Source organism: Bufo gargarizans, chromosome 5, assembly GCF_014858855.1.
Source record: "Bufo gargarizans isolate SCDJY-AF-19 chromosome 5, ASM1485885v1, whole genome shotgun sequence".
In the NCBI taxonomy this organism is placed as follows: Eukaryota; Metazoa; Chordata; class Amphibia; order Anura; family Bufonidae; genus Bufo; species Bufo gargarizans.
In genome coordinates, this window is record NC_058084.1 from 445,385,508 (window position 1) to 445,529,686 (window position 144,179).

General features: G+C 45.1%; 2 protein-coding genes across 2 annotated transcripts; one reads left to right on the forward strand and one right to left on the reverse strand.

The window, feature by feature from the left end:
* Window positions 1-18,968: 18,968 nt before the first annotated feature.
* Window positions 18,969-39,484, reverse strand: ENKUR (enkurin, TRPC channel interacting protein). The gene is made up of 5 exons (XM_044295169.1): window positions 39,252-39,484; window positions 34,826-34,971; window positions 32,549-32,799; window positions 22,511-22,657; window positions 18,969-19,225 (listed from the first exon to the last, which is right to left on the reverse strand). Exons 1-5 carry the CDS (start codon window positions 39,326-39,328, stop codon window positions 19,052-19,054), a joined length of 795 nt encoding a protein of 264 aa, XP_044151104.1. The 5' UTR covers window positions 39,329-39,484; the 3' UTR covers window positions 18,969-19,051.
* Window positions 39,485-46,794: 7,310 nt separating this feature from the next.
* On the forward strand, window positions 46,795-71,863 carry THNSL1 (threonine synthase like 1). Its single transcript, XM_044293435.1, has 2 exons — window positions 46,795-46,868; window positions 69,112-71,863. Exon 2 carries the CDS (start codon window positions 69,153-69,155, stop codon window positions 71,337-71,339), a length of 2,187 nt encoding a protein of 728 aa, XP_044149370.1. The 5' UTR covers window positions 46,795-46,868; window positions 69,112-69,152; the 3' UTR covers window positions 71,340-71,863.
* Window positions 71,864-144,179: the final 72,316 nt, after the last annotated feature.

The window sequence follows — 144,179 nt, forward strand, 5'->3', positions numbered from 1 at the left end:
GGCTAGGTGGATGCCCTTGGGAAACCCTGCCAGCGGAGTCTTCAAACAGCATAAGAGACTGCTGCATAACTTGAGGCTGAGACAGTTTCCCTGGTATGCATGGGGGTGATGTGACAGACTGATGGGGTTGGTTTTCAGGCGGCATCTGTGCGCTTTCTGCAGAAGACTGGGTGGGAGATAATGTGAACGTGCTGGATCCACTGTCGGCCACCCAATTGACTAATGCCTGTACCTGCTCAGGCCTTACCATCCTTAGAACGGCATTGGGCCCCACCATATATCGCTGTAAATTCTGGCGGCTACTGGGACCTGAGGTAGTTGGTACACTAGGACGTGTGGATGTGGCAGAACGGCCACGTCTTCTCCCAGCACCAGAGGGTCCACTAACACCACCACGACCATGTCCACGTCCGCGTCCCTTACTAGATGTTTTCCTCATTGTTATGGTTCACCACAACAACAAAAATATTATTTGGCCCAATGTATTGTATTCAAATTCAGCGGGATATAAATTTGAGGCCTAGTATTTAGGCGCTGGGTGACCGGTATGGATTTACTAACAGAATTGGACTTGGAAATGCACAGTAGCGTGTGTGTGAAGTTATTCTGAATGACCCTATGTGCACCTTGAATATTATATACCCTTTTAGGGATAGATTTCAAATAGCTCTGATATAGCAGGAACCACTAAATTATGAAATTGCTAAATTGGGAATTGTATTTCAACCCAGAACAAAAAATGTGCTTTGACGGACACTAAATAACTTTCCCAGCCACAACAGGACAGCGTTAACGAGAGATTTAGCAGGATATAAATTTGAGGCCTAGTATTTAGGCGCTGGGTGACAGGTATGGGTTTAGTGACAGAATTAGACTTAGAAATACACAGTAGCGGGTGTGTGTGAAGTTATTCTGAATGACCCAATGTGCACCTTGAATATTATATACCCTTTTAGGGATAGATTTCAAATAGCTCTGATATAGCAGAAACCACTAAATTATGAAATTGCTAAATTGGGAATTGTATTTCAACCCAGAACAAGAAATGTGCTTGAACGGACACTAAATAACTCGCCCAGCTACAGCACTAACGACAGATTTAGCTGGATATGAATTTGAGGCCTAGTATTTAGGCGCTGGGTGACAGGTATGGGTTTAGTGACAGAATTAGACTTGGAAATGCACAGTAGCGGGTGTGTGAAGTTATTCTGAATGTCCCTATGTGCACCTTCAATATGATCTACCCTTTTAGGGATAGATTTCAAATAGCTCTGATATAGCAGAAACCACTAAATTATGAAATTGCTAAATTGGGAATTGTATTTCAACCCAGAACAAGAAATGTGCTTGAACGGACACTAAATAACTCGCCCAGCTACAGCACTAAGGACAGATTTAGCTGGATATAAATTTGAGGCCTAGTATTTAGGCGCTGGGTGACAGGTATGGGTTTAGTGACAGAATTAGACTTGGAAATGCACAGTAGCGGGTGTGTGAAGTTATTCTGAATGTCCCTATGTGCACCTTCAATATGATCTACCCTTTTAGGGATAGATTTCAAATAGCTCTGATATAGCAGAAACCACTAAATTATGAAATTGCTAAATTGGGAATTGTATTTCAACCCAGAACAAGAAATGTGCTTGAACGGACACTAAATAACTCGCCCAGCTACAGCACTAAGGACAGATTTAGCTGGATATAAATTTGAGGCCTAGTATTTAGGCGCTGGGTGACAGGTATGGGTTTAGTGACAGAATTAGACTTGGAAATGCACAGTAGCGGGTGTGTGAAGTTATTCTGAATGTCCCTATGTGCACCTTCAATATGATCTACCCTTTTAGGGATAGATTTCAAATAGCTCTGATATAGCAGAAACCACTAAATTATGAAATTGCTAAATTGGGAATTGTATTTCAACCCAGAACAAGAAATGTGCTTGAACGGACACTAAATAACTCGCCCAGCTACAGCACTAAGGACAGATTTAGCTGGATATAAATTTGAGGCCTAGTATTTAGGCGCTGGGTGACAGGTATGGGTTTAGTGACAGAATTAGACTTGGAAATGCACAGTAGCGGGTGTGTGAAGTTATTCTGAATGTCCCTATGTGCACCTTCAATATGATCTACCCTTTTAGGGATAGATTTCAAATAGCTCTGATATAGCAGAAACCACTAAATTATGAAATTGCTAAATTGGGAATTGTATTTCAACCCAGAACAAGAAATGTGCTTGAACGGACACTAAATAACTCGCCCAGCTACAGCACTAAGGACAGATTTAGCAGGATATAAATTTGAGGCCTAGTATTTAGGCGCTGGGTGACAGGTATGGGTTTAGTGACAGAATTAGACTTGGAAATGCACAGTAGCGGGTGTGTGAAGTTATTCTGAATGTCCCTATGTGCACCTTCAATATGATCTACCCTTTTAGGGATAGATTTCAAATAGCTCTGATATAGCAGAAACCACTAAATTATGAAATTGCTAAATTGGGAATTGTATTTCAACCCAGAACAAGAAATGTGCTTGAACGGACACTAAATAACTCGCCCAGCTACAGCACTAAGGACAGATTTAGCTGGATATAAATTTGAGGCCTAGTATTTAGGCGCTGGGTGACAGGTATGGGTTTAGTGACAGAATTAGACTTGGAAATGCACAGTAGCGGGTGTGTGAAGTTATTCTGAATGTCCCTATGTGCACCTTCAATATGATCTACCCTTTTAGGGATAGATTTCAAATAGCTCTGATATAGCAGAAACCACTAAATTATGAAATTGCTAAATTGGGAATTGTATTTCAACCCAGAACAAGAAATGTGCTTGAACGGACACTAAATAACTCGCCCAGCTACAGCACTAACGACAGATTTAGCTGGATATAAATTTGAGGCCTAGTATTTAGGCGCTGGGTGACAGGTATGGGTTTAGTGACAGAATTAGACTTAGAAATGCACAGTAGCGGGTGTGTGAAGTTATTCTGAATGTCCCTATGTGCACCTTCAATATGATCTACCCTTTTAGGGATAGATTTCAAATAGCTCTGATATAGCAGAAACCACTAAATTATGAAATTGCTAAATTGGGAATTGTATTTCAACCCAGAACAAGAAATGTGCTTGAACGGACACTAAATAACTCGCCCAGCTACAGCACTAAGGACAGATTTAGCAGGATATAAATTTGAGGCCTAGTATTTAGGCGCTGGGTGACCGGTATGGATTTAGTGACAGAATTAGACTTGGAAATACACAGTAGCGGGTGTGTGTGAAGTTATTCTGAATGTCCCTATGTGCACCTTCAATATGATCTACCCTTTTAGGGATAGATTTCAAATAGCTCTGATATAGCAGAAACCACTAAATTATGAAATTGCTAAATTGGGAATTGTATTTCAACCCAGAACAAGAAATGTGCTTGAACGGACACTAAATAACTCGCCCAGCTACAGCACTAACGACAGATTTAGCTGGATATGAATTTGAGGCCTAGTATTTAGGCGCTGGGTGACAGGTATGGGTTTAGTGACAGAATTAGACTTGGAAATGCACAGTAGCGGGTGTGTGAAGTTATTCTGAATGACCCTATGTGCACCTTGAATATTATATACCCTTTTAGGGATAGATTTCAAATAGCTCTGATACAGCAGAAACCACTAAATTTTTAAATTGCTAAATTGGGAATTGTATTTCAACCCAGAACAAAAAATGTGCTTTGACGGACACTAAATAACTTTCCCAGCCACAACAGGACAGCGGTAACGAGAGATTTAGCGGGATATAAATTTGAGGCCTAGTATTTAGGCGCTGGGTGACCGGTATGGATTTAGTGACAGAATTAGACTGGGATATGGCCAAAAAATAACCACACTATTGCTGGTTAAATGCACTTGGTGATGGGCGCAGCTTGCCCCTGATGTAGTATATGGCCAAAAAATGAACAGACTATTGCTGGTTAAATGCACTTGGTGTCACAGCTTGACCAACCACACTACTGAGGGTTAAATGCACTTGGTGACGGGCGCAGCTTGCCCCTGATGTAGTATATGGCCAAAAAATGAACAGACTATTGCTGGTTAAATGCACTTGGTGACGGGCGCAGCTTGCCCCTGATTTAGTATATGGCCAAAAAATGAACAGACTATTGCTGGTTAAATGCACTTGGTGTGATAGCTTGACCAACCACACTACTGAGGGTTAAATGCACTTGGTGACGGGCGCAGCTTGCCCCTGATGTAGTATATGGCCAAAAAATAAACAGACTATTGCTGGTTAAATGCACTTGGTGTGACAGCTTCACCCTGATGTAGGCTTTAGCCAAAAAACAAACGCACCATTGAGGGTTAAATGCACTTGGTGACAGGCGCAGCTTGCCCCTGATGTAGTATATGGCCAAAAAATAAACAGACTATTGCTGGTTAAATGCACTTGGTGTGACAGCTTCACCCTGATGTAGGCTTTAGCCAAAAAACAACCACACCATTGAGGGTTAAATGCACTTGGTCGCAGCTTGTGCTGGCGCACCACAAGACACAAAATGGCCGCCGATCACCCCAGAAAAATGTGACTGACAAACGGTCTGGGCAGCCTAAAAACAGTGAGCAATTGAGGATCAGCAGCTCAATGATCCACAGCTGCAGATCGATCAGTTAATCAAGTCCTTTGGAGGAGTTAATCTGCCTAATCTCGCCCTACTGTCGCAGCCGCAACCTCTCCCTACGCTAATCAGAGCAGAGTGACGGGCGGCGCTATGTGACTCCAGCTTAAATAGAGGCTGGGTCACATGGTGCTCTGGCCAATCACAGCCATGCCAATAGTAGGCATGGCTGTGATGGCCTCTTGGGGCAAGTAGTATGACGCTTGTTGATTGGCTGCTTTGCAGCCTTTCAAAAAGCGCCAAGAAAGCGTCACAAAAGCGCGAAGAAAGCGACGAACACCGAACCCGAACCCGGACTTTTACGAAAATGTCCGGGTTTCGGGTCCGTGTCACGGACACCCCAAAATTCGGTACGAACCCGAACTATACAGTTCGAGTTCGCTCATCCCTAAGAAGGATCAAACAAGAGCAGCGGGGGATCAGTATGATTTTTTTAACATTTTATATATATATATATCACTAAGCCTTTTCAAAATATATTTTTTTCAGCCTGACAATCCCTTTAAGTCCCATGTCATTGATCGTATTAAAGATCTGTTTGATATGGATCTGTAATGCAGAACTCGCCCCTTCTCTCCTCCCTATGGGCACTGCCGCCACATCTGCATTCTGGCAATTTGGTTCCTTTGATTCCCCTTTCTACACCCAGCAGGTCCAGCCACTGCATAACGCTGCCTCTTAGAACTCCATGCAGGCTAAGGCCTGCATCCTGGATGCGTGCATGCCCTAATCCTCCCCAGCACATGGTTGGTAACATTGGAGTACTTGGTAGGAAGATGCTGAGCAATAAGTTCTAGTACACTAGTTTCCTGCAAAGGTGTGCTGTTTGATTGTTTGCCTGTTCCATTGTTAGCCGAGTGCTCCGTGCCTGTGGCGCTGGTCCTACATGCGGGCACGGGCGTCGGGCTCCATCTTTCCCTCCTGCTGCCGTGTGCGCCGTACTGACAAGCGCGGGCGGCAGGTAGCTTAACTGTTCTATCTGTGCTCCATGCCAGAGTTTACTTCCTACTTGAATCCTGAACTGTTGTTAAGGCATGCATGAGTGTGTCTCTCCTCCTGTCACGGCGGACGTGCACTCAGTATAACAGATAACGCACCAACCAGGCTCTGGACGAGAGACAGGGGAAGGGTCACCTCCTAGCTAATCCCTGACCTCTTTCCCTGCACTGCTCAGCCCACAAACAGACCTTGAAGGTAGGTGTGATGTGTCCTCCAGCCTGGGCTGACAAAACCCTGAATTCCCTGAGATGGTGAAGTGGGGAAATAGGAGCAGCCTGCTCGCACAGAACCTGGATGGGATAGATGACACAAACAACCAAACTAGAAATGACACTTATCTTTGAGAGCAGGAACTGACAGCCAACCTTCCCTCCAAGCTTCCCAGACCACAATGATTAGTATGATCCGCTCAGAGCACTTAGCTGGAGGCCATTTAAACTAATGACTCCACCCAGTGCACCTGATGAGAGGCGGATCCAGCACGGCACCAAAACAAATACTAAACTCGTGCTGCTATCCTGGCCGACCTCCGCACATCGTCAGAGTGGGGCATGACACCTCCCTTGTGAGGCCTTCTGTCTCCCCAGCCTATGGCTGGGTTGCAAGAAGTATTTAAAGGCACTTCCTGTCCCAGGAAGGCGCCGGAGCAATCTTGGTCACTAGCTTGTATAGTTACTTGTGTGAAGGTGTTTTGTAGTTCTGCTTTTCTGTGTACTTGACCCTGCTTCTTGATTCAACGGACTTTGCTTGATTGATCCTGGACTTCCTAACTGCGTCATTTCCCTTGGTGCTTTGCACTGGTATCTATGACCCCTTGGTCAGCTGCCACTGCTCTGGAGTGGCACCTGGTGTCTACCCAAATGGCCCAAGCCTATCCTCATCAGAGACTCTAGTGAAGACCAAGTAGTCACTTAGTCACGACCCTCCAGGGTATAGCCGGTCAGTGGCACAGTGGGTCCACACCGGCTGGCATAACATCCATGTACAGACTTTTGCCTGACTTCTAGATTTGAAACTTTGCCGCCGGACCTGACTTCTTTCGGATCTCCGTACTGACCGTGAGCTGCCCGCTCTGACCTCAGACTCTTTATCAGATTGCACAAGCCCTGCCTGTCCTGACTTAGGACTGTTCCTGACTACTTGGTGCTCTGCATTAGTGCTTCTTGACCACCGTGGGTCAGCAGTTAATTGAACAGCGACTACTCCAAGAAATAGTGGCCTATTAGTTACCCTGCAGTGGAGTCTTGATCCCTGTGGAGGGGTTGTGAAAATAAGGAGGACTAATTAGATAATGGCCTTAGGAGTATCCCCAAATCAAATCTGTTCAAAGGACACAGCAGATCCACTTTGTGAACACACAGTCTGGTGTGGAGCCATACTGAAGTTCTGATAGTATATCTATATTATGTATGAGTCTGTGAGGATCATCGTACACCATATTATCGTTTTACAGAGAGATTTCCCCATATGACGATGACATGGGGCCCCTGCGTGCCTCTGTACGAGGAACAATACATTGCTGGGTGCATAAAGTCTAGATTCAGACAGATCAATCATGACAAGAGCGCCCAGTAGTCAGTTGAATGGAAGATAGTCAGAAGCCTCCACTGAGTGGAGATTTGGATAAAATGTTAAGGAGCGTGATAGGAGGCTAATCAAGGTGTAGTGTCCCACTACGTAAATGTGGGCACTACACAAGGGTCAATTGGGCCACGTTGTTCCCACCTCCTGCGGGACAGGGTCACTGTATTTTACATAATGGTTTTTATGTGTATTTTTCCTGTTATCTGTGTATCAGGCCTGTTAGGGTGTAGTTCCTCCTCCTAGACAGTAGAGGGAGCTAGGGAACCCCTTAGTATTTATAGTCAGGTCCAGCTCAGGGAGAGTCAGTCTGTGTAGTCAGAAGTCAGTGTGGACTTTAGCTAGGCAGCAGCTGAAGTGGAGCTTCTGACATGCAGCTAGATAGCCCAGGCTCCTAGCTTGCCACCAGGAGAAGGATTTGCCTCCTGAGAAAAACCAAGTTCCCTTAAAGATTCAGTGCAAAGCCAAGTGTATTCCCAGCCAAACAGAGAGCTGAAGGGCAGAAGGATATTCTACAGCAAGAATATATATACCAGAGGAAGTTTTCCCTACCCAAGGATAAAGCCAGCTATTAGGCATACAGGCCTTGGAGAAAGACAGACAGGATTCTGAGGAAAAGGGCAGCCTGATCTGTAAGTGTTATTCCCTCTAAGTATCTTGCAAAGACATTGCCTGCCGTTTTTATATCAAGCCTGCCTGTATTCAACCTTTTTACATGTGGAACTAACCAAAGACTGTAAATAGTTGAACTGTTTCAGTAAAAGGAAGTTTTGGTTCACTGCAACTTGTGTTCCTCAATTATTCCCATATTAAATCGGTGTACCACCACGACCTGTACTAGCATAACAAACTTAATGGGATCTTGCTACCGGCACACTAAACCTGCAACACCCAGGGCACCTCACCTACCACCCGGCCTGGTCCCTATACACAGAGAGTGCCCCAGAGGATCCATGTGCCAGCCTCTCCATCACTGCTGTACGTCTGCCGAGGGTATATAAAAGACTGTGAGTACCATAACCACCCTCGGTTAGTAACTACCCCTGTGACCTCACCATTCGCCTCACCCTGCAGGGCTGCGTACTGCAAAGGTAAATGGAATCCTGGTATAGGGTTGTATGATCAGTGTTGGGGCGTGGAGCCGTATAATCAGTGACATGTGACAGACATTGATATTATAACATTTACTAACAGCTTTGAATTGTGACTAATGAGAATCATCTGCCTCCGATGGACTTCCTGCAACTGCAATAATGGTCATATTCTTCTCTGCTGCTTTTTGTAGTAAATCAAGTAGAAACCCTTAAAATAGCTACTTTAACTTCTGTAGTATGGAACTGCTACAGCTGCAAGAAAAAAAGTGACCCCTTAGGATTTACTTGGATTTCTGCATTGATTACTAATAAAATGGGGTCTGATTGCTATCAAAGTCACAACAATAGACAAACACAATCTATCGAATAGCACACAACCAGTTTATGTCTTTTATTGAGCACATTAAGAACGCTTCCTCAGGTGAAAAAGAAAAAATAAGTGAACCCTTGAATTTAATAGCCTGTAGATTCCCCCCCCCCCCCCCTTTAGTAGCAAACACATCCACCAAATATTTCCTGTAGCTGCATATAAGATTTACGTAATGGTGAGGTTTGAGTTTTGAGTCAATGTTGAGGCTTGAGGTTTGCACAATGTTGAGGAGGAAGTTTGGACCATTCCTCCCTGCGAATGTGTCTTAGGTTCTTTAAGATTTATGGGATGCATGTGCACAGGCCTCTTCAGGTCATACCACAGTATCTCAATAGGGTTAAAGGGAACCTGTCACTTCCAAAACACATTTTAAACCGACATAATTACCTTACAGTAGCCCCCAGTGTGTTCCTAATCATGTTTTTCATTCCTCCACTGGTCGTATACTTTATAAAAATGCTGTTAAAGGCTACATGCACATGACCGTATGTGTTTTGCAGTCTGCAAATTGTGGATCCACAAAAAAAACCGATGACATTCCGTATGGCATCGGGTTTTTTTGCGGATGCATTGTAATAATGCCTCCTTGTCCTTGTTTTGCTAACCCATTGAACTGAATGGGTCCGCATCCTATCCGCAAAAAAAACGGAACGGACACGGAAACAAACAACGTTCGTGTGCAAGTAGCCTTAATCTGTGTTTTGCTATCCTCAGAGTCAGCTTGAAGTTAAGGGGGCAGCAGCCTCCTTGCTTCAGGTCAAGCTAAGCCTGCCCCTTACCTGTCCTCCCTTCACTGTGATTGACATCCTGCTGTGAGGCTGGGATTGTCACTGCACGATCCCGTCTCCTTGTCACTGCACGATCCCGTCTCCGGCTCCTGCACTCAGATGGCCGCTTTCCTATCTCTGCGCATGCGCCGGGGTTTTCCATTGTGCGCACGCGCCTGGTGAGAGGAAAGCCACCGGCTGAGTGCGGGAGCCGGGATTGCGCAGTGACAAGGAGCACACCGCGCATGAGCGAGACTTGCATGATCCCAGCCTCACAGCAGGAAGTCAATCACAGTGAAGGGAGGACGGGTAAGGGGCAGGCTTAGCTTGACTTGAAGCAAGGAGGCCGCTGCCCCCTTGACTTCAAGCTGTCTCTGAGGATAGCAAAAACACACTGGGGGCTACTGTAAGGTAATGATGTCGGATTAAAATGTGTTTTGGAGGTGAGAGGTTCCCTTTAAGGTCAAATCCTATTTTCCAACCAATCTTTACACAAATTAGTTGTGTGCTAGATTGTATTAGATTTGTTTTTAGTAATCAATGCAGAAATCTAAATAAGTCAGGGGTTCATTTACTGTTCCTTGCAAATGTACAGTATTTAGTAGGTAACGATGAGGTCAATGAATACAAAATTACTAATAACTCTAATACTTTGCTTTTGAACCACTAAAATATTCTTCATTCCTTCTCCGTGAGCATTACTATTTCTCTGCACAGAGCCATGCATCTAGTGAAGCACCTGGATTGCGGAGCAGGTTTAGTGATCAAAAATGGTAGAAATTTGAGCACTGAGTAAAGTTTCAAAAATGTGGCTTTAAAACTTGTTCTCCTGATATAGAAGTGTAACTCTTGTTTTGGTGTAAAGAGGCATTGTACTTTTGATATGTTGTAGAGACATTAAAAGTTTAGATCGGTGGGGGTCTAAGCACTGGGTGCATATCGCACTCTTCGCTGCACGAGACAGGAGCATAGACTTTATATTAAGTCTGTCTTGCTTCCTGTCCTGCAGCGAGGAGTGAGAGCATGATATGCATGCACCTCTTTCTAGAGATCAGTGGGGTCTCAGCACTCAAACCCCCACTGATCTAAACTTTTGATATGTCCCTAAAACATATCAAAGGTTTGTTCAAAGCACAGTGCCATTTTAAAGAGTCTTAGAAAAGTTGTGAAAATGCTGCTAAGGAGAATCTGTCTTCAGTGTTCAGTTCTACTGAGCGCTGAAGACACCTGTGTAAGATAGGCAGTGTGGTGGGCAGTGATGGTTAGTCATAGTGAGTGACTCCAGATCGGTCCTCTGCCTGTAGCACAAGGGCATCTTCAGCGCTACTGAAGAATGAAGACAGACTCTCTTTAGGCTACTTTCACACTTGTGTTGTTAATTGGAGATCCGGAAGAGAATCTCAATACCAGCATTAAACGGATCTGTTTTGATTTTGCACATCAGGATGAATCCGTTCCATTAGGATGCGGTTGTGTGAAATCAAAACAGGAAAAAAACAGATCCGTCACTAAACAGATTGAAAGTCAATAGGTGGCGGACCCCTTTTTTTTAGGCTACTAAAAAAAACGGATCCGTCTCCATTGACTTGCATTGTTTTCAGAGCCAGATCCATTTTTTTCAGTTATTATGACCGGACACAAAACCACAGCTTGATTTCTTTCATCACGCGTGCCTGTACTAGGACGCAGCACAGTGAAGTGTGCGCGCCTGCCATTGCGCTCCTGGACATAGGTGATTATTTAGCTTTTATTTGTATTTTTTTTTTATGTGCCAGCCTTGAGGTACATGGGGTGGGGGCACAGGAGCACATGTGAAGAGACAGTACATTGGGGAGAAATTGCAGTATGGAGGCAAATTACTATGTGGGGGGAAAATATTATGGTGGGATTACTGTGTGGGGGCAAATTATTATGGGAGGAATTACTATGTGGGGGCAAATTACTATATAGGGCAGTGTAGGGGATAACTGCAGTGTGGGGTAAACTACTGTGTTGGGGCAGTGTTGGGTAAATTACTGTGTGGGGGCAGTGTGGGGTAAACTACTGTGTAGAGGCAGTGTGGGGGAAATTACTGTGTGGGGGCAAACTACTATATGGGGGCAGTTGTCATGTCCTGCTCAGACTATGTGCGGAGGTCTGCCAGATTAGCAGCACATGTCTAGTTTTTGTTTTGTTTTGGAGTCGTGCTAGATCCGCCTCCCTTCAGGTGCACTGGGTGGGGTCGTTGGTTTAAATTACCTCCCCTCCCAGTGTTCCGTGCGGGTTATAGCTTCTGTCTGGCTTTGGAAGCAAGGAAGGAAGGATTGGCTTTTCCTGCTCAGATAAGATAAGTTGGTTTCTGATTTCTTGTGGTTTGCTGTCTAGGCTGTTTGAGTGACGTCTGTCCCCTCCAGGTTCTGAGGGAGCAGGCTGCCCCTATTCCCCTTTCACCTATCTCAGGGATTCTAGGGTATTTTCAGCCCAGGCACGAGGACACATTATTCCCATCTTCAGGGTCTGAATGTGGGCATAGCAGTATAGGGAGAGCTGTTAGGGATTTGCTAGGAGGTGACCTTATCCCCAGCTTCTCGCCTAGAAACTTGTTGTTTATTTATCTGTGTATCTGATATCCTGTCTGCCGTGACATTATAACCCGCCAATACTTTGACTGCCATTGCTCAGCGGTTTTGTGATGGCGTCAATTGATGCGCTAGTTGACCGCATGCAGGGATTATTTCTAGAGGTTGCGGATCTGCGTAGTTCGGTCACACAGTGTCAGAATGCTCTGGCATCAGGTGCAGGTCAAATTTGTGGGGAGCCTAAAGTCGCTCTTCTTGATAGATTTGCAGGGGGTACGGATGACTTTGTCCGCTTTAAAGAGTCATGCAAGTTGTATTTTCAGCTGCGTCCATCTTCGTCAGGTGATGAAAGTCAGAGGGTTGGTATAATCATTTATCTGCTTAAAGGGGACGCGCAATCCTGGGCCTTTTCTCTGCCGCCCGGTTCTCGGGCCCTCCGGTCGGTGGAAGAATTTTTCAAAGCCCTGGGATTCATTTACCATGACCCACATCGGGTCTCGATGGCGGAATCTAAATTGCGTAATTTATTACAGGGTGAACATACTGCAGAGGTTTACTGCGTTGAGTTTAGGAGATGGGCTACAGAGTTAGAGTGGAATGACCCTGCGTTACGTAGTCAGTTTTGTCAGGGGTTATCTGAGAAATTGAAAGATGCCCTTGCTTTTCATGAGTACCCAGATTCTTTGGAGAATGCTATGTCTTTGGCAGTACGGTTAGATAGACGTATTAGAGAGAGGTGTAAGGCTCCCTCTGCGCAAGGGATCCCTTCTGTGAGTGGTTTTGTCTCAACTGCTTCCCAGGGCTGATGTTACAGGTAACTCTGGGGTAGGGGAGGAACCCATGCAGCTGGGTCAGGTATCTTTCCGTTCTGGTAGTAGAGACTTTAGGAAATTGCATAAACTATGTTACTACTGTGGGAAAAGTGGTCATTTTGTTTTTGCTTGTCCTTTTGTTAAACCGCATGTTAATGAGAAAAAGAAAAAAAAAAACTTCCTGACTCTTGGTAGCGTGAATGGAGTGGTGGAGCAAGCAGGTATGCAAGCTCCCTGTAATACTCGTTTTCTCCTTCCAGCTATGGTGGCGCTAGACTCAAGAATTTTTTTTGTTGCAGTATTCCTTGACTGTGGTGCTGGGGTAAACCTTATTGACTTTCTTTTTCTTCAAAATCTGGGCCTAAGTACTTCCACTTTAGAAAAAGAGATTCCGGTTTTTGCAATTGATTATTTCCCTCTTTCTCAAAGGAGTCTCACTCATATTGCTCATGGTATTAAGCGATTCATATGTTGAGATTATGTCTTCATGAAGGATTTGCCCGCTCCTATAGTCTTAGGGTTACCGTGGTTGACAAAACATAACCCAATTATAGATTGGCAAGCAAGACAAATCATTGGTTGGAGTGAATTTTGTTCGGATAATTGTCTTGGCACATCTATCTCTGGTGTGTCCACTACGGCTCTACCTCAGTATCTCTGAGATTTTGCGGATGTCTTTTCGGAGGGTGGGGTCAGGAATTGCCTCCAGTTAATCTCATCCCAGGGGCTAAGTTGCCAAAGTCTCGGCTTTACAATCTTTCTCAAACCGAAAGAGAGGTCATGCGGACGTATATCGCCGAGAGTTTGGCAAAAGGTCATATTAGGCCATCTAAGCCTCCGGTGGCAGTAGGTTTATTCTTTGTAAAGAAAAAGGATTGATCGCTGAGACCTTGTTTGGATTTCCGGGAATTGAACCGTATTACGGTCCGGGATCCGTATCCCCTTCCTTTGATCTCCGACCTTTTTGATCAGATTGTTGGAGCCAAGGTGTTCTCCAAGTTGGATTTGAGAGGGGCCTACAATCTGATCAGAATCATTTGGTGGGGAGGTTTGTGGTGGTTTACTTAGATGACATTTTAATTTACTTTCCTGATCTGAAGACCCATCAGGATCATGTGAGACAGGTTTTGACGATCCTTCGGGAGAATAAATAAATTATATGCCAAATTGGAGAAATGTGTGTTTTCTGTGCAGGAGCTTCAGTTTTTGGGATATCTGCTTTCTGACTCTGGTTTTTGTATGGACCCCGAAAAGGTCCGGGCGGTTCTGGAATGGGACCGACCAGAGAATCAGAAAGCTTTGATGTGGTTTTTGGGGTTTACTAATTATTATAGAAAATGTATTTTGAACTATTCTACCATTGTAAAACCTCTGACTGATATGACTAAGAAGGGCGCCGACGTCTCAGTCTGGTCAGATGAGGCATTGCAGGCCTTTTCGACTATTAAGGAGTGTTTTGCGTCTGCTCCCATTCTGGTGCAGCCCGATGTGTCTCAGCTATTCGTGGTGGAGGTTGATGCATCAGAAGTGGGGGTTGGAGCGGTGCTGTCGCAGGGTTCATCTCCTGGCAAATGGGTCCCGTGTGCTTTTTTTTCCAAGAAGCTCTCGGTCGCCGAGAAGAATTATGATGTAGGAGATAGAGAGTTGCTGGCCATCAAGTTGTCCTTTGAGGAATGGCGTCACTGGTTGGAGGGGGTGTCTCACCCCATTACTGTATATACGGATCATAAGAATTTGGCTTACCTGCAATCTGCCAAGCGTCTGAACCCTAGACAGGGCAGATGGTCACAGTTTTTTACCAGGTTCAATTTTGTGGTTACTTTTCGCCCGGGGGTTAAAAATGTCAAGGCAGATGCCTTGTCTCGCAGTTTTCCTGGGGGATGTGATTCCGAGGATCCTGCTCCAATTTTGGCTGATGGGGTGGTGGTCTCCGCTCTGTACCCCAAATTGGAGATGGAGGTGTTGGGAGCCCAGGAGGGGGCTCCTGATTCTTGTCCCCCAGGGAGGTTGTTTGTTCCTGAAGGACTGCGATACAAGGTATTCAAGGAACATCACGATACTGTCCTTGCTGGAGATCCTGGTGGTAAGTCCACCTGTGACCTTGTGTCCCGGAGGCTCTGGTAGCCCGGGTTACGTAAGAGCGTTGAGGATTACGTGGCAGTTTGTGAAACCTGTGCACGGTCAAAGGTTGCTCATACTCGACCGGCTGGTTCACTTCTTCCTTTGTCTATTCCGTCTCGTCCTTGGACGCACTTGTCTATGGACTTTATTACAGATCTGCCGAGTTCCTCCGGGAAAACAGTAATTTTGGTGGTAGTTGACCGTTTTAGTAAAATGGCTCACTTTATATCATTAACTAGTCTGCCTAATGCCAAGACTCTTGCGCAGATTTTTGTTGATAATATCGTGAGATTGCATGGTATTCCTTCGGATGTGGTTTCTGATAGGGGCACGCAGTTTGTCTCCAGGTTTTGGACGGCGTTCTGCTCTCGGCTTGGCATTCAACTTTCATTCTCTTCGGCTTTTTATCCGCAGTCGAATGGACAGACGGAGCGTACTAATCAAAACCTGGAGACCTACTTGAGGTGCTTTGTGGCTGAGAATCAGGAGGACTGGTCCTCATTCTTGTCCCTAGCAGAGTTTGCTTTGAAGTACCGTAGGCAGGAGTCCACGGGTAAGTCGCCATTTTTTGGCGCATACGGTTTTCATCCTCAGTTTGGTACATTTTCTGGGACTAGTTCCTCTGGGATGCCAGAGGAGGAGAGATTTTCTTCTGCCTTGTCTTCTATCTGGCGGAGGATCCAAGTGAATTTGGAGAAAATGGGTGAGAGGTATAAGCGAATGGCTGACAAGAGACTGGTCCGGACCTGTGTGTGGGTGATCTGGTGTGGTTGTCCACTAAAAATATTAAACTGAATGCCATCTTGGAAACTGGGTCCAAGATTTATTGGTCCGTACAAAATATCTGCGGTGATCAATCCAGTAGCGTTTCGGCTGGGTCTTCCGCAGACTTGGAGGATCCATGATGTGTTCCACAGGTCTTTACTGAAAAAATATGTGAAACCGGTGGAACCATCGCCATTGCCCCCCTCCTGTTCTGGTCAATGGAAATTTAGAGTTCGAGATCTCCAGGGTTCTTGACTCTAGAGTTCTTCGGGGTTCCGTTCAGTACCTGGTACACTGGAGGGAATACGGCCCTGAGGAAAGGATGTGGGTTCCGGCGCTGGATGTCAGTGCCAGCCGACTGGTGAGGGCTTTTCACAGATCCCACCCGGATAAGGTTGGTCCAGGGTGTCCAGAGGCATCCCAGAGGAACTAGTCCCAGAAAAGGTACCAAACTGTCATGCCCTGCTCAGACTATGTGCGGAGGCCTGCCAGATTAGCAGCACTTGTCTAGTTTTTGTTTTGTTTTGGAGTCGTGCTAGATCTGCCTCCCTTCAGGTGCACTGGGTGGGGTCGTTAGGTTTAAATTACCTCCCCTCCCAGTGTTCCGTGCGGGTTATAGCGTCTGTCTGGCTTTGGAAGCAAGGAAGGAAGGATTGGCTGTTCCTGCTCAGATAAGATGTGTGGGGCAATTACTGTGTGTGGGGGGGGGGGGCAAATTACTATTGGGGGATTACTATGGGGGGCAGTGTGGGGGGAAATTACTATGTGGGGGGGGCAAATTTTTGTGTGGGGATTACTATATGGGGGCAGCGTGGGGGACCTTGCTATTAGGGAGGCACTGTAGGGGCAATTCTATTATTTTTGGGGACACTTTGCAGGGATTATTACCTGGAGCACAATATAGGGTGTTATTATTACTGGGGCACTCTAGGGGACATTATAGCTGCTGTGGACACTATAGGGACATTTGGGGTAATTTATCAAATTGGTGTCAAGTAGAACTGGGTTAGTTGCCCATAGCAGCCAATCAGATTCCACCTTTCATATTTGACAGCTCCTTTGGAAATCCAGTTCTACTTTACACGTGTTTGATAATTGACCCCAATTATGTCTATTAGGGTCACTATTTTTTCAGCAGTATAGTACCTGGGGCATTGGGGGCACAACGTGCACAGTATTGGGAGTGCCAGCAGGATGACACTGTGGGGACACTAGGATGGGGAGGTTGATGGAAAAATGTAGAAATCTAACGTGTCTGTGTTACAAACTCTGTAGAGACGACATGCGGCCGAAAAAATGTGTCATGGCGGTCTGGGTCAAACTGAGGAGAAGAGGAAAGAGAAGGTCTACATGACAGTAGATGTCCCTGGATGTAAGAGGTATGTGGTCACGATGTCATGTAGAAAGTGTTTTTAAAGAAGAGTTACACTTTAAAGGCTATATTTGTTTGTCTTTCCTAACCTGCTTCTTGTTTTTTTCAGTTAAAAGGTTTACCTGGGAATTTGATATGGATGGTCTATTCTCAGGATAGGTCATTAGTATCAGATCAGTGGGGATCCGACTCCTGACACCCCTGCTGATCAGCTGTTTGAAGAGGCCACGGCGCTCACCGGTGAGCACCTGTGGTCTCTTTAAATCTTACTAAGCCCAGCGTTGTACATTAGACAGCAGCGATGCTTGGTATTGCAGCTCATCTCCTTTCACTTGAGTGGGACTGAACTTCAACTAGGCCATGTGACTGATATACAGTGACATCACTGGCCTCCCAACAGTTGATCAGCAGGTGTCCCGGGAAAAGGACGCTAGCCGATCTGATATTGATGACCTATCCTAAAGATAATCTTATACACCTTGCTGGTACTATATTACATTGCAGTTTCTCTGCACGAGAATCTACGTGGAAAAAACATGTGTAATCCCGCAATCAGTGCAGGCAGGCTATGTGTGAATGTGTTAACCTTCTCGTACCCCATTGTGTACTGCAATGGATAGAGAGGAGGCCTTGTATGCGTTACTCTCTCTACTTACTGCTAAGAAGTCCCATAGCAATGAATAGAAAGAGCTGCTCATGTGTAGTGTTGAGCATGAATATTCGAATAGCAAATTTTATCGCGAAGATCGCCACTTCGAGAATATTTAGAATTTAGTGCTATATATTCGTTATATTGAATATTCAGCATTTCTTTCCATCTGAACACAGGATTCCTCTCTGCTTCTTGCTTGTGGGCCAATGAGAAGGAAGCAATGTCAAGTTCACAACAATACGTAGTGCACCAATCAGTAATCTGTAGTCAGACCTGCTAAAATGTGAATGCGAATAAATATTTTTAATTATTGCTGATTAGCGCAATCGCGAATATATTGGAGCACTTGACTCTATCTGCATATAAAGCTATTGTAATGTTCTGCCGTGCCAACCATTTTCTCCAGTCTCAGGAAACTTTTACTAGCTTGAAAACTTTAGCCAAAGTGACCCATGCCTGTATTTCGCGTTACGAATTTGCATTACACGATTTTTACATTGCCGATTTTTCGCATTCAATAAAATAATCTCAAATTCTTGAAATTCATGAATATATGACGAATATTCTACAAAATATTTGTGAAATAACGCGCATTCGAATATAGCCCCTGCAGCTCATCACTACTCATGTGCAGCCACCTCCCCATTGTAGTGTGGGACAGGGTCCCGTTCTTGAGATGGAATTGGGTCCCAAAGTTGGGACCTGCACATATCAGTTTCCATTTTATGCGTATCCAGAAGCCATGATGTTGTGCTAGAACCATTATACGACCGATCCAAACGGCACCGTCTGACCTCATTAACTTACAGTGCAGATGGTGCGAGTTTCACTCCCGCTTTTGTTGGTTTGACTCCATGAACAGTGCTGTCTGCTGGGCAATTCCTCAGGTACAATATGATGAAACCCCCAAGTGAGGCTGACAAAGGAGTATTCCGATCTTGTGAAGTGACGTCTTATTGCCATGATTGCTTGGGGTCCAACCTTTGCGACCCCAAAAATAACGGGGCCACAGCTCCATTAAAGTGAATGTAGGGAGAATTTAGAAGGGGATGCAGCAGTAAATCAGCACTATGGCCCCTTCATTCTCAGAATCAGTGTGAGACCCCTACCCTTCATAAAGTGATGGCATATCCTAGAGATTTCCCATCCTTTTATAGAATTCTAAGATGTAAATACCCTTTTAGCAAGCGCAAAAATAAATAAAGAATACCAACAGCCACATCAAAAAGTATAATTTATCTTTCACTAGAAAGCGCTTCTCTCCTATATTTACTACGCACACTGTACGTCTAGGGTACATTTAGTTATTAGCAATGTAGATGATCTTGTGCCTTTCAATCGTATCCATATCTTTCTCCAACTGTCTCATTTCTGCTTCCATCCTCTCTTTGTGCGCTTTTTTCAGGGGTGTATCAATCACGACTGACAGGCTCTGATATTCATGGTGGATCTGATCCCAGTTTTTCTTGATTCCCTATGAAAATGAGAACATTTTGTATTGGAAAATAAGTCATAGTTGACGACATAGAAAAAAAACTGCAAGCTGGGGTGCCTATAGAAAACAGGTCAAGCCATAGCCATATGAGCAGACCTAATATAACATGCAGTAACTCAAGTATGTGCAATATGATGGAGGGCCAGGGTCAGCTCAGACAAGCTCCACGTTCACTCCATATGACAAGAGCATGGATCTTTGGCAACATTTCCCAGTTCTATCCTCCCCCATTAAAACAGCATTTCCCGAATCTCTCATTGATGGCCTGGGCTGCAGGGGCTCCAACCAGGAGAACAAAGGGACCACAGTGTCTGGAGCGTGGAAGTCATTTGAATGAAGTACCATATACAGTGCTGTCCAGTGTGTCCACAGCTATGTAGTTGTCTGGTACTGCAGTATAAGATACATCCACATGGGCGAGAGTCCTTTCTTTGTGCTAATCTGTGATCATATCAGGGGTCAGACCATAAATATCACATACTCATGGCCTATCCTGTTGATGTGTCATCTGTATTGGGCTACTTTCATACTTGGGGCAGAGAGATCCGGCAAGCAGTTCCGTCGCTGGAACTTCCAGCCGGATCCGGCAAAACGTATGCTAACTGATGGCATTAGTAAGACTGATCAGGATCCTGATCAGTCTTAAAAATGCCTGATCAGTCGAAAAAATGCATTGAAATGCCAGATCCGTCTTTCCGGTGTCATCTGGCAAAACGGATCCGCAATTTATTTTTTTCACCTTTTTTTTCAGTCTGCGCATGCGCAGACCGGATGGACGGATCCGGCATTTCGGTATTCTGAATGCCGGATCCGGCACTAATACATTCCTATGGGAGAAAATGTCGGATCCGGCATTCAGGCCAGTCTTCAGTTTTTTTTTGCCAGAGATAAAACCGTAGCATGCTACGGTTTTCTCTTTTGCCTGATCAGTCAAAACGACTGAACTGAAGACATCCTGATGCATCCTGAACGTATTACTCTCCATTCAGAATGCATGGGGATATGCCTGATCAGTTCTTTTCCGGTATAGAGCCCCTAGGACGGAACTCTATGCCGGAAAAGAAAAACGCAAGTGTGAAAGTACCCTAAGGCCCCTTTCACACGGGCGTTGCAGGAAAATGTGCGGGTCCGTTGCGGCAACACCCGCGATTTTTCCGCGCGAGTGCAAAACATTGTCATGCGTTTTGCACTCGCGTGAGAAAAATCGCGCGTGTTTGGTACCCAAACCTGAACTTCTTCACAGAAGTTCAGGCTTAGGATCGGTGTTCTGTAGATTGTATTATTTTCCCTTATAACATGGTTATAATGGAAAATAATAGCATTCTGAATACAGAATGCATAGCCCGGCATCTCCTTCTGGCTCCTTTGCTGAACAGGACCTGGGGTGAGCATTAAATACATGAACAGGACCTGTGATGACGTCACTCCGGTCATCACATGATCCATCACATGATCTTTTACCATGGTGATGGATCATGTGATGACTGTGACGTCACCAAAGGTCCTTGTTACTGCACAAAGCTCAGATGAAGACAGAAGGAGATGCCGGGCTACGCGAGCAAGTGGATTAAGGTGAGTTAAAAAAAATTGTAACCCCTCCAGCGCTATTGTACTATGCATTCTGTATTCAGAATGCTATTATTTCCCCTTATAACCAAGTTAAAAGGGAAAATAATAATGATCGGGTCTCCATCCCGATCGTCTCCTAGCAACCGTGCGTGAAAATCGCACCGCATCCGCACTTGCTTGCGGATGCTTGCGATTTTCACGCAACCCCATTCACTTCTATGGGGCCTGCGTTGCGTGGATTATCGCACCGCAATGCACAAAGAGGAGCATGCTGCAATTTTCACGCAACGCATAAGTGATGCGTGAAAATCACCGCTCATGTGAACAGCCCCATAGAAATGAATGGGTCGGTATTCAGTGCGGGTCCAATGCGTTCAACTCACGCATCGCATCCGCGCGGAATACTTGCCCGTGTGAAAGGGGCCTTACTCTGTGCATCTGACATGAAGCTCTTTAATCTAACACAGCAGGGGAATTAAGCAGCTGACAGATATTACCGATGCTGCTTATCGTGGAGGATCAAAGGCAATTTGTGGTCAGACCTTTGTTTCTCCCCAGCAGAAGCTTCCCACTTTGAAGGCACACAGGAATGATGTATAGTACGGCTAGGGCTATAGGTTGACTTGTTGACCTGGTCAGTTCTTTTTGCAATGGTCGCAAAGTCATGCGCAACCTTTTTTTTTCATGCTGGGATAACAGTGAGGTACATGACGCAGGACCATGTTCAGGTCTATGATGGAGTCTCTAATGCAGATTCCGTCATACTTAAGAATAGAGTAGCGCAAAATACAGTGCTATTGTTCCCATCAAGACAGAACCCCTGATGGATCAGCCAGTGTGTTTTCGCTTCCATTATAAATGGAAGCCAAAGTGGTAGTGTGAACTCAGCCCAAGGTCAATTTCACACAAGTGTATTCAGTTTGGGATACACGCTTTGTGTGACGGCTGTAATTCTTGGACTAAACACTGCTCCTCTGACCCGAACTCACAGCACCATAATATCTTATGATGCTGTGTGTTGCTGTCTGACTGCTGGCCTCACGTAATGCTGTGAGAACACTTCAGTAGCCCCATGGGTCAGACAGGAACACACAGCATCTATAAATCACTATGATGCTGTGAGTTCATGTCAGAGGAGCAGGGTTCAGTCCGGGAAATACAGCCGTCACATGGATTGTGTTTCCTGGACTGATTACACTCATGTGAATTTGCCCTAAGGCCTCATGCACACGGCCGTTGTTTTGGTACGCATCCAAGCCGCCAAAACTCTGACTCGGATGTGGACCCATTTACTTTAATGGGGCCGCAAAAGATGCGGACAACATCCGTTGCTACCTTCCGTGGTCCGCAAAAAATATATAACCTGTCCTATTCTTGTCCGCGCTTTGCGGACAAGAATAGGCAGTTATATTAAAGGCTGTCCGTGCCGTTCTGCAAATTGCGGAACGCACACGGACGCCTTCCGTGTTTTGCGGACCGCAAAACACACAACGGTCGTGTGCATGAGGCCTAATGCAGTGATTTTACCTGTGACGCACGGTGACTACAATGATCTGCGCACCCCTGGGGTAGTTACCTGGGATGACACCTGCTGACCGAGCACCCACATCGAGCACAGTGCCGCCCGACAATTTCGTATAAACCCCTGGGCTAGTGTCCTAAGAGGTGACAAAACATCAACATACAAATCATTACCTCGAGCACGCACTGCCGCTCTTCTTCAGAGAGTTGCTTCATGGCCCCCATCCTCAGTCGTTCCTTCACATAGGCATCATATTCCTCCTGAGCCCTCCGTACTTCCTCATTCCGCTTTGCTAAATACTCAGGAGTAGAGCCATAATCCTGAAGAGTCAAAAAAAACAACATATTGAATAATAACAATATTAACAATGTGTCCGCATGCATGTTTACTGTGTAAATCTCCAGATGTTTGATGCTTGCTCCATATACGATGCATGTGAATCGCCACGTGAGACACATCTCATCTTTATAAAGAAGATTACAACTATACACAGATTTTAGTTGGGGAATTTAAGAAAATCCTCTTTTGTGGGAAACTGTCGGCCGCCACACATTAAAATGACTGCTGGTTCATCGGCACGTCCAGAATGATCCGAGCCGGTGTCTTTTTAGGTCATGTGAATCTGCAACCTAAAGAATGACCCTTTAAATAGTTTTTCAACTTCCTAAAACTCAACCATAAATACCTGCATTCTCCTTGACGTAACAAAGTTAGAGCAGCTTGTCCTAGACTCTGTCCTAGACTCCTTTGTTATTCCTTCTAGTAATGTATGGGAAAACTGACAAATGGCTGTTGCTAGTCACCTTGTCAAAAGGTTTGTCCTTATACAGGCGGATCGAACAATCTTAGGCTACTTTCACACTTGCGGCAGGACGGATCCGACAGGCTGTTCACCATGTCGGATCCGTCCTGCGGCTATTTCGCCGTGCCCGCGGACTGCCGCTCCGTCCCCATTGACTATAATGGGGACGGGGGCGGAGCTCCGGCGCAGCACGGCGGTGCACGGAGAAAGCCGCCGGACTAAAAAGCCTGACCTGCAGTAATTTTAGTCCGGCGGGCTTTCTCTGTGCTGCGCCGGAGCTCTGCCCCCGTCCCCATTATAGTCAATGGGGACGGAGCGGCGGTCCGCGGGCACGGCGAAATAGCCCCAGGACGGATCCGACATGGAGAACAGCCTGTCGGATCCGTCCTGCCGCAAGTGTGAAAGTACCCTTAGGCTTCATGCACACGACTGCTGTGCTGTCCTGCATCAGTTGCTCCGTTCCGTGGCCCCGCAAAAAAATTAGAACATGTCCTATTCTTGTCCGTTTTGCGGACAAGAATAGGCATTTCTACAATGGGCCGCCTGTTCAGTTCCGCAAATTGCAGAAGGCACACGGGCGGCTTCTGTGTTTTGCGGATCCGCAATTTGCGGACCGCAAAAAACTGAACGGTCGGGTGCATGAGGCCTTAGGCCTCCTGCACACGAACATGTGCTTCCCGTTGCCGTATTGCGGACCACATTTGCAGATCCGCAATACACGGGTGACGTTCTGTGGGCATTCTGCATCACGGATGCGGACCCATTCACTTCAATGGGTGAGTGCTTCCGTGGGGTTTCGTCCCGTACTTCCGTTCAGCAAAAAGATAGAACATGTCCTATCTTTTTGCGGAACGGCTGGATCGCGGACCCATTAAAGTGACTAGGTCCGCGATCCACTGCAGCTGCCCCACGGATGGTGTTCGTGCATTGCGGCCCACATTTTTATCCCTCACACACAATATAGTCCATAGGTCCTTGATGTGATCCATGTTTTGTCCGTGTTGTTCACAGACCATTGGTAGGAGATTCTCTGGAAACTAATTTTCAGCCTATCAGTATCTGGATGACACGCGGAGGACAAATATTAGACACACATCTTTACGGATGAACCATTGACCATCTTACCACGGATGTCATCACGGACACAAATGTGTAAAAGAGGCCTCGCATTTCTGGGAGGAGTAACAGAGGAAGTATTTACTAAATGACATGTCTGGTAAGTCCTTATTTGAATAGCGACAGATTCCCTTAAAAAGGGCTGTGCCATGAATCATATGCTATATTTCTCAAACCACCACCTGGATCTGAATCTTTTCCTTATTTCTTGTCCACCTCACTGGGATGGTCGCACGCGCTCAGTTTAAGTCTTCAACTGTCACAGTCATATCTTCTGTTAGAATTGGTGTCAGTTAAGAGGTTGTCCGGTCCCAAAATCTAATTTTTTTTATGTGCTCCTAACACCCCTCACCCTGCATACATATGCCCAATACCTGTTTTTCATGTCCGAGCTTTCCTTCCCCCCTGGAAGACATTACATTATCCTGGCAGATCTGTTTACTTTCTTCCCTTGTTTTGTTGAACACATAACTTTATTGATACACAGGGCTGGCTGCACTGCACAGTGATGAGTCACAGGCTGGCCACGCCCCCACACGGCTCTGCCTGCAGCAGCCACACCCACTACAACTCCAGTGTCCATCTTTCTGCACACAGACAGGAATCTACTTCTCACTCAGTGTCTAAATCCCATCACTGACCATCCACAGGCTCTGCCCTCATGTGTATCTAATCCTATCCTGTGTGATACAGCCTGCTGTGCATATAATCCCATCACTGACCGTCCACAGGCTCTGCCCTCATGTGTATCTAATCCTATCCTGTGTGATACAGCCTGCTGTGCATATAATCCCATCACTGACCGTCCATCGGCTCTGCCCTTATGTGTATCTAATCCTATCCTGTGTGATACAGCCTGCTGTGCATATAATCCCATCACTGACCGTCCATCGGCTCTGCCCTTATGTGTATCTAATCCTATCCTGTGTGATACAGCCTGCTGTGTATATAATCCCATCACTGACCGTCCACAGGCTCTGCCCTCATGTGTATCTAATCCTATCCTGTGTGATACAGCCTGCTGTGTATATAATCCCATCACTGACCGTCCACAGGCTCTGCCCTCATGTGTATCTAATCCTATCCTGTGTGATACAGCCTGCTGTGCATATAATCCCATCACTGACCGTCCATCGGCTCTGCCCTTATGTGTATCTAATCCTATCCTGTGTGATACAGCCTGCTGTGTATATAATCCCATCACTGACCGTCCACAGGCTCTGCCCTCATGTGTATCTAATCCTATCCTGTGTGATACAGCCTGCTGTGTATATAATCCCATCACTGACCGTCCACAGGCTCTGCCCTCATGTGTATCTAATCCTATCCTGTGTGATACAGCCTGCTGTGTATATAATCCCATCACTGACCGTCCACAGGCTCTGCCCTCATGTGTATCTAATCCTATCCTGTGTGATACAGCCTGCTGTGTATATAATCCCATCACTGACCGTCCACAGGCTCTGCCCTCATGTGTATCTAATCCTATCCTGTGTGATACAGCCTGCTGTGTATATAATCCCATCACTGACCGTCCACAGGCTCTGCCCTCATGTGTATCTAATCCTATACTGTGTGATACAGCCTGCTGTGCATATAATCCCATCACTGACCGTCCATCGGCTCTGCCCTCATGTGTATCTAATCCTATCCTGTGTGATACAGCCTGCTGTGTATATAATCCCATCACTGACCGTCCACAGGCTCTGCCCTCATGTGTATCTAATCCTATCCTGTGTGATACAGCCTGCTGTGTATATAATCCCATCACTGACCGTCCACAGGCTCTGCCCTCATGTGTATCTAATCCTATCCTGTGTGATACAGCCTGCTGTGTATATAATCCCATCACTGACCGTCCACAGGCTCTGCCCTCATGTGTATCTAATCCTATCCTGTGTGATACAGCCTGCTGTGTATATAATCCCATCACTGACCGTCCACAGGCTCTGCCCTCATGTGTATCTAATCCTATCCTGTGTGATACAGCCTGCTGTGTATATAATCCCATCACTGACCGTCCACAGGCTCTGCCCTCATGTGTATCTAATCCTATCCTGTGTGATACAGCCTGCTGTGTATATAATCCCATCACTGACCGTCCACAGGCTCTGCCCTCATGTGTATCTAATCCTATCCTGTGTGATACAGCCTGCTGTGCATATAATCCCATCACTGACCGTCCACAGGCTCTGCCCTCATGTGTATCTAATCCTATCCTGTGTGATACAGCCTGCTGTGCATATAATCCCATCACTGACCGTCCACAGGCTCTGCCCTCATGTGTATCTAATCCTATCCTGTGTGATACAGCCTGCTGTGCTGTGTATCTAATCCCATCACTGACCGTCCACAGGCTCTGCCCTCATGTGTATCTAATCCTATACTGTGTGATACAGCCTGCTGTGTATCTAATCCCATCACTGACCGTCCACAGGCTCTGCCCTCATGTGTATCTAATCCTATACTGTGTGATACAGCCTGCTGTGTATATAATCCCATCACTGACCATACACAGGCTCTGCCCTCATGTGTATCTAATCCTATCCTGTGTGATACAGCCTGCTGTGTATCTAATCCCATCACTGACCGTCCACAGGCTCTGCCCTCATGTGTATCTAATCCTATACTGTGTGATACAGCCTGCTGAGCTGTGTATATAATCCCATCACTGACCGTCCACAGGCTCTGCCCTCATGTGTATCTAATCCTATCCTGTGTGATACAGCCTGCTGTGTATATAATCCCATCACTGACCGTCCACAGGCTCTGCTCTCATGTGTATCTAATCCTATCCTGTGTGATACAGCCTGCTGTGTATATAATCCCATCACTGACCGTCCACAGGCTCTGCCCTCATGTGTATCTAATCCTATCACTGACCGTCCACAGGCTCTTCCCTCACCATCTCCAGAGTGTGAAAAACTGCTGGAATCATCAAGCGTATCCAATCACATCTGTATCTAATCCTATCCTGTATGTGTGCCTGATACACATCCTGTTGTGTATGATACTGCCTGCTGAAGTGTGTATCTAATCCCATCTTCTATGATACAGCATGCTAAAATGTGTATCTAATCCCATTTTGTATGACACAGCCTGCTGAGTGGTGTATCTAAGCCTATCTTGTATGATCCTGCCTGCTGAGCTGTTTATCTAAACCCTTATGCACACGACTGTATCCATTTTGCGATCCGCATTTTTTGCAGTCCCATTGAGTTCTATGGATTTGAGGACCTCATTTTGAAGACCAGAATAGGACATGTTCTGTCTGTACTGGAACTGACATTTGGATGTAAAAAACCAAACTGACGACGTCCATGTGCTTTACACATCCGTATGTCAGTTCTGGGAAAGATAGAACACGTCCTATTCTGGTCCTTATAATGCAGATCAAATACCCATAGAACTCAATGGGACTGCAAAAAAATGTAAATCGCACACGGACAGTATTCTTATTTAGTAGATCTGTGACTTGCAGACCACAAAATATATACGGTTCAGTGCACGAGCCCTATCACTTATACTCAGCGCCCATAACAGTGACCTCCACAGTGCCCATAACAGTGACCTCCACAGTGCCCATAACAGTGACCTCCACAGTGCCCCCATAACAGTGACCTCCACAGTGCCCCCATAACAGTGACCTCCACAGTGCCCCCCATAACAGTGACCTCCACAGTGCCCCCCATAACAGTGACCTCCACAGTGCCCCCCATAACAGTGACCTCCACAGTGCCCCCCATAACAGTGACCTCCACAGTGCCCCCCATAACAGTGACCTCCACAGTGCCCCCCATAACAGTGACCTCCACAGTGCCCCCCATAACAGTGACCTCCACAGTGCCCCCCATAACAGTGACCTCCACAGTGCCCCCCATAACAGTGACCTCCACAGTGCCCCCCATAACAGTGACCTCCCCAGTGCCCCCCATAGCAGTGACCTCCCCAGTGCCCCCCATAGCAGTGACCTCCACAGTGCCCCCCATAACAGTGACCTCCACAGTGCCCCCCATAACAGTGACCTCCACAGTGCCCCCCATAACAGTGACCTCCACAGTGCCCCCCATAACAGTGACCTCCACAGTGCCCCCCATAACAGTGACCTCCACAGTGCCCCCCATAACAGGGACCTCCACAGTGCCCCCCATAACAGTGACCTTCCCAGTGCCCCCCATAACAGTGACCTTCCCAGTGCCCCCCATAACAGTGACCTTCCCAGTGCCCCCCATAACAGTGACCTTCCCAGTGCCCCCCATAACAGTGACCTTCCCAGTGCCCCCCATAACAGTGACCTTCCCAGTGCCCCCCATAACAGTGACCTTCCCAGTGCCCCCCATAACAGTGACATCCACAGTGCCCCCCAGAACAGTGACATCCACAGTGCCCCCCATAACAGTGACCCCCATAACAGTGACATCCACAGTGCCCCCCATAAGGCCTCATGCACACGGCCGTGTTCCACGGCCGAGAGCGGACCGTGGAAACCCGGCCGGGATTCCTACTGACAGCAGGAGCGCACGGCGTCATGGGTTGCTATGACGCCGTGCGCTGCCTGCTGCCGCCACAATACAGTAATACACTGGTATGATCTATACCAGTGTATTACTGTATTGCGACGGCAGCAGGCAGCGCACGGCGTCATAGCAACCTACTCTCAGCAGGAATCCAGCCCGTGGTTCCACGGACCGCTCACGGCTGTGAAACACGGCCATGTGCATTCGGCCTAACAGTGACATCCACAGCGCCCCCCCATAACAGTGACCTCCACAGCGCCCCCCCATAACAGTGACCTCCACAGTGCCCCCCATAACAGTGACCTCCACAGTGCCCCCATAACAGTGACCTCCACAGTGCCCCCCATAACAGTGACCTCCACAGTGCCCCCCATAAGTGTCCTCCACAGTGCCCCCATAACAGTGACCTCCACAGTGCCCCCATAACAGTGACCTCCACAGTGCCCCCCATAACAGTGACATCCACAGTGCCCCCCCATAACAGTGACCTCCACAGTGCCCCCCATAACAGTGACCTCCACAGTGCCCCCATAACAGTGACCTCCACAGTGCCCCCATAACAGTGACATCCACAGTGCCCCCATAACAGTGACCTCCACAGTGCCCCCCATAACAGTGACCTCCACAGTGCCCCCCATAACAGTGACATCCACAGGAGTGAGCTGAAGTGAGAGAGACAGACACAGAGGCTGCAGCAGCTAATAGTAAATGTTATATCTCATCAATAAAACCATTACTGGCCTTTCAAAATCTACATCCGGTGCCCAGTTTTCTGGTGCCTCGTCAAATTTGTTGCCGTCATTTGCGATAATTTCCTCCAAAAGCGTAGTAAATGTGGGCCAATATAGCCGACGGGTGGCCTCAGCACACATGTACTAATATTGTCGTACCATGGGTTACATATTACACAGTAGTACATGACTATTGAGGAATACAGGATATCTGCGGAGTTACAGTAGAATGCAATACCACACCCGACCTGTGGACAAGTGTGGCGCTGTTTTTCAGCCTGAACGCTATTCTTTTACATGTAGTTTGGCCGGCCCGTATGCTGCTGGTGACAGGAACATGTCCAAGGGCCTGGCCGTAACCCTGTGTGGGCTTGCGGTTTCCTAATCTGGTTGACCACCGTATTGTACCACGTCCCTATCTCGTGGGAGGGAGCGTTCCTCGGTTTGCTTTGAGTTATTTTAGAAGAATGCGTCCCTTCCGTCAGTAATTTATCTTACTGGTTGTATGAGGCCCAATGTTACAATTGTTTTGTCTCTCTGCTGCCCTTGAATCTACGAGGCGCCTGTTACCGAGACGTTTTTCCATTGTTTTTCGTATCTGATTTTACAGTTACCCATTTTTAGGTGAAATGCTCCCATTTATACTGGTTGTCCAGGACTAGAAAAAAGGGGCATTTAAATTTTTTTTATTTCCAGGAACAGCGCCACTCATGTGCATAGGCCCTGTCTGGTATTGCAGCTCTGCTTTGTTCACTTGAAGTCAGAACAGCTGCCAATAAAAACATGGCATTCACAATATGAACAACAAAGAGATGGCAGCTTTTGCCCCCACCACTGATTGGCGAGAGTGGGACCCCCACCCATCTAATATTGACCATTGGCCATCAATTTTAAAAGCCTGAACGCCCCCGTTAATAGAATTCAGCTATTTATTGGTTATATATGCCTCTAGATAAACTGGGCGATACCCATTTATTACCGTACCTGCGCCAATACCCCTCCCAGCAGTGGCATGCATAGATCGGGCATAGATCGGGGTCTTACTTGGTATATAGACCCGATACCAGGCGGTGGTATACAGACAGGAACGAGTTTGGTCTCTTCTGAATGGACTTGGCAGGAATTCCTAAATTCCTGTCTTGCTGAACAAACAGCAGGGTGTGATCTCCTCACCTTCAGGGGAGGCGACTGATCCTCCAGCAGCTGGTTCTCCCGGTCTAGCAGAGGAGACCTCCACAGCATAGTGATCATCCTCTGTGGCTGATCGCTATGCTGTCACTCATGTACATCGCGCTGTGCAGGAGTCAGTACAGGTTTCACATAGAAGCCTGTACACTCAGAAGTTGGCCGGCGGTCCCGGCGCATGCGCAGTAGTGTGAAAGCGACGGGACCGTCAGTGATGAGGTTCCGTCTCCTGCCTCAGGCAGTAAAAGAAGACGGGGCTGGACCAGAAGACTTGAAAATGCTTCAGGGGCGGTCACGTGACTGTGAAGAGAATCATAGGAAGGGCTGCGCTGGGGAGGCCTCCTGCACACGAACGTGTGTGCCCCGTGGCCGTGCTGCGGCCTGCAAATTTCGGGCCGCAATGCACGAACACTGACCGTGGGGCAGCGGATCGCGGACCCTTTCACTTTAATGGGTCCGCGATCTGCCCGTTCCACAAAAAGATAGGACATGTTCTATCTTTTTGCGGAAAACGGAAGTACGGGACGAAACCCCACGGAAGCACTCCGTAGTGCTTCCGTAGGGTTCCGTTCCGTGCTTCCGTTCTGTACCATTCCGCATCTCCGGATTTGCAGATCCATTGAGGTGAATGGGTCCGCATCCGTGATGCGAAATGCACACGGAACGGTGCCCGTGTATTGCAGATCCGCAAATGCAGTCCGCAATACGGCAACGGGAAGGCCTAAGTATTGGTGTAATAACCTTTCCTCCACAGGTAATGAAGATGGGCAATTTTCAAGTTGGGGCCGGAGAACCCCTTTAAGGCCTCATGCACACAGCCGTTGGGTGCCCGTGGCCGTATTGCGGCCCGCAAACGTCGGGTCGGCAATCCACGGCCGCTGGTCATGTGCACCCTGCATCACGGATGCGGACCCATTCACTTGAATAGGTCCGCAATTCTGGAGATGCGGAACGGAATCACGAAACGGAACACTGGAAGCACTACGGAGTGCTTCCGTGGTGTTTCTTTCCGTGGTTCAGCACCGCAAAAAAATAGGACATATCCTATTCTTGTCCACGCTTTGCGGACAAGAATTGGCAGTTATATGTAAAGGCTGTCCGTGCCGTTCCGCAAATTGCGGGACGCGCGCGGACCCCATCCGTGTTTTGCGGATCCGCGATTTGCGGACCGCAAAACACACCACGGTTGTGTGCATGAGGCCTTAGAAAGAGATTGCCTGATTTTCTTTTTTTACATCAATCATATTGAGGTCATTTCATCCGTTTTTAAGGTTCTGATTGTATCACAAGATTTGGATCTTTTGCAGATCTTAGCTTTGGGTTCCCAGTCAAGAAGTCCTAAAAAGAATTTCCGATGAAAGCCATCTATGGCGGCAGGCGCATTTCTAGGTTACGTTTTTCTCCTACACTAGTTGTCTTATGCAGCACCTCTCTCGTACCAGCCCTCAGGGCTGCGGATATGGACGGCATATCATTAGAATACGCCACCAATAGCCATCATTAGAAGACCCCTTCAATCTAACTATGGTAAAGGTACTTGGACAGCGGGATCTTTGGCCCTTTCTGAATGACTTGTTTTAGCTTTCTCAAAGACCGTCTAAAAGATCAACCAGGAGACCACGCGTTTCGTTCTACTCAGATTAGGTAATGGCCGTTTCTAGAGCATAGTATATCCTATGCATTAGGCCTACTGTCACGTGGAGCCTCCACAATCAAGGTATACATCGGTGGGAGTGCTTAGTAAGTATGAGGAGCTGTCACTTGAGATGATTGATATCGGCCTGCCATTAATGCACTGTATAAATTATGTACTCTTTCCTGTTATGTTAAGAGCCCGTGAGGTGGCCGCAGTGATATTACCTTCTTCTTTAAGTATTTGGGAACAAGTCCAGAGGTTTCCAGAAGATGTTTATCACCCTTTTTGGTGTCCACATAGATGGGCTGCGGTTTCTTGGGCACGGCCATAACCGCTTCGGCTACGTTGGTGGTGATGAAGCTTTTGTTCGTTTGCACTCCCATGATTGGCTGCTCTGTTCTTTGTGGTACCGGCGGGCGTTTCTCTTCTGCCAAGCACCGGGGCGGTCTACCTGTGGAATCATATAATGCGCTCTCTTGTTGATAACAAGAGTGCAAAGCACATATGTCATGATGGGTTTCCTGAAATATCTGCTCACTTTTAGAATATACTTTGATTTTCAATACCGTAGTAGTCACTTCCGATGCACCCATTTAACTCTGGGGGAGTAGTGTCCTCCATATGTCACCAAGTACATGGTGGCTCCCCTTTCTTCCTATGCCCTATCTGCGTAATTAGAGTATGGCCACACGTTCAGGTTTTTTGATGCAGTTTTGAAGCCAAAATCAAGTGTGGATCATAAAGGAGAGAAAGTATAAAGGACAGATGCAATGTCTCCTCCTTTTTGAATCCACTCCTGGTTTTGACTTCAAAAACCTTCATCAATAAACCTGAATGTGTGGTCGTATCCTAAGCACTAAAAGGTGAGAAAACCAAGATGTGATATGCAGATTTATTTCTCCAGTCCTACAGTGGGCACTTTGGGGATTTTGGAGGTGAAATTGCACCTATTATTTAAGCATTGTTGGTGCACAGGGCCCGGGACAAGGTACTTTGGTGCCCTATGTAGAGAAGGCAAATAGAAAGATATACCGTAGGCTGTACCCCCAGACAAAAACTCCAAAATAAATTCAGGATTCAGAATAAATACAGTCCCCAGACCAAACCCTCTGATACAGTGAGGCCAGCTGCTGCTGCTGCTTTACTCACCCCTCCCGGGTTTTGTGACAGCACAGACCCACCTCCTGGTTTTCCTTTCCTGGTGGGCCCGGCTGCCGAGCTTACTACGCAAGCTATATCCTATCTGCTGTCTTGGCCTCTCTTCCTGTACCCGTAAGGTGCGCATACTCCCTATGGCTCTTAAAGGGCCAGCACATGCACCCTAATCTGCTCCATTCAATGGATAGCTACCTTGGAGTACCCCAGACACCTGCCCTTGTGGGAGGGTGCTTGAGCAATATGTTTCCTAGCATGCTAGTATCCTGCAAAGGTGTCTGTTTTGTTGTCTTCCAGTGTACTGACTTTCTGCCCTTTTACTGCATTCTGACCTTTGCCTGGTATCCGTGTTGTTCCTTTGCTGCCTGCCCTGACCTCAGAATGTTTACTGTATAACACATACTTAGCCAGCCCTGACCTTGCCCTGTCCCTGGCAGCACAGGAGTAAAAGGGTGAATACCAGGAGATTGCCAGGATAATGCCCTTAGGATTGGCCCAAAGTCAAATATGTTGGTTGACACAGTGGCTCCACACCCCATGCCATAACACCCTGTAAGCAAATGCAGACACCAAACCCCCTAAACAAATAGAGAGTCTAAAGTAGACCCCGTAAATACAGACTCCAGACCAGACTCCCTAAATAAACAGACCTCAGATCAGACCCCGTAAACAAAAACAGACCCCAGACTAAACCCTAGAATAGACCCTGTACACTTACAAAGCTCGAACTCTCTCCTCTTTTGAGAAGCAATGTTGTTCTGCCCTGTGGCTTCAGGACCTGCACAGATATGGTCATGTGACCAAATCTGTGCAGGTTCTACAACAACCTTGCCTACATCTGTGCCTTTAGGGGTCACTGCACTTCACACATGTGTCCAGTCATGCCGCAGCTTGAGGCAAAAAAAATGCAATGCGCATCAATTTTTTTAAAATTAAAATGCACCCCCAAATCCTTGTTATGAGGTGACCCTAACAGGGTGTATGTAACTTCAACTGTAAGAGACAGGAAAGCAATGACGTTCACATTCCCAAACAGTTTTCATGCAAATAACTGCAGTGAAGAACAAAGGATTTCAAAGGGTCTTCTTTTACCCATAAACTCTTACCACGGGCAGGGCCTAGAATTGCAGATCAGCCCCATTCTCTTGGATTACTGAGCTGCAATACCATACATAGCCCAAGGACTCAAGGGGCACTGTTCCTAGAAAATATACCTATATTTCTAATACTGGACACCAAATTATCTTCACTTCAACCTGAACAACAATGGAGTAGTGGCAACAATGGAGTATTGTGAAACCACCAAGGGCTAGGCTCTCTACCTGCAGACATATAACGTCACTTACTTTCTGTCAGGGTGGTCTCCTTTGTGTGCTTGTGTAGAAATTCTTTAGGGGAGGGCACCTCTACTTTGGCTGGACCCATGGTCTTGTGGGCTGCTTTATTTTTGTTTTCTTCAAGCTTCACCGAATCCCTGAATGTTGAAGTATACCTGAACACAAAGACATAATAAAATAAAGTCAATTTAATTAAATTTAGTGGAAATGAACAATTCTTGACAAGTAACTTACCCTTGGTAGATGCGTTACAACTGATACCAAATAAAGATTTGCCCCCACTCCTCCCATCATGGAGGAAATCCTTCTTGATATTAATAATTCATATCTCCACCAGGGGGCTCCCCAGCGATCAACCTATTGTCAGGGATCCTGGATAGGTGTTCTTCAAAGGGCTCTCCCTTTCAGGTTAGGACTACGTGGCGACTTTGGTTGCACGGCATCACTTTTCATATAATCGTGCAATTAAAAATGTGTGTGATTTGTTTCTGATGCAGTTGCAGTGAAGTTGCAGGACTATTTTAGGGGGTGATTTGGCTGCAGGTTGCCTGCAATATAGGCCTCATGCACACGACCGTGGTGCGTTTTGCGGTCCGCAAAACACGGATGGCGTCCGTGCGCGTTCCTCAATTTTAATATAAATGCCTATTCTTGTCTGCAAAGCACAGACAAGAATAGGACATGTTATATTTTTTTATCGGGGCCACGGAACGGAGCAACGGATGCGGACAGCACACGGAGTGCTGTCCGCATCTGTCGCGGCCCCATTGAAGTGAGTGGGTCCGCATCCGAGCCGCCAAAATGGCGGGTAAGATGCGGACCAAAACAACGGCCGTGTGCATGAGGCACATAAATTGCACATAAAGACACTGAACTGAAAAGCCTTGTGTGTAAAACTTCATCGGGTTTGGAGTTTTGCAATTGTCGCGTCACATCGCATGTAGTAATGCACCCGCACTCACAATTATTACTTGCAAAGTCGCGAAGTGATCTTATGATCTTGGTGCCTCAAAACTAAAGTCACAGGGTAGCCTTCAAAAAACAAATTGTTGAGACGTGAGTTGACGTTGCATGCGTCTTACACTGAACTCTATACTGGAAGAGATCTTCTGCCCCCCAAAATTCCAGAAGGTTTGGATCTTTCTTGACTTTTGTGTCTCAGGTAACATACACAGCGCTTACCTGTGCCTCAGTGCGACCATGGGGTCGTGCAATCCCTAGACTCAAGGCCAGAATTTTTACGGTTTTACCTTTTATTAAAAGCAGTCACTGATCACAATACGTTTTTGAAAGTCGTTACAAACTGCAACATCCGGTCCGGCTTGGGTATCAATACTATCGGACTGGCCAACTCACTTTTTGACTTCTCAATGAGGTCTAGCTGCACTTCCTCTGAGATGGCTTGTCGCAGAGCCTCAGGTACCTTGTATGGTTTTAATCAGACTTTTGCCTGATGCTCAGTGACAATGTCATGCCGGATTATGGACGTGCGTCCAGGGAGGTCAGAGAACACATCCATGTTCCGACTAATGAACTCCCTGGCCTCCTGAGTCTGTTTAGAGGAGAGGCTGTCAGCAATTTTTACTGTGGCAGCCGCCTCTCTTGCATCAGACAGAGGGGCCGGTACCTCTTCTCCTTGAAAACCCATCCGCGGGCTGTCTTCTGAACAGGTTTCCCTATCTATCCACGGTTTGAGTAAATTCACATGGTAAAACTGCTCCGGCTTTCGCCGCCCTGGCTGGTGTACCTTGTAGTTTACATCTCCAATTTTCTCGAGTACCTCGTAGGGCTCATGCCACGTAGCCAGGAACTTACTGTCCACAGTCGGCACCAGAACCAAAACTCGATCACCCGGGTTAAAGATCCGGACCAGAGCCTGCCGATTATAGACCCAACTCTGGCCTCGCTGAGCTGCCTCCATATGCTCCCTAACAAGAATCAAGACTGTCTCTATCTGATCTTGCATCTGGGTAATGTACTCAATGACACTTTTATGTGGAGTGGGTTGTTGTTCTCACGCCTCTTTGGCCACGTCCAAGAGCCTGCGAGGGTGTCTGCCATATAGCAGTTCGAAGGGCGAGAACCCAGTAGAGGCCTGGGGTACCTCTCGCACTGTGAACATGAGATAGGGCAGAAGGAGGTCCTAGTCCTTCCCATCTTTAGCCACCACCCTTTTCCACATATTTTTTTATATTTGGTTAAACCTTTCTCCTTTGCGGATGGTAAATGGAAGTCCGTAGTTGTTATATGTGCAGCAACTTAGAGTTCCCTCTTCACCTTAGACATAAAAGGGGTCCCTTGCTCGGTCAGAATCTCTTTAGGTAGTCCTACTTGGGAAAACATCTCCATTAATTCCTTAGCTATAAGTTTGGCCAAGGTATGTCGCAGTGGCACCGCCTCCGGGTACTGGGCCTATGAGATCCATAGCTATTTGGTCAAACGGTACTTCGATAATCGGGAGAGGTACTAGGGGACTACGGAAATGTGGCTGGGGGCTAGTTATCTGGCAGGTAGGGCAATACTTACAAAACTCTTCCACTTCTTTGAATATGCTGGGCCAGTAAAACCTCTGTAGAATACAATCCTTTTTTGCAGCCCCAGGTGACCCCCAAGAACGTGTTGGTGGGCTAGATCTAACACAAGCTTGCGATAAGCCTTGGGGACCACCAACTGTTCAATAGGCTCACCCGTAGTAGGTTTACCCGATTCAAGATATCTTGATGAACCACAAAACGGGGAAGCACCGACACTGCCCCAGGTTGTTGTGGTTCACCATCTACTATTAACACATTTTCCCAGGTGCGGGATAGGGTTGGGTCCTGACGTTGGGCGGTACTAAAATTATCCTTGGAGACATTGAGGTCTGCCAATTCAGGACCCGGCAGTAAGTCCTCCACCATCACACTTAGTGGGGTTGTCTCCCCCTCTTCCACAGAAGTGGCGGTCATCCCTACCGCTGGCCCTTCGGTCTCAGGTTCCTAGGGTTCTGGTTTCCCCCCTAAGCCGGGCCACTCTGCTAGGGTTATCCCTGTCTCATGGGTGTCAGCAGTGGCGTAGCTAGAAATGATCGGGCCCCAAAGCAAATTTTTTAATGGGGCCCCCTCCCCCAGTAATTTTTTTGCAAACCCCTTCCTTTCATGCCACCCCCAATTCCGGTGGCTAGTAAATATCGCTCTCTCAGACCAGGGCCGGCAGCTGTTCCATCCGTTTTCTACACTGTCTATACTGTCACTGTATATCATTTCATTGTGTAATACTGTTGAGGTCACTGTTAAGGCCCTGGATGGGCCCATTCTGGGTCATGGCCCCAAAGCAGCCGCTTCCCCTGCTTCCCCTATAGTTACGCCCCTGGGTATCAGTCCCCTCTCAAAGCAGGCCACAGTGCCGGAAAGTCTCTCCCTATTATGAGTTCATAATGTAAATTTGTGGGTCCATCTACCGGCCACTGTGGTTAGAGACACCAGCGCGGGGGTGTAATCTTTTAAGTCAGAGCCTCCGCCGGAGCGTCTCCTACTTCCACCTGGCACAAGTGATCTAGAGACTCTGGGTTACCTGTTGCACACAGCCTCCTGGCATATAGCGACTTACGGTAGCCATAGTTAGTGTCCATGGGCTCAACCCGATGGGGACAGTCAGCCCTTACATGGCCAGGCTCCTGACACCGCCAGCAGACTATGGGAGCCAGGTCTGCTGTTGGTACATCTCGGACGGGTTTTATCGGCTCAAATCTCCGGGCATGGGGTGGGGATTTCCGGGGTTTAGCCGACCCCCCCCCCCCCCCTCCCGACAGAACCCTCCTTTAGATTCCTGGTAGCTTAATAGAACATACAGACAATCCAGCATAGCAGAGGGACTCAGCACGTCAGGCTGTAGCCATTTTGCCCGAATCAAAATTTGTTTGATTATGACTGCTTGTCTTGGCACTTGCCTAAAGTGCGAATAAAACACTGAACTGTTTGGTCCAAAGAACTTGTTGTTGCCTCCATACTGCGTCCGCTAATCCTGTCTACCAGAGCGAAACCTCACAATAGATAGATATGAGATAGATGGATATATAGATAAATGGATAGATAAGTAGATAGATGCTAGATAGCTAGACAGACAGATATATAGATAGAGAAATAGATAATTAGATAGACATTACATAGATAGAAGATAGATAGATAATAAATAAATAATTAGATAGATATTACATAGATCCATTCACCTATCAGTGTAGTGTGTGTGTGTGGGGGGGGGGGGGGGGGGGTAGCCTGCATACAGGAGATTATTACCTTTAGAATATATAAACATCCATGACATTGTTGTACATTGTTTCACTTTCTAGCTTTGGTGTCTCTTTATTCACACACCGGATGTACCTACCTGAAGGTCACATACTGTCCTGTATTACACACTACTAGGGAGGGGAATGGACAGTCCTGCGATCTCTCACCTGGGGGGTTTGGGTATCTTGACCTCCTCTGTGGGGATGAGGTTGTAGATATTTTCCGCGGGATTGGTGTTCTTCATCTTCAGTACAGGGATTGCTGCTCCTGGTGCAGTGTGCGGTGTCTGCGGCTCCCCTGGGCTCAGTGCACAGCAGCTCAGCAGTGTTGTCTCTACCGTCACCACGGCAACCGTTTCCACTCAGCTGTTATGTTTCCCCTGCTGCTTCTTTTCAACCAGCTTTATTGAAACAGTTTCAATGCGTTTATCTTCAGTTTCACGTTTTACAGGAGGTACAGTTACTGGCAGCACTAAAGTACCTCAGATATTTGTCTGTCTATGTAATCTATCTCCTATCTATCATCTATCTTATATCTATCTCATATTTATCTCATATCTATCTATCTCATATTTATCTATCTCCTATCTATCTATCTCATATCTATCTCATATCTATCTCATATCTATCTCATATCTATCTCATATTTATCTATCTTATCTATCTATCTATCTATCTATCTATCTATCTATCTATCTATCTATCTCTCTCTCTCTCTCTCTCTCTCTCTCTCAGATCTATCTATCTATCTATGTATGTATCTATCTATCATCTATCTATCTATCTATCTATCTATCTAATATCTATCTATCTATCCTCTATCTATCTCATACGGTACCTATGTAGGGACACTATCGGCACTAATGGTGGTGAAGCACTACCCCACCCAGTGTCTATGTTTACACAACTAATCCCACCTAGTCCCATTAATGCCCCAGCACACAGTAAGAATACCCCTTTACTGCTCTAATATCATAGGAATGTGCTCTTAGTGCCCCTGACCTAGTATGATGGCGGAGCAGGGAGCTGACAGACACGGATACAGTTGAAGTTGGGTGTGGTTGTAGTCCTGCCGAGACTACAGGACAGAGGACGAATTTGGGACTGTCTTGTCAGAGCCGGGACAGTTGGGAGGAGAGATCTACTGTATCTATTTCATATCCATCTATACACATTATATATGAGATAGGTAATTGATTGTATTTCTGTCTATCTATCAAACATTAATAGTAATAATATACTATTAATGGTGAAACTATTATTTTTCCGAACACATTTTGGCGATGGCTCCTGCTTCTCCCGGCGACCACTGAGGACAGGAATAACTCTTCCCGTAGCCATACAGGTGACGTCCCAGCAGGGCCGGCGTCAGAACCCGGCAAACCCGGGCAAGTGCCGGGGCCCACTGTAAGTTAGGGGGCCCACTCGTCTCCGCGGCGGCCCCTTTAAAATGTTTGCCAGAAAATATTTGCGCATCGCAGCGCAGCGCAGCGCAGCGCAGCGCCCGCTCGCCGTCCGAGCCATAATTATTCATGTTGCGCAGCGCCCGCCCCCTCTCTCACGTGATCCTCTTCTCTTCTGAGTCCAGGCACCGCACGCCGCACAGTCAGATCAACGAATCCAGCGAATACGATGATCATCATTTGAGTCTGACTCACTGTAAGCCCGCCCCCAGCCAGCAGCAGGCCTGATAGCCGAGCCCAGAGCTGGAAACCTGGCGCCCAGTCCCAGAGCAGACACAACTGAATGCTGCTGAAGTGCTGACAGCTGAATTTCGTGTTAAATTTCTAATTCAGATTAACTAGTAAGTCTAGCAAGTCACAGAAAGACCAGTTATTGTAGTATTTATTATTATATCTGTTACATAAATGGGGGGCCTGCCGCCTGGGGCTATCTACAGTGAGTGTCACGACTCAGTCACTGTCTACACCAAAACACCCAAAACACCTAAATAATTGAATAAAGAACAATTAGCATGTGTTGCTTTGCTCTTGCTCAGCATCAGCAGCACACATGCCTGTAAGGCCAAATGCACACGGCTGTGAGCGGTCCGTGGTATCCCGGCCTGGCATCTTGCTGAGAGCTGGAGCGTATGACGTCATTGGTTGCTATGACGCCGTGCGCTTCATGCCGCCGCTGCACTACAGTAATACACTCGTATGATCTATACGAGTTTATTACTGTAATGCAGCGGCAGCATTAACAGTGTCATAGCAGCAACCAATGACGCTGTACGCTCCAGCTCTCAGCAGGATGCCAGGCCAGGATACCACGGACCGCTCACAGCCGCGTGCATTCGGCCTAAAACACAATATAAACTCCTCTAAGAAAATACCAGAACCCATGAAATCAATTATACAGTTTATTGGCAAAAATTCATAAGAGGAAATTTTCCTCTTATGAATTTTTGCCAATAAAGTGTATTATTGATTATTATTTTCTTAGGAGGAAAAATTATTTTTCATAGGAGTTTGTTTTAGGCCTCATGCACACGGCCGTTGTGGGCCCATGGCTGTATTGCTGCCCGCATACGGCCATTCAAGTTGAATGGGTCCGGATCTGTCCCGGCCGCTGCACGGACGTTGCCCGTGCATTGGGGACCGCAACAGATGCATAACAGCCGTGTGCATGAGGCCTAAGGGCTCTTTTATACGAACGGGTGCCGTGCGGGTAATCCGCTGTGTGAAAGAGAGCCAAGCCCCGCTCCGGACAGCAGAGACACAGAGCAGTAACATGACTGATAATGCTCTGTGCCTCTCTGTGCCATTTTTACTACAAAATGACAGTGAGATACAGTTGTCACTGTGATTTTGTAGTAAAATTATCACAGAGAGGCAAAGAGCATTATCAGTCATGTTACTGCTCCGTGTCTCTGCTGTCCTGGACGGGGCTTGGCACTCTTTCACGCAGCGGATTACCCGCACGGCATCCGCTCGTATGAAAGAGCCCTTATGCCCCTTGCAGACTAGCGTTCCTCCCGCAGCAAGTCCACATCGCAGCACCCGGCCCAACCTCCCAGCGCTGCCGGAGGTCACATAGCATTATATTGATTGATCTAACCCTTAAAGTTCTGGAATGTATTGGATAACTGGCATAATGCTGTTAGTGTCATCTAATACATTCCAGGACTATAAGGGTTACATAGCATCATAAATCAATATAATGCTATGTGAATCCCATCAGTGCTGGGAGGTCAGGCCGGGTGCTGCGATGCGGACTCGCTGCGGGAGGAACGCTTGTCTGCAAGGGGCCTTAGCACAGGGGGGCCCACTGAGGCTTTATCGCCCAAGGGCCCACATGAACCTGGAGCCGGCCCTGCGTCCCAGCAATGGTGGCAACGATTGCAATTCTATGGATCGTTTACATCACCAACCAATCCTGGGAGGCTGAGGACGCCTCCTGGCTCAGGCTCTACCACAAGGCGCTGATCTATTCCGTTACTACCAGCCACTGGATGCACGCTGCCCCCTACAGGTGGTGATATTCCGCCTGTGCACAGCCCACATCATAGCTTCAGCTGCTTCCATTTCCCAATATGAAATATTAACACAACTGAAAATCCTTTTAAGGCCTCATTCACACGACCGTTGTGTGTTTTGCGGTCCGCAATTTGTGGAACGGCGCAGACAGCCATTAATATAACTGCCTATTCTTGTCCACAAAACGGACAAGAATAGGACAGGTTATTATTTTTTTTTTGCGGACCACGGAATGGAGCAACAGATGCGGACAGCACACGGAGTGCTGTCCACATCTTTTGTGGCCGCATTGAAGTGAATGGGTCCACATCCAAGCCGCAAATACTGCGGCTCGGATGCGGACCAAAAAAACGGTTGTGTACATGAGGCCTAATGTGAACAGCAGGAGATTTTCACTTTTTAAATATTGCATTTATTGATCGCGAGGGCGGTGACTGGATCCCGCTAACACTTTTATAATACTTTCACCAAAGCCTTCCTCCCGCGAATCAATAATCAGCATTATGGCGCCGGCTCGGAGGAAGCGGCTTTTATAAAGCTCCTTATTTTACATCTGAAAATCCTGTGAAAAGAATATTAACAAATCCCGGCTGACAATCTCGGAGTTATAAGTGGCAGCCGCATGGAACCCCGGTCGTTTTTTTTTTAACATAAAAGATAACTTTATTTTTTTTCGAAGCCAGCCTTTCAGAAACTCTCGGCGATCAGCTGCCATATGTAGAGCCCTGAAGGGGTTAAAGGAAAGCTACAGGAAAAACGGATGCAGTAATACCTAGTGCAGATCCTGAAGGTGTGTGGGGGGGTTCATGGCTTCTATCATTGGTGTTCTTTGAGGCCGGGTTCACGTGTGACTGATTCGCTGCGGATTGTACAGTACCAGTAAGAGATCTCATCCACACGCTGCGTAGAAAAAAACGCATGGTAAGGGCTCATTCACACGACCGTATGAAGGGGTCCGCATCCATTCCACAAATTTGCAGTGTGGTCGCAAAAGATGGGGACAGCACACCGCGTTCTGTCCTCATCCGTAGTTCCGTTCTGCGGCTCCGTAGAAAAGGTAGAGCATGTCCTATTTTTGTCCGCAATTGCAGACAAGAGTAGGCATTTTCTATCAGAGTGACGGCCATGCGCGGTCCGCAAACGGGGCGGTATCCATGTTTCGGCCCTTTGAATGAGCCCTGACCTGCGGTGTGGATTTGAAATTTGCAGCCTGTTAATTTATACTGCGGTTCTCACTAGCGGATTTAACCCTTTGTGCTGGCTTTTCCGTGGCAAAAATCACATGCAGTTTTTCTTGCGGTTTTTGGGGTGGAATTGAAGACTTTTTTGCTACAATTTCCGGTACATGTGGACCTTAGGCCTCATTCATATCTCTGTTCACACATCAGTACTGACCGTGGGTTAGTGAAAAAAATCACAGAGACCTGCACTAGTTTGCTCCGTGATGCGGACCAAACACACGCATTATAGTCTATGGGTCCGTAAAAAAAAAACATGCACATTACACAGATGGCATCTGTGTTCCGTCCGTTTTTCACTGACCATTGGTAGGAGAAGCTTTAGAAATTAAAGGGGTAGTCCGGCCATATATATTGATGACTTATCATCAGGATAATTCATCAATATCTGATCAGCGGGGGTCCGACACTCGACACCTCCACCGATCAGCTGAAGAAGAGAAGGTGGCGCTCCGTGCGAGATCTGCTTCCTGGTCATTACACTACGCGTTGTGTCCCCTGTAGTGGCGGCGTAGTGTAATTACAAGTATTACCTATATTCAAGTGAATGGAGCAAGTAGTTGTAATCGCACTGCACCGCCAAGACGACAGGCAGTGTAACTAAGATGAAGCAGCGATCTCCTTCTTTTTAAATAGCTAATCGGTGGGGGTGCCGGATGTCGGACCCCCGCCAATCAGATATCAATGACCTATCCCGATGAAAGGTAATCAGTATATATGTCAGGGCAACCCCTTTAACTTTCAGATAAGCCGCGTCCGTGGAATATGAATGACACATGGAGGGCAAAAAATGGACACACGGACCAAACACTGATGGCTACACGGATGAAACACGAACTGATTTTTCTCAGACGTCAAATGGCCCGTTTTTTACGGATCCGTTTTTTTTTCCATTGTGTTTCCGTTTGCTTTCCGTTTTTCCGTATGGCATATACAGTAATTACATAGAAAAAATTGGTCTGGGCATAACATTTTCAATAGAAGGTTCCGCAAAAACGGAACAGATACGGAAGACATACGGATGCATTTCCGTATGTGTTCAGGTTTTTTTTGCGGACCCATTGACTTGAATGGAGCCAAGCACCGTGATTTGCGGACAAGAATAGGACATCTTCTATCTTTTCACGGTACGGAAATACTGAAACGGAATGCACACGGAGACACTTCAGTTTTTTTTTTTGCTGAACCATTGAAATGAATGGTTCAGTATATGTACTGCATACTGAACTCAAAAAACGTCCAGTATACTGAACGCAAAATACTGTCGTGTGCATGAGCCCTTACCCTGACAGTCTGAAGGAAGAAGGCTGTGTCTCTAGTGCCACCGATAGTTAGCTACAACTGAAAGTAAGATTTCTGCTGCCAATTAGGCCTAGTTTACACGAACATATGGCTTTTATAGTTGTTTGCAGTCCGTTTTTCACGGATCCGTTGTTCTGTTTTTAAGTTCCATTGTGTTTCTGTTTCCGTTCTGTTTTTCCGTTCCGTTTTTCCGTATGGCATATACAGTACACAGTAATTACATAGAGAAAATGGGCTGGGCATAACATTTTCAATAAATGGTTCCGCAAAAACGGAACAGATACGGAAGACACACAGATGAATTTCCATATGTGTTCCGTTTTTTTTGCGGACCCATTGACTTGAATGGAGCCACGGAACGTGATCTGCGGGCAATAATAGGACGTGTTCTATCTTTTAACGGAACGGAAAAATAGAAATACGGAAAGGACTGCTTACGGAACACATTCCGTTTTTAATGCCGAACCATTGAATAGAATGGTTCCGTATACGGACCGTGTACGGAACACAAAAAAACAACCCGTACACTCGCAAAAAATACGATCGTGTGAACTAGGCCTTAGCCAGCGGATCTGAATGCATGCAGAATGCACGCCAAAATTCTGACAGAATCCCGAACATACGCTATGAACAGGACCTAATAGTTCATTCTTTTTTTTTTTTTTGCTCACATTCATAGTTTTCAGACATTTTTGATAAAAAGATCTCATCCAGTGGGATTGCTGCCCCTCTAGTGCCACCTATAGGTTGCTATTTTTGTGATTCCGTCAGACCAGAGCTGTCTATCTGTAGATTACGCTTTTTCGGATTTGTTCTCTTGGTAAAAAATATGGAGAAATCCACCCGTAGTTTATTTATGAAAAAAAAAATAAGTCATACACACATACAACAGCATCTACGCATTTCAGGTCATTGCATACAGACCCTTACTTACGTCATGAGTAAGGCTCTGTATGCAATGACCCAAAACACGTAGATGCTGTTGTCTGTGTGCGTGGCTTTTTATCTTTTTGCATAAATAAAGTACGGATTTTTATGTCAAGGTTGGTACATCCGATCCAGGTGTTACCCGTGCTTCCGGGAATTAGGGCTCATGCGCACTAATGTATTTTCTTTCCGTGTCCGTTCAGTTTTTTTTTTGCGGACTCTATGCAGAACCTTTCATTTCAATGGGTTCACAAAAAAAATGGAAGTTACTCCGTGTGCATTCCGTTTCTGTATTTCCGTTCTGCAAAAAAAATAGAACATTACGGACAAGGATAGGACTGTTCTATTAGGGGTCACCTGTTCTGCAAAATTCGGAATGCACGCGGATGTCGTCCATATTTTTTGCGGACCCCAAAATACATACGGCCGTGTGCATGAGGCCTTACCCACAGGTGAGCTGGACTGGTGTTTCATATCTGTTCTCTTGGTCAGTACAGAACAGTGTAAGGGTAAGGTCACACGGTCAGGTTTCTGCATGCAGTTTTGAAAGTCAAAATCGGGAATGAATTTTTTTTTTTAAAAAAGGGAAAATTCGTATCTGCCCTTTATACTTTCTCTCCCTTTTATGATCCAGTCCTGAGCTTCCGGCTGAGTGCATTTTGCTGGTCTATCTGCAGCCTGGCAGCTCAGGAAGCATTGCCTCTTTAAGACGTTTCCCTTTTAATTCAAGTAAAGTGAGGCATGCTGGGAAGGCGTCTGCGGCAGGCAAGGAGGAGGGAGGAGCGGAGACCTGCCTTGTGCTGCTGACAGTGCAGATGTAAACAGCCTCAGGTCCGCAGGTAAGGAGCACAGATAGCTGGCCTCCAGGCAACCATTATCCTGTTCCATTATATGTATAGAAAGTATAAATACAATGATACTTTGTTGCAGTGCATTAGTTGGAGGTTAAGGTGTTGCTTAGATTACAGAAAGACACACTTAAAGGGGTGCTGACTGATGATCTATCCTCTGGAGTAGTGTTGAGTGAACTTGTGTTTTAAGTTCGGCGTCTAAAGTTCGAGTTCAGGTTATCGAAGTATCCCGTTAAGGATTTTAAATTCCGTTATGGTCCGTGGTAGCGGAATCCATAACGGGATACTTCGATAACCCGAACTTTAGACGCCGAACTTAAAACACAAGTTCGCTCAACACTAATCATCAGCATCTGATCGGCGGGGGTCCAGCACCGGGACCCCCGCCGATCAGCTGTTTGAGAAGGCAGCGGCGCTGGCAGTAGCGCCGCGGCCTTCTCGCTGTTTACCTCAAGCCCAGTGACGTCACGACTAGTATCACTGGCCTGGGCGGGGCTAAGCTCCATTTAAGTGAACAGAGCTTAGCCCCGCCCAGGCCATTGATACTAGTCACTGTCACTGGGCCTGCGGTAAACAGCGAGAAGGCCGCGGCGCTACTGTCAGCGCCGCTGACTTCTCAAACAGCTGATCGGCGGGGGTCCCGGGTGTCGGACTCCTGCCGATCAGATGCTGATGATCTATCCATCTCCTGACGCGTCTGCTGTAGTAACTACTTGCATTCCTCATGTCATAACAATTCTGGAGCATCTGTTATTATGTTGTGCTAGGAAATTTGCAATGACGGTCCAGATGGGTATTACCAGATGGGGGGGTGTCCCTACATGGTCTGACACTATCTAGTCATTGCTGCCTATGCCAGACCATGCAGAGACACTACTTTGGAGTAGTCAGTAATTCGCCAATCATCCTTTATCCGCAAGTTAAATAGATTTTTATTATTTTTATTTTTTTTAGCATAGTCCCCGAGAACCCCTTATAGAGGTTCTGCCACGAAAAATATTTATAGATTTTAAAAAAAAGCACCTGGATCTGAATACTTTTGTAATTGCTTGAAATCTAAAAATTTTATAGCCACTGAGCTGTGTCTGTATAGCCCCATCGCTGAAGTAAAGCCTCACTGGTAGATTTGCAGTATGTTCAGATTAATTGCCAAATTATAACGTACATGTCACGTGTTTCGGCTCTAGTATGAGCCTTCTTCAAACATGTGCAAGTCCCACGGTGCAAACAATTCTTTTAAATCACCCGCCTGGCGCCAGTTGATGACATCAATACATAAGGAGTCCTACAATAGTCACTAGCGTTCCTTCGGCCAAAACTTCGTTTGAATGCTCTGGCGAGGTAAAATTCATTACTCCCGTAGTCGCGCGAGACTTCGTTGAATAACTTACATAATAGATTCTATTACTTGAAAGCCATTTTAAAACTTGAATCCTGAAGTCGGCTTTGGTACCGGCTGGTACCTCGGTATCGACTTCGGATTTAAGTTTTAATATAGGTTTTTCAAGTTTAAAAATTGAAGTCCGAAGTTATTCACCGAAATCTCGACTTCTTAGATAACGAATTCACCTCGCCAGAGCCCATACATTTAATCGCTGTACGGAGACGGATCTCCGTACAACATTCAAACTAAGTTTTGACCGAAGCAACTTTGGATCTAGGAACCAAAGCTCGCTTCACTCAACACTAATAGTCACCCAATATCTTAACCTTGGTAATGAAAGTCCACTCTATTTCATGATTTCCACAGAGAAATAAATATGGTTACATATACCTATCTAACAAAGAGACCACATATGGTTACGGGAAACTACCCGTATTTTTCGCCCTATAAGACGCACCTAAGTTTTTGAGGAGGAAATAAGAAAAAAAATTATTTTTAACCAAAAGGTGTGCTTTTGAACTAATGGTGGTCTGTGCATGACACTATTATGGGGGATCGGTGGATGATGCACTGTTATGGGGGATCTGTGGATGGCACTTTTATGAGGAGGGGCATCTGTGGATGGGACTTTTATGGGGAGGGGCATCTGTGGATGGCACTTTTATGGGGAGGGGCATCTGTGGATGGCACTTTTATGGGGAGGGGCATCTGTGGATGGCACTTTTATGGGGAGGGGCATCTGTGGATGGCACTTTTATGGGGAGGGGCATCTGTGGATGGCACTTTTATGGGGAGGGGCATCTGTGGATGGCACTTTTATGGGGAGGGGCATCTGTGGATGGCACTTTTATGGGGAGGGGCATCTGTGGATGGCACTTTTATGGGGAGGGGCATCTGTGGACGGCACTGCTATATATGTGTGATCCACAGATTCCCCCCCATAACATTGTCCCACCAATACACCGGGCCCTGCAGCTCACAACAGTATTTCTAAACAGTGATCCTTAACCTCTTAATAACTTTAACAGAAGTTGCGCTCTCCCCTGTATCAGCACTTACTAACGAGCATCCGGAGCAGGCAGAGCGGCTGGCAGCGTTACGTCACTCACTGACGTCGCGTGCCTGCTCCGCCTTCTTCATTCATGAAGTGGGAGGAGCAGGCACGCGACGTCAGTGAGTGACGTAACGCTGCCAGCCGCTCTGCCTGCTCCGGATGCTCGTTAGTAAGTGCTGATACAGGGGAGAGCGCAACTTTAGTTAAAGTTATTAAGAGTAAGGGTAAGCCCCTCTGCAAGTTCCCCCCCCTCTGCAAGTTCCCAGACTCCAGCGCCTCATCCCTCCCCGCTGATACATCGCAGTCTGCGATGTAAAATGGCAGCATTTGCCCCATAAGACGCAGGGGCATTTCCCCCCATATTTTGGGGGGGGGGAGTGCGTCTTATGGGGCGAAAAATACGGTATTCAGCTAATATGTTGCATGGGGTTAACGTGTGAGTATTTTTTAATTTTTACTTTTTGCAAAGTATCAATTGCCCATTATGTGAGGAGGTACTTGATGGGGTCACTTACTATTAATGTGAAGCAAATAGAGGTCTAAATTGATAAAGCCATGTGCCTCATATTAATAGTAACACCAGCAAGTACTTCCTGACATAATGGACATTGAGCAGCATGGGGTTAATGTGTAGGCTGGTGTTGGGTAGTACAGTATGATCAGGTTACTGGCTATTCATGTGAGGCACATGGAGTCTAAATTGATGAAACCATGTGCCACATATTAATAGAAACCTCGTCAAGTACCCCGCTTAACTTAATGGACAACATGGGGTTAATGGCATCAGGTACATGCTGTTAATATGAGGCACATTGTTTTATCAATTTGGACCTGCATGTGCCTCACATTAAGGCCCCTTTCACACGAGCGAGTTTTCCGCGCGGGTGCAATGCGGGAGGTGAACGCACAGCACCCGCACTGAATCCTGACTAGAGATGAGCGAACTTCTGTTTTAAGTTCGGCGTCTAAAGTTCGGGGGCGGGTTAGCGGAGAATCCCGATCTGGAACCGGATATGGATTCCGACTTCCGTTGTGGTCCGTGGTAGCGGAATCAATAATCGGCCATTATTGATTCCGCTACCACGGACCACAACGGAAGTCGGAATCCATATCCGGTTCCAGATCGGGATTCTCCGCTAACCCGCCCCCGAACTTTAGACGCCGAACTTAAAACAGAAGTTCGCTCATCTCTAATCCTGACCCATTCATTTCAATGGGGCTGTGTACATGAGCGTTGTTTTTCACGCATTAGTTCTGCGTTGCGTGAAAATCGCAGCATGTTCTATATTCTGCGTTTTTCACGCAGCCCTGGCTCCATAGAAGAGAATGGGGCTGCGTGAAAAACGCATTGCATCCGCAAGCAAGTGCGGGTGCGATGCGTTTTTCACTGATGGTTGCTAAGAGATGTTGTTTGTAAACCTTCCGTTTTTTATCACGCGCGTGAAAAACGCATTCAAAACACATTGCACTGAACGCAATCGCAGACAAAACTGACTGAACTTGCTTGCAAAATGGTGCGAGTTTCACTGAACGCATCCGGCGCACTGGAGCAACGGAACGGACATACTGATGCGAACAGCACACGGTGTGCTGTCCGTGTTTTTTGCGGACCCATTGAAAGGAATGGGTCCTGCATCCTATCCGCAAAAAAAACGGATCGGACACTGAAACAAAATACGGGCGTGTGCATGTAGCCTTAGAAGGTAGAGTCCTGAGCAAGTGTTCACCTCCAGTAGAAGAGGACATAATCCCAACTAAGACTGGGCCCCCTCTTGCCCTGGGCCCCATAGCAGTTGCAGTTACGCCCCTGCCTGCACTTATGAAAATGATGGTGGATTGGGAGCAGCAGATTACCTTGTCTTATAAATTCTGGAGTCTCCAGCATCCGAAAAAATCAGCGTTGTCTTTATTTCAATTCCGGTTAAAAGTACATGGATAAGACTCTACCACAGGTTAACATGTGACAAACGCAATGTTCTTAATCATAACCTTCTGACGTGTGCAACACCTACTGTAGGGGGAAATAGTCTCCCTAAGGCCTCATGCACACGACCATTGTTTCATTCCGTGTCCGTTGTTCCGTTTTTTTGGTGATTTTCTGCGGACCTATTGACTTTCAATGGGTCCGTTGAAAACTCGGCTAATGCACCGTTTGTCATCCGCGTCCGTGATCCGTGGTTTCAGTCCATCAAAAAAATATAACCTGTCCTATTTTTTGCACGGAAAACGGTTCGCGGACCCATTCAAGTCAATAGGGTCCGTGAAAAAACGCGGAGGCACACAAGATTGTCCACGCGTCCGCATGGCAAACTTGACTTAGACTTTTGTTTTTTCCTTCATGTCTGGTGATCCTCCAAAAATAAAGGAAGACACACGGAAACGGATCACGGAACAACGGAACCCCTTTTTGCGGACCGAGAAAAACTGTCGTGTGCATGAGGCCTTACAGTGATGGCCAGTTCACTGTGTTCGCCTGCAAACACATGCGGGCTGCCATCTTAAATCACAAGTCTGACGATACACAGGTAAGCCGTTACCTGTGCCTGCGCCACGAGCCGGTCTGAAACAAATGCAGTCACCGGGAGCCTTCATCGGGCTGTTCTCGGAACTGCCTGCTCCCGCTGACCGCATTTGTTTCAGACCGGCTCGTGGCGCAGGCACAGGTAAGGGCTTACCTGTGCATTGTCAGACTTGTGATTTAAGATGGCAGCCCGCATGTGTTCGCGAGCCAACACGGTGAACTGGCCATCACTGCTCCCTAATACCGGGGTCATATATGTCATAAGATGCACAAGTTGTGACAATGTATATAGGCGGCACTGGTAGGCAGTTCAAAACTAGGATACGCGAACACCTAAACTATATAGCCAATCCCCAAGGCACAGGATTATCTAGTGCAGCAAATCACTTTATTACCAAACATAACAGAAATGTGGATAGTTTTCGGGTATATGCAATTGAGAAAATGATGATTACACTTACCGGTAATCGGATTTTCCTGACCCCACAACAGCACCACTGAGATGGCTCCGCCTCCATGGACAGGAAACCTGTAGCATAAAAAAGGTGGAGCCACTCTCCCACCTCAGTGGGTTTACAGAGCATGAGAGGGACTCTCCTTTAGGTTAACACAATATATACGTCTTTTTTTTTTTGCATCACACCACGTGAATTTTTCCACCAACCACCACCTTAGGGAGGGAATTAGACGGGTGCTGTCGTGAAGTCAGGAAAATCCGATTACCGGTAAGTGTAATCATCATTTTTCCCCTCCCCCACGACAGCACCACTGAGAGAGATTACGTAGAATTCAAGGGAGGGTGACCACTTCTAACACCTTAGTACCAAAAAGGAGGTCAGAATCAGAGTCGAGCTGAAGTCTATAGTGCTTATAGAAGGTAGAGGGAGAAGCCCACGTGGCCACCCTGCAGATCTGGTCAATAGAGACGTTAGACCTCTCTGCCCAGGAGGTAGACATTGCCCTAGTAGAGTGAGCCTTCAAGGACAGTGGAGGAGAAAGACCAGAACAAGAGTAGGCTAGGGAAATTAGCTCTCATATCCACCTAGCGATGGTACTTTTGGAGGCAGTATTACCTTTTCGAGCCCCAGCGTATAACACTAACAAGGAAGAGGATTTTCTCCAATCCTTTGATCTCTCCAGGTACTGGATCAGGCACCTTCTTACATCCAATAAGTGCCATCTATCTTCTTCCTCAGATTTTGGGTCTGGAAAAAAGACTGGCAAGATGATTTCCTGCAACCTGTTAGTCTTAGAAGGTACCTTGGGGATGAACTTTGGATCTGTTCTAAGAATTACTCTATCCTCACGTATGGACATAAACGGGGAGTTGATAGACAGTGCCTGAAGCTCGCTAACTCTACGTGCTGAAGTTAATGCTATTAACATAACCAACTTCAATGTAAGATTTTTAATAGAACACTCCTCAATGGGCTCAAAGGGGGGACTGGTCAAAGCTTTTAAGACTAAGTTTAAGTCCCAGGGGGGAAACCTGGGGCCCCTAACAGGTGCAACCCTATCAACTGCCTTGAAGAACCTGACTATCCAGGGATCCATGGCCAGGCTTCTACCACTTAAGCCTGAGAGGGCCGAAACCTGAACTTTCAGAGTGCTTTTGGCCAATCCTAAGGACAGACCCCTTTGCAAAAATTCTAAGACCTGTCTGGTGGAAATACTCTCTGGCCAAACATCGGTGTCCGAGACCTGAAAAGGAAAGGAATCTCTTCCATATTCTTGCATAAATAGTATTAGTCACCTTCTTTCTGCTACTAAGAATGGTGGAGGTCAGGGCTTCCGAGAAGCCTTTCCTAATCAGGTGCACCTTCTCAATCTCCATGCCGTAAGATGTAAGGATCCTATTTCTGGATGCATTACTGGACCCTGCCTCAGGAGGTTCGGAATGTCGGGAAGAACCCACGGTTCCGCTATCGACATGGATCTGAGAAGAGAGAACCAGGCTCTCCTTGGCCAAAAGGGGGCGATGACTATCATGTCTGACCTTTCTTCCCTTATCTTTCTGAGAACTCTGGGTAGGAGCTGAAGAGGAGGAAAGGCATATCCCAGATGGAATTTCCATTCCAGGAGGAAGGCATCCACCCCATATGGGGATTCGCAGGGACTGAGGGAGCAAATTCTCTCTACCTGCCTGTTCTCCCTGGTGGCAAATAGATCTATTTCCGGTACACCCCATAGATCCACAATTTTTACAAATATAGACGGGTCTAGGGACCACTCCCCCTGCTTTAAACGATGACGGCTTAGGAAGTCGGCCTGGACATTTTCTTTCCCCCTTATGTGTAGAGCGGATATGTGGGTTAATTTCTCCTCGAACTCCGAGAATATCATCTCTGCCTCCCTCATTAAAGATGGGGATCTGGTACCTCCCTGGCGGTTCAGGTACGATACTACTGTTCTGTTGTCCGACATGACTCTGACATGCTGGTGCTGGAGTTCTGGAAGGGCTGTCCGTAAAGCCAACAATACTGCCCTCAATTCTTTCCTGTTGGACGAGAACTGTCTCTGCAACGGGGACCAGATTCCCTGCCTCAACTGACCTCGGAAATGTGCACCCCATCCCCAAGGGCTGGCGTCTGTAGTGATTACTACTGGATCGGGGTAATTCCACGGGATACCCTGGTCTAAGTTTCCTACCTCCAACCACCAACTGAGGGAGATCAGAGTCCTTTGGCTGAGACATATCTGAGAGTCTAAGGTTATCTCTTTTGTTTTGTCCAATTCAAAATTTCCCACTGTAATATTCTCGAATGAAATTGAGCCCAGCGGACTGCTGGAATACAGGCAGTCATTAACCCTAGCAATGACATTGCCTTTCGGACTGACATCCTCGGGTTCTCCTGGGCCCTCCGGGCTTCGTTCTGGATTTTTACTATCTTCTCCGCTGGAAGAAAAGTCTTTTGTCGCACAGAGTCCAACCGAAGTCCCAGAAATATCTGGCTTGTGCTGGGTTCCAACCTGGATTTTTTTAAATTGATCATCCAACCCAGATGCTCCAGGATCCGAATCACTGTTTGGACCGATTTTTGACATGTTTCCTGCGATTTTGCAATAATCAAGAGGTCGTCTAGATAAGGTAGGAACAAGATATCCTCTTTTCGAATGAAGGACGCTACCTCCGCCATCACCTTGGTAAAGGTTCTCGGAGCTGTAGATAGGCCGAAGGGCATAGCCTGAAACTGAAGGTGTCTGATACCGTTGCCCTCTGTAACCGCTACCCTTAGGAATTTCTGAAAAAGAGGATGCATCGGGATATGTAGATATGCATCTTTTAAATCCACCACCGCCATGAAGCAACCCTGAAAAACTAAATGAGTCGCAGATTTTATGGTCTCCATTTTGAACTTTTTTATCACTAGGTATTTGTTCAAATGTTTCAAATTTATAATCGTTCGGTAGGATCCGTCCGGCTTTTTGACCAAGAACAGAGTAGAGTAGAAACCCACTCCCTATTCTGCCCTTGGTACCGGAACTAACACACTTTTCCCTAACAGTTGATCTACCTCCTCTGACAACTTTCTGGATTCTTTTGTCACCACGAACCTCTGAGGACAATGACTCCGGAACTGCAGCCTTAAGCCCTCTGTTACAATGTTGGTTACCCACTCTCCTGCGACCTCTCTCCAGGCAGAGGGAAAGAACCTTAGTCTCCCTCCTACCTGTAGTCTGGCGTCATTTTTTTGAAAGTTTGTCCTTCTGAGAGGAGGAGGAACCTCCAAACATGAAACCTCTACCTCCTGACCCCCTGGGCCTGGGAAACTGATCTCTATCTCCCGGCTGTCTTCTTCCCTGAGATCTGGGGACATTCTGAAAGGGACGTCTGTAAGGTCTAAACTGTAAAAAAGAAGATTCCTGAGGCATTCTCTTTTTCCTATCTGCTGCCTTCTCTAACAGGGCATCTAATTCTGGTCCGAATAAGAACTGTCCCTGACAGGGGATGCTACATAATCGTTGTTTAGAGGCTATGTCGCCCCCCTTCCAGTTCTTAAGCCAAAGGGCTCTACGGGCGGAATTGGAGGTGGAAGCAGACCTGGCTGCTAGTCGAACTGCCTCCACAGAGGCATCTGACAGAAAATCCACAGCTTTCTGTAAGGTCGGCAGAGAATTTAAGATCTGATCTCTAGGGCACTTATCCCTTAACTGACCTTCTAACCTTTCTAGCCATAAGGCTAAGGATCTAGCTGTAACGGTTGCTGCTATATTGGGCCTAAAGGAGGCAGTAGATGCTTCCCAAGTATTCCTGAGGCAAGAGTCTATCTTTTTGTCCAGATGGTCCTTCAAAAATTCCATATCGTCGAACGGCAATGAAGATCTTCTAGACACTTTAGAAATGGCCACATCCAATTTTGGTGCCTTATCCCATGAAGTAGTAGCCTCCTCCTCAAAGGGGTATTTTCTCTTAAAATTTTTACTTACGAAGGCCTTCTTGTCAGGCTTCTTCCACTCCCTTTCTATCAGGGCCGATACGCTCTTATGTAAGGGAAAACATCTTCTCCTTTTTTCACGTAGTCCCTCAAAGACTGCGTCAGCCACGGACCTATCTTCCCTGACGTCCTCCAGCTCTAGCGTAGCTCTAATTGTCTTTAACAACTTTTCCGTATCAGACACTGGAAACAGGAATTTTTTCTCTTGTTCTTCCTCTGCGAAGGATGAATCCTCTGACCTGTCGTCCCTATCATCCTCGCTAATAGACTCTGGCTCTGAATCCGTTCTGTCTACCGATCTCTTTGATTTCTTTGATGTTTTAAGGGACTCCTTAACCTCTGCCTTAATGAGACTTCTAATGTCCCTCATAAAATTAGGGGATTCCTCCGCCAGGGTCTTCTCAATACAATCCTGGCATAACTTTTTGCTATAGGAAGTGGACAAGGGGCATCTACACAATGCGCATTCCTTATTCTTTTTCTTGGATGTGGCTTTCTTAGCTGCCATCTACAAACCAATAATAGAAACAAGGGGACACATCAGTGATTTCATAAAAGCTCTGTGTCTTACCCCATCAGAAGCATCTCCTATACCGGCTGCTTTTCTGATTCCGTTTCCTCTGGTCTTTTCTCCTCCTCCATGATATCCCTGGAGGTATAGAGGATAAAAGAAATCAATATGCCACAGGGAACAGCACCTCTCCTCTGAGAGTTCCACATGTTCCCTGGGAGCGCCCTCTAGATGCAGCAATCTTCTCTCACCGTCCTCTGAAAAGAAAGAGACTGTGGAAAAAACCTGGCCGTCCAAAGCCCCAAATGAGAGCACAGCCGCCTCCGCGTTCTCCTCCGACTGTGTTCCGGGTGCTGGAACGCATAAGGCACATTATATTTCCGGCCTGAACCGGAAGTCGTCAGTGGAACGCACGTCTTAACTGACGTCATTCCTGCGACTTCCGGTTTGGCGCTCCGACACTCTCCACTGCACCGGCATCCGCCCGCAGTCCTCGCTGGGTGCGCGTCAGGGATGGCCGCCCTCTGGCACGTTTCCCCCTGCCGCCTTGCATCGCGGCAACATCCGGGCCTCTCCTTTGAGGGACCGGTGTCTTCAGCCCTAGGATCGGCAGCTGGCCCGGACCAACCCCCGTCCCTCAGGTGGCATACCCGGTAAGGCTGGCGTGACCCATGGCTCTCTAGGCTTTCTTAGGATTTCCAAGCCATGGGTCCCTGTAAGAAAGAACAGCTACATGTCTCCTGCTCCAGGGACAGGAAACCTCACTGAGGTGGGAGAGTGGCTCCACCTTTTTTATGCTACAGGTTTCCTGTCCATGGAGGCGGAGCCATCTCAGTGGTGCTGTCGCGGGGGAGGGGAAAAGTGGCACTTCCTTTTAGGGGTGGTAATTTAGAGAAAAAAAATATTATTACTTGAAGCTTTCTGGATATTCAGATTAGGTACCCGTTAGGACTTGATGTACCTCTATCAATAGTCTGTTATATGTATGTAAAACTGTCTATATTTGTTTCCGCTTTGGATAGAAAATATATAAAGGAGGGAGAGAGAAGAAAAAAGGAAAAGGATATTTATTATTTTTTCTTTCTTTTTGGAGGAGGTGCATTGTCAGCATGGGTCATCTGTGTTTCAAGATCTACAGACACATGAATTGAAAACCCAGTCATTTACAATTTGAGCACCTTCCAGGATTAGGGCATTAATTGGTCTCCGACCGCTTAGATCTAGAACTAGGAGGCTTGTTCACACATTGCGGTTTTCCTGGAGGTGCCCTATTTTGATTGTATTTAAGATACGCTTTTGTATTTTTTACATTGTGTTTTTAATTTTACTTGTCTGCAGAGTAGCTTTGTGTCTATGTGCAAGCTAGTTAGCAGAAAATAGTATTAAATATATTTGAGATATTAAATATCATGTTGGAGGTGGCAAGTAGATTGTTAGATGTGCAACAATTAGTTTCTCTGTCCACATATAGCTGTTCTTCCCTTCTCCCTTCCCCCTTCTCCCTCCCCTTCTCCCTCCCCTTCTCCTTCCCCTTCTCCCTCTCCCTCCCACTCCCCTCCCCTTCTCCTCCCCCTCTCCCTTCTCCCGCCCCTTCTCCCTTCCCTTCTCCCTCCCCTTCTCCCTCCCCTTCTCCCTCCCCCTCTCCCTCCCCTTCTCCCTTCTCCCTCCCCTTCTCTCTCCCACTCTCCCTCCCCCTCCCACTCCTCCCCCCCCCTCCCCCTGCTCCTCCTCCTCCTCATCTCCCACTCCTCCTCCTCTCCAATTGGTGGACGGAGACTATTTCCCCCTACAGTAGGTGTTGCACACATCAGAAGGTTATGATTAAGAACATTGCGTTTTAAACCTGTTAACCTGTGGTGAAGTCTTATCCATGTACTTTTAACCGGAATTGAAATAAAGACGACGCAGATTTTTTTGGGATGATGGAGACTCCAGAATTTTTCAATTGTGCAAAGAACGGGTCTGGTCCACTCCGTGCACTGATTATGGATGGTGAGCTGAAACTTTTTTATTCATGAGCTACCTTGTCTTATAGAGCAGTGTTTCCCAACCAGTGTGCCTCCAGCTGTTGCAAAACTACAACTCCCAGCATGCCTGCACAACCAAAGACTGTCCAGGCATGCTGGGAGTTGTAGTTTTGCAACAGCTGGAGGCACACTGGTTGGGAAACACTGTTATAGAGGACTTGTGTTTAGAGGATCTCTCTTTCGTACGTGTGGAGGTTTCTCCCACATATAACAGAGCACAAGGACATTTTAAGATGTATTTACCATCACAGGTGATCAATACCTTGATTCCAGAATCTTTCCCCTGTATTCCGGTGAGCGGAATATTCCCCTCTTATTACGCTTGAACAGTGAACACATCAAGGATACGCTTGGGAGTAGAAAGAACGTTTATTTTCTTTATTTTTTTTTCCAGTTACTTTTTTGTACCACCTATGTCTCACTGTTTTATCTCTGATATTCTCTGATCTCCTGTCGCAGATCATACAGGGGGGTTCTGGAAAGCTTCCACCTGTGGGTAGGATTTAGATACCGCATCCCAGTCTCTATTGATGGCTGCATTCCATTTTGTGACAGTAAACAAAATCTCTGCAAGGTGCGGTTTTGTGTCCAGTCATTGAAACTGAACAAACCAGATCGGTCACTAAAAACAATGTAAGTCAATGGTGATGGATCAGTTTTTTTTTTTTAGGATCCTAAAAAAAAAAAAACAGATCCGTCACCCTTTGACTTTCTTTTCTTTTCAAAATCTGTTTGTTTTCAAAGTAAGGTAGAAAATACAGCGCAACAGAACGTATTTAATGACGGATCTGGTTTGTTCCGTTTGGAACGGATGCATCCTGATGTTTAATCCAAACATTTAGGTCAGGTTTTCAGATCCTCTGAACCTGACACTAAGGCCTCATGCACACGACCGTTGTTGTGTTCCGTTCCGCAAAATGGGGTTCCGTTGTTCCGTGATCCGTTTCCGTGTGTCTTCCTTTATTTTTGGAGGATCACCAGACATGAAGGAAAGTAAAAAAAAGTCTAAGTCAAAACAGACGCGGATGACAATCTTGTGTGCCTCCGTGTTTTTTCACGGTCCCATTGACTTGAATGGGTCCGCGAACCGTTTTCCGTGAAAAAAATAGGACAGGTTATATTTTTTTGACGGACTGGAACCACGGATCACGGACGCGGATGACAAACGGTGCATTAGCCAAGTTTTCAACGGACCCATTGAAAGTCAATAGGTCCGCAGAAAATCACGAAAAACTGAACAACTGACACGGAATGAAACAACGGTCGTGTGCATGAGGCCTAAAGCGCAGATGTGAAAGTAGGCCGGTGTTCTTAGGCCACGTTCACACTTCAGTTATTTCCATCACTTATTTTGAGCCAAAACCAGTAGTGAAGCCTACTCGGAGACCAGGTATAGTAGAAAGCTCTGCACCTGTCCTCTGTTTTTGACCCAAACCTGGTATTGGCTCACAATAACTGACCAAGTAACTGAAGTGTGAACTCAGCCTAAGGGCTCATTCAGACGGCCGTATGCTGTCTGCAAAAATGCGGATCAGTTTGTTTTTTTTTTGCAGAGAAGATGCCGTCCCATTCACTTTTATGGGGCCCTTTTTTTACATTGCACGGCTCAGCAAAAAAATTAAACATGTCCTATATTTGTCAGGAAAATCAGGACAGGGCCCTATTCAAGTCTATGGATCAGAAAAAAAACGGAATGCAATCTGTTTTTTTGCGGACATGCTGAATTTGTGCGGACAGCATACGGCCGTCTTAATGAGCCCTAACTCTGTTAATCCAGGGGTAATATTTAACAAAAAATGGTAAGCGGGGGTTACTTTTGTTTCTTTATTTCTCTCTAATGTATCCAGTTGTGTTCTCTATTGGTATAACAATCTATCAGCACAATTTGGCTGTCATTTCCTTTAGACTAGCTTCACACTGGTGACGATACGTTTTACTGTTTGATATTGCGACTAGGGGGAGGGGCTTTTTCACAGCCGGTGGGTGGTTACTGGCGATTGCGATCTGTACGTGTATATTCTCCCCCATCCGCTTTTATTATTTATGTAACTGAAAAATTGATCTTGTTGTTATTATGATGTAGTGCAAAATGGAGTTGAGGAAGTTGTAAAAATATAGAAGGGTTTAAGTGTCGTCTCGCCATATGCAAAATACGTAGTCGATAAATCAACGCCAACAAATGCAATGTTCCCCGTGTAATGCTTTGGCGTAAACAAGTTCCTTTTCAAACCATGCCATATAGCAATTTGCGTACGGCTGTGCGATATTCGAACCCTTCACGGTCCGGCACCGCCCTTGGTAAAATGTGTCCTGGAATAAGAATAACTATGGAAAGTAGAAATAAGAAAAGTAGTTTTTCCTGTTTGCTGCAGGCACTTTGACCTAACTGGCATCTAATCCCTTTGCCGTGTTCTCTTGACGTGTATACACTGCATACGTCATATGTGAGTAGTATGCAGTGCTCGGCCATGTGGATTTGTCTGATCTCCTCAAGAAAATGTCCTGTGTCTGACAGATATGATGGTGCTTGTTTGGTTAATGGGGTCAGTACTTTTTCCAATAGAAGCGCTGTAAGTAATAACTGCGGCTCATCAGAGCCAGTACATTCTAATACTGTACAGAGCTCTCGTCCCGTACAGTATTGAAATTAAGTTTTATGCAAATTGACTTCGGATGTTTCATCCGAAGTTGATTTGCTCATCGCTAGTCGCCACACGCTCATGTGAAAAGCGACTGCCTCTGCACGTTCAAGTGGATGGGGTGAGTATTTTCTAAAGCAAAACATTACAGTTGGGGGCCACTAAGGGGGTACATTAATTATTCTTGGGGCCACTATGGGAGACATTACTTAAGCTGGGGGCAACTATGGCGGACATTGCTAATTCTTGGGGCCACTATGGGAGACATTATTGCTGCTGGGGCTACTATGAAGGACATTATTACTGCTGGGGGACATTATGTGTACTGAGGGCACTGCAGAGGTTGGGATCTTTATAATAATAATAAAAATAAACGGCCCTGAAAAACGGATGATAAAAACGGCCATTAAAAACGGACAGATGCACAAATCTAAAAATCGATGCACAAATGCTTGAAAAATGGCCATGAAAAACTGTCAAGCCTATGGCTCAGCTATTAAGGTTTTTGCCTCTGATACAGAAGGTACCTGTTGAAGACCCGCCAGTGACCATTTGGAATAAAAGTTTTTTTAAATCACGGGTTGTTTTTCAATCACTATTAAATGTCTGAGGCCTAGTTCTAATTGGGGAATGACTTTTTTATTTTAACCCCTTCCCGACCTCTGCTATACATGTACAGTCTATGGGATTGTATGTTAAAGTCCCCTAGGGTGACTTAAAATAAGTAAAAAGAAATGAAGATTTTTTTTTTTAACTATAAAAACAAATTACAAATGTATAAAAAATGTAATCTGTTATATTGGAAAAAATCTAAACTGCAGATTTGCTATTTTTTTGTTGCTTCATCTTCCAGTAAAAAATGATCAAAAAGGCATATTCCAAAATGGTATCAATAAAAACTACAGATTGCCCTGCAAAAAACACATAAGCACTGCTTGCAGCGATTTTGTGTGCGTCATGGGTAACGCAGTGAAACGGTATGGAATGCATTCTGGTGCACTCCGTTCCATTGAATGGGGACAAAACTGAGATTCTATGATGGATCTCAATAGCGGAAAGGAAAAGCCCAGGTGTGAAAGTAGCCTTAGGCTAGGTCTACACGACGACATTTGTCGCGCGACATTTTGTTGCACCAATGTCGCGCGACAATTTTTATAATGGCAGTCTATGGTGTCGCACTGCAACATGCGACATGCTGCGACTGCGACGCGACAGTCGCAGAAAATCCATTCTTCTGCGACTGTCGCGTCGCAGTCGCAACATGTCGCATGTTGCAGTGCGACACCATAGACTGCCATTATAAAAATTGTCGCGCGACATTAGTGCAACAAAATGTTGCGCGACAACTGTTGCGCCCTATCTGTCGCGCGACTTTTTGTCGCGCGACAAATGTCGTCGTGTAGACCTAGCCTTAAAACTGCATGTTACCATCGCCCCTTTCAGTAGGTTGCGCTCTACACAGTCCGACACTGTTGGCACTGACTGGATTGCGCAGGGACACGCCCTGTTGACAATGAGAATGGTGACAATTTATTCATATATTTCCAGGAGGAGTAACGGAATAATGTCATAATGCAGTGTTCTACAATAAGTTGCTCCCAAATAGTTCTTTTATGGGGAATACAAGTATTTCCCGTAAAATAGAATGACAGAGACATGCCAGGATTGAGTACAGATTCTTTTTAAAGGGTTTCAGGACACGTGATAAATAAAATACAAAATTACTCGCCTGTTCAATACTCCTCCGGTCTAGTGGTCCCTGCCGTTCCTTGTAATTTGTCCTGTATTGATGACGTAATGTACGTGCATATGACCACTGCAGCCAATCATTGGCCTCCGAGATCTTGTGCTGTACATGCGGTTATCACCGCTGAGGCCCATGATCGGCTGCAGCAGTCATATGCACTGTATAGCCGGATATGCAATAAATGTCCAATACGTGTGGGTCCCACCTCTGGGACCTGCACCTATGGTGAGAAGGTGGGGTGGGGGTGGCTGTGCTTATTTTGCTCTCACCATTCACTTGTATTGGAGTTTCGAAAATAGATGAGCATGCTAACTTACGCAGCAGCCATGATACGGACGTTTATGACACATCCTGCAGATAATTATTCCATAAATACCCAGATGGGAATAACCCTTTAATTGCCAAGCAAAACTTTGCTGGATCTCCATGGCAACAGAGTATATTCTAGAGCATCCTGCCGCGCTACAATGGCGAATGAAAGGTGGTTGATTATTACGAGCTCACAAATATTTTTATATACCCCAGCAGGATAGTCCTCTGTCATGTCAATGGTTCCTATTAAATCGACTAGACATTTATTTTTATTTTTTTGTTCATTTGCTTAGTGTATTCAGTTTAAAGCCTCATGCAGGCGTCCGTGCTCAAATCCGTAAAAAGGTGGTCAGTGATGCCTCCGTGAAGGGTCCGTTTTTGGATGTCCGTGTCTCATCCATGTTTTAGGCTGGGTTCAGACCTGAGCGTTTTACAGCGCGTTTCTACGCGCTGTAAAACGCTCAACAGGCAAGAACCAATGATTCCCTATGGGAATGGTTCTCACCTGAGCGTTTTACAGCGCGTACGATCGCGCTGTAAAACGCCCGACGCCTGAAGAAGTACAGGAGCTTCTTTGGGGCGTCTTGTTGCGCGTTCCCGTACATAGACTTCCGGGAACGCGCGACAATGGGCGTTCGCTTGTTCCGGAGCCGCGATTGTAAACGCGCATAAAGAGCGCTCCATCCCGAACGCTCAGGTCTGAACCCAGCCTTACTGACACTGCACAGCTTAAAAAGAATTTTCAAAGAATTTTCCTCTTAATGATCCGTGAAACTCGGATGTAACACGGATCTATAGACTATAATGGGCTTGATGGATCTGTGAACACGGATCAAGATAGGACATGGACCGTGCTAAAAACACGGACCCGTGGACAGCGCCAAAACAGTGATGTGTGAATACAGACATTAAAATGAATAAGGACATGTGCTGTCCGCGGAGAACACGTACAGCACACGTCCGTGTAACCCTGATGTCTGGATGAGGCTTTACCCTTTAACCAAGCCTGGACCTGACATATTGCTTGTTCCCGCTATTGCTTTCTAACTTAAAAGTGTTCCCCAGGATTAAGGCTGGGTTCACACCTGAGCGTTTTACAGCGCGTTCCTACGTGCTGTAAAACGCTCAACAGGCAAGAACCAATGATTCCCTATGGGAATGGTTCTCACCTGGGCGTTTTACAGCGCGTACGATCGCGCTGTAAAACGCCCGACGCCCCAAGAAGTGCAGGAGCTTCTTTGGGGCGTTTTGTCGCGCGTTCCCGTACATAGACTTCCGGGAACGCGCAACAATGGGCGTTCGCTTGTTCCGGAGCCGCGATTGTAAACGCGCATACAATCGCGCATAAAAGTGCTCCATCCCGAACGCTCAGGTCTGAACCCAGCCTTAACAATCAGTGACTTCTCCCTAGGACAGCAGCACACGGCTCTATGCACAAAGACGCGCGCAGACTAGGACTAGACCCCATTCACACAACCATATTTTTCATCCGCAATAGGTCCGCAAAAAATACGGACAGTACACCGTGTACTGCCCGCATCCGTATATCCGTTCTGCAGTCCAGCAAAAAAAAAAAACATGTCCTACACTTGTCCCTTGCGGACAAGAATAGGCATTGTTACAATGGGTCTGCAAAAAAAATGGACGCAACACGGACGTCACCCATATTTTTGTGGATCCGCGTTTTGCAGACAACAAAATACATACATACAGTTGTGAGAATGCTTCCTTAATCTGACCCGGCGCATGGAGCAGTTTGCGGCTGCATATAGCGTTTCTTTGCTTTTGCATGTCGGCCACGGTAGCGTGCACCTGTACTTTATATCATAGTGTTTGGAGGTGCTGCTCTAACTTAGTTTTTTGCACAGGTATCTACAATAATACACGTCAGGAGAGCACCCCAGCTGCTGTGAAACTACAACTCCCAGCATGCAGACATGTTCGGCTGTTCTTCTAACTCCTACAGAAGTGAATGAAGCATTCTGGGAGTTGTAGTTTCTGAACAGTTGGGGTGCCGGTGATTGCTGATCCCTGCTCTAGAGTGTTTGTTTGAAACTCCTCCTTCCCTATGGGGAAGGGAAACATCACCACCTGGTGGCTGGTAGGTGTAAATGCAGCCTATTCATACCTTGTGCACAGAAATGCCAAAAATGCATTGATTATGTGAAACCAGCTTTACAGCCCTCTTACAGTGTACCGCTGCACTTCACCTACTGCTTCATTTAGGCAGGGTAACTGGACCACCATACTCCGGACTGGTGGAAGTTCCAGCTGTAGATGTGGATGGAGGATATCTTTTGCACTTTGTCACTTACAGTTGGTGGTGTATGGACTGGGATGGGAGGTTTACCTTTGGAAAGGGCTTTCAAGATCTTTTCTGATGGGATCCGAACCTGTTCTTGGCACAAAATACCCAAACTTCTGCAGGGAACCATTATGCGGCCATGTGTATGAGCCGGTAAAGTGAGATTTCCCGATGCAGCATATATTTCTGTACAGCAATCCGGGTGTCGCGGTTCCCATTGTGCTCCCTGAGTAACGTCCCATTGGGAGGAAGAGACCGTGTTACAGTCATATGCAAAGAATTGTCGATTCTCCAGCCATTTATTAGTAAGGGACACGCTGGCACCTCTCCAGGCATCTCTGACCTTGTAGTGCTGCTAATTACGGTCTGGAAATGTTGTTAACCTTTCTGTTTCCATCTGGCAAAGGCCTCATGCACACGACCGTTGTTTAATTCCGTGTCCGTTGTTCCATTTTTCGTGATTTTCTGCGGACCCATTGACTTTGAAAACACGGCTAATGCACCGTTTGTCATCCGCGTCCGTGATCCGTGGTTTCAGTCCGTCAAAAAAATATAACCTGTCCTATTTTTTTCACGGAAAACGGTTCGCGGACCCATTCAAGTCAATGGGTCCGTGAAAAAACGCGGAGGCACACAAGATTGTCATGCGCGTCCGTTTTTTTCCTATAATTTGCATGGCAAACTTGACTTAGATTTTTTTTTTACTTTCCTTCATGTCTGGAGATCCTCCAAAAATAAAGGAAGACACACGGAAACAAAAACGGACACGGATGACGGAACAACGGAACCCCATTTTGCGGACCGAGAAAAACAACTGTCGTGTGCATGAGGCCAAAGATTATTAGAAAAGCAGTCGTGTAGATGTAATACACGGCATAGCTTGGACTCTGTATTGGGAGAATGACGTTTAGATGCCCCCTAGTGACTTTTAAAAAAGTTGTGGGGTGGGAGGCTATCGATGCACCCAGAACAGGAGGACTGTTCACCATTACTGCTGTTTGGGAGGGGAAGAACAGGTCTGACAATATGTCGTGCTAAAAACTGTCATTGTCATTTTTATTTTTTTTTAAACCTCAAAAGGTGTTACCAAAAATGCTAAGAGGTTCTTCTGCTGTCTATAAGTGCTGTATTATAAAGGTCCTTTTTACATCATCCAAGGATTGGGGCAATTGTCGGGGATGAGTATTTGTACTAATACCTATTCCCATTTAAAAGGGCCACATAAAATCATTGTTTTTGTGCCGCAGATCGTCTTTAACCGCTTGCTGACCGCCTGTTGACTATATACATATAGGCGTTTGGCACTTATCTCTGCAAGGACGTTTCTGGACGTCCTTGCAGTGTTTGCAGCTGCAAAAGTGGTGAACCGGCTGTCAGTGAAAGCATTGCTCCTCATAGCATCATACCATCCCAGCCTACCCCATCACTCCATACACAAGGGGGCCCAGTACCCCCTGCAGCCCCCCTCTAATGAATGGAGCGGCTGATCTGGCATGCATGTGGTTCTGTGCCCGGAACTCCCATAGAAATGAATAGAGCGGCCACATACATGTGCGACTGGCCTCGCTGTTCATTTCAGGGGTGCTGCAGGGGGTACGGTGCCTCCTTTCTTGTGATCAGTGGGGGTCCCAGCGGTAGAACCCCCACCGATCTAATAGTTATCCCCTAACTTCGACCAACTTCTTTAACATATATCAAAATAACTGTTACAGAAAGAGGCCATAATTTTAAAAAGTAGCATTTTGTTCTTCTAGAAAAAATAAAATAAAAATTTAAACATTTAGAAAACGGACTTTTCACTTAGGCCGAGTTCACACGAACGTGTGTGACCCGTGCCCCTGCTGCGCCCCGCAAATTGCGGGCCGCAATGCACGATCGCCGGCCGTTGGTCAGCCGCATCAGATCGCGGACCCATTCACTTTAATGGGTCCGCGATCTGCCCGTTCCGCAAAACGATAGGACCTGTTCTATCTTTTTGTGGAACGGAAGTACGGGACGCAACCCCACGGAAGCACTCCATAGTGCTTCCGAGGGGTCCCGTTCCGTGCGGCCTATCCGCAATTCCGGATTTGCGGACCCATTGAAGTGAATGGGTCCGCATCCGTGATTCGAAATGCACACGGAACTGTGGCCGTGTATTGTGGCCCGCAAGTTGCGGGCCGCAATACTGCCACGGATCACACACGGTCGTGTGAACTAGGCCTTATTTTTATATATTTTTTTACATTTTTCCTGGGTCTAAAAAATAAAAGCAAAAGAAGTAAAAATAAATAAATGACATAAGAATTAAGCCCCATATATCACTGAAAATGATCTACATAACGGAATGGAAAAAAAGTTATGGCATTCAGACGCATGGAGTAGAAAAAATGCGACTGGTCAGTAAGCGGATGGTAAATGGTGATTAACACGGCAGAAAGTTTGTTACAGAGTAAGGGCTCATGCACACGACAGTATTTTGCGTTCAGTATACTGGCCGTTTTTTTAGTTCAGTATGCGGAACATATACCGAACCATTCATTTCAATGGTTCAGCAAAAAATACTGAAGTGTCTCCGTGTGCATTCCGTTTCAGTATTTCCGTGCCGTGAAAAGATAGAAGATGTCCTATTCTTGTCCGCAAATAACGGTGCTTGACTCCATTCAAGTCAATGGGTCCGCAAAAAAAACAGAACACATACGGAAATGCATCTGTATGTCTTCTGTATCCGTTCCGTTTTTGCTGAACCATCTATTGAAAATGTTATGCCCAGCCCAATTTTTTCTATGTAATTACTGTATACTGTATATGGCATACGGAAAAGGGAAAGGAAACGGAAACACAAAGGAAACAAAAAACGGAACAACGGATCCGTAAAAAATGGACCGCAAAACACTGAAAAAGCAATACTGTCGTGTGCATGAGCCCTAACACTGTAGACATTCTTTTAATAAACACAGCTGTAGCAAAAATCTCTCTCATGCATATGAATCTGCCGTAGCACTCCATATTCTGATTTATGATGCCTCCATATGGCACCATATTAGGGCTATTCTTCCCTAGTAAAAGCAATTTTCCTACCTTCACAATATGGCATTCAATGGAGCCCATATTCATCTGTAGGAAAAAGAAAAACTCCATATCCTTCTGAATTAAATCGGAGTCATACAGAGGAACAGTAGCTTATTGCAGCATACAATTCAAAGATCCTGTGGAGATGTAATGTGACCATGTGCATGCGGTCTTATTAATGTCTATATGTTTATATATTTGGTTCTACCTTTGACTAATTATTTTATTTATTTTTGTTTTTCAGTGAGCCATACCAATGAATGTGGTAATAATAGAAGTTTAAAAATGGCGAGTCTCTGCAGTCTGCATTCCTTAAATAAGATGTCTAGGTTTCTGTTTTCGAGATCCTTGACACATTCCAAGCTAAGGAAACTATGGCTCTCCTCTCTAAGTTCTCTGGTCGGAGAAAAGAATTTAATCCTGATGGGGCCTCCAGGATCTGGAAAGACCTCTGTTGGTAGAGTACTTGGCCAAAAACTTAGTTGCCCCGTTATAGACGTGGATGACGACGTCCTTGAAAAAACCTGGAATATGAGCGTCTCCAGTAAATTGCAGGATGTTGGTGATGAGCAATTTTTAGAAGAGGAAGGAAAAGCCCTTTTAAAGTTTTCAGCATCTGGAAGTGTAATTTCCCTTACGGGATCCAACCCTCTTCACCCTAGCAGCATGGAACACACGAAGAAAAATGGAATAGTTGTTTATCTTGATGTCCATTCACAGGATATCATTGAGAGGCTTGAACGAATGAAAGTGGACCGCATTGTTGGCCAAAGGTCCGGCTTTTCAATGGGCGACATACTTAAGATAAGGAAGCCTTTTTATAATAAGTGGCATGATGTTCGTGTACTTTGTCAGACAGGAGATTGTGTAGAGGTTGTGGCTGACAAAGTGATTGATGCCGTTAAGAGATATCTACAAGCAGATTCTGAAACCTTTGTTTCTACAAGATCTCAAGAGCCGCACAAAAAACAATCAAAATTTTTCAGTGATGTGGTTATAGAAGGCTTAGCCAACGATGGTGGACTTTATGTTCCTGAAAATGGCCTTCCCAAGCTCACCGATGGTGAATGGAGAAGACTTGTTAAGTCGTCCTATGTGGAAAGGGCTCAGATAATACTGGAAAGGTGTATACATCCGACCGATGTACCGCCTGTAGTTTTAGGTGACATTCTAGAAAAAGCTTACGGTGACAACTTTTCTTGTCATAAAATAGCTCCAATCAGACACTTGTCGGGTAATCAGTTCCTTCTTGAATTATTTCATGGACCAACAGCTTCATTCAAGGACTTGGCCTTACAGTTTATGCCTCATATTTTTGCCTACTGCATCCCAAAAGTATGTAACTATCTAGTCTTAGTAGCAACGTCTGGAGATACTGGCAGTGCCGTTCTAGATGGGTTCAGCCGACTGAATGACCTTGACAAGCGCAGAACTGCCGTGTTTTGTCTTTATCCAGAAAATGGAATAAGCCAAGTGCAAAAATCACAAATTATTGCCTGTCAGGGAGAGAATGGATTAGCAGTGGGAGTTGAGTCTGATTTTGATTTCTGTCAGAAAGCCATTAAAGAAATGTTTACAAATCCAGAATTCACTGGTTTTGTTACAGCTGAATATGGAACAAGTCTAAGCACTGCTAACTCCATCAACTGGGCCAGACTCCTTCCTCAGATTGTGTACCATGCATCCGCATATCTAGATCTTGTCGACCAAGGTGTTATCACCTTTGGCTCCCCAGTCGATGTTTGTATTCCTACCGGAAACTTTGGCAACATCATGGCCGCACTTTATGCGAGACAAATGGGAATTCCTTTCCGTAAATTCATCTGTGCCTCCAATCAAAATCGTATTTTGACCGATTTTATAAAAAGTGGACTTTATGACCTCAGAGGAAGGAAGTTGCTGCAATCCTTCTCCCCGGCTATTGATATTCTTAAGTCTTCCAATTTAGAACGCTATTTGCATTTGCTAGCAAACCAAGATGGAGGCCTTGTCAAAAAACTCTATAGTCAGCTGGACAGTCAAGGCTATTTTCAGTTACCAGAAAATATATTCCAGCTTTTACAGCAGGACCTTATCGGTGACTGGTGCTCTGAGTCTGACTGCGTTTCGGCAATCCGTGCTGTCCATAGTGCAACAGGATACATCCTGGACACGCACACAGCTGTTGCCAAAGTAGTTGCAGACAGGGTGCAGGACCGTACTTGTCCAGTTATAATATCATGCACAGCTCATTACTCCAAGTTTGCACCTGTTATTTTACAAGCTTTAAACATTGAAGAAATTAAGCAAAATCCATTAACTCAGCTCCACGTGTTAAATTCCTTCCACCCCTTGCCTCCGGCTCACAAGTCCCTGATAGGGATGCTTAAAGACGGAGACAGTCACAAAAGCCATACATGCCAGGCAGACTCCAGCCACGTTATGAGCTGTGTAGAAAACTACCTACAAAGTCTATTTTTGAAAGTTCACTAAGGGCCATGGCGGTAATGATCTTTCCTATGAAGCCTTCTCCTGGAAAAGCCAGACGTTTGATAAGGATAAAAAAAAAAACACAATAGCAAAATAACTTCCGCCAAAACTGATTAGGAAAATGAGCAAAACATAGTAAAGTTGCAGGAAAGCTATTTCAGTGCCAGTTTTGCAAAAGGAAAGACCTTGGCTGAAACAATCTATAATTAGCCGGAAGAATGGACTTTCTTCTGCCAGGAATGTACTGTGAGCTGTAGTAAAACATGACACCAAAAACCCGGTAACTGCTGTGGAAGTGAATGGACTGTGGTTGATGGCAACCTATGGAGCCAAGTGCATTGTGATACCAAACCTGCAGAGTGTTCATATATTGTGGAACTACTTTAAAAGATTTTAGTAATGACATTCCAGCCTGCCACCTTTGGGTCTTTCTTAAGCAATCATTGCTTAAGGAAGGGCCGAAGATGGTGGACTGAAATGTCACTGATGAACGTATGGGCGAATAAATGAGCTTTGTTTTTACCTGATATTTGGAGTGCTGCCAATCCATTTTCCTATTTAACTTTGGGGGACTTAGCTAAACCCCACGGCAATATTCTGTGCTCTTTTCTTTTTCTACTATATTTTTATTTTTTAACTATCTATCTATCTATCTATCTATCTATCCTAAATACATTGCTTTGACAATTCTACTGGTTACTGTTTCTCCTACATCAGATTATAGTTAAAATGACACTTACCAGAATGCAAATTACCAGTCCAAACTCTTTGCAGTGTTATACAGGTGGGACCACTTCACTCTCTCTGGCGGGCACAGCCATCACTCAGCTTACATAGTTACATAGTTAATAAGGTTGAAAAAAGACAAACGTCCATCAAGTTCAACCAAGGGATAGGTGGGGGACGCGATTCCCAGAAGGAAGTGAGACTCAGATTTCTACACATTTATGTTTTTTACATTTAAGAATTCGTCCTTTTTTAAACTGTCCACTGTTCCTGCTGTGACCACGTGCTGAGGAAGTCTATTCCACAGATTCACAGTTCTCACAGTAAAGAAGCTTTGACGCTTCTGGAGACTGAACTTTTTCTACTTCAGTCGGAGGCAGTGCCCCCTTGTCTTTTGAGCACATTTTACATGGAATATTTTTTTGCCGTATTTTTTGTATGGCCCATTTATATACTTGTACAGGTTAATCATGTCCCCCCTTAGGCGTCTCTTCTCAAGACTAAATAAATTCTATTATTTTAATCTTTCTTCATAACTAAGACCCTCCATGCCCCTTATCATTTTAGTCACTCTCCTCTGTACTTTTTCCAGCTGCAGTGCATCCTTTCTATGTACTGGTGCCCAGAACTGAACTGCATATTCCAGATGAGGCCGCACCAACGCTTTGTAAAGTGGTAATATTACATCCCTGCCCCGCGAGTCCATGCCTCGTTTAATGCATGACAATATCCTGGTTGCCTTAGAAGCAGCTGATTGACATTGTATACTATAATTTAGTCTACCATCTACAAGGACACCCAAATCCTTCTTTATAAGTGACTATCCCAGTGCTACATAACCTAGGACATATGAAGCACAGAGATTACTACCAAGATGCATAACTTTACATTTGTCCACATTAAACCTCATTTGCCAAGTTGATGCCCAATCACTCAGTGTTCAACTTAGCTTGTAGTTTGTGGACATCTTTCATAGACCATACAGTTCTACACATTTTAGTGTCATCTGCAAAAATAGATATAGTGCTATCACTCCCGTCCTCTATATCATTTAATAAATAAATTAAATAATAAAGGGCGCAGCACTGAACCTTGGGGTACACCACTTATAACCTGTGTTATGAATAGGAATCATTGACCACAACTCTCTGGACACGGTCCTTCACGTTTTCAATCCAATTACAAACTATACTTTCCAAGCCAATAGACCTTACTTTACTTATTAAGCGTCTATGAGGGACAGTATCAAAAGCCTTCGCAAAATCCAGAAACGTAATTGGATTGAAAACCGTGAAGGACCGTGTCCAGAGAGTTGTGGTCAATGATTCCTATTAGAGTTGAGCGAACACCTGGATGTTCGGGTTCGAGAAGTTCGACCGAACTTCCTGGAAATGTTTGGGTTCGGGATCCGAACCCGACCCGAACTTCGTCCCGAACCAGAACCCCATTGAAGTCAATGGGGACCCGAACTTTTTGGTACTAAAAAGGCTGTAAAACAGCTCAGGAAAGGGCTAGAGGGCTGCAAAAGGCAGCAAAATGTAGTTAAATCCCCTGCAAACAAATGTGGATAGGGAAATGAATAAAAATAAAATAAATAAAAATTACCAATATCAATTGGAGAGAGGTCCCATAGCAGAGATTCAGGCTTCATGTCAGCAGAGAATCAGTCTTCATGTCATAGCAGAGAATCAGGCTTCACGTCAGCCAAAACTGGAACAGTCCATTGTCATATATTTAGGCCCCGGCACCCAGACAGAACCTGGACCTGTCAGTCCACAGCATGAAAGAGCGGGCTGCAAATCTGGTAGGATAAATTGTTCCTGTAACAGATTTCCTAAAGGGAAACCTTGCCACCGATGCCAGCTGACATCCAAGGCGACACTAAGGGCAATTCTTATCAGCCACTACTACTGAACAACAGGAACAGTGTAAATTAAGAACTACACAGGCTGAAGAAGTGGGTTATTGCTAGGCAAAGAGGGTTATCACTGTTGTGAGTCTACTAATAGAACCCCCTCCCATTCCCAAAGATGATGGAAGAAGCGGGGACACATGGGTACTAAATAATAAAACTCCCGAACATCAAATAAAAGGGGGGACTCGATAGGATGTTACTCCAGGTAATTATCAGAATGAGATATGATGTTGGTCATGTGATGAAAGTAATATCAAGGTACGGTATAAACAGTACCTACAAAGAGGTTACTCAGGATATCAATTTTAGATATATAAGTAATCCAGGTATATAAAAAAATCAGGGCCGGTGCAACCATATAGGCGAGCTAGGCGTTCGCCTAGGGCGCCGGCCTGCTGGGGGCGCCCTGGTGGGCTCCCCCTGACTGGGGCTGCAGCCCTGGGCGAACGGCTCTTGAGCCGCCCCCAGCGCCGTTACAGGGGGGCCAGGAGGTGGAGGTCTTTCTTAAATATGGCAGAGCAGGCATTTGCTTACCCTGATGGCAGGTGCCTGCTCTGCCAGTAAATTGCCGGAGGAGAGGAGGCGGGCGGCAAGGGAGGCTGTTCTAGCAGCTCCCCACTCCTCCCTTGTGCGCCCTCTGTGATGCCGGAATATGACGTCATTCCGGCCCCGGCATACTAAACGGCGCGCTGGAGGACTGAGGAGCTGCACCACACTGGACCCCAGGGAGGTGAGTGTTTAAGTGTTTGACTAAGTGAGTGTCTGCCTGTGTATTTATGTCAGTGAGTAAGTGTATGTATGTCTGTCTTTCTGTCAGTAAATGTATGTGTGTCTGTCATTGAGTGTCTGTGTGTATGTCAGTGAGTGTGGATGTCTGTCGGTCAGTAAGTGTCTGTGTGTTTGTCAGTATGTGTGTGTGTTTGTCAGTGAGTGTCTGTGTGTGTTTGTCTGCCAGTGAGTGAGTGTCTGTCAGTGAGGTTCTGTGTGTGTGTGTGTGTTCAGTGGATAGGTGTATGTCTGTCAGTGAGTGAGTGTGTGTCTGTCAGTGAGTGTATGTGTGTCTGTCTGTCAGTGAGTGAGTGAGTGACATGAGGGGGCGGCAAAATGGATCTTTGCCTAGGGCGGCAAAAATCCTTGCACCGGCCCTGTAAAAAATATCCTACATTGGGTAAACAGCCAACATCTACAATTAAGTGACAAAACGTGGACACTATGTGTGCCAAAATAACATTAGTAAATAACTCGTAAAAATAGCCAGACCCCCCCAAAAAGGGGTGGGGGGTAACAAATGTGACAGGGAGGTGCCTACACTAAACCACTATTGAATCAAGGGTCGGTGTAATCCTTTAGCCAATAAAACAGGAGGTGGAAATGTGGTCATTAATCCACTTAGGCATAAGGGTATTTAACCTAAAGATCCATTGGGATTCTTTTCATCGGATCAGTTCGTCCCAATCCCCCCTCTCACGGGTGGTGCTATATCCCTAATGCCTTGAAATCTCAGAAGAGACGAGTTGCCACCATGCTTAGCAACAAAATGATATTGAAGAGATTGTTGACATTCTTCCGAATATGGCAGCAGAACCTGTCTGTAGGTTTTCCCCACGTATCAAATAGGTCAGCAAACAGATGACCCCAATAGTGGAGCAGTTAACAAGATGTCGGCTCCTGTACTCTACTCCTATGGTGGTGTCACAGAAGAATGCTCCTATTTTTAATATCACAGGTCGAGCAGTGACCAGACCTGAAAGTACCACAGGGCTTCCTTTCCAACTATGTTTTTTGGGTGATTTTCCATAAACTGGCTGTGAACAAGGTGATCTCTGAGTTTTTTTTACCCCTATGATAGGTCACCTGTGGGACCTCAGGTAGGTATCGGGTGATCTCTTTATAGGCCTTCAGAATCCCCCAGAAGGTGTCAAGTATTTTCCTAAACTCTTGATGCAAAGGTACCTATGATCGGGGACTTCTCACCCCCTCTTATATATCATCACAATAGAGCACAGCCTATAAACACACAAAACTCCACTATGAAACCATTTAAAATAATGCGATTTGATGTCTTCACCGCAGAGTACAATATATGACTTTACATACACATGCAATTTTGATATCATACAGTGCAAGCTGCAAAATATTACACACAACATCTTTGACCATAATCACAGTAGAGAACAGGCTATATTTATACATCTACTCGTTTACATGTAATCATGGGGTTATCGTATTGGGGAGCAATTTACAATACAAGCACACACTCAAGAGTGCAGACTATAAAACACTATTATGACATCATTACTATAGGGTGTGGCTGATACAAATACACACACACTGTATTGTGACAGCACCACAAAAAAGCACAGTTCAACCTGTTGTGACATCACCACAATAGATCAGAGCTAATAAATGCACACAATAGATACGATGACAATAGATGCATAAACCATTGTGACATCATTACTAAACAGCCGACATTAATGCCATCTGAATAAGGCCTAAAACTCAGCCAGTGCATATAGACAAACACTCAGGTGACATTGTCACAAGAGGGCAGCATATCAAAAGCTACACGGGGGGTATTATCTCTCCTTAGGGAGAGCGCCTTAGTCGGCATCAGGAGACTTATGGTACTTTCACACTTGCGTCAGAGGAGTCCGGCAGGCAGTTCCGTCACCGGAACTGCCTGCCGGATCCGGCAATCCAGACGCAAACGGATGGCATTTGTCAGACGGATCTGAATGCGGATCCGTCTGACAAATGCATTAAAATACCGGATCTGTCTCTCCGGTGTCATCCAGAAAACCGGATCCGGTATTGCTTTTTTTTTTGGAATTATTAAAGGTCTGCACGTGCGCAGACCGGAAATCCGGATCTGTTTTGCCTAAACACTTGGGGCCGGATCTTGCATCAATGCATTTCAATGGAAATTAATGCCGGATCCGGCATTCCGGCAAGTGTTCAGGATTTTTGGCCGGAGAGAAAACTGCAGTATGCTGCGGTATTTTATCCGGCCAAAAAACGTAAGAGGGACTGAACTGATGCATCCTGAATGGAATGCTCTTTATTCAGAATGCATTAGGATAAAACTGATCAGTTTTTTACGGTATCGAGCCCCTGTGACGGAACGCAATGCCGGAAAAGAAAAACGCTAGTGTGAAAGTACCCTTATAGGCCATACATGCTCCTCTGGAATTCTGGGAAGAAAGGGATGCAAATGAGCTCCTAACAAGCTCTGCCTCTGATGTCACCAGATATAAGGCAGCTATCCTACAAGTCAAAGGCCTTGAGACATGACTCGGATATTAAATATTGCAGCCTTCTCATTGGCCCACAAGCAAGATCATAATAATATTCGCGATTATGAAGATATAGCACTATATTCTAGATATTCGCGAACTATCGAAGTGCCGATATTCACGATGAATATTCGCGATCAACACTACTCATCAGTGCAGAGCAGAGAGTCCTGGCTTAACTGGGTCACGCTGACTAAGGCGCTCGCTCCCTAAGGTGAGAGAGTACCCCCCAAATCCTAACTTGGCCTCTCACCCAGTTAAGCCAGTACTCTCTGCTCTGCACTGATGAGTGGCAATCTCCCCCAAAACAGCTGTCTGCAGATGAGGTGCTGGCTTATTTAACATCCAAGTCATGTCTCAAGACCTGTTTATAGGGTCGAACATTGGCTTATAGGATAGCTGCCTTACATCTGGTGGCATCAGAGGCAGAGCTTGTTAAGAGCTCATTTGCAAAAGCTACACAATATTGTGACATCACAATAGAGACTAAACTCTATTTATACAGACCACTGTAGTGACATCACAATAGATTACCACCTGTAAATACACACAAACACTGTGACATCATCACAATAGGCCACAAGCTATAATTACACATTAACACATTATAGTTGCAAGAAAAATAACATTTCCTCAAGTTCAGCACAAGATAAAGTATTTATAAAGTTACTTAAAGGGGGTTTCTAGGCTCCCGATATTGATGACCTTACTCAGGGTATCCAGGACGTCGGACCCTATAGCAGTCTCATATTAATGACCTATACTGACGATAGGTCATCAATATCGGGAGCCTGGAAATCCTTCAAGTTTTATGAAATTTAGTTTGAAAGTGCATTTTTCCTTGAAGGGCTGGACTGATATTGATTAGTAGAAGTCTATGGCCTGCTTAAGTCATAGCAGCTGTGCCCACTTCATGCAAATCTCATTACTGATTTGCAGTGACCTCCGGTGGTAAGATGAAGTAAATACACTAATTAGTTTAGAAAAAAAAAAACTGCTTTCATTCCAATTGCTGTACTAACATCTGGATTTGGGTGTAACATAATAAGAATCCACTTAAACAGTCCCTTGTAAACCTATGAGGGAATTAAAATTATTTTGGATGATGAATGGGCTGTACTGTTAGCCTGCATTAACATATTTATACTAATGAATGATCTTTCCCCATCTGCATTTAAAATATCATTAAATATAAAATATGAAAAAAATCACAAGACGTCTGTCTCAAGGGATTGATATCATTTTATTAATTATAGAATACCATATAATTGATTTGCATATTCATGGAAAATACAATGATTTGCTAATAGTGTCACACTTTACACTATCTAAGAATACAAACCACAGTCTTGTATTATCTTATATAAAATTTACTATTCTGATGCATGGACCTTTGTAAATTTGAAGTATGGTAAGTCTTGCCCTAGATTTGCACTAGAATTCCACTCGTGCGCCAAAAATTTGTCCATGCACCAGTCTATGCACCAAAAAATCTGTCCAGTCTAGGTTGTTTGCATGACCTGGGCTAGTTTCACTCCAAAAATGTGCCAATTGTTTTTAAAGCACTGTAGAAATGATCCCTGAAAGTATAGTCTTGAAATGTGCCAACAGTTTGATGCATTTTTGGACCATGAAGATGCATTTAGGTTACGCTCCCTTTGACATGCCCTTTCTTGTGAAGCCATGCCCCCGTATCAGACGAGGTGTAAAGTGTTTAAAAAATACTGTAAAACAGCTAGTGAATTTGATGCAAAGCATGCACGCCAGTTTTTTTTTTATTTTTTGGCGCAAAATGCTCAAAAAACAGCTGCATTTTCAATAATAAATCTGCCCCCAGTCTATAGTTTTAAATTGCAACTTTGAAGGGTCCATCCATGCACATGGCCACAGTATGGGTGTACTGTATAGCAGTCTATGGACATGGTATTACAGTCAGGGCCGGCTCCAGGGTCATGTGGGCCCTTGGGCGATAAATCCCAGTGGGCCCCCATGAGGCATTTTTTTACATTGACATGTCCCCCTGTGGCTCCCACACGGTATAATGACCCCCAGTGGCTCCTATACAGTATCATGACTACTAGTGGCCCTTCACACAGTATAATGACTACTAGTGGCCCTTCACACAGTATAATGAACCCCCAATCCCCCCCCCCACTGTATAATGACCACCTGTGGACCTGCATTCAGAATAATAACCCCCAGTCGCCCCCATTCAGAATAATGACCCCCAGTAGCCCCCACACTGGGGGAATACTGTATGGAGGGGGCTCTGGGGGTCATTATACTATGTAAAGGGCTCTCACAGTATAATGACCCCACAGTGACCCTCCATTCAGAATAATGACCCCCAGTCGCCCCCACACTGGGGGTTATACTGTATGGAGGGGGCACAAGGGGCTATTATATTTAATGGGGGCTCTGGTGGTCATTATGCTAAATGGAGGGTCAATGGGGATCATTATACTAAATGGGAGGCACTGGGAGTCATTATACTGTGTAAGGGGCCCTCACAGTGTGATAAATGACCCCCCAGTGGCCCCCTCACATACCTATCATTGCTGGAGCGCAGGGGAGCCGGTGGTCCTGTCATTCACTAACCGCAGCTCCCTGCGCTCCTTCTCTCCGGCGGCCGCTGCAGCAGTGAGCCAGGCCTGGAGGAGAGAAGGAGATGTGCAGAGATGTAGCTAGAACTGACTGGGCCCCACAGCAAATTTGAGTACGCCCTCCTCCCCCCCAATGTGTGTTCACATCACATTTTTCCTATCGGTTTGATGTATACAGATGTGCAGCACTCCACGTTTTTGTATCCTGCAGAGTCAAGTAAAAAATGCAGACGTTAACGTATATGTTTTTCTACCATGGAACTGTATGGTGAACGGACGCCACTGTGCGGCATCAGTCTGAGGCATCTGGTAACGCAGACATTTTTGGTATACATTAAATGGATGGCACAAATGGGATGTGAACCCAGCCCTAGTGTCAGAATAAGCACCAGTACACAGCGGAGCAGCGTGGCGGAGAGGGGAGGCCGCCATGTACTGACAGAGAACTACCTGGTCCTGGTGGTCAGGGATGAGGACTGTGTTTCCCAAGGATCATTTTCTACTGGGAAATACAGGGCACAGTATAATAGACTAAAATCTATATACTATAAAGATATTAGCCCTACCCCCGAATAATAATACAATTAGGGGGTCATTTATTATATAGAAATACGTCTATATTAGGCGTATTTCTGACAGATTGTGGCACAAAGGTCCTTAGCATCGCAATCTGTATCTTTTCCCGCTCATGCCAGGTCTAAAAAAAGTGGTGTGGGCATGGAAGGGGATACAGTTATGGCCATGCAGTTATTGGATACCACCGCCATATAGTGATAACACCGCCGTACAATGGTAAAACCACCATACAGTGACCGGATAAAAGGGTATAAGAGGGCACAGTACACGGAATGACTATGGGCACTGCACAGGGTGTGGTAAGAGGGCACAATGCAGGGTATAAAGGGGCACAGTACGGGGTGGGGGGCACAGTCACATGACCCTGTGACGTTAGAAAGTCCTTATGGTGAATGCTGTTCAGATGCCACCATAATGAGAGTCAGAGGAGTGAGACAGGGGCCCTGGGTGGACAGGAGGGGTGGACACAGCAAGTAGGTGGAAGGGGCTCTGAGGGGGATTCATACAAGAAGTAGTGTCAGGAGGTCTGTGCAGGGCAGCAACAGGAGATAGGAGGGTGAAACAGGAGCTCTGGATACATGAGGGAGGAAAGGAGACAGCAGGGGCCCCATGAGGATGAGATAGGGCAGGATATGGGGGGGGGGGGCAGGTGTCATGGAGGCAAACTGCTTAATGAAACAGTAACACAACTAAATAGAATGAAGCAGCCGATCGAAGAGTCCCCCCCCTTCCCTTCTGTCCCACAGACAAGACACAGTCACAGTGCAGACTCACTCACAGACTTCACACTTCTCTGCTCCAGCTCCAGCCCTGCGGTCTCTCTCCTCAGGCAGCATGTGTCCTGTGTAGAGGGGGCGTGTCCTGTGTAGAGGGGGCGTGTTCTGTGTAGAGGGGGCGTGTCCTGAGTCTCTGCAGCTCAGAGGGCCCACCAGGGGGGTACTGCGCAAGTGAAATGACAGCAGTGAGAGCTCCCATCTGTATTGATGGTAGTGCTCATAGCAGCTCAGTGGGCCCCCCCAGGAGCATTGGGCCCCGGCACTTGCCCGGGGATGCCGGGTTATGACGCCGGCCCTGATTACAGTCCTATATTACTTCAATGTGTAACACCCCAGAGTGGCATTACCACTTCTTCACCCTGCTACTGTCTCTAATGGGCTAATATAATGTAATCTTATACATTTATTTCCAGGTCCTCCACAAGTGCATTCCTAATCTGTTTTGCAACTATGTTCAAATGTAATATGCCTGGTTCACCAGCAGGTGGCAGCAAACACGGCAGAGCTATAGTTAGGTAGAATGGAGCTTTCCATTCCATTCTAACCCCCCTCTGTGGAGGAGTGGGCGAGTACCACTTCCTGCAGGAAGGGTGGGGACCAGTAAGAGTTAGTCTGGCTTATCCCCTGCTAGGGGAAGGAGGATTTGCTGGGCACATCTCTGCTGGATGTGCCCAGGCCAAGCCAAGCCAGCCAGAGCACCTTCAGCTCTGCTGGATGTGGAGGCCACAACTTAGAGCCTCAGGAGCAAGGATGAGAGTTCTCTGGCATAATTAAGAGACAGACTACAAAGAGAGATGTTGCAGCATAAATAAGAAGCAAGTTATATAGCAAGCTTGTCAGCACAGCAGAGTCAGAGAGCAACAGATGTAGCAGAGACAAGTTTGCCTGCCAGAGTTTCATGCCAAAGCCTGCTGGGACCAAGACAAAGTTTGAAGTTTGTGTCTGATGAAAGTTTATCAAAGTAAAGCTGCTATTCAACTTCATCACAAGGTCTGGACTCAATTATTTCTTAAAATTGCTCAAATATTCACCCCTATTTGTCTGCTTTGGAGCCAACGCCTGGGGTCCAACCGTATCCAGGTAGGAGCACCATGACACTCACTTACACTAGAAGGGACATTTTAGGCCACCCTATACCACTCTGTCATTCCTACACCTGTGTACCTCTCCAATCAACTTATAATAGGGCCCCAGGGGTGGCCCGTTACAAAAGGACCCATACTGTACAGCAGGGGTGCAGAACCTGCGAACCGGGGGCCACATACAGCCCTCAATACCATTCTGTGCGGCCCCAATCTGGTAGCAGACATGTATGTCCATGTCTTGTGGCTGTTCATTGTTTAGATGGGAGTACTTGAAGTTTAACTAGACATTTATGATATATACTGTATGTTCTATATTCCATAAATATAGTATTTCAGTTGGTAATAACCTTTTAAGTTTTATTTTTAGCCCTTGGAATTGTTTCAGGCTGACAATGTGGCCCCCAAACAGAAAAGGTTGAGCACTCCTGCTGTACAGCATTGCAGCATAGTGGGTTTATTTGGTCATTGAAATGCACTGCTATGAAATTATTTTATGGAAAAAGCTCTTATGTGGTCCATGTATTATTTGGTTAATTGTGAAGGTGTCGGCCCTCTACAGAGCAATGAGGGGGGAGTCGCAGAGAGCGACGAGGAGAAAGCAAAGGTATTAAATATTTTTTCTCTCCACTTTATTCACTGAGGAAAATAAACTGTCAGATGAAATGCAGAATGTAAAAGTAAATTCTCCATTAAAAGTGTCCTGTCTGACCCAGGAAGAAGTACAACAGCGACTTAAACAGATTAAAATAAACAAATCGCCAGGAGCAGTTGGCATACACCCCCGTATCCTAAGGGAATTACTGTATTTTTCGCTTTATAAGACGCACCTAGGTTTTTGAGGAGGAAAATAAGAAAAAAATATTTTGAATCAAAATGTGTGCTTTTGGTAGGTTTTGAACTAATGGGGGATCTGTGGATGATGCACTGTTATGGGGGGATCTGTGGATGACACTGATGGGGGATCTGTGGATGACACTGATGCGGGATCTGTGGATGACACTTATGTCATCCACAGATCCCCATAAGTGTCATCTACAGATCCCCCATCAGATGCATCAGTGTGGAGGGAGGAGGCGGAGACACTCATGGCGGGGCCCGGTGCAGTGACTCTAATACATCGGGCTCTGCAACTGTTAAATACATTCAATCCGATCTATATCTAAATGTATACAGCACTGTTTGTTACTAACTGTAGAACCGTAAGTATAGCATTAAGACGACGCAGACTGGCAGCTTCCTCGGTCATACGCCGCCTGTCGCAGCTCCCTCCTCATGCGCCGCCTGCCTGCTTATCTCACTTTATGAATGAACAGGCAGGCGGGGCAGGCGGCGCATGACCAAGAGAGCTAGGGCAGGCGGCGCATGAGGAGGGAGCTGCGGCAGGCGGCGCACGACCAAGGGAGCTGCCGGTCTGCGTCGTCTTGATGCTATAATGTATTTAACAGTTGCGGGGCCCGGTGTATTAGAGTAGAGTCACTGCATCGGCTCCGCCATAAGTGTCCCCGCCTCCTCCCTCCACACTGATGCTTTGCTGGCCACGCTGTGCAGCATAGCAGCCAGCGAAGTATCCGCTTTAAAAGACGCACGGCCATTCACCCCCCCACTTTTGGGGGAGAAAAAGTGCGTCTTATAAAGCTAAAAATGCGGTACATAATGTCATAGCCAGACCCTAATTTCTGATATTTGCGGACTCTATACTGACAGGGAATGTTCCACAGGATTGGCGCATGGCAAATGTGGTGCCAATATTCAAAAAGGGTAAAAAAACAGAGCCTGGAAACTATAGGCCGGTAAGTTTAACATCTGTTGTGGGTAAACTGTTTGAAGGTTTTCTGAGGGATGCTATGTTAGAGCATCTCAACGGAAATAAGCAAATAACGCCATATCGGCATGGCTTCATGAGGGATCGGTCATGTCAAACTAATTTAATCAGTTTCTATGAGGAGGTAAGTTCTAGACTTGACAGCGGCGAATCAATGGATGTCGTGTATCTGGACTTCTCCAAAGCATTTGACACTGTACCACATAAAAGGTTAGTATATAAAATGAGAATGCTCAGACTGGGAGAAAACGTCTAAGTGGGTAAGTACAAACCGGATTCCAAAAAAGTTGGGACACTAAACAAATTGTGAATGAAAACTGAATGCAATGATGTGGAGATGGCAAATGTCAATATTTTATTTGTAATAGAACGTAGATGACAGATCAAACGTTTAATCCGAGTAAATGGATCATTTTAAAGGAAAAATACGTTGATTCAAATTTTTACGGTGTCAACAAATCCCCAAAAAGTTGGGACAAGTAGCAATAAGAAGCTGGAAAAAGTAAATTTGAGCATAACGAAGAGCTGGAAGACCAATTAACACTAATTAGGTCAATTGGCAACATGATTGGGTATAAAAAGAGCTTCTCAGAGTGGCAGTGTCTCTCAGAAGCCAAGATGGGTAGAGGATCACCAATTCCCACAATGTTGCGCAGAAAGATAGTGAAGCAATATCAGAAAGGTGTTACCCAGCGAAAAATTGCAAAGACTTTGCATCTATCATCATCAACTGTGCATAACATCATGCGAAGATTCAGAGAATATGGAACAATCTCTGTGCGTAAGGGTCAAGGCCGTAAAACCATACTGGATGCCCGTGATCTCCGGGCCCTTAAACGACACTGCACCCAGGGCCGGCCTTTGGGGTGTGCGGGCTGTGCGGCCGCACAGGGCGCCATAGCAACAGGGGCGCCGTGCGGCCGACAGCTCGCAATGTAATATGCGGCAGGCGAGGCGGCACTTGTGTTCTCCCTCGAGGCGGGCCCCCCGCCCCCTCCATCTCCCGCTCCCCTGTACCCAGCAGGGGGCGCCCGTTGCGGTTTAAAAAAAAAGCTGCTTATATAAGTTCGGGCGGCCGGCGGCGCCCCTCATGCTGCGCCGCCTGAGCGGCTGAGGCTGAGCGCTTGCCGCTCTAAAGAATCCTGCCTGCGCCTGCTGTGTGCTGTTAATGTAGCATGGCCGAGCTCTATTCGATCCGCGGTACAGGAGCTTTTGTTTCCTGTACCCGGCCGGACTGACAGGAAGTGCTCACTTAGTGTGCACTTCCTGTCAGTCCGGCCGGGTACAGGAAACAAATGCTCCTGTACCGCGGATCGAACAGAGCTCGGCCATGCTACACTAGAGGTGGAGGTGGGAGTAGAATGACAGTGACAAGGGGGGAGGGGGGAGGAAATAATGAGAGTGAAAAGGGAGGAGGGGGGGAGGAAATAATGAGAGTGACGGGAGGAAATAATGAGAGTGATGGGAGGAAATAATGAGAGTGACGGGGGGGGGGGGAGGAAATAATGAGAGTGACGGGGGGGGGAATAATGAGAGTGGGGAGGAGGGGGGAATAATGAGAGTGGGGAGGGGGGGAATAATGAGAGTGGGGAGGGGGGGGGAAATAACGAGAGTGGGGAGGGGGGGGGAAATAATGAGAGTGGGGAGGGGGGGGGAAATAATGAGAGTGGGGAGGGGGGGGGGGAAATAACGAGAGTGGGGAGGGGGGGGGGAAATAACGAGGAGTGGGGAGGGGGGGGGAAATAACGAGAGTGGGAGGGGGGGGGGGGGGGGAAATAACGAGAGTGGGGAGGGGGGGGGGGGAAATAATGAGAGTGGGGAGGGGGGGGGGGGAAATAATGAGAGTGGGGAGGGGGGGGGGAAATAATGAGAGTGACAAGGGAGAGGGGGGGAATAATGAGAGTGACAAGGGAGGGGGGGGAATAATGAGAGTGACAAGGGGGGAGGGAGGGGGGGGGAATAATGAGAGTGACAAGGGAGAGGGGGGGAAATAATGAGTGACAAGGGAAGGGGGTGCAATAATGAGAGTGACAAGGGAGAGGGGGGGAATAATGAGAGTGACAAGGGAGAGGGGGGGAATAATGAGAGTGACAAGGGAGAGGGGGGTGGAATAATGAGAGTGACAAGGGGGGAGGGAGGGGGGGGGATAATGAGAGTGACAAGGGAGGGGGGGGAATAATGAGAGTGACAAGGGAGAGGGGGGAATAATGAGAGTGACAAGGGAGGGGGGGGTGGAATAATGAGAGTGACAAGGGAGAGGGGGGGAATAATGAGAGTGACAAGGGAGGGGGGGGTGGAATAATGAGAGTGACAAGGGGGGAGGGAGGGGGGGAATAATGAGAGTGACAAAGGAGAGGGGGGGAATAATGAGAGTGACAAGGGAGGGGGGGTGGAATAATAAGAGTGACAAGGGAGAGGGGGGGGGGGAATAATGAGAGTGACAAGGGAAGGGGGTGGAGAGAGTGACAAGGGAGGGAGGGGGGGGGAGAAGAGAGTGACAATGGAGTCCCCAGAGCCAGATTGCAGCCAGAGTCCAGATCATCTTATTGTCCTGGTGGTAAGTAGACAATGCAATATGTTTATTATTTAATTGTTTAGTTATTAATACTACATTGGAAACTAATTTTCTCAGCTGGACACCGGCCGACACTGCGCATGCGCTGGGAGACTCACCAGCGGTTAGGGTAGGGAAAAAGCACTGGCCCGTACGTAATTTTTCCCTTCCCTAACCGCTGGTGAGGCTCCCGGTGCATGCGCAGTGTCGGCCGGTGTTCAGCTGAGAACATCCATCCGATCACTGCGCCTGCGCATTGGCCCATAGTTTTTCCCTACCCTAACCGCCGGCGAGGCTCCTTGCGCATGCGCACTCTGCTGTGAAATTTCCCTAACCTGTCGTTGTGCGCCTGCGCGGCGCTGCACACCTCCTCACGTCATGTCCGGTGCGACCGGAAGTGACGAGGGTAGGGAAATCTCATGAAGTAGGGAAGTATAACATTACACCGGCCTTTGGGGTGTGTGGGCTGGTAACTACTTGGTTGGATAGTCAGCCAGCCTATGCCATGATGCCAGCAATAAGCAGTATTTTTTGTTTTTTTTTGGGGGGGGGGGGGGGGCGCCACAAGGTTAGCTCGCACAGGGCGCCTGAACACCTAAGGCCGGCCCTGACTGCACCACAAACAGGAATGCTACTGTAAAGGAAATCATAGAATGGGCTCAGGAATACTTCCAGAAACCATTGTCAGTGAACACAATCCACCGTGCCATCCACCGTTGCCAGCTGAAACTCTACAGTGCAAAGAAGCCATTTCTAAGCAAAATCCACAAGCTCAGGCGTTTCCACTGGGCCAGGGATCATTTAAAATGGAGTGTGGCAAAATGGAAGACCTGTTCTGTGGTCAGACGAGTCACGATTCAAAGTTCTTTTTGGAAATCTGGGACGCCATGTCATCCGGACTAAAGAGGACAAGGACAACCCAAGTGCGTGTGGCATGGGCAGCTTGCATGTCTGGAAAGGCACCATCAATGCAGAAAAATATATTCAGGTTCTAGAACAACATATGCTCCCATCCAGACGTCATCTCTTTCAGGGAAGACCCTGCATTTTTCAGCAAGATAATGCCAGACCACATTCTGCATCAATCACAGCATCATGGCTGCGTAGGAGAAGGATCCGGGTACTGAAATGGCCAGTCTGCAGCCCAGATCTTTCACCTATAGAGAACATTTGGCGCATCATAAAGAGGAAGGTGCAACAAAGAAGGCCCAAGACGATTGAACAGTTAGAGGCCTGTATTAGACAAGAATGGGAGAGCATTCCTATTTCTAAACTTGAGAAACTGGTCTCCTCGGTCCCCAGACGTCTGTTGAGTGGTGTAAGAAGAAGGGGAGATGCCACACAGTGGTGAAAATGGCCTTGTCCCAACTTTTTGGGATTTGTGTACACCATTAAATTCTGATTCAACATATTTTTCCCTTAAAATTGTACATTTTCTCAGTTTAAACTTTTGTTCCGTGATTTATGTTCTATTCTGAATAAAATATTAGAAGTTGGCACCTCCACATCATTGCATTCAGTATTTATTCACAATTTGTATAGTGTCCCAACTTTTTGGGAATCCGGTTTGTAACTTGCTGAGGGATAGAAAACAGAGGGTGGCTATTAGTGGTACACACTCAGATTGGGTCACTGTCACTAGTGGAGTACCTCAGGGGTCAGTATTGGGCCCTATACTCTTCAATATATTTATTTATTAATGATCTTGGAGAAGGCTTGCACAGTAAAATATAAATTTTTGCAGATGACACTAAACTGTGTAAAGTAATTAACACTGATGAGGACAGTATACTACTACAGAGGGATCTGGATAGATTGGAGGCTTGGGCAGATAAGTGGCAGATGAGGTTTAACACTGACAAATGTAAGGTTATGCACATGGGAAGGAATAATGCAAGTCACCTGTACATACTAAATGGTAAAACACTCGGTAAGGCCTCATGCACACGACCGTTTTTTTTAAGGTCCGCAAAAACAGAGTCCGTAAGTCCGTGATCCGTGACCGTTTTTTCGTCCGTGGGTCTTCCTTGATTTTTGGAGGATCCACGGACATGAAAAATGAAAAAAAAAAAACTAAGTCAAGTTTACCATTGAAATGATAGGAAAAAACGGACACGGATCACGGACACGGATCACGGACACGGATGACAATCTTGTGTGCATCCGTGATTTTTCACGGACCTATTGACTTGAATGGGTCCCTGAACCGTTGGCCGTGAAAAAAATAGGACAGGTCATATTTTTTTCACGGCCAGGAAAAACGGATCACGGATGCGGCTGCCAAACGGTGCATTTTCCGATTTTCCACTGACTCATTGAAAGTCAATGGGTCCGTGAAAAAAAACGGAAAACGGCACAACGGCCACGGATGCACACAACGGACGTGTGCATGAGGCCTAACACTGACATGGAAAAGGATCTAGAAATTTTAATAAACAGCAAACTAAGCTGCAAAAACCAGTGTCAGGCAGCTGCTGCCAAGGCCAATAAGATAATGGGTTGCATCAAAAGGGGCATAGATGCCCGTGATAAGAACATAGTCCTACCAATTTACTAATCACTAGTCAGACCACACATGGAGTACTGTGTACAGTTCTGGGCTCCTGTAAACAAGGCAGACATAGCAGAGCTGGAGAGGGTTCAGAGGAGGGTAACTAAAGTAATAACTGGAATGGAGCAACTACAGGACCCTGAAAGATTATCAACATTAGGGTTATTCACTTTAGAAAAAAGACGACTGAGGGGAGATCTAATTAATATGTATAAATATATCAGGGTCAGTACAGAGATCACTCCCATCATCTATTTATCCCCAGGACGGTGACTGTGACGAGGGGACATCCTATGCGTCTGGAGGAAAGAAGGTTTGTACACAAACATAGAAGAGGATTCTTTACGGTAAGAGCAGCGAGACTATGGAACTCTCTGCCTGAGGAGGTGGTGATGGTGAGTTCACCAAAAGAGTTCAAGAGGGGCCTGGATGTATTTCTGGAGTGCGATAATATTACAGATTATAGTTACTAGAGAGGGGTCGTTGATCCAGGGAGTTATTCTGATTGCCTTATTGGAGTCGAGAAGGAATTTTTCCTCCCTTAACCACTTCAGCCCCGCTAGGTGAAACCCCCTTCATGACCAGATTACTTTTTACACTTCTGCACTACACTACTTTCACCGTTTATCGCTCGGTCATGCAACTTACCATACAAATGAATTTTACCTCCTTTTCTTCTCACTAATAGAGCTTTCATTTGGTGGTATTTCATTGCTGCTGGCATTTTTACTTTTTTTGTTATTAATCAAAATGTAACGATTTTTTTGCAAAAAAATGACATTTTTCACTTTCAGCTGTAAAATTTTGCAAAAAAAACGACATCCATATATAAATTTTTCGCCAAATTTATTGTTCTACATGTCTTTGATAAAAAAAAATGTTTGGGCAAAAAAAAAATGGTTTGGGTAAAAGTTATAGCATTTACAAACTATGGTACAAAAATTTGAATTTCCGCTTTTTGAAACAGCTCTGACTTTCTGAGCACCTGTCATGTTTCCTGAGGTTCTACAATGCCCAAACAGTAGAAAACCCCCACAAATGACCCCATTTCGGAAAGTAGACACCCTAAGGTCATCGCTGATGGGCATGGCGAGTTCCTAGAATTTTTTATTTTTTGTCGCAAGTTAGCGGAAAATGATGATGATTTTATTTTTTTTATTTTTTCTTACAAAGTCTCATATTCCACTAACTTGCGACAAAAAATAAAAAATTCTAGGAACTCGCCATGCCCCTCACGGAATACCTTGGGGTGTCTTCTTTCCAAAATGGGGTCACTTGTGGGGTAGTTATACTGCCCTGGCAATTTAGGGGCCCAAATGTGTGAGAAGAACTTTGCAATCAAAATGTGTAAAAAATGACCGGTGAAATCCAAAAGGTGCACTTTGGAATATGTGCCCCTTTGCCCACCTTGGCAGCAAAAAAGTGTGACACATCTGGTATCGCCGTACTCAGGAGAAGTTGGGGAATGTGTTTTGGGGTGTAATTTTACATATACCCATGCTGGGTGAGAAAAATATCTTGGTCAAATGCCAACTTTGTATAAAAAAATGGGAAAAGTTGTCTTTTGCCAAGATATTTCTCTCATCCAGCATGGGTATATGTAAAATGACACCCCAAAACACATTCCCCAACTTCTGAGTACGGCGATACCAGATGTGTCATACTTTTTTGCTGCCAAGGTGGGCAAAGGGGCACATATTCCAAAGTGCACCTTTCAGATTTTGCAGGGCATTTTTTACACATTTTGATTGCAAAGTTCTTCTCACACATTTGGGCCCCTAAATTGCCAGGGCAGTAAAACTACGCCACAAGTGACCCCATTTTGGAAAGAAGACACCCCAAGGTATTCCGTGAGGGGCATGGCGAGTTCCTAGAATTTTTTATTTTTTGTCGCAAGTTAGTGGAATATGAGACTTTGTAAGGAAAAAAGAAAAAAAAAGAAAAATCATCATTTTCCGCTAACTTGTGACAAAAAATAAAAAATTCTAGGAACTCGCCGTGCCCCTCACGGAATACCATGGGATGTCTTCTTTCCAAAATGGGGTCACTTGTGGGGTAGTTATACTGCCCTGGCAATTTAGGGGCCCAAATGTGTAAGAAGTACCTTGCAATCAAAATGTGTAAAAAATGGCCTGCAAAATCCGAAAGGTGCACTTTGGAATATGTGCCCCTTTGCCCACCTTGGCTGCAAAAAAGTGTCACACATCTGGTATCGCCGTACTCAGGAGAAGTTGGGGAATGTGTTTTGGGGTGTCATTTTACATATACCCATGCTGGGTGAGAGAAATATCTTGGCAAAAGACAACTTTTCCCATTTTTTTATACAAAGTTGGCATTTGACCAAGATATTTTTCTCACCCAGCATGGGTATATGTAAAATGACACCCCAAAACACATTCCCCAACTTCTCCTGAGTACGGCGATACCACATGTGTGACACTTTTTTGCAGCCTAGATGCGCAAAGGGGCCAAAATTCCTTCTAGGAGGGCATTTTTAGACATTTGGATCCCAGACTTCTTCTCACACTTTCGGGCCCCTAAAAAGCCAGGGCAGTATAAATACCCCACATGTGACCCCACTTTGGAAAGAAGACACCCCAAGGTATTCAATGAGGGGCATGGCGAGTTCCTAGAATTTTTTTTTTTTTTGCATAAGTTAGCGGATATTGATTTTTTTTTTGTTTTTTTCTCACAAAGTCTCACTTTCCGCTAACTTAGGACAAAAATTTCAATCTTTCATGGACTCAATATGCCCCTCAGCGAATACCTTGGGGTGTCTTCTTTCCGAAATGGGGTCACATGTGGGGTATTTATACTGCCCTGGCTTTTTAGGGGCCCTAAAGCGTGAGAAGAAGTCTGGAATATAAATGTCTAAAAATGTTTACGCATTTGGATTCCGTGAGGGGTATGGTGAGATCATGTGAGATTTTATTTTTTGACACAAGTTAGTGGAATATGAGACTTTGTAAGAAAAAACAAAAACAAACAAAAAATTTCCGCTAACTTGTGCCAAAAAAAATGTCTGAATGGAGCCTTACCAGGTGGGGGGGGGGGGGGGTGATCAATGACAGGGGGGTGATCAATGACAGGGGGGTGATCAATGACAGGGGGTGATCAGGGTAATCAGGGTGATCACCCCCCTGTCACTGATCACCCCCCCTGTAAGGCTCCATTCAGACATCCGCATGATTTTTTACGGATCCATGGATACATGTATCGGATCCACAGAACGCATGCGGACGTCTGAATGGAGCTTTACAGGGGGGTTATCAATGACAGGGGGTGATCAGGGTAATCAGGGTGATCACCCCCCTGTCACTGATCACCCCCCCTGTAAGGCTCCATTCAGACATCCGCATGATTTTTTACGGATCCATGGATACATGTATCGGATCCACAGACCGCATGCGGACGTCTGAATGGAGCCTTACAGGGGGGTTATCAATGACAGGGGGTGATCAGGGTAATCACCCCCCTGTCACTGATCACCCCCCCTGTAAGGCTCCATTCAGACATCCGCATGATTTTTTACGGATCCATGGATACATGTATCGGATCCACAGAACGCATGCGGACGTCTGAATGGAGCCTTACAGGGGGGTTATCAATGACAGGGGGTGATCAGGGTAATCAGGGTGATCACCCCCCTGTCACTGATCACCCCCCCTGTAAGGCTCCATTCAGACATCCGCATGATTTTTTACGGATCCATGGATACATGTATCGGATTCACAGAACGCATGCGGACGTCTGAATGGAGCCTTACAGGGGGGTTATCAATGACAGGGGGTGATCAGGGTAATCAGGGTGATCACCCCCCTGTCACTGATCACCCCCCCTGTAAGGCTCCATTCAGACATCCGCATGATTTTTTACGGATCCATGGATACATGTATCGGATCCACAGAACGCATGCGGACGTCTGAATGGAGCCTTACAGGGGGGTTATCAATGACAGGGGGGTGATCAGGGAGTGTATATGGGTGATCACCCGCCTGTCATTGATCACCCCCTGTAAGGCTCCATTCAGACGTCCGTATGCTTTTTGCGGATCCGATCCATGTATCCGTGGATCCGTAAAATCATGCGGACGTCTGAATGGAGCCTGACAGGGGGGTGATCAATGACAGGGCGGTGATCAATGACAGGGGGGTGATCAGGGAGTGTATATGGGTGATCACCCGCCTGTCATTGATCACCCCCCTGTAAGGCTCCATTCAGACGTCCGTATGCTTTTTGCGGATCCGATCCATGTATCCGTGGATCCGTAAAAATCATACGGACGTCTGAACGGAGCCTGACAGGGGGGTGATCAATGACAGGGCGGTGATCAATGACAGGGGGGTGATCAGGGAGTGTATATGGGTGATCACCCGCCTGTCATTGATCACCCCCCTGTAAGGCTCCATTCAGACGTCCGTATGCTTTTTGCGGATCCGATCCATGTATCCGTGGATCCGTAAAAATCATACGGACGTCTGAACGGAGCCTGACAGGGGGGTGATCAATGACAGGGGGTGATCAGGGAGTGTATATGGGGTGATCATGGGTGATCAGGGGTTTATAAGGGGTTAATAAGTGACGGGGGGGGGTGTAGTGTAGTGTGGTGTTTGGTGCGACTGTACTGACCTACCTGAGTCCTCTGGTGGTCGATCCTAACAAAAGGGACCACCAGAGGACCAGGTAGGAGGTATATTAGACGCTGTTATGAAAACAGCGTCTAATATACCTGTTAGGGGTTAAAAAATTCGGATCTCCAGCCTGCCAGCGAACGATCGCCGCTGGCATGCTGGAGATCCACTCGCTTACCTTCCGTTCCTGTGAGCGCGCGCGCCTGTGTGCGCGCGTTCACAGGAAATCTCGCGTCTCGCGAGATGACGCATATATGCGTGACTGTGCGCCAGCCTGCCACCTCCGGAACGCACATGTGCGTTAGGCGGTCCGGAGGTGGTTAAGTGGGGAAAATTGGCTTATACCTCAGTTTTTTTTTTTTGCCTTCCTCTGGATCAACTTGAAGGATGACAGGCTGAACTGGATGGAAAAATTTTGTTTTTTCGGCCTTATATACTATGTTACTATGTATATAAGAACTGGTATTGCAGACATTATAAAGTGCTTTTTTTTTTTTGGGCGTATGGTTGTGATGCCATTGTGTGGGATTATTTAGGCAATTGTATTATTTGACCAACACACATTGTTATTTAGCACCATAATGCATGGCACTCATAATAGGACACTGTATGGTCATTCGCTATAGGATGTGGGAGTCAGCAGAAGGTACTGCATAAAGCAGTGTAAGGTGTATAATGTTATGTTGCAGTAAAATGTGTTGCTTTATAATCCTATGCATTGAATGCACACTTGCAGTATTAATTATTGCCACAAGATGTTACTGCAGTCCCAAAGACAAGGGGTCGTAAAACAGGAGGCGAGTTAATCTATGGCTGAGTCCACGTAGACTGCCTGGGAAGTCTGAGTATCTGATATAGTAGACTGTAGGACACAGATCTAACAAGGCTAGTCTGGGCCTAGTGACTGAGTGGTGCAGCCGAGGAAAGCTGCAGAGAAAGGCCTCATGCACACGACCGTTGTTGTGTCCCGTGTCCGTTGTTCCGTTTTCCGTGATTTTCTGCGGACCCATTGACTTTCAATGGGTCAGTGGAAAATTCGGAAAATGCACCGTTTGTCATCCGCGTCCGTGATCCGTGTTTCCAGTCCGTGAAAAAAATATGACCTGTCATTCAAGTCAATGGGTCCGTGAAAAAACACGGATGCACACAAGATTGTCCGTTTTTTTTTTTTCCTATCATTTGCAAGGCAAACTTGACTTAGATTTTTTTTCACTTTTCTTCATGTCTGGTGATCCTCCAAAAATCAAGGAAGACACACGGAAACAAAAACGGACACGGATCACGGAACAACGGAACTCCGCTTTGTGGACCGTGATAAAAAACTGTCGTGTGCATGAGGCCAAAAGTGAAGAGGAGAAGCAGTAGGGAGTGTGTAGTAGGGAGAGTATGCTGGGAGTTAGTAAGGTGGATGGTGCAGCTTGACAGCTGATTGATAGAGGCAACCAGAAAGAGCACCTAGTCTACCACCAAGTAAGGAACAGAGCAAATTGGGTAGAGCCTGTATTGATACCCTGAGTAGTTTTGCATGGGTCATTACTAAAGTGCATCCGTCTATAGGGGCTGCCATTACAGAGAATTCATTAGCATGGTCAGCCCTAGTAAACTAAGGATACTGGTAGGGTTGATCATATGGATTGCAAGGATCCCTGTCTTGCAGGAATCGGATGTGTATTTAAAATTTGTATGATAATTAGGTCTTGGAGCACCAAGGTGAAAGGCCTAACCCATCGGAGCACTGCTTCACCTTGCCTTTCTGTCTTAGTCACTGCCTTACTCATAGTGATTGACAGGGCCAGGCATAATAACTGTTTGGATGCCTGGCTATGAATTCCCGGGCATAGGATGGAGAGATTCACCACGGTTTGGATCTCAGGAGCGGGGACAGTAATGAGTCATTACTGTCCCCGCTCCTGAGTTCCAAACCGTGGCGAATCTCTCCATCCTATGCCTGTGAATTCATAGCCAGGCATCCAAACAGTTCTTCTGCTCATGTGGCGATTGAACTCTTGCTGGCACATGTGTAAGCTCTCATGACAATTGTGATGTCTGGCTTTGTCATTTCCTGGGCTATCTGATTGACTCTTAGTTTGTTCCAGCTGAGGGAAGCTGCAAAAAAGAACCTGAAGAGTAGAGGCTATAGAGAGATTACAGCAGTGAGTGAGCTGTGGGAAGAACATGTTGGGAGTAGTGTTCCAGCCGCAGAACCAGCAAGTTGGATGGTGTGGTGCAACAGCAGATTGAATCCAGTGTGACCAATAGGTGCACCATCAACAAATGAAGGCAGAGCAGATAGAACCTATAGTGAGACATGGAGAATTAAAAGTTTTGCATAGACCATTTCCATCGTGAGCCTGTCTACGGAAAACTGAGACAAGACAAATCAGTACAGTGATACCTCGGTTCACGAACGCTTCTGTTCACGAACAACTCGGTTCACGAACAGAAAAGTTCATAAAAATATGCTCCGGTTCACGAACTCCGCCTCGGTTCACGAACAGGAGCCGCGGCCATTTTAATGCTATTTCCAGGCTGTCACATGGTCGTGACTTCCTGTAGGAAGACCGTGGAGAGAAGAAGAGACACAGAAAGAAGTACTGTGAGTACTCTGCAAACATTTTAAGTGATTTTTTTATTTTTGGTGTGCTTTTTAGCACATACTGTACTGTACTACAGTACTGTACTTACTGTATTGTACAGTTCCCCCTGATGTCCTTATGGAGGGGGACTCTCCCCCCAAACAATAACTGCCTCCCACCTGCCTTCCTCCATGCCAGAAGTCATCTCAAGCAAGGTTAGTGTCCTCTCTTTATACATTACTATACTGTACTAATGTGTATTGTAATTTGTTTCATATTTTTGTGCTTCAAAAACCCCCAAAAAAAGGTCAGCACGGATTAACCGGATTTACATTGAACCCTATGGGAAAATGTGCCTCGGTTCGCGACCAATTCGGTTCGCGACCAGAGTCAGTTCACGAATTAAGTTCGTGAACCGAGGTATCACTGTACCTTGAGGAATAGCCCGTGTCGGACTTGTACAGAGACTGTGCTGCCGTTGAGGATCACAGACTACAGAGACTATGTTGCTGCTGATTATAATATTCTTTGTTTGCTTTTAGAAAAGTCTGTTCAACCACTGTTTGCAAAAATACTTAAAAGGAATCTGTCACCAGTGACCTCCCTATCCAACAGTTTACAACGCTGTTTTTTTCTTTTCTTCCATTCCAATTTATGATACTTTTTATTAGCATGCAAATTAGGCCTTTGGTGCAATGAGGGCATCGCCACTGCTCTTGTTGCACACAAGCTCCCCTTCTTTCAGTATCCAGCCCCTCCCTGGCCCATCAATCAAAGCAGCGAAGAGCTGACATGTCACAGAAAGGAGTGCAGCTTCTGTGCAACAAGAGTAACGGTGATGCCCTCATTGCACCAAAGGCCTAAATTTCATATTTCATAACTTGGGAACCGAACTTCAGATAAACAAAACAAAAACAGTGTTTTAATCAGGTGAACCACAGCCTTGTGTCTATGCAGGGTAGTCATTGGTGACAGATTCCCTGTAAGTAAAAGTCAGTTTTATTTCTAGCAGTGTCCTGTGTACTAGAGGGCTATCACATATTACACCACATTACTAGAGTTGAGCGGACACCTGGATGTTCGGGTTCGAGAAGTTCGGCCGAACTTCCCGGAAATGTTCGGGTTCGGGATCCGAACCCGATCCGAACTTCGTCCCGAACCCGAACCCCATTGAAGTCAATGGGGACCCGAACTTTTCGGCACTAAAAAGGCTGTAAAACAGCCCAGGAAAGGGCTAGAGGGCTGCAAAAGGCAGCAACATGTATGTAAATCCCCTGCAAACAAATGTGGATAGGGAAATGAATTAAAATAAAAATAAAATAAAAATTAACCAATATCAATTGGAGAGAGGTCCCATAGCAGAGAATCTGGCTTCACGTCACCCACCACTGGAACAGTCCATTCTCAGATATTTAGGCCCCGGCACCCAGGCAGAGGAGAGAGGTCCCGTAACAGAGAATCTGTCTTCATGTCAGCAGAGAATCAGTCTGCATGTCATAGCAGAGAATCAGGCTTCACGTCAGCAACCACTGCAACAGTCCATTGTCAGATATTTAGGCCCAGCACCCAGGCAGAGGAGAGAGGTCCCGTAACAGAGAATCTGGCTTCATGTCAGCAGAGAATCAGTCTGCATGTCATAGCAGAGAATCAGGCTTCACGTCAGCCACCACTGCAACAGTCCATTGTCATATATTTAGGCCCAGCACCCAGGCAGAGGAGAGAGGTCCCGTAACAGAGAATCTGGCTTCATGTCAGCAGAGAATCAGTCTGCATGTCATAGCAGAGAATCAGGCTTCACGTCACCCAACATTGGAACAGTCCATTGGCATATATTTAGGCACAGGCACCCAGGCAGAGGAGAGAGGTCCCGTAACAGAGAATCTGTCTTCATGTCAGCAGAGAATCAGTCTGCGTGTCATAGCAGAGAATCAGGCTTCACGTCAGCCACCACTGCAACAGTCCATTGGCATATATTTAGGCCCAGCACCCAGGCAGAGGAGAGAGGTCCCGTAACAGAGAATCTGTCTTCATGTCAGCAGAGAATCAGTCTGCATGTCATAGCAGAGAATCAGGCTTCACGTCAGCCACCACTGCAACAGTCCATTGGCATATATTTAGGCCCAGCACCCAGGCAGAGGAGAGAGGTCCCGTAACAGACAATCTGGCTTCATGTCAGCAGAGAATCAGTCTTCATGTCATAGCAGAGAATCAGGCTTCACGTCAGCCACCACTGCAACAGTCCATTGGCATATATTTAGGCCCGGCACCCAGGCAGAGGAGAGAGGTCCCGTAACAGAGAATCAGGCTTCACGTCAGCCACCACTGTAACAGTCCATTGTCATATATTTAAGCTCAGCACCCAGGCAGAGGAGAGAGGTCCCGTAACAGAGAATCTGTCTTCATGTCAGCAGAGAATCAGTCTGCATGTCATAGCAGAGAATCAGGCTTCACGTCAGCCACCACTGCAACAGTCCATTGGCATATATTTAGGCCCAGCACCCAGGCAGAGGAGAGAGGTCCCGTAACAGAGAATCTGTCTTCATGTCAGCAGAGAATCAGTCTGCATGTCATAGCAGAGAATCAGGCTTCACGTCAGCCACCACTGCAACAGTCCATTGTCATATATGTAGGCCCAGCACACAGGCAGAGGAGAGAGGTCCCGTAACAGAGGATCTGGCTTCATGTCAGCAGAGAATTAGTCTGCATGTCATAGCAGAGAATCAGGCTTCACGTCACCCAACATTGGAACAGTCCATTGGCATATATTTAGGCCCCGGCACCCAGACAGAGGAGAGGTTCATTCAACTTTGGGTAGCCTCGCAATATAATGGTAAAATGAAAATAAAAATAGGATTGAATGAGGAAGTGTCCTGGAGTACAATAATATATGGTTAAGGGGAGGTAGTTAATGTCTAATCTGCACAAGGGATGGACAGGTCCCGTGGGATCCATGCCTGGTTCATTTTTATGAACGTCAGCTTGTCCACATTGGCTGTAGACAGGCGGCTGCGTTTGTCTGTAATGACGCCCCCTGCCGTGCTGAATACACGTTCAGACAAAACGCTGGCCGCCGGGCAGGCCAGCACCTCCAAGGCATAAAAGGCTAGCTCTGGCCACGTGGACAATTTAGAGACCCAGAAGTTGAATGGGGCCGAACCATCAGTCAGTACGTGGAGGGGTGTGCACACGTATTGTTCCACCATGTTAGTGAAATGTTGCCTCCTGCTAACACGTTGCGTATCAGGTGGTGGTGCAGTTAGCTGTGGCGTGTTGACAAAACTTTTCCACATCTCTGCCATGCTAACCCTGCCCTCAGAGGAGCTGGCCGTGACACAGCTGCCTTGGCGACCTCTTGCTCCTCCTCTGCCTTGGCCTTGGGCTTCCACTTGTTCCCCTGTGACATTTGGGAATGCTCTCAGTAGCGCGTCTACCAACGTGCGCTTGTACTCGCGCATCTTCCTATCACGCTCCAGTGCAGGAAGTAAGGTGTGCACATTGTCTTTGTACCGTGGATCCAGCAGGGTGGCAACCCAGTAGTCCGCACACGTTAAAATGTGGGCAACTCTGCTGTCAATGCGCAGGCACTGCAGCATGTAGTCGCTCATATGTGTCATGCTGCCCAGGGGTAAGGACAAGCTGTCCTCTGTGGGAGGCGTATCGTCATCGTCCTGCCTTTCCCCCCAGCCACGCACCAGTGATGGGCCCGAGCTGCGTTGGGTGCCACCCCGCTGTGACCATGCTTCATCCTCATCCTCCTCCACCTCCTCCACCTCCTCCTCATCCTCGTCCTCCTCGTCCTCCAGTAGTGGGCCCTGGCTGGCCACATTTGTACCTGGCCTCTGCTGTTGCAAAAAACCTCCCTCTGAGTCACTTCGAAGAGACTGGCCTGAAAGTGCTAAAAATGACCCCTCTTCCTCCTCCTCCTCCTGGGCCACCTCCTCTTCCATCATTGCCCTAAGTGTTTTCTCAAGGAGACATAGAAGTGGTATTGTACCGCTGATAACGGCGTCATCGCCACTGGCCATGTTGGTGGAGTACTTGAAACAGGGCACACAGGTCTCGCATGGAGGCCCAGTCATTGGTGGTGAAGTGGTGCTGTTCCGTAGTGCGACTGACCCGTGCGTGCTGCAGCTGAAACTCCACTATGGCCTGCTGCTGCTCGCACAGTCTGTCCAGCATGTGCAAGGTGGAGTTCCACCTGGTGGGCACGTCGCATATGAGGCGGTGAGCGGGAAGGCCGAAGTTACGCTGTAGCGCAGACAGGCGAGCAGCAGCAGGATGTGAACGCCGGAAGCGCGAACAGACGGCCCGCACTTTATGCAGCAGCTCTGACATGTCGGGGTAGTTGTGAATGAACTTCTGCACCACCAAATTCAGCACATGCGCCAAGCAAGGGATGTGCGTCAAATTGGCTAGTCCCAGAGCTGCAACGAGATTTCGCCCATTATCACACACCACCAGGCCGGGCTTGAGGCTCACCGGCAGCAACCACTCGTCGGTCTGTTGTTCTATACCCCGCCACAACTCCTGTGCGGTGTGGGGCCTGTCCCCCAAACATATGAGTTTCAGAATGGCCTGCTGATGTTTACCCCGGGCTGTGCTGAAGTTGGTGGTGAAGGTGTGTGGCTGACTGGATGAGCAGGTGGAAGAAGAGGAGGAGGAAGCTGAGTAGGAGGAGGTGGCAACAGGAGGCAAAGAATGTTGCCCTGCGATCCTTGGCGGCGGAAGGACGTGCGCCAAACAGCTCTCCACCTGGGGCCCAGCTGCCACTACATTTACCCAGTGTGCAGTTAGGGAGATATAGCGTCCCTGGCCGTGCTTACTGGTCCACGTATCTGTGGTTAGGTGGACCTTGCCACAGATGGCGTTGCGCAGTGCACACTTGATTTTATCGGATACTTGGTTGTGCAGGGAAGGCACGGCTCTCTTGGAGAAGTAGTGCCGGCTAGGAACAACATACTGTGGGACAGCAAGCGACATGAGCTGTTTGAAGCTGTCTGTGTCCACCAGCCTAAATGACAGCATTTCATAGGCCAGTAGTTTAGAAATGCTGGCATTCAGGGCCAGGGATCGAGGGTGGCTAGGTGGGAATTTACGCTTTCTCTCAAATGTTTGTGAGATGGAGAGCTGGAGAGCTGAACGCTGCCGTGTGACATGGTTGAGATGCTTGGTGACGGAGGTGGTGGTGGTGTTGGTGGTACATCCCCTGTTTGCTGGGCGGCAGGTGCCAACGTTCCTCCAGAGGCGGAGGAAGAGGCCGAGGCGGCGGCAGCAGCAGAAGAGGCCGAGGCGGCAGCAGCAGAAGAGGCCGAGGCGGCAGCAGCAGAAGAGGCCGAGGCGGCAGCAGCAGAAGAGGCCGAGGCGGCAGCAGCAGAAGAGGCCGAGGCGGCAGCAGCAGAAGAGGTAGCAGGGGGAGCCTGAGTGACTTCCTTGGTTTTAAGGTGTTTACTCCACTGCAGTTCATGCTTTGCATGCAGGTGCCTGGTCATGCAGGTTGTGCTAAAGTTCAGAACGTTAATGCCTCGCTTCAGGCTCTGATGGCACAGCGTGCAAACCACTCGGGTCTTGTCGTCAGCACATTGTTTGAAGAAGTGCCATGCCAGGGAACTCCTTGAAGCTGCCTTTGGGGTGCTCGGTCCCAGATGGCGGCGGTCAGTAGCAGGCGGAGTCTCTTGGCGGCGGGTGTTCTGCTTTTGCCCACTGCTCCCTATTTTGCTACGCTGTTGGCTCGGTCTCACCACTGCCTCTTCCTCCGAACTGTGAAAGTCAGTGGCTCGACCTTCATTCCATGTGGGGTCTAGGACCTCATCGTCCCCTGCATCGTCTTCCACCCAGTCTTGATCCCTGACCTCCTGTTCAGTCTGCACACTGCAGAAAGACGCAGCAGTTGGCACCTGTGTTTCGTCATCATCAGAGACATGCTGAGGTGGTATTCCCATGTTCTCATAATCAGGAAACATAAGTGGTTGTGCGTCAGTGCATTCTATGTCTTCCACCGCTGGGGAAGGGCTGGGTGGATGCCCTTGGGAAACCCTGCCAGCGGAGTCTTCAAACAGCATAAGAGACTGCTGCATAACTTGAGGCTCAGACAGTTTCCCTGGTATGCATGGGGGTGATGTGACAGACTGATTGGCTTGGTTTTCAGGCGCCATCTGTGCGCTTTCTGCAGAAGACTGGGTGGGAGATAATGTGAACGTGCTGGATCCACTGTCGGCCACCCAATTGACTAATGCCTGTACCTGCTCAGGCCTTACCATCCTTAGAACGGCATTGGGCCCCACCAAATATCGCTGTAAATTATGGCGGCTACTGGGACCTGAGGTAGTTGGTACACTAGGACGTGTGTCTGTGGCAGAACGACCACGTCCTCTCCCAGCACCAGAGGGTCCACTAACACCACCACGACCATGTCCGCGTCCTTTACTAGATGTTTTCCTCATTGTTATCATTCACCACAACAACAAAAATATTATTTGACCCAATGTATTGAATTCAAATTCAGGCCTTTTTTTTAAAGACAACTAACACTATCTGGCTATCTATTTAGGTACCGTATTACACTAATACAGGCACAGCAGTAACCACAGATTTAGCTGACTATAAATTTGAGGCCTATTATTTAGGCGCTGGGTGACAGGTTTAGGTTTACTGACAGAATTAGACTTGGAAATGCACAGTAGCGTGTGTGTGAAGTTATTCAGAATGACCCTATGTGCACCTTGAATCTGATATACCCTTTTAGGGATAGATTTCAAATAGCTCTGATACAGCAGAAACCACTAAATGAGGAAATTGCTAAATTGGGAATTGTATTTCAACCCAGAACAAAAAATGTGCTTTGACGGACACTAAATAACTTGACCAGCCACAACAGTACAGCAGTAACGACAGATTTAGCTGGATATAAATTTAAGGCCTAGTATTTAGGCCCTGGGTGACAGGTATAGGTTTACTGACAGAATTAGACTTGGAAATGCACAGTAGCGTGTGTGTGAAGTTATTCAGAATGACCCTATGTGCACCTTGAATCTGATATACCCTTTTAGGGATAGATTTCAAATAGCTCTGATACAGCAGAAACCAATAAATTAGGAAATTGCTAAATTGGGAATTGTATTTCAACCCAGAACAAAAAATGTGCTTTGACGGACACTAAATAACTTGACCAGCCACACCAGTAACGACAGATTTAGCTGGATATAAACTTGAGGCCTAGTATTTAGGCGCTGGGTGACAGGTATACGTTTACTGACAGAATTAGACTGGGATATGGCCAAAAAATAACCACACTATTGATGGTTAAATGCACTTGGTGTGACAGCTTGACCAACCACACTACTGAGGGTTAAATGCACTTGGTGACAGGCGCAGCTTGCCCTTGATGTAGTATATGGCAAAAAAATAAACAGACTATTGCTGGTTAAATGCACTTGGTGTGACAGCTTGACCAACCACACTACTGAGGGTTAAATGCACTTGGTGACAGGCGCAGCTTGCCCCTGATGTAGTATATGGCCAAAAAATAAACAGACTATTGCTGGTTAAATGCACTTGGTGTGACAGCTTCACCCTGATGTAGGCTTTAGCCAAAAAACAACCACACCATTGAGGGTTAAATGCACTTGGTGACAGGCGCAGCTTGCCCCTGATGTAGTATATGGCCAAAAAATAAACAGACTATTGCTGGTTAAATGCACTTGGTGTGACAGCTTGACCCTGATGTAGGCTTTAGCCAAAAAACAACCACACCATTGAGGGTTAAATGCACTTGGTGGCAGCTTGTGCTGGCGCAACACAAGACACAAAATGGCCGCCGATCACCCCAGAAAAAAGTGACTGAAAAACGCTCTGGGCAGCCTAAAAACAGTGAGCAATTCAATAGCAGCAGTTCAATCATCCACAGCTGCAGATCGATCAATGGATGGAGTCTTTTGGAGGAGTTAATCAGCCTAATCTCGCCCTACTGTCGCAGCTGCAACCTCTCCCTACGCTAATCAGAGCAGAGTGACGGGCGGCGCTATGTGACTCCAGCTTAAATAGAGGCTGGGTCACATGGTGCTCTTGCCAATCACAGCCATGCCAATAGTAGGCATGGCTGTGATGGCCTCTTGGGGCAAGTAGTATGACGCTTGTTGATTGGCTGCTTTGCAGCCTTTCAAAAAGCGCCAAGAAAGCGACGAACACCGAACCCGAACCCGGACTTTTACGAAAATGTCCGGGTTCGGGTCCGTGTCACGGACACCCCAAAATTCGGTACGAACCCGAACTATACAGTTCGGGTTCGCTCATCCCTACACATTACACAACAACAGTGTACGGTCCCCTTGCTCTCAATAGCTCAGTTATGTCGACTTTTCAGCTTTAATAATTCACATCTGGTGCTGGAGTTGTGTAGAAGTAGATAGGTTTGGCCGTTGGCCATCAACATCATGCGGGGAACCTGTGGTGAGCTGGTGGCAACTGTTCTTTTGGCGATTACCATCAGTGTTAGATAAATAATAAAAGCTGTGGGTGACGATTATCAAAAACAAGAGTTTGGAGGACATGTCTGTTTTTGGAGGAATCGTAGAGTGGGCCTTAAAAAATAAATGTGGTAAGCACAGGTGACACGAGGGTTATGAGTTCTACCAGGGGAATATCATCATGGAGTTGACTATAGGGCAGATCTCTTGCTGCTGAGGTTTACTTCTTGTTGGACTTTGGGTTGGACATGCATTTGTTTTTTAGAGATGGATGATAAACCCTTAATATACTGCCCTCTGTGGAGTCAAAGGTATCACAGGTTTATACTGTGTGCCATGGCTGTATACATATTACCAGCCTATTTTATGATTGAGCGCTCATATTACTTGGGTCACCACAATACTGTTAATTAAAGCTCCACCATCTCGTGGTTGGCAGTCACAGATCTATCATCTGATGGGCGTAATACAGTCTATTCCCATCATAGATTTCATTTTGCAGCATCAAACTCTTTGATGCTGTAAATTTGCTAATAGGGGAAAAAATAGCAGAGAGAATTAAATGAAACCCTCTCTGAATTGCATTTTAATAAAAAAATGTGATAAAATTTGTTAGAAGTGGTTAGTTTAATGGTTATAAATGATTCATTCCATTAGAAGACTCATCCGTCTGCAACCTCATTCTCTAAGGTTAAGTGGAAGTGCAAGGGACAAAAACGCCAATGAAAGGTTTATAGACTGGGGTCACTTTGATAAAGAAGTCCTATTAACAGGTCCCAGATCTTCTCAATGTTTCACAGCTGTAGTATTGGAGTGAGGAGGTCTTAAAACCAATGTAGGTGACTTTAAAGGGAACCTGTCACCGGGATTTTGTGTATAGAGCTGAGGACATGGGTTGCTAGATGGCCGCTAGTACATCCGCAATATCCAGTCCCCACAGAGCTATGGGGACTGGATATTGCGGATGTGCTAGCGGCCATCTAGCAACCCATGTCCTCAGCTCTATACACAAAATCCCGGTGACAGGTCCCTTTCAGCTTCATGGGGTATTCTGGTTTCAGCAAATAAGTTATTCCTTGTATAATAAAAAGTTATAAAATTTGCCGAAACCCTTCTGTGTCTGCTCCTTGGCCTTTATTGTTTACTCCCCAGAGAAGAAATAAATAGGCACAGCTTCACGAAAAAATGGAAGAGGTTTTCCTTGGAAAAAGGCTTGGCTTAAAGGGATTTTCCAAAATTGTTATACTAATGACCTATCCTCTGGATAGGTCATCAGTATCTGATCGGTGGTGGTCCGACACCTGGGATCTTCGCCGATCAGTTATTTGAAAAGGTATCCGTGCTCCTGTGAGCTGTATGGCCATCTCTCAGCTTTTCCTAGGCCAGTGACAACAAGCTCATCAGTCATGTGGCCTAGTAGTAGCTCAGTACCATAGAAGTGAATGGGGCTGAGCTGAAATACCAAGCACAGCCACTATAAAATGTACAGCCATGTACGCTGGTGCCTTCTCAAAACCGCTGGTCGGCGGGGGTCCCGCTTGTCGGACCCCCACTGATCAGATACTGATAACCTATTCAGAGGATAGGTCATCAGTATAAAAGTCTCGGGAAACTCTTTTGAAGAGATTTTGCAGCAAATTTTGCAGTATACTAATCCAACAAATAGGTGGTCTAAACTTCTATAGGTCATAAGATTTATCATCCAGCATCAGTCACAGTTTAGGACTAAGTATACACTGTCTTACTTTTAGACAGTATTTTTAAATGTGGGCCATGAATATAGTGTTACAGTAAAGGTATAATAAATTAAAAAAAAGTGTTTAAAACAGGGGTAAAAAGTACAATTATGTCACAGAACAGAGATAATAAACACTGTGATGTCACAGTAAAGGGATAATAAACACAGTGATGTCACAGTACAGGGATAATAAACACAGTGATGTCACAGTACAGAGATAATAAACACAGTGATGTCGCAGTACAGAGATAATAAACACAGTGATATCACAGTACAGGAAAAATAAACACAGTAATGTCACAGTACAGGGATAATAAACACAGTGATGTCACAGTAAAGGGATAATAAACACAGTGATGTCGCAGTATAGAGATAATAAACACAGTGATGTCACAGTACAGGAAAAATAAACACAGTAATGTCACAGTACAGGGATAATAAACACAGTGATGTCGCAGTATAGAGATAATAAACACAGTGATGTCACAGTACAGGAAAAATAAACACAGTAATGTCACAGTACAGGGATAATAAACACAGTGATGTCACAGTAAAGGGATAATAAACAGTGATGTCGCAGTATAGAGATAATAAACACAGCGATATCACAGTACAAGAGTAGTAAATCTACTACCAAATCTCTCGGAAAGTCCAGGAGACTCTTGAAAGAGTCAATAAATTTCCTGGGTGCCCGACATCCTAATCTCTTTTACTTCATCATCTATTCCCATTCCCAGTTTGTACAGACGTGGACAAAATTGTTGGTACCCTTTGGTCAATGAAAGAAAAAGTCACAATGGTCACAGAAATAACTTTAATCTGACAAAAGTAATAATAAATTAAAATTCTATAAATGTTAACCAATGAAAGTCAGACATTGTTTTTCAACCATGCTTCAACAGAATTATGTAAAAAAATAAACTCATGAAACAGGCATGGACAAAAATGATGGTACCCCTAACTTAATATTTTGTTGCGCAACCTTTTGAGGCAATCACTGCAATCAAACGCTTCCTGTAACTGTCAATGAGACATCTGCACCTCTCAGCAGGTATTTTGGCCCACTCCTCATGAGCAAACTGCTCCAGTTGTGTCCGGTTTGAAGGGTGCCTTTTCCAGACTGCATGTTTCAGCTCCTTCCAAAGATGCTCAATAGGATTGAGGTCAGGGCTCATAGAAGGCCACTTTAGAATAGTCCAATTTTTTCCTCTTAGCCATTCTTGGGTGTTTTTAGCGGTGTGTTTTGGGTCATTGTCCTGTTGCAAGACCCATGACCTGCGACTGAGACCAAGCTTTCTGACACTGGCTAGTACATTTCTCTCTAGAATTCCTTGATAGTCTTGAGATTTCATTGTACCCTGCACAGATTCAAGACACCCTGTGCCAGACGCAGCAAAGCAGCCCCAGAACATAACAGAGCCTCCTCCATGTTTCACAGTAGGGACAGTGTTCTTTTCTTGATATGCTTCATTTTTTCGTCTGTGAACATACAGCTGATGTGCCTTGGCAAAAACTTCGATTTTTGTCTCATCTGTCCACAGGACATTCTCCCAGAAGCTTTGTGGCTTGTCAACATGTAGTTTGGCATATTCCAGTCTTGCTTTTTTATGATTCGTTTTCAACAATGGTGTCCTCCTTGGTCGTCTCCCATGTAGTCCACTTTGGCTCAAACAACGACGGATGGTGCGATCTGACACTGATGTTCCTTGAGCATGAAGTTCACCTTGAATCTCTTTAGAAGTCTTTCTAGGCTCTTTTGTTACCATTCGGATTATCCGTCTCTTAGATTTGTCATCAATTTTCCTCCTGCGGCCACGTCCAGGGAGGTTGGCTACAGTCCCATGGATCTTAAACTTATGAATAATATGTGCAACTGTACTCACAGGAACATCTAGTTGCTTGGAGATGGTCTTATAGCCTTTACCTTTAACATGCTTGTCTATAATTTTCTTTCTGATCTCTTGAGACAGCTCTTTCCTTTGCTTCCTCTGGTCCATGTCGAGTGTGGTACACACCATATCACCAAACAACACAGTGATTACCTGGAGCCATATATATAGGCCCAATGGCTGATTACAAGGTTGTAGACACCTGTGATGCTAATTAGTGGACACACCTTGAATTAACATGTCCCTTTGGTCACATTATGTTCTGTGTTTTCTAGGGGTACCATCATTTTTGTCCATGCCTGTTTCATGAGTTTATTTTTTTACATAATTCTGTTGAAGCATGGTTGAAAAACAATGTCTGACTTTCATTGGTTAACATTTATAGAATTTTAATTTATTATTACTTTTGTCAGATTAAAGTTATTTCTGTGACCATTGTGACTTTTTCTTTCATTGACCAAAGGGTACCAACAATTTTGTCCACGTCTGTATTTGTTTTGGGGTGTGGGGAAGGGGGTACCTGTAGGTATGGTAGGGAGGATATAGGGACATATTTAATCAATAGGTAGAAAGGTCAGAGCAGAGGGAGGAAGAGACTGGTCACTGAGTTCTGTGTTTCATATAGTTGCTGGCAAGTGAAAAGTTCATGTATGAGCTGCACATTCTACAATCGACAAAATCCTGCAACAAACACATTTTTTTGGTCAATGAACAGCCAGCCAGCCTTTTTTTTTTGTAAAAACCTCAAGTTTCTACAGTTTATAACTGTTGGCAGCACCTCTACAACAGCATCAATACCAAACATTCTGCTGAAAATTTTGCGCAATTGCCCCTCTCTTTCTAAAAAACAGCTTAAATTTTGATTAACGTGCATATTTAAGCACTTCAGCACATTTTAGTATGTCAATACCAGTGGGTTTGTAGAAGAGGGCATTTGATTGTGCCTTTTCTAATCACCCAAAAAAGCTAACATTATTAAAGGAAATGTGTCACCAAGAATTTTATCCGCCAGTTAAAACCAGATAGCAGCACGTATCCTTATTTTTTTTTTACTAATCTGTTATTATTTTCTGATTGTGGATTTATTTATTCTGCTTCCTGAACATGATTATGGGGGCAGCCATCTTGCTTGAGCTGTTTTTAAAAGCATTTAAAGTAATATTTTTGTTCTTTGTATGTTTCTAACTAAACAAATGTAAGGGATATTGTAAGGGAGTTAGTGTCACATGACCTGTGATGTCATCTTCTTTCAGCAACGTTTAAGCCCTTCTACCATCAGCAGCATAGACTCATGGTTGGAGGCTCTGCCTCAGGTACTGAGCAGCTGCAGGGCATCCTCTTCACCAGGCACTGAAGCAACAAATACACACAAATGTGCACAGGATCTTTCCGCCCTCCTCACCCTGCAAACACAGAGCTGACAAAGACTGGAGGAGTTCTCTCCTCTGTGCTCTTCTGCTGGCTATGAAGAATTGTCTCTAGAGCATTGCACAAGAGCAGGTAGGAGGGAAGATCCTGTGTGTATCAGCAATGTCATTGTACAAGCTGGGACTTGTAGTCCTACACATACAACATGCTGCTGAGTGTCCCAGCAGTCAGACTGCAGGCAGGGCAGCACTTTTATTTACTCCCTTTACAGAGCAGGGGAGGAGGAAAGGCATTCTTTGTAGACACCCTCAGAGATTGTTTTTACATGCATATCTGCAATTGCATGTAAACAAAGCGGCCAGAACAGAATTAGATAAATAAGTAAATCTAATTATTTTTGCCTAAAACTTGCTTAGATTATGTATATATTGTTTACTATCAGATTTATTTTTTTATTCATAACTCAGACAACCACTTTAAGAAAATTGCTTTATGGCATCCAAAATAGTCTGGAGGGGACCTCATCGACTTCTATGGGAGAGTTTTCTAGGCATGCTGTATGACCTGTGCAGAGGTCATTGTATATGGAAAGAATAGATAAGCTTTCACAATCGCCTATTGTGAATGGTGAATCCTGTCTTATCTATACACAGGTGATACAATTACAGGCAGGGTTAGAATGGCAGATAAGCAGGTAACTGCATTAAAGTGATCTGTACAGACCAAGAAGTGGTGACTGTTATTAGCCTTAGTGGCCAGTGCGAAAACTGGAGGATTTTACATTGAAATATACAAACCGGATTCCAAAAAAGTTGGGACACTAAACAAATTGTGAATAAAAACTGAATGCAATGATGTGGAGATGGCAAATGTCAATATTTTATTTGTAATAGAACGTAGATGACAGATCAAACGTTTAATCCGAGTAAATATATCATTTTAAAGGAAAAATAAGTTGATTCAAATTTTTACGGTGTCAACAAATCCCAAAAAAGTTGGGACAAGTAGCAATAAGTGGCTGGAAAAAGTAAATTTGAGCATAACGAAGAGCTGGAAGACCAATTAACACTAATTAGGTCAATTGGCAACATGATTGGGTATAAAAAGAGCTTCTCAGAGCGGCAGTGTCTCTCAGAAGCCAAGATGGGTAGAGGATCACCAATTCCCACAATGTTGCGCAGAAAGATAGTGGAGCAATATCAGAAAGGTGTTACCCAGCGAAAAATTGCAAAGACTTTGTATCTTTCATCATCAACTGTGCATAACATCATCCGAAGATTCTGAGAATCTGGAACAATCTCTGTGCGTAAGGGTCAAGGCCGTAAAACCATACTGGATGCCCGTGATCTCCGGGCCCTTAAACGACACTGCACCACAAACAGGAATGCTACTGTAAAGGAAATCCCAGAATGGGCTCAGGAATACTTCCAGAAACCATTGTCAGTGAACACAATCCACCGTGCCATCCGCCGTTGCCAGCTGAAACTCTACAGTGCAAAGAAGAAGCCATTTCTAAGCAAGATCCACAAGCTCAGGCGTTTTCACTGGGCCAGGGATCATTTAAAATGGAGTGTGGCAAAATGGAAGACTGTTCTGTGGTCAGATGAATCACGATTCGAAGTTCTTTTTGGAAATCGGGGACGCCATGTCATCCGGACCAAAGAGGACAAGGACAACCCAAGTTGTTATCAACGCTCAGTTCAGAAGCCTGCATCTCTGATGGTATGGGGTTGCATGAGTGCGTGTGGCATGGGCAGCTTGCATGTCTGGAAAGGCACCATCAATGCAGAAAAATATATTCAGGTTCTAGAACAACATATGCTCCCATCCAGACGTCATCTCTTTCTGGGAAGACCCTGCATTTTTCAACAAGATAATGCCAGACCACATTCTGCATCAGTCACAACATCATGGCTGCGTAGGAGAAGGATCCGGGTACTGAAATGGCCAGTCTGCAGTCCAGATCTTTCACCTATAGAGAACATTTGGCGCATCATAAAGAGGAAGGTGCAACAAAGAAGGCCCAAGACGATTGAACAGTTAGAGGCCTGTATTAGACAAGAATGGGAGAGCATTCCTATTTCTAAACTTGAGAAACTGGTCTCCTCGGTCCCCAGACGTCTGTTGAGTGTTGTAAGAAGAAGGGGAGATGCCACACAGTGGGGAAAATGGCCTTGTCCCAACTTTTTGGGGATTTGTTGACACCATAAAATTCTGATTCAACATATTTTTCCCTTAAAATGGTACATTTTCTCAGTTTAAACTTTTGTTCCGTGATTTATGTTCTATTCTGAATAAAATATTAGAAGTTGGCACCTCCACATCATTGCATTCAGTTTTTATTCACGATTTGTATAGTGTCCCAACTTTTTGGAATCCGGTTTGTAGATATTGACATGGAAAATTAAAAATATCATCAAAAATATGTTAAACAAAACCATGATTTAAACAATACGTAATGTTCTGATGATACATATCCTTAGACCCCTTCCCGACATATGACGTAATAGTACATAATGGCGGCAGGTGCATTCACGCATTTTGACGTACTATTACGTCATGGTGATTGGGCGGGCACCGGAGCAGTGCGCGCCTGATCACTGCAGGGGCCCATCAGTCACTGATAGCCGGGCCCCTGCTGTATCTGCCGGCATCGTTGTACAAGGCCAGGGTCAGGCTGGTTCTCCTAGGCAACCTGTTTGTGTATTACTCAGTGTAATACACTAACAGGCAATGCATTACAATACAGATGTATTGTAATATAGAGAAGAAGAAAGTTGCAGCTCTCACCTCTGATCACCCTTGTGAAGCATGGAAGATAAGGCTTGAACCCAGCCACGCTTGAAATATCCAGAAAACAAAAGGTCAATTCCAGCTTCTGACATTTAAAATGGTTTGTTCTTTATTTGGCTTTCAAAATTTAAGATCCGACATACATCACATGGAGAGACAGAAAGTAATTGTGACGCGTTTCGGGCTATAGCATTGAGCCCTTCATCAAGAGATGTATTGTAATGCATTACTTTTGGGGGTATGATCCCCTCTGCAAAGTCCCAGAAATAAAGTAAAAAAAAAAAAGTTTTTAATTTTAAAAATAAATAATAAGTAAAAAAAATATATAAAAAAATAAACGCCTCTTTCCCCTGATTTTACATAAAAAAATAGAAATAAAAAAGAAAACACACATATCAGGTATCGCTGCGTCCGTAATGACCGGCTCTATAAATATATCACATGATCCACCCCGTCCGATAAACACTGTAAACATTTTTTTTATAAAGTTTAAAAAAAAAGCCATTTTTGTCACCTTACATTACAAAAAGTGCAACACCAAGCAATCAAAAAGGCGTATGCCCCCCAAAATGGTACCAATAAATCAGTCACCTCATCCTGCAAAAAAAGAGCTCCTAACTAAGACAATCACCAAAAAAATAAAAAAAACTATTGCTCTCAGAACATAGACACTAAAACATCATTTTTTTTGTTTCAAAAATGCAATTATTCTGTTTAAAGTGAAATCAATTAAAAAAAAGTATACATATTAGGTATCGCTGCGTTCATAACAACCATCTCTATAAAAATATCACATGACCTAGCCCCTAAGGTAAACACTGTAAAATAAATTAAAATAAAAACAGTGCGAAAAAAAGCAATTTTTTTGTCACCTTACAGCACAAAAATTGCAACACCAAGCGATCAAAAAGGTGTATGACCCCAACATAGTACCAATCAAACTGTCACCTCATCCCTCAAAAAATTAAACCCTACCTAAGATAATCGCCCAAAAAATAAAAAAAGTTGACTCTCAGACAATGGAGACACTAAAATAAGATTTTTTTTTTTGCTTCAAAAATGCTATTACTGTGTTAAAGTTAAATAAATTTAAAAAGTTGATATTCTAGATATTGCCGTATCCATAACAACCTGTTCTATACAAATATCACATGAACTTAGGCTACTTTCACACTAGCGTTCGGGTTTCCGTTCGTGAGCTCCGTTTGAAGGAGCTCACGAGCGGACCCGAACGCAGCCGTCCAGCCCTGATGCAGTCTGAATGGAGCGGATCCGCTCAGACTGCATCAGTCTGGCGGCGTTCAGCCTCCGCTCCGCTCGCCTCCGCACGGACAGGCGGACAGCTGAACGCTGCTTGCAGCGTTCGGGTGTCCGCCTGGCCGTGCGGAGGCGTGCGGATCCGTGCGGATCCGTCCAGACTTTCAATGTAAGTCAATGGGGACGGATCCGTTTGAAGATGCCACAATGTGGCTCAATCTTCAAGCGGATCCGTCCCCCATTGACTTTACATTGAAAGTCTGGACGGATCCGTACTAGGCTATTTTCACACTTAGCTGTTCTATGCTAAAAATAATGCAGACGGATCCGTACTGAACGGAGCCTCCGTCTGCATTATTATGGGCGGATCCGTTCAGAACGGATCCGCCCGAACGCTAGTGTGAAAGTAGCCTAACTGCTCAGGTGAACACCGTAAAAAAAATAAACAGTGCCAAAGAAATTTTTTGTCAACTAACATTTAAAGTGGATCACTAAGCGATCAAAAAGGCGTATGCCCCCAAAATAGAACCAATCAAACAGTCATCTCATCCCGCAAAAAATTAGCCCCTACCCAAGACAATCGGTCAAAAAATTAAGAAAGCTATGGCTCTCAGACTTTAGTGGAGACACTAAAACATCATTTTTTTTGTTTCAAAAATGCTATTATTGTGTAAAACTTAAATAAGAAAAAGTATACATATTAGGTATTGCCACGTCCGTAACGACCTGCTCTATAAAAATATCATGTGACCTAACCATTTTTTTGGGTCACCTTGCCTCATAAGTGTAATAATGAATGATAAAAAAAATCATATGTACACAAAAACGGTGCCTATAAAAACATCAACTCTTCCTGCAAAAAATGAGCCCCTGCACAAGACGATTGGCAGAAAAATATAAAAAATATGGCGTTCAGAAAATGCTTTATTATGTAAAACTGAAACAAACAAATATAGAAAGTAGACATATTTGATATCACCATGTCCGTAACAACTTGCTCTATAAAAATAGCGCATGATCCAACCTGTCAGATGAACGTTGTAACAAATAAAAAATAAAAACAGTGCCAAAACAGCCATTTTTTGGTTACCTTGCCTCACAAAAAAACATAATATAGAGCTATTAAAAATCATATGTACCCCAAAATAGTGCCAATAAAACTGTCACCTTATCCCCTAGTTTCCAAAATGGGTTCACTTTTGGGAGTTTCTACTGTAGGGGTGCATCGGGGGGCTTCAAATGGGACATGGTGTCTAAAAACCAGTCCAGCAAAATCTGCCTTCCAAAAACTATGTGGCACTCCTTTCCTTCTGCGCCCTGCCCTTCAGTTTACGATCACATGTGGGGTGTTTCTGTAAACCTCAGAATCTGGGTAATAAATGTTGAGTTTTGTTTGTCTGTTAATACTCGATGTGTTAAAGAAATTTTTTTATTAAAATGGAAAATCTGCCAAAAAAGTGAAATTAAGAAATTTCATCTCCATTTTCCTTTAATGCTTGTGGAACACCTAAAGGGTTAACAAAGTTTGTAAAATCAGTTTTGAGTAACTTGAGGGGTGTAAATTGGGTCATTTATGGGGGGTTTCTATTATGTGTGCCCCAAAAAGTGACTTCAGACCTGAACTGAATTTTCTTTAACATTTTTAGAATTACTTCTAAAATTCTAAGCCTTCTAACATCTCCAAAAAATAAAATGACATTTACAAAATGATGCCAACATAAAGTGGACGTATGGGAAATGTTAAGTAATATATATTCTATGAGGTATCACTTTCTGTTTTAAAAGCAGAGAAATTGAAATTTAGAAAATTGCTAATATTTCCAAATTTTTGGTAAATTTTGAATTTTTTCATAAATAAAGGTGAAATATATTGACAAATTTATGACTGTCATGAGGTACAATGTGTCACGAGAAAACAATCTCAGAATGGCTTGGATAAATAAAAGCGTTCCAAAGTTATTACCGCATAAAGTGACACATGTCAGATTTGAAAAAAAATGGCCTGGTCAGGAAGGTGAAAACTGGCCCGGGGTAGAAGGGGTTAAGCAGCTTATAACATTTTACCAAGGTGTTCATAATAGGACATGTTACATTGCTTCTTTATGTACTGAAAAAACTTTTTCCATTAGGTATTTCAGTGCACCAGTATACCAGTTTCATGTATTGCGTCAATATACCCGGAATTTTAGTGAACGCATTGTGCTACAGTAACTGCATTAATAAGCCAGTTTAAGTTAACTCATCGAATTGCTGCAAGACACCTTTGCAGTTTTAATGAATGCATTGTACTTCAATGACTGCATTAATATACCAGTTTCAGTTAATGCATTCTATTGCGCCAAGGTACCCGCAGTTTTAGTGAACGCATTGTGCTGCAATAACTGTATTAACCCCTTCACGACCCTTGACGTGCTAGTATTACGATCTCAGGGAAAACTCAGATCCGATGGTATTTTCTAACCCACAGGGGTTCCCATGGTGACGGGGAAGCTTGTCGGGGAGAAGTATGCCGAAGTGGAATAACAGTACATATTGAAAAAAAATATATATATTCTAAATAATGAATATATTCGTATTTTAAAATATTCATAATTTTTTTTCCATATGAAAACATGATTCCTTCCTGCTTAAGTTGCTTGTAGGCCAATGACTCATTGACCCACAAGAAAGAAGCAGGGAGGAATCATGTTTTCAGATGTTACGAATATTCCATATACCGACTATATTGCACTAAATTCAAAATATTCGCGATAAATATTCGCTATTCGAATATTTGCGCTCAACACTAGTAGTGACAGTGGCACTTGAGGCAAATACAGAGCAGGGAATCAGGAGGGGTGCCAAGGAGCGCATGATGACATATCACAGGTTGAGAAAAGTGGTGGGGAGGGAGAAGAATATGGGGATGATTGTGTGTTGTACAGGACCTGGGAGCCAGATGGCGGTAGTGAACAGGTGACAGAGGAGGAGGGTGGTGGCCATGGCGGCAATGGAGCTCTATGGTGAACGGATGCCACTGTATGGCATCAATCTACTTTTTTTGTATACATTAAAAGGATGGAAAAAACGTGATGTGAACCCACCCTAAGTAAGCATTGGGGGAGTGAAACAGCAGCAGACACAGTTCATGGGGGAGTATGGCATACTATATAAAAAGTAGCAGCAGTGGGTAGAATTCATTGGGTAGGGCTAGTTAATTATTCGCGATCAGATTTTGGTATTCTGTTCCAGCATACCAGCAGAATACCAGAATCGCCAGATCCAGCATGTACTGAACACTGCTGGAGCCTATTCACAATAATGGGGTCATTTTAGATCCCGCATGCAGCAGTATTTTGTCCTTTGTTTTTGCCAGAATCTGCATTGAAGGCTATTGGAACCTCTGCAGGGGATGTGCATGTACCCCATGGGGTGCTATGGGTCACTCACAAGGGGGCCCAATTCAGATTCTTGCCATGGGGCCCCGTGATTTCTATGTACGCCCCTGCTATCGCAGATTAGTAGCTGAAAATAGGTCATTTTTGGTGGCAGATTCTTTATTTCTTGGAGGTTTTAGTGAAGTTTTTACAAGAGGACTGGAAGAGTATTTGGTTGAGGTTTCTCTGCTTCCCCATTGACCTCTATGAAATCCTCAATCAAATCTGTTTCTAAGAAGTAACACGTCACTTCTCAAGTGTTTTCAAATTAGCTACTGAAAAAACCTCTTCCATTTTACACTGTGTGCGCAAGGTGGGGTTTTTAACATTAAAGTCAATGGGGGAAACAGTGGGTGAGTTTTGAATGTGGATTTAGCAGCGGAAAGCACCCCTTTCCGCTGCTGAATCAGTGACAGATTGTAGGTGTGTGAACATGCCCTCAAAGTAAGATACTCTGCAGCTAGCCTAAATCTTAAAGGGTTATACCCATCTTCAACATTGGGGGCATATCACTAGGATATGCCCCCATTTTCTGTTAGGTGCGGATCCCACCTCAGGAACACGCACCTACACATAAAACAGATGTGACCGGAAACAAAACAGCTGCAAGCTGTGGTTTTGTGTCCGGACATCGAAACGGAACAAACTAGATCCATCACTAAAAACAATTTAAGTCAATGGTGCTACAGTAGATAGTTTTTTTCCGGATCTTAAAAATAACTGATCCGTCACCCATTGACTTACATTGTTTTTAGTGACGGATCCGGTTTGTTCTATTTTGATTTAACACAACCGCATCCTAACAGAACGGAGGCATCCTGATGTGTTACATCAAACGTAACCGTTTAGTATTTTTCAAAAACGGAAATTGAAGCGGAGATGTAAAAGTACAGTAGCTTTACACCGGTAATGCAGTTAAATGAATACATAAATGAATTATTTAGCATTTGCACAATTTGGCATAATTTTGAAATATCAGAAATGCCTTTAACATTTCCTTACAATTACAGTATCTTCCAGAATCTGACAGCTGAAAATGTTCAGTTGCGATCAGTTTGTGCAATCTGTTTCTTATATAATCCCACGCCTTTATCTTTATCCTCATCCTCTAAATTACCTAATTACTATCTTATCATATCTCCCAAGGTTCAAGTGATCAAAATAGAAAAAAGGTAAAAATTACAGCTTTTTTTTGCATTAATATAGTTAACTACACATATATCCTTTATACCCATTTCCCCTACCCCACCCCGATAGCCCTTATCATCATCAGGACCATCCCGTTGTCCCCTTAGGGCTATTTAGGGCGACTTAAAGGGTTTCTACCACTTAGGTGTCACATATTTGGCTGTCAGACACTAGCGATCCGCTAGTGTCTGCTCTGGCCAACCATCCTAATATAATTGCTTTTGGGGCGGTGGTTTGGCTAAAAAAACTACTTTTATTAATATGCTAATGAGCCTCTAGGTGCTATGGGGGCGTCATTAGCACCTAGAGGCTCCGTCTACCTTCAGAAACGGCCGCCGCCGAGCGCGTCCCTCCAGCCCGCCCATCTCCTCCTGAATGCGATCCTCGTATGTATTCTGCGCATGCGCAGTGAATGTCTGATCGCTTCCTTGCTCAGACATCTCCACTGCGCCTGCGCGATGACGCCATAGTGCTCCGAGGACAGGCGCAGTGGAGATGTCTGAGCAGGGAAGCTGTCAGACATTTACTGCGCATGCGCAGAATACATACGAGGATCGCATTCAGGAGGAGATGGGCGGGCTGGAGGGACGCGCTGGGGGCGGCAGTTTCTAAAGGTAGACGGAGCCTCTAGGTGCTAATGACGCCCCCATAGCACCTAGAGGCTCATTAGCATATTAATAAAAGTAGTTTTTTTAGCCAAACCACCGCCCCAAAAGCAATTATATTAGGATGGTTGGCCAGAGCAGACACTAGCGGATCGCTAGTGTCTGACAGCCAAATATGTGACGCCTAAGTGGTAGAAACCCTTTAATAGGGCTAGGTTCCGGACGTGGCCACCCCTTGCGGGGACAGGACCTCGTGTTAGGAGGATACCTTAGGGACTCACAGGCCAAGTAGGGCATTAACAGGGATAGGTTTTCCCTGTAGCCTCTTGGAACCCAGGTACCACTGACAAGAGGACGTTTTTCAGAACACAAGAAACTCCTCCACCTCCTGTGCATTGGACCATACCTGTCCTGACTGGCATTCCCGGTAAGATCTACCCTTTATTCTGCCTCATGGCATAATCCCAGGTCTACGGCACCCGCCAAAGACCCAATTTGTGTGTTTAACTGTTGGTCAGCTCTGTCTGAGTGACCTACCTTGTGGGGACTCACCCACGTGGGCCCCATACTGTTGTCTGTTTTGTTTGTCTGGTAGGGGCTTGTCTTTCCCATTTGGGATCTTAATTAATTCTAATAAACCTTAGTTTTTTATAATACGTTACTGCCCCTTATTCCTTTTCACGATAACCCCTTTAAATCAGCTGGATAGGCTAACCGTGGCCACTTTCCCATGCACTTTTTCAAAGCTGAGTGAGTGGTATACAAGTACAAAATGTTGCAAAACACAAATGAGACCAAAATGTAGAAACGCCTTATTTTTGACTTTTTGAAACCAGAATTGGATTGCATTGGAGTGCATTGCTTTATAAATTCCTTCCAATGTGTTAAAAATTTTATGACGTGCCTCCAGAGAATTCTCTTCTTATACAGGTCTGTAGTCTGGTTTTAGAAACAATAATTCAAAGTCTAGGATAAAGTGATGTAGTTCCCATCACTGCCTCCAGATGTCACTTATGTCCTAACTCTATCATTTCGTTCTCTGATGTTCTGATCTGTAATTCACTTGCAGACCAGCAACATAAAAAATAAAATAAGACTTGGGAGAAGTAATCGCTGCTATGAAGATGACTGTTTAGAGCTTTATATGGTTAGTTATAGTACCTCATAGAGGTGAGAGAATTTTTGGAAATTCATTTCAGTTCTGATTCAAATAGGTCAGAAAATTGGATTCAGGTCCAAAACGATACTACCCAAATTGAAAGTGCTGCAATTGGCCTGAAAATTGCTGTATGACACTCTGAGAACTCATAGAACTCATATTTTTTTTACTTTTTTATTTTAATTTTTATTTATTTTTTCTCTCTTTTGGCATAGTCCTCACAGTGGCAAATCCCTGCTCCAGTGTTCTCCCAGGCTGTGCTTGCAGTGATGGGAGGGATGCAACCATTTATTTCTCTCGGGGAACACCCTGGTCTGTGGGTTATCCTGCCTGGTGATGGCTAGGATGCACTTGATGTTATCGGGAAGGGTAGCGGGGTACAAGGCAAGAGAACAAAAGGCCAGGTGGGGGTTGTGGTGACCAATAACCAGGACTGCTGGGTCATTGTAAAATAAAGTCTCTTCTTTATTGAACTGATGATGGGTGTTACAGTACAAAAAAGAGAAGTAGGCGCAACTCTCCAGTATATTACAGAGTAGGCTTTTCCAAAAGGCTGTGTAGAGGTAGCTATTATGGCGGTCCTCCCTGAGTTTCTCTCTCTATAGGCACATGAAATCTTTCTAAAGCAACCAAAGGTGTGCAGTGTCTCTCAATATTTCTCCTCAATGCCCAGTTGTAGGGTACAGTCCTAGCTCAGAGGGCCAGTCTGTCTTAGTAATGTGGTGGGTGCCAGAAGCAATATAACCAAAACATGTGCAGTAAAGTCTACAGCCATATGCATGCGTTAGCTTTACTATCTTTGTCCTATCACAGCCCTTATGGTCCTCAAACTTCTGTAATAATCTGTACTGCTCTACCTCTGAGGTTAATCCTTGCTTTTATGCAAAGCTTTTGTTCTCAGGAATAAGATAAATCACGTGCAGCTCACACTAGGCATGCCTTCTCTCTTGGCTTTCTGCTTGCTAGGTACTTCCTACTAGCAAGGGTAAAGTGGTACCAGTCCACCACCCAGAAATTGTTATTTTGTAGCCTTTTTGGGATACATATGTAGTACCCCAGAGTAGCAATACTATTCCTACACCCTGCTACTGTCTCTAATGGCTAAGAATTTGTCATCTGTGTATTTATTCTGGGTCCTTTTATACTGTACTTTAATAACATTGCTATGAAAATGTTAAGTTCATGTACTGTGCCTTGTTCACCAGCAGGTAGCAGTGTATCTGGCAGAGAGATCTTTAGATAAAATGGAACTTACCCTTCCATTCTCCCCCTTTTGAGTAAAAGAGAGATAGTCCTGTTTCCTACCAAAGGAAACGTTGCAGGAAGATATAGATACAGTTTTAGATTCGATAGTGGAGCTAAAAAGACATGAAAGATGGAGCAGTGAGGGGAATGCCCCCCTCCTGCAGCAGGAATCTTCCCAGGGAAGCAGCTCACAGAGCACTATGACTTCTTACAGGTTTACAGCCAAAGTATTATGAGGGGGTCAACAGCCAAAGGCACCCCACTCCAGAGGTACCAGAACAGTTCACAAGTCCAGTAATCAGACCGAAGCCTGAATGCAAGTTTATTCAGGTAAAGCTGTTGAACTTTCACCATGTCTTGGCTTGACTTATTCTCCACCTCCTAGAACTCTCCCTTTTATTGCTCTGGAGTCTTTCCCTGGGAATTAACGCTATCCAGGTAGGAGCACCGTGACACACACAGGAACTATTAAGGCTGCACCACTCGGCATTCCTAAGAACCTGGGACACGATCACGTTAGTGATTTGTACCACTGTAAGTGCATTGTTAGCATCTTAGTAAACAGAACCATAGCTTAGCCTTTTAGAAGTGAACCATAACATCAACCATTTAGCAGTGACCCACTGAATAAAATTACCAATCAGTTATTCATTCCTACCACCATTAGGTGACTGAATAATACAACAATTTCACAACCAATAATTAAAGTATTCCAATAATGAGCCCATAAGGCTCTACATAGGCTGCATTTATTCTGCCAATCATTGGCCCATCTTAATCCAAACCTCGATAAACTGACATGTGAACAAACACTATTTTGGCGACTAATTGAATCTTATTATTTATTATAATCTTAATTATCGGCAGCATATACAGTATCTCCATGTAAAGAGGAGATGTGTTTCTGATAATATGCAAACTGTATAGCGGAACGAGTAATCATACTAATGTTCGTTTGCCCCCTTGAAGTTCTCATCAGCCGGTGTGAAGGCCCTTTAGGCCCGGCCTAGATGGTGATTAGTGTTGAGCGTATCGAAATCAAATTGACTTCGATCCGAATATCAGGAAAAATTTGATTTGCAGCAAAGCCGAATTTCCTTGCGCTTTGTGTTACCGAATTCATTTTCCCTGAAATGGCGGTAAAAACAAAAAAGAAATGTATTCACCTCATCCATTTGCGGGCATCTTGTTTGAAGATACCATGTGAAATCTCGCGCATGGCCAGAGTGATGACATCATCACGTCACCACGCAAGATTTTGCATGGCGTCTTCAATCAAGTTTGCCGTGACGTTCTCCGCTCCGAAATGGAGGAGGTGAGTATTTATTTATTCTTTTACCCTGATTAATCCCTGAAAGGCCTAAATAGTAGCCTCAGATGCCACGAGCAGTGATGAAAGTGGCATCTGAGAGGTTCAATGACGGGGGTGGCACGATTGCCGCTTCCCGTCATTGTGCCTGCTACATACAAAGAAATGTGCTTCGTGACAAAGTAATTTGTCACGAAGCAAATTTATTTTGTGAAATTCGGCGAAGCCGTCAAATCTAATTTTCCAAAACTTTGCTCATCTCTGATGATGATCTTGACCACAATGCCTGTCATGAGACCAAAAATCGCTGTGTAGCAGTACAGCCTTTGAACTCTATGGGGTTACAGCGTGATTTGCAAGCTGTTCAAACAGGGGTTGTCACAACTTGTCACAAGTCGTGCTGTGACGCCATTTAATGGCTGCTTCGTGTTTTTTAGGTGGATTTTCATGAGTATGTTAACAACCTTTTGAAATCTATCGGGAAAACCCAGCAGAATCGCACAAACAGTTGACATGCCATGGATTTTGAAATCTGCATGCAGGTCAATTTCTACACAGAAGAAAAAAGTAAAGTGTACATGAGATTTGTCTAATCTCTTTCACTTTGGTGGTTGTAACAAAGCGCACTTCCCAGCCCTGCCTGACGTCACTAAACGTCAGGATCACGCGGTACGGTTTAGTGACTCTTTACCAAGATGTGACGTTACACACTACCTGGGAGTACGTAAGGTCAGCTTGGCACAGTTTTACACAGAAACCCTTTGTCCACACGGGCCCAGGGAGGCACAGGGAGTGAGAGAGGGTGGCCCACTCTACCTCCAGTGTGAAAAACTGAGAGAGCCCTTTCACTGCCCCAGTGAAACAGAGCCCTGCCAGAGCAGAGGACTGCCACCAGTTCCTCGTTAGATCTAAGCCCGGTCGGTTAACAGGATTATATCGGGCCAGAAACCTGCCCAGGTAGCATGTAATGTTATACTGAGACACGGAAGTGTGGGATTTGTAGATCGAGATACAAGAACAGCGCAAAATTAAAGTATATTTTTAATCGCCATAAGGGCACACTAGACACAACACTATATATACACACAGGATATATACAATGGTCAGAGATGCAAATACAGGTGATGGTACAGTCAAAGTTAACAGATAAAAGTCAGTTACCGGATATATGTGTAATCCTTAGCTGTCGTCACATGGGAGGCAGTGAGGACAATGACATTTTCCAGGTCCTTCCAAACACGATACACGTTGTGACCTCCTTTCATAGAAAGACGATGGCCACTGCTTTGCACGGGCAGTTAACCCTTAGTCGATCACCCTGCTCCGTCCCCCTGGGAGGATCCCACTCCCCCTTCCTTTGGCCCTGGTTGCCAAAAATCCACAAACCCATTACGGATCATAGCTCCTCACCGGTAGGTCATAGGGAGATGGATCCTTGGAGCATTTGGAGACCAAACACGGCAATGTTATTTGTTTCTTACTAGTTCTCCGTATCTCCCCTTCCCTGCATTCCACAAACGCGCGAAGTCTGGGAGAACATCCGTCTCAGACCTAGGGTCGCAAAAATGTGACCGGTGTATGGCCGAGATGTGTGGTCATTTCATAATTCCTTATGAACGCCCGGTTTCATGATGTTTAGGGAGTTCTTTTGTACTAGAAGAACAGCTTGGCCCCCCAGCAGGTGGTCGTCCTGTCAGATGAGTTGGATTCCAGCCTAGCTGCTGGGAGTGTGAAACACTTTATTGCTTTGAGGTAGAGCCACCTGTGTAGCCCGTTTCCTCTGCCAACTACCCCTTGCCCGGACAGCACATGGGCAGGCATTAAATCATGACTTCTCATATTCCTCACAGTGGTACTATATTACGCTGCAGTTTTTTTTTTGCATGAACATCCATGCAGAAAAATAGCACGTAATCCGCATTGTGTGCAGGTTCCCTAAAGAGGAGCTGTCACCTCTCCTGACCTGTCTGTTATAGTAACTGCTTGCATTCCCCATCTAATAACAATTCTGGAGCATCTATTCTTGTATGTTGTGCCATTCTTCTATTATTCCTGTTAGAAGTTACAAATGAATTGCCAGCAGTTTACAGCGAATGTCCAGATGGCCGTTACTTCAGCAAGCGTGCAGGGGGAGTGCTGGGAGAAGAAGGGGAGAAGTAGTTGTGGCACTGATAGTTGTGTTGGTTTACGGTGCACTCTTTCTTGCTTCGGGGCAAACCCTGGTATTGGGCTCTTGTCTGGTGGTATAGTTGGCAGGTGGCAGAACAGGAGGGCAGATGCAGAGGCCGGCGGACAGATGGTGAAGTCAATAGCCAGGCCTGGCAGTCTTATACTAAGTTGCCAGGAGATGCGTTGGTCCCACCTCCTGGGGAGGGTCTAGTCATCAGAACTAGAGACAAGAGGTGTATGTATGAGCTCCTGCTATCTAGGTCCAAAGCGAACCCTAATCCAGAAAAAACACCATTCCTGAAACGGAAAAGCTGACAGAGTACCCTAGAGAAAGAGGACAGACAAGCAAAGAAGGTCAAGACCCATAAATGCCGTGCACGATAAAGACAGTAAGGTAATGCTTGTTTATGGCAAAAGACCTCACTGCTGTGGAAACACCTTGAGATGCACAGGCCATCCGGAACTTAAGTCTGCATCCACAGACTGCTTATTAGAAGAAAAAGAAAAGACCGGCACTCACTTAAATCTTCAAAAGTTTTTCTCTTTATTCGCCACACATCAAATATTCAGTGACGCGCGTTTCGGCTCTGCTGCGAGCCTTTCTCAAACCAATGGCATATAACAAAATCAGACAATCCACATGATTTAAATAGACCGCCACAGCGGAAATGACATAATGTAGTCATGGTAATTTAGACAAACAAATGAACTGAAAAAAAGAAAAAAAAGAAAAAGAGAGAACGAGAGAGGGAGGGAACACAGGGAAAAAGGAAAAGAAAACAAAGTAACAATTTAAATAATCAGATACACGTGAGAAGCAGCCCAATCGCAACAGCATCAATGAAAATGACAGCAATTATAGATTCTTATGAAATTCTCTGGGTAATCATAGTAGCTTGCAATTCGGATGATGCGGTTGGGGAGTTCCTCACGTTTTCTGTAGGAATACAAGAAAATAAAATATAAGCCTAACATACACTTTAAAACAAGAAGAGAAAGAAAAAACCATCTAGAGGAAGCCATGGAGATCATACTCCCGGTTTAACCCCATGGGTTCCAGTGTCTGAAGTGTATGAATCCAATAGGATTCACGCTTCTTTAACATTTTCAAGCGATTACCCCCTCTACGGGGTTGTTGCACCTGCTCAATAATTTGAAAGCGCAATTGCGCAATATTGTGCTTACAGCGATCAAAGTGGTGAGGGACAGGTAAGAGTAAATAGTTTTTTCTGATGGTGGACTTGTGCTTGGAGAAGCGGTCCTTCATCCGCATGGATGTTTCACCTATATATAACAGTCCGCAAGGGCACTTGAGTAAATATATGATAAAACTGCTATTACATGTGAAGAGGCCTCGAACTGGAAAGCGCTTGCCTGTATGGGGATGCGTAAAATATTCCCCTTTGATTACACTTGAACAGTGTATACACCCCAGGCAAGGGAATGTGCCCTTTCTAGGGGTAGATAAAGTCTTCTGGCGCTTCTCAGTTTGAGCACTGCCCACATCTGCCCTCACTACCATATCGCGAATGTTTTTATTACGTTTGTAACACAATAATGGAGGATTTTTAAATTCCTCAATAGAGGGATAAGCTCTGGACAAAATATTCCAATGTTTAGAGAAAATAAAACGACACTTGTTAACCCATGGATGGAATTTGGTAACAAATGGTATACGTGACCCCCTGGACTCCTGTTTAGGGGTCAAGGAGGTAACCTTACCCCTCTCACTATCCAGCAGTGCAGTGGGATACCCTCTATTCTCAAATCTCATAGACATTTCATCAAGACGTTTTTCTTTCACCTCAGTATTGGAAACAATCCTACGTACCCTCTGAAACTGGGAATGGGGTAATGCTTTTTTGACTGTAGGGGGATGATAGCTAGAGAAATGGAGAAGGGAATTTCTGTCCGTATTTTAATGTACAGATCAGTCACGATTGACCCACTTTCACCCTTAATGACCAGGGTGTCCCAAAAATTAATTTCATGGTCATTATAATGCAGAGTAAACTGCAGCTCGGGCCAGATCGAATTTAGATAATCTGAAAAGGCACGAAGGGATCGAATGACGCCCCGCCATACACAAAACACGTCATCGACGAATCTTCGCCAAAAAATACAATGGATTTTAAACAGATCATTGCTGTAAATATGTTTATCTTCAAACCATGACATGTATGAATTTGCATATGGCGGTGCGGCATTCGAGCCCATCGCGGTCCCACAGCACTGCTGGTAGTAGGTATCCTGAAATAAAAAGTAATTTTCAGTTAGAATAATTTCAAGTAGCTTCAGAAAAAATATCTTAGCACCTTCACTGTGAGAGGAGAAGGATAGAAGCCACTCAGCAGCCCGTATACCCTTCCAGTGAACAATAGAAGTGTACAGAGAACAAACATCAAAGGTTACCTAATAAATCATCATCCTGTAACACCAGGGTCCCAACCTCACGCAGAAATTGATTCGTATCAAGCAGGAAAGACGGCATATTTTTAGTCAGGGGTGTCATGACCTTTTCAAGTAAAATAGGCTGGTGGAGACAGAATGGAGTCAGTCAAGGCGACAATAGGCCGACCCGGTGGCTGAGACAAAGATTTGTGCACTTTGGGCAGTGTATAGAACACCGGTGTTACAGGATGATGATCAATCAGATATTCCCCCAATTTGGGATCAATGATCTGCTGTGAAATAAATATATCAACCAGAGTACACAATTTCTTTTTAATGACATATACCGGATCGCCATCCAGTGGACGATATACATCGGTATTGGCCAGCTGGCCCAGAATCTCATTGACATAATACTCTTTGTCCATCAGGACAAGAGCACCCCCCTTGTCAGCAGGCTTGAAAATCAGGCTACTGTCATCCAATAGGTTTTCAATAGCCTGCTTTTCAAGACGCGACAAGTTGTGGTTCACATGCAATCCACTCTGTCGTGTTTCCTGCAAAGATTTTGACATGTCACGTTGGACCAATAAAATAAATGTTTCGACAGGATGATAGCATTTTGGTGGTTGAAAATGACTCTTGGTTCTCAGTCCAAAATCCTTCAATGATAAACAGGTGTCACCGGTCGTTGCTGTGCTTGCGCATATTTCGACACTAGTGGATTGCAAGCCTGAAAAATGTGCCTTAAGTCGGAGATTCCTAAAAAAACGCTGACAGTCCATGTCGAATTCAAAGCTATCAAACGAACTAGTAGGACAAAATGATAGTCCCTTCTCCAGTACCTGCAACTGAAGTGGACTCAAACTTTTAGAGGAAAATATTGAAGATTAAAGTGTCATCTCTACCTGAGAGCGTGTTATCCGTGGTGCGTCGATGCCCCCGATAATGGCGTCCTGCTCGTCTGGTATTTTTCTTTGTTGAGGTCTTTGTCTCCTTCTGCCTAAAAAAGGCGCACGCGGAGGTCCAATAGTGGAATCACTTCCAGATCCAGATGACATCGAGGCTCCCCGACGTTGCTGCCTGGTGAACAAAGGTATAGCAGTGCCAGACAGGTCTTGCCATTTATATACACGTTTATTCTGGTAGTCCTCAGAATCTCTAATAAATTTCTGGCGTTTAGTGCTTTCAATGTCCCGTTTAAGGTCAGCGCCAATTTTTTCCACTTTAGATTTTAAAATAATCAATTCCTCCGCTGGTAAAGCGTCCTTCAGTTGCGTCTCAATGGTAGCAATTTTCTGCCTACTAGTCGTGATAGCTTCCGTCAGGTATTCGATGGTTAATACCATCAAGTCCATGGAGCACTTATTTAATATATTTGAAAAATTAGTGCAATAATCAATGTTGTCGCAAAAGAACGTAGGTCTCAGATGGACTCGCAATCCACGTGGGATACGGTGCAGGCGGCAATATTCGGCAAGTGTGGATACATGTAATTCCCAGGAGGTTAATCTCCTCACCTCCTTTTCAAGTTCTCTCCCTCGATACTCCGTGGGAGGTATTTTGAGAAAGTCCACATTGGCAGTCACATTGGACACGATCTCCCGTGCCCGCTCTTGTCTGATTTTGTTATATGCCATTGGTTTGAGAAAGGCTCGCAGCAGAGCCGAAACGCGCGTCACTGAATATTTGATGTGTGGCGAATAAAGAGAAAAACTTTTGAAGATTTAAGTGAGTGCCGGTCTTTTCTTTTGCTTGTACTTGGACTTCGGCCCTGGACTCGTGCACCACGCCTACAAACGGAGTGCCGGCTGACCCTTGTTGAAATACTTCAGTCTCCAACAGCGCGAGCACCTGTACAACTTCTATGCAACATGGCTTCATTCTCCTATACGGAAGAGCGGGCACGGGAGATCGTGTCCAATGTGACTGCCAATGTGGACTTTCTCAAAATACCTCCCACGGAGTATCGAGGGAGAGAACTTGAAAAGGAGGTGAGGAGATTAACCTCCTGGGAATTACATGTATCCACACTTGCCGAATATTGCCGCCTGCACCGTATCCCACGTGGATTGCGAGTCCATCTGAGACCTACGTTCTTTTGCGACAACATTGATTATTGCACTAATTTTTCAAATATATTAAATAAGTGCTCCATGGACTTGATGGTATTAACCATCGAATACCTGACGGAAGCTATCACGACTAGTAGGCAGAAAATTGCTACCATTGAGACGCAACTGAAGGACGCTTTACCAGCGGAGGAATTGATTATTTTAAAATCTAAAGTGGAAAAAATTGGCGCTGACCTTAAACGGGACATTGAAAGCACTAAACGCCAGAAATTTATTAGAGATTGTGAGGACTACCAGAATAAACGTGTATATAAATGGCAAGACCTGTCTGGCACTGCTATACCTTTGTTCACCAGGCAGCAACGTCGGGGAGCCTCGATGTCATCTGGATCTGGAAGTGATTCCACTATTGGACCTCCGCGTGCGCCTTTTTTAGGCAGAAGGAGACAAAGACCTCAACAAAGAAAAATACCAGACGAGCAGGACGCCATTATCGGGGGCATCGACGCACCACGGATAACACGCTCTCAGGTAGAGATGACACTTTAATCTTCAATATTTCCTCTAAAAGTTTGAGTCCACTTCAGTTGCAGGTACTGGAGAAGGGACTATCATTTTGCCCTACTAGTCCGCTGGACAGTTTTGAATTTGATATGGACTGTCAGCGTTTTTTTTAGGAATATTCGACTTAAGGCACACTTTTCAGGTTTGCAATCTACCAGTGTTGAAATATGCGCAAATAGAGTAACGACCGGTGATACTTGCCTATCATTAAAGGACTTTGGACTGAGAACCAAGAGTCATTTTCAACCACCAAGATGTTATCATCCTGTCGAAACATTTATTCTATTGGTCCAACGTGATATGTTAAAATCTTTACAGGAAATGCGACAAAGTGGATTTCATGTGAACCACAACTTGTCGCGACTTGAAAGACAGGCTATTGAAAACCTATTGGAGGACGGTAGCCTGATTTTCAAGCCTGCAGACAAGGGGGGTGCTCTTGTCTTGATGGACAAGGAGTATTATGTCAATGAGATTCTGGGTCAGTTGGCCAATACTGATGTATATCGTCCATTGGATGGCGATCCGGTATATATTATTAAAAGGAAATTGTGTACTTTGGTTGATACATTTACTTCACAGCAGATTATTGATCCCAAATTGGGGGAATATCTGATTAATCATCATCCTGTAACACCAGTGTTTTATACACTGCCCAAAGTGCACAAATCTTTGACTCAGCCACCGGGTCGTCCTATTGTGGCCTTGACTGACTCCATTCTGTCTCCACCAGCTATTCTACTTGAAAAGGTTATGACACCCCTGACTAAAAATATGCCGTCTTTCCTGCTTGATACGAATCAATTTCTGCGTGAGGTTGGGACCCTGGTGTTACAGGATGATGATTTATTAGTAACCTTTGATGTTTGTTCTCTGTACACTTCTATTGTTCACTGGAAGGGTATACGGGCTGCTGAGTGGCTTCTATCCTTCTCCTCTCACAGTGAAGGCGCTAGATTATTTTTTCTGAAGCTACTTGAAATTATTCTAACTGAAAACTACTTTTTTATTTCAGGACACCTACTACCAGCAGTGCTGTGGGACCGCGATGGGCTCGAATGCCGCACCGCCATATGCAAATTCATACATGTCATGGTTTGAAGATAAACATATTTACAGCAATGATCTGTTTAAAATCCATTGTATTTTTTGGCGAAGATTCGTCGATGACGTGTTTTGTGTATGGCGGGGCGGCATTCGATCCCTTCGTGCCTTTTCAGATTATTTAAATTCGATTTGGCCCGAGTTGCAGTTTACTCTGCACTATAGTGATCATGAGATTAATTTCTTGGACACCCTGGTCATTAAGGGTGCAAGTGGGTCAATCGTGACTGATCTGTATATTAAAAAGTACCGACAGAAATTCCCTTCTCCATTTCTCTAGCTATCATCCTCCCTACAGTAAAAAAGCATTACCCCACTCCCAGTTTCAAAGGGTACGTAGGATTGTTTCCAATACTGAAGGTGAAAGAAAAACGTCTTGATGAAATGTCTATGAGATTTGAGAATAGAGGGTATCCCACAGCACTGCTGGATAGTGAGAGAGGTAGGGTTACCTCCTTGACCCCTAAACAGGAGTCCTAGGGGGTCACGTATACCATTTGTCACCAAGTTTCATCCATGGGTTAACAGGTGTCGCTTTATTTTTTCTAAGCACTGGAACATTTTGTCCAGAGCTTATCCCTCTATTGAGGAATTTAAAAGTCCTCCATTATTGTGTTACAAACGTAATAAAAACATTCGCGATATGGTAGTGAGGGCAGATGTGGGCAGTGCTCAAACTGAGAAGCGCCAGAAGACTTTATCTACCCCTAGAAAGGGCACATTCCCTTGCCTGGGGTGTATACACTGTTCAAGTGTAATCAAAGGGGAATATTTTACGCATCCCCATACAGGCAAGCGCTTTCCAGTTCGAGGTCTCTTCACATGTAATAGCAGTTTTATCATATATCTACTCAAGTGCCCTTGTGGACTGTTATATATAGGTGAAACATCCATGCGAATGAAGGACCGCTTCTCCAAGCACAAGTCCACCATCAGAAAAAACTATTTACTCTTACCTGTCCCTCACCACTTTGATCGCTGTAAGCACAATATTGCGCAATTGCGCTTTCAAATTATTGAGCAGGTGCAACAACCTCGTAGAGGGGGTAATCGCTTGAAAATGTTAAAGAAGCGTGAATCCTATTGGATTCATACACTTCAGACACTGGAACCCATGGGGTTAAACCGGGAGTATGATCTCCATAGCTTCCTCTAGATGGTTTTCTTTCTTCTTTTTAAGTGTATGTTAAGCTTATATTTTATTTTCTTGTATTTCCTACAGAAAACGTGAGGAACTCCCCAACCGCATCATCCGAATTGCAAGCTACTATGATTACCAGAGAATTTCATAAGAATCTATAATTGCTGTCATTTTCATTGATGCTGTTGCGATTGGGCTGCTTCTCACGTGTATCTGATTATTTAAATTGTTACTTTGTTTTCTTTTCCTTTTTCCCTGTGTTCCCTCCCTCTCTCGTTCTCTCTTTTTCTTTTTTTCAGTTCATTTGTTTGTCTAAATTACCATGACTACATTATGTCATTTCCGCTGTGGCGGTCTATTTAAATCATGTGGATTGTCTGATTTTGTTATATGCCATTGGTTTGAGAAAGGCTCGCAGCAGAGCCGAAACGCGCGTCACTGAATATTTGATGTGTGGCGAATAAAGAGAAAAACTTTTGAAGATTAAGTGAGTGCCGGTCTTTTCTTTTGCTTGTACTTGGACTTCGGCCCTGGACTCGTGCACCACGCCTACAAACGGAGTGCCGGCTGACCCTTGTTGAAATGCTTATTAGAAGAGACTGCAAAGTGCACTTACAGAGAGAGACGGGGATTAGTAATACTGCCATCATTGCGGCCTATACATAACTACTGGACAAATATCACTCTGTGATATACCTCAGAAATGTACCTTTGCTGAACTTCTTCTCCCATTATCTATTCAGTAAAGAAAGATTTTATTTATTAAAACCCAACAGACATTTAACTTGGTAACATGAAATTAACCCTTAAAGTGGGCACTGCACTACCAGTTTGGGTTGTGTCCCTGCACAGTCTGACTCTATCCAATCAGTGCTGCCAGTTTTAGACTGGTAACACCCAGATTACTTTTATTGAAAACTGCTAGTAATTGATTGTCAACTTTTTTTTTTTTTTGCAGGAATAACAGAGGAATAGCGTTATATGAATAGATGCTGCAGAATTGTTATTGATGGGGAATGCAAGTAGTTACTTAGACAGCACAATACACAACTGTAATGAACTAAACCAATCCGTCATCATTTTATTTACTTTTTTATTTAACCACATTTAAAGGAAATGTATCACCAAAAATTTTAACACACATCCTTTTTTTTCAGTGTTTTTATTTAATGATTGTACATTTTTTTATTCTATTTTCTGAACATGATTATGGGGGGGGGGGGGGGGGGGGACGGCCATCTTGCCTGAGCTGATCTTAACAGCATTTACAAAGCATAAAAATTTGTTTACAGTAGCAATATGGGCCATAGACACAATGGTAAGGAGGGGACCTCAGTGGAGAGGTTTCTAGGCCGCTCTGTGACCTGTGCAGAGGCCATTGTACAAGGAAGGAATAGATAAGATTTGATAAACACCTATTGTGAGTGGAGGATCCTGTCTTATCTATACGCAGAGGTGATATCATTAGAGGCAGGATTAGAAAGGCAGATAAGTAGATAACTGCAGTAAAGTGATCTGTATAGACCAATCTGTATAGTCTAGACCAGTGATGGTGAACCTCTTAGAGACCGAGTGCCCAAACTGCAACCCAAAACCCACTTATTTATCGCAAAGTGCCAACACAGCAATTTACCTGAACACCAATATGATATATCTTCCATGTACTTTATCATTTAGCTATAATAACCTGCCTACATTCAATGTGCTGCCTGTGCTGTTCATAGCATGTCCTGCACTATTGAATGGCAGGCAAATTCTAAGGCATATTGGTACACCATAGACTTTCTCCAGGGGGCCGGTGCCCACAGAGAGGGCTCTGAGTGCCGCCTCTGGCACCCGTGCCATAGGTTCGCCATCACTGGTCTAGACTTAGTGGGTAGTGTGAAAACTGCAGGATTGCATGTGATATTGACATGGAAAATTAAAAATCGCATATTCTAAAACTTTTTTAAATTAGAAATGTGATTTAAACAATGGGACATTTTCTGATGACGCATTCCCTTTAACCTTTAAATCTCCCCTTTTGTCCAGTTTCTGCTGGAGTATATTTTCTAAATAAAAACACTGAAAAGTTACAAATGTCATGATGAAAAAAAGCTCATCGACTGAAGTGTTTTTATTTATCTTAATCAAGAGCGCTTAATATGCCCAAGAAAAAACATGCATTAACGAACCGCAGTGCATCAATTCCATCGCGCGCCACAATTGCAGTTGCCCATGAAGCCTTTCAGCTTTGCTGTGTTAATAAAAGAACAAAATTGAAATATTAAAGGAAAATGTGTCCGTAAAAGCGATTGATCCTGTTGCCTTTTATTCGTTTATAGTCCATGAAAAATGAGTGCGCTGTCCTTTTCTTCTGGTCTACTGAGTTTTTATGTTTATAACCTAATTATGTTTATTTGCTTGACTAATGATAGCGCTATAATTACTTTACAATCAAAGGACATACCAGGAAAATTGCAATTTGCATGTAAATTGGATCAGTGAAGATGACAAACAGTCCTATCTCTAAGTAAATTTATATAAAAAAAAAAGTAAAGGTGCGGATGAACTTTCCATGCACAAAAGTTCAGAAATGTCTAGAGCAGGGATGATCAACCTGCGGCCCTCCAGCTGTTGCAGAACTACAACTCCCGGCATGTCCTAATAGCTGTAGGCTGTCCACAAATGCTGGGAGTTGTAGTTTTGCAACAGCTGGAGGGCCTGCAGGTTGGGCATCCCTCCTCTAGAGAACAAAGTAATGATAAGATGATGACTGAGATGATTGGGGTGCGGCTCACTAGTGATAATTGCAAAATTAAAGCCGCGGTCCAGGCTTAAAGAGCAGCTGTAGGCGATATGCCTGTTTTAGTAACTACTTGCATTCCCTGTGTGACAACAATTCTGGGACAACTTTTCATATAACTCTATGTTGCACCATTCCTCTGCTACTACTATTAGAATGAATTGCCAGTAGTTTGCAGTAAAGGTCCAGCTGGGTGTTACCCATTGAGGGGGTGTCCCTGCAAAGTCTGCTACTGGCCGCACTCATTGGATATTGTCAGATTATGCAGGAACATACACACCCATTCATTAACCCCTTAGTGGCCAAGCCTGTTTGGGCCTTAATGACCGAGCCAGATTTTGGCTTTAGCAGAGAATAACTTCGTAAAGGTTTTGCACATCAAAGTCATTCTGACATTGTTTTCTCATCACATATTGTACTTTACTTAGGTGGTAAAATTTTACCGATAAAATATGCGTATCTTTATTAAAAAACTTAAAAATCTATAAAAATTTTAAACAATTGGCATGTTTTCCTATTTTCAACTGCAATATTTCACATACATACATAAATACTATTCAATATTTTTAGCAGAAATATATTTCCACATCTTTACTTTATTTTGGCTGCACTTACAAAAAACTTTAGCTTTTTTTATTTTATTTAGGAGACTTACCATTTTAACCTCCTGCCGTCACACTAACGCTGAAAGGCGTGACTGCAGCGGCTCTCCCAGGTCACACTAACGCCGATCGGCGTCATCTCGCGTGAGCCGAAATTTCCTGTGAACGCGCGCTCACAGGATCGCAAGGTAAACGACTAGATCTACAGCCTGCCAGCGGCGACCATTTGCTGGCAGGCTGTAGATGCGATTTTTTTTAACCCCAGAAAGGTATATTAGACGCTGTTTTGATAACAGAGTCTAATATACCTGCTACCTGGTCCTCTGGTGGTCCCTTTTGCTTGGATCGACCACCAGAGGACAAAGGCAGCTCTGTAAGTAGCACCAATCACCACACTACACTACACCCCCCCCCGTCACTTATTAACCCCTTATTAACCCTGATCACCCCATATAGACTCCCTGATCACCCCCCTGTCATTGATCACCCCCCTGTAAGGCTCTATTCAGACGTACACCGGAATTTTGCACGGACACCGGAATTTTGCGGATCCGCACATTGCCAGAACTATATAGAAAATGCCTTTTCTTGTCCGCAATTGCGGACAAGTATAGGACATGTTCTATAGGCTCTACAAAAAACGCAGTGTTCGCCCGATCAGGCCTGATCTTGTGCGCACACTTGCGTTCAGTCCACCCCACCGCAGTGACAGATTTTTTTTTTTCTGATCACTGCAGAAACACCGTAAAATCGCTGTGGCGCTATAAAAAGATCACTTTTGAGGGGCATGGTGAGTTCATAGAAGATTTTTTTTTTGGCCCAAGTTAGCGGAAATTTTTTATTTTTTTTCTCTTACAAAGTCTCATATTCCACTAACTTGTGACAAAAAATAAAATCTCACATGAACTCACCATACCCCTTACGGAATCCAAATGCATAATAATTTTTTTTTTACATTTATATTCCAGACTTCTTCTCACGCTTTAGGGCCCCTAAAATGCCAGGGCAGTATAAAGACCCCACAAGTGACCCCATTTTGGAAAGAAGACACCCCAAGGTATTTCGTGAGGGGCATGGCAAGTTCATGTAAAATTTTATTTTTTGTCACCAGTTAGTGGAATATCAGTGAAATATAGGTAGAAGCAGCAATACACGGTCCTTGGTCGATGTAACCATACGATGCAACAGCCTCACCGTTGACCCACGATCCAGCAGGCCATATGATGAACGAAAAACAAAGATGGCACCGGCAGCATCTCACATCATCCAAATTTTATTGCGACCTCAAGACAAATACAGCAACGTTTCGGCTGAAACTCAGCCTTTGTCAAGCCTAATAACATCAACATCATTACACATATATATACCCCACATAAAAAACACACCCCCTCTCAGTCACCAATGATAATCACCGATCATGTCATTTACCAATCGCTATCGCCTATGTGTTGACTTAATAGGTTATTACCTTCCACCTGATCATAGGCATACAGACGTGGACAAAATTGTTGGTACCCTTTGGTCAATGAAAGAAAAAGTCACAATGGTCACAGAAATAACTTTAATCTGACAAAAGTAATAATAAATTAAAATTCTATAAATGTTAACCAATGAAAGTCAGACATTGTTTTTCAACCATGCTTCAACAGAATTATGTAAAAAAATAAACTCATGAAACAGGCATGGACAAAAATGATGGTACCCCTAGAAAACACAGAACATAATGTGACCAAAGGGACATGTTAATTCAAGGTGTGTCCACTAATTAGCATCACAGGTGTCTACAACCTTGTAATCAGCCATTGGGCCTATATATATGGCTCCAGGTAATCACTGTGTTGTTTGGTGATATGGTGTGTACCACACTCGACATGGACCAGAGGAAGCAAAGGAAAGAGCTGTCTCAAGAGATCAGAAAGAAAATTATAGACAAGCATGTTAAAGGTAAAGGCTATAAGACCATCTCCAAGCAACTAGATGTTCCTGTGAGTACAGTTGCACATATTATTCATAAGTTTAAGATCCATGGGACTGTAGCCAACCTCCCTGGACGTGGCCGCAGGAGGAAAATTGATGACAAATCTAAGAGACGGATAATCCGAATGGTAACAAAAGAGCCTAGAAAGACTTCTAAAGAGATTCAAGGTGAACTTCATGCTCAAGGAACATCAGTGTCAGATCGCACCATCCGTCGTTGTTTGAGCCAAAGTGGACTACATGGGAGACGACCAAGGAGGACACCATTGTTGAAAACGAATCATAAAAAAGCAAGACTGGAATATGCCAAACTACATGTTGACAAGCCACAAAGCTTCTGGGAGAATGTCCTGTGGACAGATGAGACAAAAATCGAAGTTTTTGCCAAGGCACATCAGCTGTATGTTCACAGACGAAAAAATGAAGCATATCAAGAAAAGAACACTGTCCCTACTGTGAAACATGGAGGAGGCTCTGTTATGTTCTGGGGCTGCTTTGCTGCGTCTGGCACAGGGTGTCTTGAATCTGTGCAGGGTACAATGAAATCTCAAGACTATCAAGGAATTCTAGAGAGAAATGTACTAGCCAGTGTCAGAAAGCTTGGTCTCAGTCGCAGGTCATGGGTCTTGCAACAGGACAATGACCCAAAACACACCGCTAAAAACACCCAAGAATGGCTAAGAGGAAAAAATTGGACTATTCTAAAGTGGCCTTCTATGAGCCCTGACCTCAATCCTATTGAGCATCTTTGGAAGGAGCTGAAACATGCAGTCTGGAAAAGGCACCCTTCAAACCGGACACAACTGGAGCAGTTTGCTCATGAGGAGTGGGCCAAAATACCTGCTGAGAGGTGCAGATGTCTCATTGACAGTTACAGGAAGCGTTTGATTGCAGTGATTGCCTCAAAAGGTTGCGCAACAAAATATTAAGTTAGGGGTACCATCATTTTTGTCCATGCCTGTTTCATGAGTTTATTTTTTTACATAATTCTGTTGAAGCATGGTTGAAAAACAATGTCTGACTTTCATTGGTTAACATTTATAGAATTTTAATTTATTATTACTTTTGTCAGATTAAAGTTATTTCTGTGACCATTGTGACTTTTTCTTTCATTGACCAAAGGGTACCAACAATTTTGTCCACGTCTGTAGTATGGCGGTGTTAGCTATGTCGGCATTGTCCCGGGCGAAGTGCGCAACTGCGCACAGCTGCACTTACTTGATAGGGTGTATCACCGTGTCCATGGCACCTGACGGCGCTCGTTCCTACAGCCAATCGGCTGTCTCAATTCCAACATGACGCGCGCGATCACGTAACATGCCTGCTGACGTCATCAAGACGCGCACCTGTGCGTCCGATGATCATAACACGCGAACGGCACTCACGCACGGCGTCATTGCAGCACAGCATTCACGGTGTCATGGTAATGGCGACGCATCCTAAATTCAAAGAGAATCAATACTATAGCTCTAATAGGATGAACTCGTTTAGATCCATCAATCTATAAATCGCATGGAGCAACTCCGATTATCACAGGCAAAGCAAACCGCATAATCTACCTGGTCATATAGCATATGATACATACAATAGGCACCATTGAGAAATGGCAATTTCCTTTGCCTTTCATGTTGCAACTGCAGTGGCATCATGAAAGGCGACGGTTTTGCGCACCCATATAGTGGTAAATTGTTTAAAATTTGAGGACACTATACATGTAGATCCACGGATGTGGTATACATAATACAGTGCCCATGCAGCTTGATATACGTGGGTGAGACCACGATGGAATTGAGAGAAATAATTAATAAACATAAAAGTGCAATAAGAAAGGGTGCATTGGATAAACCGGTTGCAAAACATTTCATTGAACATAATCATTCCATAAATCAATTAAGGTTTCGTGCTATCGATAGTGTAGGATATTTGAGACGGGGTGGGGACAGAAAGAGAATCCTGAGAAGAAAGGAACTAAAATGGATTCACACCCTTAGGTCTCTACAACCATTTGGCCTTAATATAGAATTTAACGTCACCTCCATTGATTGAGATGGATTGTTAGTATGTCCCCTCGGTATTGGGACATCTTGTTTTAATAATGTTATATGTAAAATAATCCTTGATGATCCATCCCCTACTCCTCGGGGTGGCCGTATGTTTTTAATCAATCTTATGTGTCAAATTCCGCGAATAGGGGATGTATACAATGTATTGATGGCCTCTATAATGCCGTGGATGTAAATAATTTATTGTATGTATCATATGCTATATGACCAGGTAGATTATGCGGTTTGCTTTGCCTGTGATAATCGGAGTTGCTCCATGCGATTTATAGATTGATGGATCTAAACGAGTTCATCCGATTAGAGCTATAGTAATGATTCTCTTTGAATTTAGGATGCGTCCCCGTTACCATGACATCGTGGATGCTGCGCTGCAATGATGCCGTGCGTGAGTGCCGTTCGCGTTTTATGATCATCGGACGCACAGATGCGCGTCTTGATGACGTCAGCAGGCATGTCACGTGATCGCGCGCGTCATGTTGGAATTGAAACAGCCGATTGGCTGTAGGAACGAGCGCCGTCAGGTGCCATGGACACGGTGATACACCCTATCAAGTAAGTGCAGCTGTGCGCAGTTGCGCACTTCGCCCGGGACAACGCCGACATAGCTAACACCGCCATACTATGCCTATGATCAGGTGGAAGGTAATAACCTATTAGGTCAACACATAGGCGATAGCGATTGGTAAATGACATGATCGGTGATTATCATTGGTGACTGAGAGGGGGTGTGTTTTTTATGTGGGGTATATAACAAAATCGGCATGGAAGCGGTCAGATTTTATTTGGATGGTGATGAACAGATGAGTGAAGATCAAAAAAAATATTTATCTTAGACTGCATACAATATTGTTTGGGACACAATTATTTTTGGTACAATGATTATTATTTCCTACAAGCGCACCCAGTTTCGCCAACTTCTTTATGGCATATTGGGAGCATTTCACCATCTCCCCTGCACTAAAGAGAGATACCGAGGACGTCAGTCTGCGATTTTGGAAAAGATACATCGATGACTGCATCGGTATCTGGCATGGTACTGAAAAAGGATTGATAGATTTAATTTCATGCATAAACTCTAATGAATGGAATATAAAATTCACCGAAGATATCAGTAGAACCACCATCCATTTTTTAGACCTTGAGATCATGTTAGAACAAGGTAAAATTATAACCAAAACTTATTTCAAGCCAACTGACCGTAATGGGTATATAGAAAGGAGTAGCTGCCATTACAAGCCCTGGTTATGCAATGTACCGAAAGGACAGCTACAACGCATTAGAAGAAATTGTACCAACATAGAAGATTATGAGAAACAAAGTAACATCATTGTAGATCGGTTCATCGAAAAGGGATATGAACGGGAAACACTGTATGAACAGAGGGAAGAAGTAAAGTTAGATAATTATAAAACAAAGAATAAAAATAAGGATCCTAGTGAACATACAGAACAGATAAGGGATAAATATCAATTTGCCTTTTCTACCTCTTATTCCAGCATCTGCCCCCAAATTAGGAATATTATCCATCAGAACTGGAACATCCTGAAAAATGACCGGATCATTGGAGACCTTATCCCAAAAATACCCCCGTTTATTTTTAAAAGAGCCCCTACTGTTAGGAATCGTATTGTACACAGTTTTGTGAAAGATGACCCTATTACGACTAAATCCCCCAGTGTATTTACCTGGTGCGGCTTCTGCCCCTGCTGCAAAAATCTTCCAGGGTAGAAACGAAAAAATCTAAAATAAAGGAAATCGTGTCCACCTTCAGAACAACTATATTAAAGATGAAGGGAAATATCTCATGCGAGACTATGGGAGTCATCTATATGTTGGAGTGCCCTTGTGGGCTCCAATATATAGGTAGAACTCTAAGGAAGCTGAAAGTCCGGGTGGCAGAGCTTATTAGAAATATTAAAAAGGGGCTGGAGACGCATAGTGTCTCAGCCCATTTTAAGAGAGTTCATCAAAAAGATCCTAGTGGTTTGAAATTTTGCGGTATAGAATTAGTCAAACGATATTGGCGAGGAGGCAATCCCGCCACACAAATTAAAGAAAGAAGCGCAATGGATATTTGAGATGGACACTCTACAGCCACAAGGATTAAACATCGAGTGGGATATAAAAGCAGTCTGCATGGCTTGACTTGTATGATACTACTACCGTTTTTTAAATTTTATATTGATAATTTTATATATATATATTTTTAGACATTTTGCATATGTGTATTTATATTGTATCTATGTGTTATTGTATATTCTATGTGATTTTATGTGTTTGTTTATATTGCACATTTTATATATATCTGACATCCAACATTTTTGATTGACATGTTATTGGACAACGGAAGTCCGTTTTCAGTTCCGGGGTAGAAGTGATCTTTTACACGTGGTTTGCAGTGGCGTTTGTACCGCAGCCCCTGAAGAAGCTAATAGCGAAACCCGGGTCGGGCAATTCTATGTGCATGCTTGTAACTTAAAAATTGTGAGTACAATAAACCTCTTACCTTTAAAGATACCGAGGGTATTGCACCATCTGTTCCATTCCTTCTTGAAGGTATTCGGGTCCGGTGTTTGGATTCCTTGGTTGGTGACTCATCACGAGATCTGCGGACCAGCAGGAGGTGGATTACAACCTTTTCGTATGAACATTACGTCTCTGCGAATACTGCCTCTGCTAGCTGGATGAGACTTCAGTTCTCTGTATTTGTAGGATTCAAGAACTGACATAAACTGTTCATTTAGAGCGCGGTCCCCGCACCTTCTGTTTTTAGCTATTTAGGAGATTGAACCTACTCCCTTAAGGGTACCGCTGCTATGGTCCATTACTTTCACACCGGATAACATTATATATTTCTTTTTCCCCTCACGGAATACCTTGGAATGTCTTCTTTCCAAAATGGGGTCACTTGTGGGGTATTTATACTGCCCTGGCATTTTAAGGGCCCTACAGCGTGAGAAGTAGTTTGCCTAAAAATACCCTCCTTAAAGGTACTCAGGAGAAGTAGGGCAATGTGTTTTGGGGTGTCTTTTTACATATACCCATACTGTGTGTGAGAAATATCTCTGTAAAAGACAACTTTTTTTTATTTTTTATACAAAGTTGTCACTTTACAGAGGTATTTCTCTCACCCAGCATGGGTATATGTAAAAATACACCCCAAAACACATTGCCCTACTACTTCTGAGTACAGCGATTCCACATGTGTGACACTTCTTTGCAGCCTAGGTGAGTAAAGGGGCCGAAAGTCCAACGAGTACCTTTAGGCTTTACAGGGTTGCTCACAATTTAGCCCTGCCCAAAATGCCAGAACAGTAAACACACCCCAAAAATGACCCCATTTCGGAAAGTAGACACCCCAAGGTATTCACTGAGGGGCATAGTGAGTCCGTGGGAGATTTTTTATTTTTTTTGCCAGAAGTTAGCAGAAATGGAAACCATTCAGAGCCCAGTCTATTGGCTTTCAACTCATTGCAGCAAATCACTAGTTTCCAATCTGCTGCTGTCCATTGTTTGTACTTTTTTGCAAACTCGAGCCGACGCTTCTTATGACGATATTGAGTTGATGTCTTCTTCACCTTTTTTCGGGCCACCAGTCCAGACTTGTGTAATGCACATGTTGCACGGTGCTTGCATAGACTGTCTGTTATCTCACTATTACAAAGCATACGAGCCACCTCCACTGCTGTGTTTGTCATGCCAGAACTGATAGACCTTGTGATGAGCCGACCTGGACGTTCACCTTCATTCTGTAATCTTCCAGCTGTCATGGCGCTCACATGATGAAGTTTGCCTAATTTTCTTGTCTGAGATACCGCTATCGATGAGCTGGATGATGCTGCTTCTCTTTTCTTTTATAAGGAATGTGAGAACAGGTTGTAATTTGTATTGTACAAGAAGAAAATGATTGTTTCACCACCAGGAGCAAAACAGTAACAATACAGTCACATGACAAGAATCTGCATACCTAAGCATATGCTAAATAGTTGCAAGTCCAATTTACGTATGCGATAGCCAGGATGATTGTCTATTAAAATGATGGTAGTCTCACGTTCGAAGTAGTGGATGGTGAGATATGGAGCCTAAAAGTCAAAAATTCTAAACATTGTTATCATTTTGCTCATCAGTGTAAGTCCTGAACCCGAATAGCCAGGGGCGGATTAAGTGCATGATAGGCCCGGGGCTTTCTACCCAACTCGGCCCCCCTCCTCTTCATTTTAGTTTTAGTTTTTTTTCTGTATGAAGAGGCTGCGGTGCTTCGTAAGCGCCACAGTCTCTTCCTAGGCCATATGACATTATTCACATGGTCTAGGTGCAGCTCTGTCCCATCTGAGTGAGGAGCAAAGAGGCTGCGGCGCTCACTGGGACATCGCAGTCTCCTCAAACAGCTGATTGGTGGGGGTGCCAGGAGTCGGACCGCCACCATCTCATA

Coding starts and splice junctions, on each gene's coding strand:
- THNSL1 (XM_044293435.1), top strand. CDS start 69,153: ATGGCGAGTCTCTGCAGTCTGCATTCCTTAAATAAGATGTCTAGGTTT.
- ENKUR (XM_044295169.1), bottom strand. CDS start 39,328: ATGAAGAACACCAATCCCGCGGAAAATATCTACAACCTCATCCCCACA. Junction 34,972..39,251: donor AAGATACCCAAACCCCCCAG/GTGAGAGATCGC, acceptor CTTTGTGTTCAG/GTATACTTCAACATTCAGGG. Junction 19,226..22,510: donor AGCGGCAGTGCGTGCTCGAG/GTAATGATTTGT, acceptor TCATTTTCATAG/GGAATCAAGAAAAACTGGGA.